This window comes from Pleurodeles waltl, chromosome 1_2 (assembly GCF_031143425.1).
Source record: "Pleurodeles waltl isolate 20211129_DDA chromosome 1_2, aPleWal1.hap1.20221129, whole genome shotgun sequence".
NCBI lineage: Eukaryota > Metazoa > Chordata > Amphibia > Caudata > Salamandridae > Pleurodeles > Pleurodeles waltl.
Window position 1 is genome coordinate 211687571 of NC_090437.1, and position 144179 is coordinate 211831749.

A 144179-nucleotide genomic window follows, 5' to 3' on the forward strand; every position below is an offset into this window, starting at 1 on the left:
TTACAAAATTTAGGTAGTCATCTTTCTCTGACCTTTCTGACTTCTCCGCTGTTACTGCAGTCTTCTGTGAAGCATAAGTCTTTTCTAACCACTCACTCAACTGTTGTACAGTAAAACCTTGCAACAAAATGTTTCCCGACTGCATCAACGGCGACTGTGATGTCTCTGCACTCATTGTCTGTGGGGCTAACACACTTAACCCTGCTTGTCTCATTGCCTCTAGAGGAGCTCCAATCGGACTGAGGTCTAACAAAGATCTGAGTCCTTCTGCTGCTTCTTCTCTCGGTAAAATGGGCTGGGGGTTCCTGTGAACCCTCCTCTTGGTATTTTTGGGGTCCTCACTCCCGGATCGCATGTGCCAGGCTTATCTTGCGCATACAATGGCACCGGTCAACCAACAGTAAATGGTAATGGTATGGCGGCTGGTGTCTGACCTGGTCCCAAACCCCACGGAGCAGGAGCTCCCAAAGCTTGACTCACTGTAGCTGGTGCAGGTATTAATGAGGATCCTGCTACTGGACTATAACTCGGAACCAACTGTTGCTGCGGCTGAGTCAGCAATTGTGGAGTTGGCTCCATCTGCACTAACCTTGATTTTGTATATATCGGCTCAGGCGGCACCATTAGATTCATAGTAGTCTCTAGTACTGGGACGTCTGGATAGATTCTCTGTATCTGTGGTGGAGGTTGCAACTGTATCTGCATGTCTGGCGCAGTGGGTACACTGGCACCACTTTGTGTCAAAACCGTATCACTAGTCTGCACTGTATCTGTAATTCCCTTATCCTGCGTCTGGTTCCCAGGACCCGCACTAGCTCTCGGGCTTTGTTGTCTACTACATAAGGTGGCGGGCGATCATGCAACAACTGGTTAACAAACTCTTCGTCGTCTGAATCATCTTCCTCTATCCAAGACCTTTTAGTCTCTTTTGGCTTACTAGAGTCTTTATCGGTCTTGCAGGTGGCTTTCTTACCCTGTGTCTCGTCTTCTTGTGTTACTACTGGAAACAATTTGAGTCCGTCGACTATCCCTCGTCTCCACATTTTGCTCTCATTGTCCCATCTAGCCTCAGCTAAGGTCTTTTCTGCCCTTCTCATTCTCCTCTCAAATTTCTGCTGTCTTTGTCTAATAGCCATCAAATCCCAGACTGCTAATGCCTCATACTGGGCTGGCCTCGGAGGTGGCTTTTGTACACTTAACATCCACCTCAAATTCTCCAAAATTCTCGTATTGAACATTCCGTGCTCTGGAAACGCCAAACATCCCTCCTTCTCTGTCAATTTGCACCACTGTTTCATCCATAAGCAAGGCGCAACACCCTTTTCCTCCATGACTATATAAGCTGGAGTACCCTCAGGCGGTGTAGGCTCCCCTTCACTCGCCATAATGTATGCGTCTCTTTCAGAGGGCTTCTAAAAGCCTTGATAAAATTCATTTTTTCGTCTTTTCTTCTGTTTTGTATTTAATCAGGAAGTGACTTTAATTCCCAGGACACTCTTCACCCACCTTTCTCAACCTATTGCCTCTCACGGACAGCAGCCAATCCGTGCGCAACCCCTCTCGGCAACTGACCTATCTCAGCGCGGCACCACTGATGTCACACTCACACACTGCAGCTTGTCCACCCCTCACTGGATTCACACCAAACTAATGCAACATTACTGCAAGCACCTTTAACAACAACAACAACTCAAATTTGCTGGTTTACTACAGGTAGGGTAAACAATCGCTTCAGAACTTTACAGAGATTTCACTTGAAGCCTCGGCCGCTACTCTCTCCTTCTCAGTTCCTGCATGTGCAAGCAGAATTCGACCGCAAATCCCACTCTCAACTTGTCAATGGTTTTGCACAAAGCGCCACACTCATATGAAGTACGCCGCCTTCCCTACTCTCATACTGTGGAGTACGCCCACTCCTACTAAACCAACATTACCTGGCCTAAGCACACATAAACTTCACAATCACCTGCAAAATGCACACATGCTATGACGCCGAGAACATTCCCAACTCACTTAGGCAGGCTCTGAGATCCCGGGAAAGTCATGGTGAATTTAGAAACACATCATATCTCCAATTTGCATTATCTCAGAAAAATAATCTAAACATTAATTCTCCGTCCTATGGCCCCAAATGGCCAAACCGTCGCTCTGCTACCAGAACTGCTAATGCGTCCCTCTATAATAATTTATTACACATCAGGACTCGTTTTAGGCCAATGAATCTTTTGACCCAGTTGAGAGACACCTTAGGACGAGATAACTAATCAACATGTCAATCAATACGTCAATAATGTCATCAATATTTATTACAACCATGCATTTTACTTTGGTCAAAGACATTAATCACTTGAGACACCACCATGACCTTTCAGTCATGAATAACCACACCAGTTTAGTAGAATTTTTATGGGTTTTATTCCCTATTAGTTACAATTCTAAAAGCAGATGTGTTAATCTCAAAACCAAGAAACAAAACAGCATAGTCACGATATGGCAATTTTGATAAGATTTCATTAAGGCAAGAGTCGCGAACAACAGAACATAAAACGACGTGAACATAGGTCAACTTTAGCAGAGTATCATTAATGCATCAGTTCAACAAAGCATAGATTCAGTTGTTTGTCTATTTGCGTCAGTTTAGTGAACACCTGTCCTAACCACCGATTAGCATTGGCATGTTGGGCTTCATGCAAAACAATTAAGAACACCAATTTGGAAAACATCTAGCTATGGTCTCTGTCAAAAGTAAGAAGTTGGTACCTAGTAAGGAAAAGCAAACAGACAATTACAGTTCCATTGTCATAGTTACCCTCCAAGGTTTGGGTCAGCACTCAGGTTCAGTCTTCATCTTCAGGACATCAGTCAGTTCGCCATCAGTCAGGAATTCAGTTTTGGGCAAAAAGGGCACTTCCTTCATAAGGAGGTAAAGTGTAAAATGGGCAATCTAAAAAGAGGATGGTTTAAGTAAACCAATAAGTCACCAAACAGAGTGACAAAGTTTCTAGATAAAATCAATCGCATTCCCTAACTAAGTCTAAAGGCTCCCCGTGTCATGGGTTTTTATCCCTTTATCGTAGTACATTCCCCTAAAATCCAATTGGCTAAGGGGTTGCACCCCACTATCTCTACCCAATAGAAAATGGATTATGTCATTAGATTTTTCACCCCACATCAGTTCTCAGACTTTTTATTGGTCCATATGATTGACGTCTTCAGAGGTAGAATGTCCGGTATGATTTCATCCTTCTGTAATTCTTTGCACATCTTTTGGTCAGTGGCTCCATTGTCTGTACCGGTTTAAATGACCTTGTACATGATACTAATCTACACTGTTGCATTTTGGCTAATATTTTCTACAAGCAATGTGGATTTTCATGAGAACGGATCTACTATAGTTACATTCAACTTCTAGTTTGGAGGAAACAAGAGGTCATGTCCTTTTGCAAGTCAGCACACTGCACGTAAGAAAATCACATTTAAAATGAGAGTCAGGCAGCTAAAGTTCGGCTCATGCTAACTTAAGGCCTACTAAATTTATTAGCACAATTTCAATAACGTAATCATTAATAATTAGCATAAAACTTATTCTAATTTAATATTTCATTAACATTAGACATTTTCGTTAGTCCCGGTATACATTGGTGGCCACTGCCCATGGTCATCATTTCAAGTGCACGTTTAAGCGAAAAATCATTTCTACAGCGGCATTATCACACATTATTTCATAAACATTTTGGGTTAATATAGATTATATAAGCTACGCTCCCTCAGACCCAACCTCTTGGCATACAGTGTTTCCCTATATTAAACTCTGTTCATTTTCGATTCCCAATCTGCGACTGATGGAATTTTACTTAACCAACAGTTAGCTACATTCAAAGATCTGGCTACTACATCCTCAATAAATACTAGCTGCTTTTGCCCAATAGTCAGCCCCAAAGCTGCCCTTACCCAGCTTGTTGGACTTGGCACTTTTTGCAGGGTTATCCTCATTCTTTTTGCTTCCTTCCACCTATTTTTTCTGACCTGTTTTTGTTGGCTGGAGGACTCGGGCATTTTACCACTGCTAACCAGTGTAAATTGTATTGTTGATTGGTTTATTCCTGATTGGTGTGAGAAAACAAGGCTGATTGCAGAGGCCCCCTGACTTTTTGCCCCCATTTTTCACCTTTATCACCTGGTGTTTTCCTGACTCTGATGGTGCCCTGGGTACTGCTAACTAATCTGAGGGCCTGTGCTCTGTTTAAAAAATCAGTATGCAAATTAGGCTAATTATAATTGGCTAAGTCAACCTACCTATACGTCCTTAGTATATGGTAGGGCATGTAGGTTTAGGAACCCTAGCATAGGTAGTGCATCCATAGGTGCACTGCGGAGGTGCCTAGTGTCATTTTAAAGGCAGGCCTGCCCTGCTGGCTGCTTTTGAATTAAAGTTAAATGCAAATTTTACTTTGGAATTAAAAGTAGTTCCAAAGTCTTTAACTACCTTATTTTTACATATGTCACCCCTAAGGTGTGTCCCATGTGCACCTAGGGCTGGGCGCCAAGTAACTATAAACAGGGACCTTATAAAATAGTTTTAGAAGCCTTGGAGAGGTAAAACAGCCAAATTAGTTTTTCCCTCATTGTAGTGAATGGCCTCCATAGGCTAGAATGGTGAGATTTTATTTTAATTGATAAAGTCCCCTTAAGTATCAGATACATTACGTTTGGTATCAAATTAATTGTTATAATAAATCCCACCACTTACAATTGTTGGATTTAACATAACTTGTGCAGTTAAAGAGTTTTAAACTTTACCTAAAAAGTTGCCAACTTCAGCCCTGTAGTGCTTTGCTCCGATTGGCCAGCCTCTGGCAGCCTGTCCAGGTTGGCTTGATGAGGTGTGAAGTAGCCTGGCTCAGCACAATGGAATGTGCCTGGGGGAGGAGAACTTCCCTCAGCAGATGGAGAGGCAGGAAGGGGGTGGGCTGCCAAATTGGTCTTCAAAGACAGGGAAAGACATTAGGAGCAAGCCAGCACCTCCCTCACATCCTTCAAACCCAGACAATTAGGTGACCCCCTGATTAGATTAGGAGAGGGCAGGAGAAGGATGTGTTCAAGATTTTTAGCCACCTCAGTGGGTGGGCTCAGCCAGATGTAACCTCCAAAAATCACTTTCAGCCATGATGGATTTTTGAGGAATGTTGCTCCCTGGGATTGATTTATGCCACTGTTCCCAAGAAGTGGTCATCACAGGGGGAAGGGCCCTGCACCTGATTGGAGAACCAGGAGCCCCCTGTTTTCACCCAGGAGCAAGGGTAAAACTGGCAGACCTGCACCCACACCTCAGATCCCTAGAAGGAAGAACTTTAGAATAAGAAGGACTTCCCTGCCGGACCCATGACCTGCACCTGGACACTGCTCTCTGGAAGACTGCACCAGCTGCACACTTGGGCTCCACCACAAGAAGGACTTTGCCTGGCTTCAACTGGTTCAAGGAGGGGCTCCCTGTTTGCCACAGGTACAAAAGAGCTGCCCAGAGTTTCCTGCATCAAGTCCTGTAAGTAGAGCCTAGCTGACCAGCGTCCAGTGGCCATTGGAGGATTCTGACCAGGTGCTGAAAGTAACTGTGACAGTATTACCTCGTGGGTGACCTGAACCCTGGACTGTTGTCCTTTCCAGTGTGACCTTTTTAATCATTTGAGCGCTAGTTGCTTCTATGCACTAGAAAACATTAATTATTTTGAAATTCATATCTCCAGTTACTCTTATAAAATTTTAATTGTTTTGGTGCCATTTTAAAGATAAAAATATGATCTATTTCTATAAATTGGTGTTAGATTTTATTGTGTTTTGTGTTTAACTTATTTACTGTTTTGTGATTTTTAAATGCTTTACCCACTAGTCTCCTGAGTTAATCATTGTCGCCTGTCGCCTGGTGCCAAGCTACCAAGGGTTGAGCTGAGTTTAATTTATTGAGACCTAACTGGACCTAAGTGGAGGTTGGTGGCCTATTGCTAAGTGTAGGTACTTACCTGCCCTTAACAATGACCTATTTTCCAACTATTGGCATATTTGGTTTACTAGTAAGTCCCTAGCGAAGTGCACTAGAGGTGCCCAGGGCCTGTAAATCAAATGCTACTAGTGGGCCTGCATCACTGGTTGTGCACCAACATTAGTAGCCCAGTAAACATGTCTCAGACCTGCCACTTCAGTGTGTGTGCAGTTTTAAACTGCCAATTCGACTTGGGAAGTGTATCCTCTTGCCAGGCCTAAACCTTCCCTTTTTATACATGTGAGGCACCCCTAAGGTAGGCCCTAGATAGCCCAATGAGCAGGGTGCAGTGTATGTTAAAGGTGGGACATGGACTTATGTGTTTTACATGTCCTGACAGTGAAATACTGCCAAATTTGTTTTTCACTGTTGCACGGCCTATGTCTCTCATAGGTTAACATGGGGCTGCCTTTAAATATTATTAAAACTCAGATTCCATTTGGGAGCAGATAAACATGTGCAGTTTGTGGTCTCTGAACTCACAATTTAAAAATATATCTTTTAGTGATGTTGGTTTTTACATTGTGTGTTTGAAAAGGCCACTTCTACAAAGTCGGCATTTTCTTGCTTAAACAATTCTTTGACTCCCCTTGTTTGTGGATTCCCTGACTGGGCCAGTATGACAGTTGGGCTGTTTGCACCTCTCCTCTAGATAGTGACACAGATGGAGCTGGGGTGTAGCCTGCACATCCTGTTGGGCCATCTGGGCTGAGGGGAGGGAAAGAGTGGTCACTTACACCTGAAAGGGCTGTGCCTCCCCTCACACAATGCTGTCTCCACCCCCCTGGTGTGTCTCGGTCCCGGCCTGGGCAAGGCAGGATCTTGAAAACAACAGACTTCTCTTTGAAGTAGGCCTACTTCAAAGGCAGAAAGGGGTATAAGAAGAGCCCCCAAAACCCCTGAAAATCAGATTACTTCTGGAACCAAGAGAAACTTCTGCCAAGGAGAAGAGCTGGAGAAGCTGGGGGAGGAGTACTGCCCCGTGCCTGTGACTGTGCTTTGCTGGGTTGGCCTGCAGTAGCTGCTTCTGCCTGAGAGAGGACAAAGACTGACTTTTATGTGCCTTCCCACTGGTGAAGAATCTCCAAGGGCTTGAACTGAGCTTGCCTCCTGTTGTTGAAGTCTCATGGACATCAAAGACTTCTCTCTGCCAGCACTTGGGCTTTCTGCTGAGAGTCCTGCCTGCCAAGTGGTGCCCTAACCTGTCTATGGTTCAGCTGGTGGAAAAGGACAGAAAGACCGCCATGCGTGGAAACATTCGACTCACCACCCACCTTGCAGCTGATAAACAACATGCCACCGGCCTCGCAGCTAAAATCAATATTCTACCTGCATCACGGCTGGAAGATTGATGCAACTCGGCTGGAGAAATTACGCGCAACACCCGCAGCAGCTGCTGTTAACGACGCAAGCCCCCACGCAGTGCGATTTCTTGACACCGTGCAACCGGATTTCAATGCAACATTGCTGGGCTCTGAAAATCAACACAAAGCCTGCCTGTAGGTGACCATCCGGATTGACACATCGTTCTCTTGCGGGAGCGAAGAAATGACCCACGCTGACCCGACCGAAGGAGGAACGATCCTGTTCTCACTTGCGGGTGAGAAATCAATACACTGCTGGCCTTTTTTCAATGCAACTTTATTTTGACCCATGCAGCTTTATTTTGATGCTACCCAGGTACTTTTGTGCTCTAACAGCGTTCTCACAGTTTTCAAAGGTTTAAGAACCTTATTCTTTTAAAAATTCATATCTTGACTTGTGTTTGCTGGATTGTTTTCATTTTGGTCTTATTTTGTTTAGATAAATGTTACCTATTTTCCTAAACCTGTGTTGTGTCATTTTGTAGTGTTTTCACTGAGTTAATGTGTGTGGTGGTACAAATACTTTACACATTGCTTGAAGTTAGGCCTGTCTGGTTGTGCCAAGCTACCAAGGGGGTGAGCAGGGGTTAACTGAGGGTGATTCTCTTTTACCCTGACTAGAGTGAGGGTCCTTGCTTGGACAGGGGGTAGCCTGACTGCCAACCAAAGACGCAATTTCTAACACAGCTGAATAACTGGATTTGAGGATTAAGAGAAAGAGTCAGCAGTAATGTCCGCTACAGTTCCTGAAAAACATCTAGCCAATTTTTTTTCAAAAGTAGACATGTGAAGAATATGTGTAACCAGTCTCCAGTACCCTGACTACACCTAAAAAAATGGCAAAACCACAGGTTACATACTATGAGGTTTTGCTTGGGTGTGGTATAACATCCACTTACTGAATAACACAATTTTCCTCAATTTAGCAGCTCTGACTGCCTTACAGCTAATCCGATTATAAAATTGCCATTGCTTCACATTAATATGACAACCTGTGATACTTGCAATCAACCGGAGATGTCTCAGAAATAGAGTGGGCGGAGTGATGAATGATGGAGCCATTTGCAGGGGAAAAGCCAAAGGCGGGTACAAGCCTTTCTCATGGTATTGATGGAGATCAGAGCATGCAGGGCGTGAGAGCTTTGGTGAACAGCAGCAGCCGCACAAGTCTAAGTATCTAAGTGGGGGACGGCAGTATGGCTCTGCAGTGGATTTGGTTGGCCTGTGTGGGAGTTGCAATGCCGCAGCCCTGAAGTTGATTGATGATACAGCACGCCGCATCCTATGACACCTTCTAGTGATGGTAAGTGGGCCATGAGGGGGCCATATCTGTGGCAATGAAGCTAAGCGGTGAGACTGTCTCAGAGGTCATATTTCAAATCAAATCAAATCATTAACATTTATAAAGCGCGCTACTCACCCGTGCGGGTCTCAAGGCGCTAGGGGAAAGAGGGGGTTACTTCTGCTTGAAAAGCCAGGTCTTTAGGAGTCTCCGGAAAGCGGAGTGGTCCTGGGTGGTCCTGAGGCTGGTGGGGAGGGAGTTCCAGGTCCTGGCCGCCAGGAAGGAGAAAGATCTCCCACCCACCGTGGAGCGGCGGATGCGAGGGACGGAAGCGAGTGCGAGGCCAGAGGAACGGAGGAGGCGGTTGGGGACGTAGAAGCTGGGGCGTCGGTTGAGGTATTCCGGTCCCTTGTCGTGGAGGGCTTTGTGTGCGTGGGTGAGAAGTCGAAAGGTGATCCTTTTGCTGACTGGGAGCCAATGCAGGTGTCTCAGGTGTGCGGAGATGTGGCTGTTGCGGGGTACGTCGAGGATGAGGCGGGCCGAGGCGTTTTGAATGCGTTGCAGGCGATTTTGGAGTTTGGCTGTGGTTCCAGCGTAGAGGGTGTTGCCGTAGTCCAGGCGGCTCGTGACGAGGGCATGGGTCACGGTTTTTCTAGTGTCGGCGGGGATCCAGCAGAAGATCTTGCGGAGCATGCGGAGGGTGAGGAAGCAGGCGGAGGACACGGCGTTGACTTGCTTGGTCATGGTGAGAAGAGGGTCCAAGATGAAGCCGAGGTTGCGGGCGTGGTCTGCGGGGGCCGGTGCGGTGCCGAGGGCCATGGGCCACCAGGAGTCGTCCCAGGCGGACGGGGTGTTGCCGAGGATGAGGACTTCCGTTTTTTCAGAGTTCAGCTTTAGGCGGCTGAGCCTCGTCCAATCTGCGACGTCCTTCATACCCTCTTGTAGGTTGGTCTTGGCGCTGGCGGGGTCCTTAGTGAGGGAGAGTATAAGTTGGGTGTCGTCGGCGTAGGAGGTGATGATGATGTCGTGCTTGCGTACGATGTTGGCGAGGGGGCTCATGTAGACATTGAAGAGTGTCGGGCTGAGTGATGAGCCTTGGGGTACGCCGCAGATGATCTCGATGGGTACTGAGCGAAACGGAGGGAAGTAAACTCTTGGGGAACGGTTTGAGAGGAAGGAGGCGATCCAGTCCAGGGCCTGGCCTTGGATCCCGGTGGAGTGGAGGCGGGTGATTAGGGTGCGGTGACAGACTGTGTCGAAGGCAGCCGAAAGGTCGAGGAGAATGAGGGCAACTGTTTCACCGTTGTCCATCAGGGTTCTGATGTCGTCTGTGACTGAGATGAGGGTGGTTTCCGTGCTGTGGTTGGTTCGGAATCCGGTTTGTGAAGGGTCGAGCAAGTTGTTGTTTTCCAGGAAGGTGGTCAGCTGTTTGTTGACGGTCTTCTCTATTACCTTGGCTGGGAAAGGCAGGAGAGAGATGGGGCGGAAGTTTTTCAGGTCGCTCGGGTCAGCCGTAGGTTTCTTTAGTAGGGCGTAGACTTCGGCGTGTTTCCAGCATTCGGGGAAGGTAGCAGAAGAAAAAGAAGAGTTGATGACGGCCTGGAGGTGCGGGGCGATGATGTCGTCAGCTTTGTTAAAGATGAAGTGAGGGCAGGGGTCCGAAGGGGCGCCGGAGTGGATAGAGTTCATGGTGGATTTGGTTTCTTCAGTGTTGATGTGGGTCCAGTTGTTGAGGGTGATGGTCGGGGGTGCGGGTTCGGTGGTGTTTGGTTGGGTCTGGTGTCCGAAGCTGTCGTGGAGGTCGCTGATCTTGCGGTGGAAGAAGCTGGCGAGGGATTCGCACAAATCCTGTGAGGGCGTGACGGCGTTGGTGTTGGCGTTGGGGTTGGAGAACTCCTTGACGATGCTGAAGAGTTCTCTGCTGTTCTGGCTGTTTTTGTCCAGTCTGTCGGTGAAAAAGTTCCTTTTAGCAGCGCGTATCAGGTGGTGGTGTTCGCGGGTAGCGTTCTTGAGGGCGGTCATGTTGTCAGCGGTGTGGTCCTTGCGCCAGGCCTTCTCGAGAGCGCGACAAGTTTTCTTTGATTCTTTGAGGGTGTCAGAGAACCAGAGAGGTTTTTTGGTGTTGGTCTGTCGATGCGTGCGTTTGAGGGGAGCAAGGTTGTCTGCGCAGTTGGAGATCCAGTTTGTGAGGCTGAGGGCTGCGTCGTTGGGGTCGGTGGTGAGGGTGGGTTGGTTGGCGGCGAGTGAGGAGAAGAGTTGCTCTTCGGGGATCTTGTTCCACTGTCGACGAAGGATGGGTTGAGTGCGGAGGTGGCGGGTCTCGCGTCGGAATGTGAAGTGGACACAGCTGTGGTCGGTCCAGTGTAGAGCGGAGGTGTGGCTGAAGAAGATGTGTTTGCTGGCGGAGAAGATAGGGTCGAGCGTGTGTCCGGCGATGTGGGTGGCGGTGTTCACCAGTTGTTTGAGGCCGAGGTTGGCGAGGTTGTCGAGCAGGGTGGTGGTGTTGGGGTCGTTGTTTTGTTCCAGATGAAAGTTGAGGTCGCCTAGGAGGATGTAGTCCGGTGAGGTGAGGGCGTGCGGGGAGATGAAGTCGGCGATGGCGTCGCTGAATGGGGCGCGCGGTCCGGGAGGATGGTAGACGAGGGATCCTCTGAGGGTGGTCCTCGGGTCGGTGCGAATCTGAAAATGCAGGTGTTCAGCGGCGAGAGGGGTGTCTTCGATGGAGGTGGTGACGCTGATGGAGTCTTGGAAGACAATGGCGATACCTCCTCCTATTTGGTTGGTGCGGTCTTTTCTGGAGATCTTGTAGCCTTCGGGGATGGCGTTGGCGATGTCTGGAGAAGAGGAGGCGTTCATCCAGGTCTCCGTGATGAAGGCGACGTCTGGGGCTGTGGAGTCCAGGAGGTCCCAGAGTTCAACGGCGTGCTTGTGGACGGAACGAGCGTTGACCAGGATGCACTTGAGGTGGTTGATGGCGTGTGGGCTTGTGGTCGTGGTAGTTGCGTGGTGGAAGATGAATTTGCAGGAGTTGCAGGCGAAGGGTCCATGGGTGCGTTTGGGGTGAGCTTGGAAGCAGGTGTTGGAGCGTCCTGCGTTGAGGGCGTGGAGGGTGGTGGGGTCGTAGCGGATCAGCGGGGCTTGGGAGAGCTGGGGACCAGGGGTCCTGGCGCTGGGCGCGGCGCGGACGGGCGCAGACGGGCTTGCCTCTGGCCCGCCGCTGGCGCGCCAGCGGCGCGGTCGCGCAGCGGCCGCCATATGAGGTAGGAGGGGGGGAGGGGTCAGCTGGGGGCGAATGGGAGCTGGGGGGCGGGGCGTGCAGGAGGTCGCGGCGGGAAAGCGCGAGGGAGGGGGGACAGGTAGAGTGAGAAGAGAAGGGGGAGGTGGGTTTAAGGGTGGAGGGGGGTAGGGGGTGAGTGTTAGGAGGTTTAGGAGATTAGGGAGAAAGATAGGAGTAGGGTTGTGAAGATAGGGGAGGGGGGTTGTAGAGGTGGGTGAGGGTGAGAGGTAGAGTGAGAGGATAGGAAGATAGGTAATAGAGGGGGTGGCGGGAAGGGGGGGAGAGATAGAGAAATAGATAGAGAAAATCGATAGAGAAATCGATAGATAGAGAAATAGATAGATAGAGAGATAGGTAGATAGGAGGAGGTGGAGAGTGAGGGAGTTAGATAGTGGGATAGAGAGATAGGTAGATAGGAGGAGTGAGGGAGGTAGATAGCGAACGGGTTAGATAGGGGTGATAGAGAGGGGGGAGGCGAGTGAGGGAGGGGGATGAGGCAGGAGCAGGAGGGCAGGCACGGGGAGAAGAAGACGGAGGAGGCAGAAGAGCCAAAGGCAGAAGATAGAAGACAGAAGACAGAAGAGTAGAAGACCACAGAAGAACACAGAAGAACACAGAAGAACACAGAAGAACACAGAAGAAGATGCAGAAAACGAAGAACAGAAGGCAGAAGACTACAGAAGAAGATGAGGAAGAAGAGAAGAAGAGAGAAGACGGGGAAAAGAAGAGTACAGAAGAAGATTACAGACGAGGAACGAGGAGGAAGAACAGAGAAGAAGAAAAGAAGAAAAGAAGCAGGAGCAGGAGAGAGGGTGAGTAGCGTGGGGCAGAGCGAGGGGCTGGGAGGTGGGGGGTACTTACTGTGAGGTGGGTCTCAGGAACTCAGGAACCTGGAGGAGCTGGAGGAGCTGCAGCGGCAGGGGGAGCGACCTACCCTTGGGTCAAGGGTCGCTACCACTGTCGCGCAGCGGCCGCCATATGAGGTAGGAGGGGGGGAGGGGTCAGCTGGGGGCGAATGGGAGCTGGGGGGCGGGGGCGTGCAGGAGGTCGCGGCAGGAAAGCGCAAGGGAGGGGTGACAGGTAGAGTGAGAAGAGCTGGGGGAGGGGGGTTTAAGGGTGGAGGGGGGTGAGTGTTAGGAGGTTTAGGAGATTAGGGAGGAAGATAGGAGTAGGGTTGTGAAGATAGGGGAGGGGGGTTGTAGAGGTGGGTGAGGGTGAGAGGTAGAGTGAGAGGATAGGAAGATAGGTAATAGAGGGGGTGGCGGGAAGGGGGGGAGAGATAGAGAAATAGATAGAGAAAATCGATAGATAGAGAAATAGATAGATAGAGAGATAGGTAGATAGGAGGAGGTGGAGAGTGAGGGAGTTAGATAGTGGGATAGAGAGATAGAGAGATAGGTAGATAGGAGGAGTGAGGGAGGTAGATAGCGAACGGGTTAGATAGGGGTGATAGAGGGGGAGGCGAGTGAGGGAGGGGGATGAGGCAGGAGCAGGAGGGCAGGCGCGGGGAGAAGAAGACGGAGGAGGCAGAAGAGCCGAAGGCAGAAGATAGAAGACAGAAGAGCAGAAGACGGGAAGAACAGAAGAACAGAAGACCGGAAGAACAGAAGAAAGGAAGACCGGAAGAACAGGAGACCAGAAGAACACAGAAGAACACAGAAGAACACAGAAGAAGATACAGAAAACAAAGAACAGAAGGCAGAAGACCACAGAAGAAGATGAGGAAGAAGAGAAGAAGAGAGAAGACGGGGAAAAGAAGAGTACAGAAGAAGATTACAGACGAGGAGCGAGGAGGAAGAACAGAGAAGAAGAAAAGAAGCAGGAGAGAGGGTGAGTAGCGTGGGGCAGAGTGAGGGGCTGGGAGGTGGGGGGTACTTACTGTGAGGTGGGTCTCAGGAACTCAGGAACCTGGAGGAGCTGGAGGAGCTGCAGGGGGAGCGACCTACCCTTGGGTCAAATTTCAGACTTTTGTGCTGGTGGCAACCCCTGGAGGTGCAGTAGGTTCCCCAAAGGTGGTCTGGGCATGCCAGTAGGACCGTAGAGGTGGCTGGTGTAGGAGCGAGTGCAGCTTGTGGTCTCCCGAGCCATTATGAACTAGCTCTGTACACTGCACTCACCATCCCCATTCTTCTTAGGATTGCAGTACCTCGCCCCCTGCCTTAGACTGTGGATCCAGTGTGACAAGCTATAAGAAACTGACAGGAAATTTACATATTTTCTCTACTATATGCTTGCTGTATGATTTACAAGCGCTAATAGGAGCTTTGGATGCAAGTAAAATCATTGCTCAAACCGGACTAGCGCCATTTTTTGGCACACAGCCCCCATTGAAATGACTTCTGTCTTAGCAAAGACAGGAGTCATGCCCCCTTGCCCAATGGCCATGCCCAGGGGACTTCTGTCACCTGGGCATGGCTATTGGGCACTGTGGCATGAGGGGGGCCCAAATTAGGACCCCCATGCCACTTTCAAAAATAAAAAATATACTTGCTTCAACTTACCTGTACTTACCTGGGATGGGTCCCCCCATCCATGGGTGTCCTCCTGGGGTCGGCAAGGGTGGCAGGGGGTGTCCCTGGGGGCAGGGAAGGGCACCTCTGGACTGCTTCCATGGTCTGAGACCATGGAAGTAAGCCCACAGGTCTCTTAACACCTACCCTCAACCAGGAGTTAATAAACAGTGCACATCAGGCTGTGAGCCATTTTTTAAGGCCCGCCCCTTCCTGTGCGTCAAAATGACGCAGGAGTATAAATAAGGCGCACAGTCCTTAAAGTCATTTTTTGGGCGAGAACACCTACCTTGCATGTCATTAACGCAAGGCGGTTTCCCGCATCCAAAAAATGACGCACACAGAGGTTTTTTGACATCCGCGGGACGGGTGTCATAGTTTCAATTGGGGGCAAGGTTTGCGCTGAATGTGCGTCAACATTTTTGATTCACATTTGGCGCAAACAGAGTATAAATATGCCCCTTGGTTCTTTCCCGGGGGCTCAGGGTGTAACATCGGCCATGCAATCAGTGGTATCCACAGTATACTACTCTCCCCCACAGGACCACAGTCCACAACATTTACTTACCTCAGTTCAGGCGGAGAAGTTCTTTGAAGGGGGCAAAAAACAACTTCTTTATTCTTTGTTTGGTCCCAAGGTAGTGAGTTCTGTACCAATTGAAGGGGTGGTATCATCCCCACTGCCTGCAGTTGAAGGTGGTACGGGAGAATCACCTCAATCTGTGCCCTATAGCATTTTTATAAAGAGCTTACAGGGGGCCAAACTGATATCGGGTATTGCAGAGAGTATGCAAACTGATCTGACATCTCCTCTGTTGATGTGCCTAAGAAGCAAAAGCAATTTGAATGCAATTCCAAGCAAGTTAGGAATTTATACCCAGCTGGAAATTGTGGTGTTTCAAATTTTGGGTGAGTTAAGAATGCTGAGGGAGGTGCACGAAAAGGTCCATTTAGAAGTGCAGGCAGAGTTGGGTCATATCAACCAGAACTTAGAGCAAAATAATTCTAGACTGACCCAAGCAGAGTGGCGCTCATTGGATCTGGAAGATTCTCAGGGCTGTATGAAGCCTCAAATAGCGCAATTTAAGCATAAAATCCTTGAGACTCAAATAAAAATAGATGATTTGGAAAATCACACCAGTAGCTCCAGTTTATGCTTCATTGGAAGTCCAGAGGGCCTCAAAAATTTTAAAGACCCAGTAAAACAATGACAGATTTGGTTCTCTGCCATGTTTTTCCAGAGGTTTCTTCTCCACCAAAAGATCTCACCATTGCGCGGACCCACTGTGTCCCTTCAACTCAATTCATAAACGCTAAGGGACATATTTATACTCTGTGCTGGATTTGCGTCATTTTTTTTACCCAAATCCGGCGCAAACTTAACTCCATATTTATATTTTGACGCTAGACATGTCTAGCACCAAAATATTTGAGTCATTTTTTGCCTGTGGAAAACTATCTTGCATCAATGAGATGCAAGGTAGGCGTTCCCGGGCAAAAAATGACTCAAAGGCCCTAGCGCCTTATTTATCCTTCCGTGCAAAAATCACGCATGGGAGGAGGAGGGCCTTAAATAATGGCGCTAAGCCTGCTTAGCGCCATTATTTAACGCCTGGGTCATGGTAGGCATTAGGGGACCTGTGGGCCTTTTTCCATGGTCAGAGACCATGGAAACAGCCCACAGGTACCCTTCCCTGCTCTCAGGGACACCCCCACCCACTCTCATCCACACCTGAAGGACACCTAAGGATGGAGGGGACCCATCCCAGGTAAGTCCAGGTAAGTATTTTTATTTTTTTGCAAAGTGCCATAGGGGGGCCTAACTTGGGCCCCTCTACATGGCACTGTGCCCAATGGCCATGCCCTGGGGACTGAAGTCCCCTGAGCATGGCCATTGGGCTGGGGGGCATGACTCCTTTCTTTACTTAGACAGGAGTCATGTGCATGGGGGTTGTGCGTGGAAATAATGACGCTAATCAGGTTAGAGTTTTTTTTTTTACTCTAACCTGACTAGTGGCATTCTTTCACGCACAACCTCCAGTTTCCCCTATGCCTCCCCCACCCGGTTAGCGTCAATAATTTTGACGCTAACTGGGCCTTACTGCCAGCTAGCTTCATAGCTAAAATATGACGCCCGGCTGGCATCCAGGAATGGTGCTATCCGACGGTATACTTTTTTACGCAAACCTGCGCTAACGCAGAGTTGCATTAAAAAGTATAAATCAGTTCCTAAGTACCTCCAGCCTGTTTTAATTAACTTTGGAGATTTCAGGGTTAAATAAGCCATTCGAACTGCTGCAATTGAATCCAAAGGCTCTCCTCTGCCTGACAGAGGACGCTTCAATGTTTTTCCAGACTTGTCGGTATTGGTAGCTCAACGTCGGGGAGAGTTTAAAAGCATGATTGAACCTTGGAAAAAATAAGGCATCCAGGCAGCTATAGTCCAGCAATCTAAACTGAAGGTGCTGGTGGAAAGCCAATTATGTGTCCTACGAACAATTGACCAAGTGAAAGATTTGCTACATTCTTGAAAATTAGCCACCTATTTAAGGGGGATAGTTTAATGCTAGGATGATGGGCATGGAAGAAACTCAGTCCTTATGAAGGAAGTTTTGGGGTCTCTCTTGACTGTTGGCGTTGTTATATTGATGTTCATGTTCAACACATGCACCAGAGTATGTTTTTCATAAGAGCTGATTGGCAGTGCCATAATAGAGGTTGTGTGGTTGACCCCTGGAAGAGTGCTCTTGGGTGCTATGTCAAGGCACTCAGCCAAAGGGCAGGAGGAGGGAGGGTTAAGAGATGGGGTGTTCCCTTCTGAGAATCCCAGGAGGGGTGGGGTCTCTGGGCCTCTCTGCCTCAAGGGAGGGAGGAGGGGGTAGGGTACTGGGGGTTAGGAGACAAGGTGGTAGCGGTGGAAGGTATTTGGGGTCTCCTGGTGGAGGGGGGCATGGACGTAGTGCTGGGTTGGGTGGTCTGGTTCAGATTATAACAAAATTATGTAGCAGTGTATCTCAAAGGTTTAAAAGCTTAAAAGCGGACCAGCCTTTATGTGCAGCGTGGTTGATAAGGGAATACCTATGTGATGAGTCCTAGCCCACTTACTATTGAATCTTGTAATGTGAATGAGTTCAATAGCTGGAAGAAGTGGAGAGCGATGTTGCTGTGGTTTAAATCCAGGAAGGCTAGTATAATTCTTGTCCAGAAAACACATTTAAAATTGACAGCAGCCTCAATCAAATGTCCGGGTTTACTCAACACTCAGCTAATGCTGCAGTTTGTGCTGTTGTATTATTGATCTGAAAAGATATTACTGTTGAGATAATCAAGGTTCACAAAGATCCAAATGCCAGGTGGGTGTGGGTCTAAATGAAACTTTGTAATCAAGTCATTAATGAGGTCAGTGTTTATGGTGCCATTGACGAATCCCCTGAATTGCTGGCTTCTGTTTACAACTACGCTAAGGGTATGGTGGGTCCACTCATGATAGGCAGCGACTTTAATATGCTTTGTGATCCAGCAGTAGATTGTTCGCAGGCATATAACGCCCAGACAAAACCTAAATCTGTCAAAAATCTTCGTCTGTTATACACAGTTTTGCCTTGATTGATGTTTTTTAGTGGGGGAGTTATAGCCTTTAGCGCACAGTTAAAACAGTCAGTGAAGGCTGCCCATCAGCAGTTACAATTTACGACTTACCAAGCAACGGATGCTTTTCTAGATGCTCCCATGCAAGAGGATAAGGCTAGGCTGACTCACACTCAAAAGGACCTCAAGGATTATTTCATCAGTAAAGAGCTAATAAATCACAACACAATGTTGCAGCAAAGTTATGAAGACAATGAGCATACTGGCAGGTTTTTGGCTTGGTCGGTTAAGAGTAAGGCCCATATGAATACAGTATACCACATGTCTATGATTTGAGTACTATGACATCTACAACAGTTCCACAAGAGATAGCTAAGGTATTTTTTTATTGCATTATATCATTCTGTATTTAGAGGTATTAAACCTGCACTCTGAAGTGATCACTAAATGGTTAGCAAATATCAATATTTCATCAATCACAACTTAGCAAGAGGCTACATTAATTAGTTACATTATTCCCACGAAGTATGAGCAGGTGGTTGATTCTACACCTCATGAAAAAGCATGTGGGTCGGATGGGATTCCGGGAGTTCGATCCTCAATTAAATCAATTTTTAGACACTATATGAAACAGCTTTTTGCAGGGGAATAAGGTCCCAGATACCTTCCCTCAAGAGATGGTGGTTAGTTTTTTGAAGAAGGGAAAGTCCACTCAGGATGTTCAGTCATGTCACCCTATAAGTCTATTAAATATAGATTATAACATATTTATGAAGATTCTGTCTAATCGACTTTCTCCCGTGGCAGCATCAGTCATTCAATGAGACCAGAACACTTCCCTTGCAGATACGTATATGTGAACAAATAATCATTACTTGCTTCAATCGTTGGAATATTTTGCTACGAAACAAATCGGTGCTGTTAGATGCTGAAAAAGCGGTTGATGAAGTGCAAAGGAATGTTCTTTTCATGGTACTGGCAAAGTTCACTTTTTCAGCAAAGTTAATTCAAGTAATACAAAATTTGCACTTTCACACAAAAGCATCAATAGTCGTTAATGGTAATTTGGCTGGTCAGATCTAAATAAGCTGGGGAACACATCAAGGGTGTTCCCTGTTGCCAACTTTATTTGCATTTGTTCTTGAGCCGTTTGCCTTAGTTCTCCATCAAGATGTCTCAATTGGGCCCCGGTCGATGGGTCGGCAAAGTGAAAACTGTTCGCAAATGACTTGGAACTTTATTTGGCTGCCTATATGGCTACTATTAGACAGGCTGTAGGAAGCTGGCTCTGTATGTACTATATCAAAATGAGATATAGTGTGCAGAGAGTCCAAAGGTTCCCCAGAGGCTTGACAGAGGCAATAATAGATAATACTAATGCTCTATTTGTGGTAGTGTGGTTGAGCAGTTAGGCTTATCAGTGGGTAGTGTTAAGTATTTGTTGTATACACACAGACAATAAGAGAAAAACACACTCAATGACTTAACTCCACACCGATAGGATTTTTAGATAAAAAAATATTCTTTCTTAATTTATTTCTGGAATCACGAGATTCAATTAGCAGGTACGTACATTAAATGAAAGGTACTTTGCATAGTTATAATCAGGACTTTGTACGGAATCAACAATGTACACAGTTTTTCTTAGAATGGCAAAAAGTTGATTTAAAAGTGGACACTGCAATTTTCAATAGTTACTGGGAGAAAAAAGTACAGTACAGTTTTGGAGGTAAGTAATCGACTTACATGTTCAGTCTCCGGGGCACAGGTAGCCCACCATTGGGGGTTCAAGATAACCCAAACACCCAGCTCCAGCAACACAGTCCTGGTCAGGGGCAGAGGTCAAACAGGAGCCAAAGTAACCTGGGCCCCTACGGAGACAGGAGGAACTCCAGCTCCGGTCTGCTTGCAGGTAAGTATCCGCATTGTCGGAGGGCCGACCAGGGGGGTTTAGAGGACAACTGGGGGGAGGCCTGTCAGGCTGGGCCTGAGTCAGTTCCTTTTCTTTTCTGCGGGGTTTTCAGCTCAGCAGTCCTTCTTCTTTTCTTGAGATCATCAGGAATCTGGTGAGCTGGGTTCAGGGTGGCCCCTAAATTCTAAATTTAGGGGTGTGTTAGGGTCAGGGGGCAGTAGCTAATATCTACTGTCCCTGAGGGTGGCTACACACTCCCTGTGCCCACCCCCTTTGGAGAGGGGGGAACGTTCCTATCCCTATTGGTCCTAATCGTCCATAGCAAGATGGAGGATTTCTCAAGTAGGGGGTCACTTCAGCTCTGGACATCTTAGGGGTGGTTCTGGCTGAGGGGGTGACTCCTCCTTTTTTTTCATAATCTTCCTTCTGGACTTGCCACCAAAAATAGGGCTGTGTCCGGGGGCGGGCATTTGCACTAGCTGGAGTGCCCTGGAGACACTGTAATCCTATGCTTGAGCCTTTGAGGCTCACCGCCAGGTGTTATAGTTCCTGCAGAGGGAGGTGTGAAGCACCTCCACCCAGGACAGGCTTTGTTTCTGACCACAGAGTGCACAAAGGCACTCACCCCATGTGCTTAGAAACTCTTCTAAAAGTGGCAGGCTGACACAGACCGGTCAGTCTTACACTAGCAGTTGGGATAACATACAGGGGGCATCTCTAATATGCCCTCTGTGTGTATTTTTTAATAAATCCTGCACTGGAATCAGTGTGTGTTTATTGTGCTGAGAAGTTTGATACCAAACTTCCCAGTATTCAGTGAAGCCATTATGATGCTGTGGAATTCGTAATGACAAACTCCCAGACCACATACTTAATATGGCTACACTGCACTTACAATGTCTAAGAATGGAAGTAGACACAGTAGGGACATATTGCTAATGCAGCTATGCCCTCACTTGTGGTATAGTGTACCCTGCCTTAGGGCTGTAAGGCCTGCTAGTGAGGTGATTTGCCTATGCCACAGGTAGTGGTTTGTGGGCATGGCAGCCTGAGAGGAATGCCATGTCGACTTAGCCTTTTTCTCCCCACTAGCACACACAAGCTGCAAGACTATGTGCATGTGCTGAGTGAGGGGTCCCCAGGGTGGCATAAAACATGCTGCAGCCCTTAGAGACCTTCCCTGGCCACAGGGCCCTTGGTGCCATGGGTACCTTTTACAAGGGACTTAACTGTGGGGAAACACCCGGAACAACGATTCCTAAACCACGAAGTCGTGGAAAACGAAAGCGAAACAATGGTTTCATTTTCCACCACTTCCTGGTTTTCGTGCCTTAACCACACATGTGTGAACCAGGTACATGCGTAGTTAGGGCACAGAAGAAGGGAGTCGACACGATGAAGGAGGAGGTACGTTTTGCTGGGACTGGGCTGTTTTTTGGGAGGTGGGGTGGGGTGGGGGGCTCGGGTGATTAGAGTTTGGGGGGGGTGTGGTCAGGCTTTAGGTTTAGGGGTGGGTTGGGGTAGGAGTGCTTTAGGTTTTAGGGGCGTGGTGGGTACTCGGGGTATTTTTAGTTTTTGGGGGTGGGGGGCTTGGGGTGATTGGGGTTTAGGGGGATGGGGGTCAGGGTTTAGGGTTAAGGGGGGGTTTGGGGGTTGGGGTGCTTTAAGTTTTAGGGGAGGGGGTTGGGGTTGTGGTAATTTTGGGGGTGGGGGTTGGGGTGGTTGTGGGGGTGGGGGAGTCGCAGTCATTTTTAGGGGTGGGGGCTGGGGGGAAGCATGCTGGAACCGTGCATGCTGATCACTAATGCCTTTACCAGGAATGCCTTTACAATGAAAAATGTTTGAAAAGACATTCATGGTAAAGGCATTAGTGATACCAACGAGTTTGTTGTTTCAAACTCGTTGTTGAGCCATGGGTGCTTGAAGCACTTGTGGTTTCAACATATAACCTTAACTGTGTGCCAGGGTTGTGCCAATTGTGGGAACAAAGGTACAGTTTTAGGGAAAGAACAATGGTACTGGGGCCTGGTTAGTAGGGTCCCAACACACTTTCAATCAAAGTTGGTGTCAACACAATGCAAAAAGTGGGGGGTAACCATGCCAACAGTGGCACTTTCCTACACAGGCTTTCACTAGAATTAAGCAGTTTACGGCAATCAGGGGTTGCACAATAAATCATTAGAAATCTGAGGCTATACTGCTTAATAGTACCATTGAGATATTACCTAGTGCCATGCAAATTCACTATTCACCATCGGAACCCATAAGTTGTTTGGGGGTTTGGGTTTCTTCCAAACTCGAGGAGCTCTTTGCCTTTCCTTTCAAGACTACTTTGAAGAAGATGCTTACACTATTTAGTCAATGGCAAAATCTTCCCCTGTCCATTATGGGGCCGGCTGCACTAATTAAAATGTCTATCCCCCTTTTCTTTTTTTATTTGCTAATATTATGATTATGGTTCTGCAGGCTTTTTTCAAGACAGTTAATGGGGAAATTAGACAATTCTTGTGGGAAGGCAAGAAACCAAGACTCAAAGTACAAGCTTTGCAGTTGAATCCCAATGGAGGTGGGATTGTGTTCCCTGATCTTAAAACTAACTATCAGGCGTTGCTTCTAGACTGGTTGATTGGATCTTCCAGCTCATCTTCTCATGATGTAAACTTTTATTTAAATCTAATATTACAAGAATAAGAGATTGACTTGTTTCCCTTTTTAAAACTGCCCAAGTTGCCTAGAAAATTCCAGTATAACACACCTTGTTTAAGTGTTGACCAATTCCAGAAAATTTAGGAGAGTTATGAGATTCCTGGTTTCCATCTCCAGCTAAAGGTAACGGAGTTTATTGTGCTGGGATACCAATTAGGCTTAACTGTGTGAAGGTGCTGGGCAGGTTTAGGTTTTCATCAGCATCAGTATCAGTATATAAATGGGGTTTCTGGTTGGCTAGGGTATGCAGCAAAACCAGGGAGAACCCACCACTCTAGTCAGGGCAGGGGTGTTACACACCCAAGATAACCTCTGCTCACCCCCTTGGTAGCTTAGCACAAGCAGTCAGGCCTATCCCAGAGGCAATGTGTAATCTGTTTGCACAACACATGTGACGCACTATCCCCACCACAAAGGAAACACAACACCAAGTTATATAAAAATATACTGTATTGTACAAGCATCATTAGACCAAATACAACTTGTCAGTAGTACCCTTCTACCTGTAGGAAAGTACTATCTTCCTTGGCATGTTACCCCCATTTTTACCTGTATGTCAGTATGTTTTGCCTGTCTCACTGGGATCCTGCTGGTCAGGATCTGAGTGCTCATAGTTTATGGCCTAATGTGTGTGTCAGTATAGTGCTTAACTGTGTCACTGAGGCTCTGCTAACCAGAACCTCAGTGTGTATGCTCTCTTTGCTTTTAAATTTGTCACTGCAGGCTAGTGACTTCATTTACTAATTTCAATTGGCACACTGGATCTCCTTATAAGTCCCTAGTATATGGTACCTAGGTACCCAGGGCATTGGGGTTCCAGGAGATCCATATGGGCTGCAGCATTTCTTTTGCCACCCTTAGGGAGCTCAGACAAACCCTTGCACACGTTATTTCACAGCCATTTCCACTGCACTTAAGTAACTTATAACTCACATATATGTTTAACCTTCACTTGCTGAAGGTTAGGTGCAAAGTTACTAAGTATGAGGGCACCCCTGCACTAGCAAAGGTGCCCCCACATAGTTCAGGGCCATTTCCCCAGACTTTGTGAGTGCGGGGACACCATTACACACGTGCACTACATATAGGTCAATACCGATATGTAGCTTCACAATTGTAACTCCGAATATGACCATGTAACATGTCTAAGGCCATGGAATTGTCTGGTATTGGGGATCCAATTCCATGCATCCTGGGGGCTCCACCATGGACCCCCAGTACTGTCAAACCAGCTCTCTGATGCTTGCACTGCAGCTACAGCTGCTGCCACCTCACAGACAGGGTTCTACCCTTCTGGAGTCTGGGCAGCCCAGTCCCAGGAAGGCAGAACAAAGCATTTCCTCTGAGAGCAGGGTGTTACACCCTCTCCCTTTGGAAATAGGTGTTACAGGATGGGGAGGGGTAGCCTCCCCCAGCTTCTGGAAATGCTTTGAAGGTCACAGATGATGCCCTCCTTGCACAAACCAGTTCAGGGACCCCCTCTCCCCTGCTGGTGTGAAACTGGACAACGGAAAGGGGAGTGACCACTCCCCTGTCCATCACCACCCCAGGGGTGGTGGCCAGAGCTCCTCCACTCTGGAGGCCTCTGAGTGGGCAATGCCAGTAGGTGACATCAGAGACCCCTCCTGAAAGGTCAATACCTGATAAGGTAGCCAAACCCCCTCTCAGGGCTATTTAGAGTCTCTCCTGAGGGTTCTCTTCAGATTCTGCTTGCAAGTTTCCTTCAGGACTCCTCTGCAACAACTTCAGCATCCGCTGACCTCAGATCAACCGTAGCCTGCTCCAAGAAACGCTGTAACTGCAACAAAGTATCCACAAGAGATACTTTTCTTCTGCAACCTCAGCTCCAAGTCAGCAACTGTAACAGTTTCCATGGTGTGCATGCTCTGGGGCTCCCTGTCTTCATACTGCACCAGAAGGGCCAAAGAAATCTCCAGTGGAGTGACAGAGTCACTTCCCTGCTCCAAGCAGGCACTTTCCAAGACGACGACCAGTTCCCTTGGACTCCTCTCACAGCGACAAGCGTGCTCCTAAGGACACAGAGGGTGGACATCATCAACATAAACAGTTCTGAGGTCCTGCTGATGCAATTTGGAGGAGGTAAGACCTTGCCTTCCCTCCTGGGTCCATCCAGCACCATTTTTACGCAAAACGCACTTTTGTCGTAGCCATGGCTTGTTGGTGGCTTCCAACATGAAATCACGTCTGCAATGATCTTCACATTGTGGGACATCCTTTGCATCATGCAGGAACCCGCTAGCATCTTTCTAGGGTGCATTCCTGCAGTCTTCGACTAACCGGGAACTCTTTTGCATCCTCTTCTGGGTTGGCAGGGGCTCCTGTCATTCCTGGAATTTCTTTCGACTTCTCAACTTGGTCCCCTCTTTTGCAGGTCTTCAGATCCAATAAGGGATAACTGGACCTGGTATAAGGTATAAGTACCCAAGGTACCCACTACAAAACAGGCCAGCCTCCTACACTTCCCAACCAGTTGTCAGATGATTACACAGTACTGTTATCCTGCAGAAATCAGCAGTATAACGCACAGGTTACTCATTATTCTGCAACATAAGCAGGAATCAAGAAGACATTACTACAATAATGCACATGTCACAAGATCCTCATAAATGTCCATACCCTGAGCATTAGGAAACACATGACAAGTCATGCAAACAGATTAGCATAAATTCCCATGACAGGAACATTAGCAAACATATGGCACGTTATACAATACAAAAGGCTAGCACAATATTTGTGACTTTCCATAAACGAAACATCAGAAAAACATGTGGTCATTAAAGGTACTTGTTTGTGTTATGACAAAGGCACCTCGAATGCCACAAAGAAAACGGCGCCCCCCTGTGCTCCTCTGCGCCAAAATGAGTTTTTTTTCACAATGGGGAGGGTGGGGGCACACACCCCCTCCGATTCTAATATCAGGGCCCCTCCTGAGGCCCAAGCCCAAACTGGATGCCCACAGTCCCTGTGCCCCCCCCCGAGACATGACCGGACCTCCTGGAGGGAGCAGAGCCTCAAGAAAGGGGCCAAGTGGCACGGGGGCCTCTGATGAGGTTTTCTCCCTGCCCGCGACATCATGCGGGAAGGTAAGGGCACAGTGGGGTGGGGAGCCTCTGGTGAGGCCTCCTCCCCACCAGTCCTCAGGGAACAGAAAAGGACCCGGTGGGGTGGGGAGCCTCTGATACGGCTTCCTTCCCTGCCCGTCCTCGGAAGGCTGACTCACCCACACCTGACCTAGTGCATGAGTCAGCTACAGCCTGCCCGGGCCGCAGAGGTGATTAGACCAGAGTTGGGGCCTACTGGTGCCCCGAGGCCACTCCTTGGAGCATGCTTCATCCCAGGGGTACTGCTAGCAGCACGCTCGCTCCATTCTTCTTCCAGCACTGCCCCGGGGGCACTAAGAAAAGCTCAGTGTGATGTCCTCCGCTCGGCAATACGTAAGGTGGTATTGGCAGGAAAATAAAATGCTCTCAAGGCGCTAGACAATAACAAAAATGAAACGCTATTTAAGAACTGAAGCGCTCCTCCTGCGCTTCAAACAGGCAATGGCAGGGGTCATGGGCTTTAGCACCAGCCCCTGAGGGACACAAATATGGAGCACAAGGCAGCAGGGCCATGCAGCATGCCAGCACAAAGGGCATGCAGACAGTGACTGTTCCTCCCCATGACCCAGCAGGTCACAGGTCAGCACAGCATCAGCAGTCCAAGGCGGTTCCTGGTGAGTCCCTCCAGCAGCATTCTGTGTCCAGTTCCAAGTATGTTTCAGTGTCAAGTGTATCTCCTTTTTCATGGGGAAAACCCCCTGTACTTATACTAAGCTTTGCAAAGGATTAACAAAGAGGGGGCGAGGAGGTTCCAACCAGTTACAACTGGTTCCAGAATTGTCCCACTAGTAGCATTTAATTTACAGGCCCTGGGTATAGCGATACCACTGTACAAGGGACTTGCAGGTAAATTAAATGTGCCAATTAGGTATGTCAATCATGCCAACTTTTAGAAGGGAGATCACCTGCACTTTAGCACTGATCAGCGGTGGTAAAGTGCTCAGAGTGCCAGAGCCAACAACAAGAGGTTAGATAAAATAGGAGGAAGAAGGCAGAAGTCTGCGGATGTACCTGCAAAAAGGGCCAGGTCCACCAATCGGCTTCAAGATTTCTTCTATATGGGTCACTTTTTTATGGCATCAACTGGTGAGTTACCGCACCAATATAAATGCTCCTCTTTTTCTTTTTAGATATGCTCAAATTAAGAAGTTCTGCTCAGGGTATAGGGATGATGATAAACTGATAATGGATCGACTCAGTCGATCTTACTTCATCTCCTCTGTGCAGGGTATTGGTAATTGGTACAGGGAACTGATCACTGCAAAGAGCTCAGTTGTTCATTGTCTTGCAAACACCACATGCTTTAAGTGTCCTTTCCTTCAGAGGGAGACAAAGGAGAGGCTTAAAAGCACAGGTGACATGATCATGGCATTTTAGACTATAGAAAAGTCAAGTAGCAAAGTTTTGTACTTTTCTATTGAGGGAAGTAATGGCAAATCCAACGTAGTGTCTTTACAGCAATCTAGGTGGGACACGGCCACTGTGAGGATCAAGGCACATTTCTGGAAGCAATGCCAAGACCCATTTCAGTTGTAAAGATGAAATAATACATAATTGAATACCACATTTATCTACAGGGAGAATGAGGTCACTAATGGAGATCACCCCCACGCTGCATTCTTCATTTGCCAGGGTTGTGAGAAGCCCCAAACATTAGGCCAAGCTATGGAGATCTAAGGACTAACTGAACCAAAAAGCAGATTTTTGTTTTAGCCCACTAAGACATACACAGTTGTTCGGCATCCACTGATGAATATGAGCGTGACTAATGTAGTTCTCAAACTTTAGATGGAGCTTGGTGCCATCAGCAAACATGTAGTGCCAAATCTTATAGGAGTGGAGAATAGCTGCTAACAGGCAATAAAGACACTAAGGGCCTGGTTAAAGAAATGTGGCGCCTGCACCCAGTATAGCGCCACTTTTCTTGCATCGCCTAGTGCCCCCCTAATGCCACCCTGTGTGCACAGTATCTACGATACAGCGGACTATGGCGGTATTTAGGGGAACTAGCGTCAAACATTTTGATGCTAGTTTGGAGCTTTGCTGGATTAGCATAAAAAAATGTTGACGCTAATCCTGCAAAGCCATTGAGGACCATTATATTTAATGTTATGCCTCCTTTTAATGCCTGTCCTGAGCAGGTGTTAAAATTGCAGAAACAATGATGCAAAGAAATCTTTTAGATTTCTTGGTGCCATTCACCTCCTTCCCCAATGGGGGAACACCCTCTTTGAATGCATTATGCATGGTGCAGGTACAATGTAGGGGAAAGGGTTACAAAGTGGCGTGATGCATGCTTTGCTCTACTTTGTAAATTTGGCACAGTGATGTTGGCCTCGTTGGGCCACATTAGTGTAGAAAAATGATGCTAATGTAGCACATGGATGCTCTAGGGGTTTTAAACCTGCCCCCAAATGAGGTGCAAGACAATGTAAACTTTTAGGAATGCCACAGTGGATGTTTTATGATCCTGATAGTAAAGGGCCCAATTTTCCTCATGGGTACAGTTATGTAGAAAGGAGGAAAACCACACCCTTTAACAGCTGAGGTTGACATTCTGTCAATAAGCACCTTGTGGTTAATAGTGCCAAAGATAGCAGATAGAACAAGTGGTATCAGAGGACTGGTGAGGCATTGGTTGCGAGATGAGAGCGGCATGCTCATATTTTATAGTGGGGTTCCATGCTTCTTTTAGACATGTATCCTAATTGCAACTCCTTGAGGAGGCCATTAGACTCCAGGATGAAGAAGAATTAACGTGAGAAGACTGTTTTTTACCTTAAAGATACAGGAGAGATCACAATTGGGTCTATAATTGTCAAGGATAGTAGAAACCGCTGTGGATTTTTTAAGAAAGGGGTTGAAGGACTGGGTGATAACCGCACTTGCTAATTATCAGTTTCTAAGGTTGGTAAAGATAGATGATAGGTCTGGGAGGCCGAGATTGATGAACTTGCTACTGGCTATTTTCCAGGAAAAAGTATATGCTCGGTGGTCCAAGAAAACATTTCTTTAATTGTTAAACTATGGATGGACATCGGTGCTACAATTATCAATGATAACAGTATAATAAAATCTAATGTCAGGCTATAGTGTGTTAGTGGTGTGTCCTCACTTCCTATTTATTTAATATATTTCAAGTGTTCTTGACATGTCCAAGGTGCACGCTTCCTTGAAATCTCCTGTCTTGGGTGGATAGTGCGTAAACCTACTCTATATCCTTTAAAATGTGCTTGTTTTTGATCAATCCACTGTGGGTTTACGGTGTGCCCATTATGTGCAGACCTCTACAAAATAGTTAAAGAACTAAAGGTAAATCTTGAAAAAACACAAATTTTCATTTGCAAAGCCTTGACTAAAGGGCTTTTTGCATTTGGATAATAAGCACAATGCAATTGTGTTGGCTCATAGATATGAAGCACACTTATTGATGATAAATTCCCATGCAGTCCCTTGCACAAGAAATGTGCCTCTCAGACTGTCGAACCTGCAGAGAGAACACAACCAGGGCTAAGGACTGAGCATTACATCTGCGAAGTTTCCTGCAGAAGAAGACTGCCTAAGACTTACCTCACATCACAGGTAAGTCTGCCTCCCAGTGCCATCCATTGCCTCCCGCAGGCAGTCCGCCTCAGTCCCGAGTTTGCCCTACTCCATAATAATTCTGACTAAACAAACCATGCCAGGGTAAGCACTGTCATACTGTTTCATTTTGTTAATTTTACACCGCAATCTTCCCACAGTTCCTGTCACTAAATCACTAATGTGGGTAGAATATGTCCTCATCCATTCCCGGCCTTTCTGCTGAGCCACGAGTAAGAAAGATCGAATGAGACTGTTACAGTGGGTGGGAGTAAAAATGAGTGTGAGTGACTAAGAATAAGTGTACGGCAATGCGGGGATCTTAGGGGTAAAGGAGTGTGAGTGCAAGTGCATGAGGGTGAGTTTGATTAGCGAGTCAGTGAATGTAGGGGGGGTATGAGGGAGAGTGTGGATGAGAGTGTGCTACCCTTCTGGGTCTGGCATATGAGAACTCCTCCTTCTTCCCCTGCACATTTCTGGAAGAAAATGGGCTTGCTGGCAGGAACTACGCTCTAGTATTATTCCCCACAAATGTCAAAGATCATCAGCCGCCATTGAGTCAGAGTAAAAGCCATTTCAAAATGTATCTCTAAAACATGTTCTGAGTGGCAATGATCTTGAAAGTTACCAAACAGTTGTGCACTCAATAGCAGTCAACCACCGTGACTGATTTCAAGGGCAGAAACAAATGCACTTTCATTCACCGACAAATAAAACTCAAGGGAACATGAAAAGTGTATTAAATATTCGGCCCACGCGTTCTTGTGCACAAAAATAGATGTCAGTCAGAATTAATCAGAATACCACACCGTAAAACCACACACCGCAGTTGAAATAGTATATTTGAAAGTGCGTAATTCAATATGTGTTGAACCATGAAGCGAAGGTAGCAAGGGGAGGTAGAATCTGGGGGTTTGAAGGTGTGCACGAAAGTCTAAATGGACAATACTGGCACTATATTCCCCCTTAAGTCATGTTCCTTTCTTTGATATTGTAACTCTCATTGTAAATGTAATGATGATGGTATTTCGAAATTCGAGAACATTCTTTCTCAATTACATCAAAATGGTTAAAGAAGGACGATTCTGCAGGACTGCTACCGAATATTGTTAGGTGCTCCAGATGTGGCAGAGATCTCTCTTGAGTTCTGCTCCTCACTAATCATGCTGATGATTGAAACAGTGCGGCAGCTCGGTATGTCTGGGCCCGGCAAAGACTGATATTTGCCACACATTCTCTTCAGGGTGAACATCTGCAGGCTGGCGTTGTGTTAAAGAATGGTGCAAACTGTACTTTTCTCAGCTTCTTTAATTCTCAATTTATCGAACGAAACATTGGCAGGAGCTAAGCCACATCTATACCTTCCAGAACCTTTCTGAAGTGTTAAAATAAAACTGAATATGTCGGTCCGATGCGCCACTCCTCTTGCGTCGCCCTTGCCCCGCCTAACGCAACCATGGTTGCACAGTATTTACAATACGGCTCACAATGATTGTCGTTACCACAACAGCGTCAGAATGTTTTACGCTGTTGTGGTGCTTTGCTGCACTAACATCAAAAATGTTGACACCAGTGCAGCAGAGCACAAGGAGGCCCATTGATTTTAAGGGGTGCATCATTTAAATGGCTACCTTAACCCCTTCGCTGCCAGGCCTTTTCCCCCTCCTGTGCCAGGCCTTTTTTTGCCTATTTGGGGCAGTTCGCGCTTAGGCCCTCATAACTTTTTGTCCACATAAGCTAACCAAGCCAAATTTGCGTCCTTTTTTTCCAACATCCTAGGGATTCTAAAGGTACCCAGACTTTGTGGGTTCCCCTGAAGGAGGCCAAGAAATTGGCCAAAATACAGTGAACATTTCGTTTTTTTCAAACAAATTGGAAAAAGGGGCTGCAGAAGAAGGCTTGTGGTTTTTCCCCTGAAAATGGCATCAACAAAGGGTTTGCGGTGCTAAACTCAGCAGCTTCCCAGCTTTCAGGAACAGGCAGACTTGAATCCGAAAACCCAATTTTTCAACACAATTTTGGCATTTTACTGGGGCATACCCCATTTGTGCAATTTTTTGTGCTTTCAGCCTCCTTCCAGTCAGTGACCGGAATGGTCATGAAACCAATGCTGGATCCCAGAAACCTAAACATTTCTGAAAAGTAGACAAAATTCTGAATTCAGCAAGGGGTCATTTGTGTAGATCCTACAAGGGTTTCCTACAGAAAATAACAGCTGAAAAAGAAAAATATTGAAATTGAGGTGAAAAAAACATCAATTTTTCTCTACTTTTTACTCTGTAACTTTTCCCTGCAATGTCAGATTATCGAAAGCAATATACCGTTACGTCTGCTGGACACCTCTGGTTGCGGGGATATATAGGGTTTGTAGGTTCATCAAGAACCCGAGGAACCCAGAGCCAATAAATGAGCTGCACCCTGCAGTGCGTTTTCATTCTATACCGGGTATACAGTAATTCATTTGCTGAAATATAAGGAGTAAAAAATAGCTATCAAGAAAACCTTTGCATTTCCAAAAAGGGCACAAGATAAGGTGTTGAGGAGCAGTGGTTATTTGCACATCTCTGAATTCCGGGGTGACCATAGTAGCACGTGAATTACATGGAATTTCTCAAATAGATGTCTTTTTTACACACACCCCTATATTTGGAAGGAATAAATGTAGAGAAAGACAAGGGGCAATAACACTTGTTTTGCTATTCTATGTTCCCCCAAGTCTCCCGATAAAAATGATACCTCACTTGTTTGGGTAGGCCTAGCGCCCGCGACAGGATATGCCCCAAAACACAACGTGGACACATCACAGAAAACAGAGCTGTTTTTAGCAAAGTGACTACCTGTAGATTTTGGCCTCTAGCTCAGCCGCCACCTAGGGAAACCTACCAAACCTGTGCATTTCTGAAAACTAGAGACCTAGGGGAATCCAAGGAGGGGTGACTTGTGTGGCTCGGACCAGGTTCTGTTACCCAGAATCCTTTGCAAACCTCAAAATTTGGCTAAAAAAACACATGTCCCTCACATTTCTGTGGCAGAAAGTTCTGGAATCTGAGAGGAGCTAAAAATTTCCTTCCACCCAGCGTTCCCCCAAGTCTCCCGATAAAAATGATACCTCACTTGTGTGGGTAGGCCTAGCGCCCGCGACAGGATATGCCCCAAAACACAACGTGGACATATCACAGAAAACAGAGCTGTTTTTAGCAAAGTGACTACCTGTAGATTTTGGCCTCTAGCTCAGCCGCCACCTAGGGAAACCTACCAAACCTATGCATTTCTGAAAACTAGAGACCTAGGGAATCCAAGGAGGGGTGACTTGTGTGGCTCGGACCAGGTTCTGTTACCCAGAATCCTTTGCAAACCTCAAAATTTGGCTAAAAAAACACATGTTCCTCACATTTCTGTGGCAGAAAGTTCTGGAATCTGAGAGGAGCCACAAATTTCCTTCCACCCAGCGTTCCCCCACGTCTCCCGATAAAAATGATACCTCACTTGTGTGGGTAGGCCTAGCGCCCGCGACAGGATATGCCCCAAAACACAACGTGGACATATCACAGAAAACAGAGCTGTTTTTTGCGAAGTGCCTACCTGTAGATTTTGGCCTCTAGCTCAGCCGGCACCTAGGGAAACCTACCAGACCTAGGGGAATCCAAGGAGGGGTGACTTGCGGGGCTCGGACCAGGTTCTGTTACCCAGAATCCTTTGCAAACCTCAAAATTTGGCTAAAAAACACATGTCCCTCACATTTCTGTGGCAGAAAGTTCTGGAATCTGAGAGGAGCTACAAATTTCCTTCCACCCAGCGTTCCCCCAAGTCTCCCGATAAAAATGATACCTCACTTGCGTGGGTAGGCCTAGCGCCGGCGACAGGAAACACCCCAAAGCGCAACGTGGACACATCCTAAATTTTGGAAAAAAACAGAGGTGTTTTTTGCGAAGTGCCTACCTGTAGATTTTGGCCTCTAGCTCAGCCGGCACCTAGGGAAACCTACCAAACCTGTGCATTTCTGAAAACTAGAGACCTAGGGGAATCCAAGGAGGGGTGACTTGCGGGGCTCGGACCAGGTTCTGTTACCCAGAATCCTTTGCAAACCTCTAAATTTGGCTAAAAAAACACATGTCCCTCACATTTCTGTGGCAGAAAGTTCTGGAATCTGAGAGGAGTCACAAAAAAAACACACAAAAAAAATTGCCCTGGCGCCTAGAGTGTTCTGCCCCCCCCCCTGGGGGCAGTTCGGCCTAATAATAGGCCGATCTGTCCCCCGGGGGGGCAGAAATGGCCTAAAATAAATTTGCCCCCCCAACCCCCACCCCCCCCCCCGGGAGCGACCCTTGCCTACGTGGTCGCTCCCCCTGCATGACATTGGCGCCAAAAAACAAATCCCCGGTGCCTAGTGGTTTCTGCCCCCTTGGGGGCAGATTGACCTAAAATTGGCCAATCTGCCCCCAGGGGGGCAGAAATGGTCTAAATACAATTTGCCCCCCCAGGGGAGCGACCCTTGCCTGATGGGTCGCTCCCCATCTCTAAAAAAAGAAACAACAAAAAATAAAAACACAAATAAAAAATTGCCCTGGCGCCTAGAGTGTTCTGCCCCCCCCGGGGGCAGTTCGGCCTAATAATAGGCCGATCTGTCCCCCAGGGGGGCAGAAATGGCCTAAAATAAATTTGCACCCCCAACCCCCACCCCCCCGCCCCGGGAGCGACCCTTGCCTACGGGGTCGCTCCCCCTGCGTGACATTGGCGCCAATAAACAAATCCCCGGTGCCTAGTGGTTTCTGCCCCCAGGGGGGCAGAAATGGTCTAAATACAATTTGCCCCCCAGGGGAGCGACCCTTGCCTGATGGGTCGCTCCCCATCTCTAAAAAAAAGAAAGAACAAAAAAAAAAACACAAAAAAAAAATTTGCCCTGGCGCCTAGAGGTTTCTTCCCCCCCTGGGGGCAGATCGGCCTAATAATAGGCCGATCTGCCCCCAGGGGGGGCAGAAATGGCCTAAAATAAATTGCCCTCCCCCCCAGGGAGCGACCCTTGCCTAAGGGGTCGCTCCCTTTGCGTGAAATTCACGCAAAGAAAAAACTCCCTGGTGTCTAGTGGTTTCTACCCCCCTTGGGGGCAGATTGGCCTCATCAAAATAGGCCAATCTGCCCCCAAGGGGGTCAGAAATTGGCAAAATATAATTTTCCCCCAAGGGGAGCGACCCCTGCCTAAGGGGTCACTCCCCACCAAAAAAAAAAAAAATGAAAAAAAAAAAAAAAAAAGGTCCCTGGTGCCTAAAGGTTTCTGCCCCCCCTGGGGGCAGATCGGCCTAATAGTAGGCCGATCTGCCCCCAGGGGGGGCAGAAAAGGCCTTCCTGAAAATATGCCCCCCGTGGGAGCGACCCTTGCCCAAGGGGTCGCTCCCTTTTGTCAATAACAATAAAAAATATAAAAAATCCCTGGTGTCTAGTGGTTTCTACCCCCCTTGGGGGCAGATTGGCCTCATCAAAATAGGCCAATCTGCCCCCAAGGGGGGCAGAAATGGCCAAAATATAATTTTCCCACAAGGGGAGCGACCCTTGCCTAAGGGGTCGCTCCCCACCTCAATACAAAAAAATGAAGAAAAAAAAAAAAAAAAAAGGTCCCTGGTGCCTAGAGGTTTCTGCCCCCCCTGGGGCCAGAAAAGGCCTTTTAAAAAAAATGCCCCCCCCTGGGAGCGACCCTTGCCCAAGGGGTCGCTCCCTTTTGTCAATTTCAAAGAAAAAAACAAAAATCCCTGGTGTCTAGTGGGGTTTCAAAAGCCGGATTGCAAGCAATCCGGCTTTTGAAACCCTTGGAGGGACTTCAAAGGGAAGGAAATACTTTTCCTTCCCTTTGAAGCCCCTCCGGGCCTCCCAAGTGATTGAAAAATAAATGCTTTTGCATTGAGGCCCCTATGACACATCAGCGCGCGCTGACGTCACAGGGGGGGGTGGGGGGGGTCGGGGGTGGAAGGGGAAGGTCTTCCCCTTCCATCCCCGACTTGGTGGGGGAAGGGGGGTGCACGGGGGGCGCGCTAGCGCGCCCCCAAGCTCCCCTGTACCATGGACGAGATGATCTCGTCCAAGGCACAGGGGAACTGTAGCCTTGGACGATATCATCTCGTCCAAGGCACCCAAGAGGTTAAGCAGGGGTTAAAAATGACAGAAAAAATGGCACAGTGAAATCTAGTAAATTTCACTGCACCATTTTTTCAGACTCCCTGCGTTGGAACACTCCCCTTGCATACATTATTCCTGGCACAGGCATAATGTGGCACAAGGGGTTGCAAATTGGTGAAATGCATGCACTGCGCCAATTGGTAAATCTGTCTCGGGCGAAAGGCCACCCTTGCGCCTCCTTAGCATCAAAAACATGATGCTATGGCAGTGTTGAGGTGGCACACAGAGCTTGTAAATATGACCATAAATCTCTAAAATGCATTTAATGTAAAAATACCAAAAAGCCACAGCAAATAATATGCTAGTTGGAGCACGTAATGTTAAAATGCATGCACTTTCGAACAGTTCTCATAGACTTTTCTCCCAATACTAAACATGTGACAGAAACTGTTATTACAACAAAACTAAGGTGCAGGACCTTCTTACAGAGAGTGTGAGAAGTCCTTGAGATGAAGTTAAAGAAAATATATAAATATACTGCTGAATTTTCTGTTTTCCTAAGATCAAGCTTCTGTTTGTTAACATTAAAGCGAGGCTACGCTTTACTGCAAAATACAGGGAATGTTATGTACTACCTCAAATGAAATGGCTTCTATGTCATTGGGAATCATGTACTGCTGAACAGTTCAGGTTAATCAGAAAAACAATATCCAGATTTGATTATGTGATATATGAACACTCGCGAAGAAATGTATACACAAGGAAGGATTATTATTTAAGGCAACAATGCATGGTTTTCTCTGCCACTCCTGTTTTTTTGGGAGGTAAATTTCATCACAAATAGGGGCATATTTATACTCCGTTTGCGCCGAATGTGCGTCAAAAATTTTGACGCACATTCAGCGCAAACGTTGCCCCATATTTAAACCCTGACGCCCGAGCCGGCGCACAAGGAAAATGGCGCTATGTGCGTCAGTTTCTGGAAGCGGCACCCCGCCCTGCGTTAATGACATGCAGGGTAGGCGTTCCCGTCCAAAAACCGACGCACACAGCGGTGCGTCGTATTTATGCTTCCATGCAAAAATGACTCCCGCGCGGCAGGCGGCGCAAAAAAATGACGCAAAGCACGAATATCGTGAAATTTTAACGCCTGGGTCAGGGCAGGCGTTAAAATGGGGCAAACACACCTGTACTTAATCAGAACACACAGAACAAACAACAGAGCAGCAGAGCAGCAGAGCAGCAACAGGGAGACATGGAGGTGCTTTTTCTTCAGCGTGCACGTAGACGCAGAGCCCTGCAGCAACAACAGCAGCTACAACAACAACAGCAGGGACCCCAAAGACAGCGCAGAAGGCAGGAGAGGATATTCCGCCCAAGAACAACCCTGCATGGCCTCAGGGAACGAGACATCATCCAGAGGTACCGGTTGAACTGGCAGGCCATTCAGCAGCTGCTGACAAATATTGAACAGCAGTTGGCCCCCACTTTAGTGACTCCCCGCACTATCCCAACAGAAACAAAGCTGCTTGCCGTACTTCACCTGCTGGCAAGTGGCTCGTTTCAGACAACTGGTGCCCTGGTTGGTGGAATATCACAACCATCTTTCTCCGCATTCCTGCCTAAAGTACTGGATGCCATCATTCGCCTGACACCCCGCCACATCTGCTTCCCTAACACACTGCAGATGCAGCAGGAAACTAAACAGGGGTTCTACGCCATCAGTGGCTTCCCGCACGTCCTTGGTGCAATTGACTGCACACACGTACACCTTGTGCCACCTGCTGCGAGTGAACACCTCTACCGCAACAGGAAGCACACACATTCAATCAACGTGCAGGCCATAGTCGATCACCAAGGACTGATCAGCAACATTGTGGCTAAATATCCTGGGAGTGTACATGACGCATTCATCTTCCGTCACTGCACCATCAACCAACACTTCCAGGATGGACGGTATGGCAATGGACTACTTGTTGGTAAGGACAAAAAACAAAGTCATTGTTGGAAAATGGGTTATTGGTAGGGCAGGTAGGTACCTACACCTAGCAACAAGCCACAAACCTCCACATAAGTACAGTTAGGTCTCAGTAAATTAATCCCAGCTCTACCCTTGGTAGCTTGGCATCGAGCGTCAAGGCTTAACTTAGGAGACAAAGGCCCTCATTCTGACCTTGGCGGGCGGCGGAGGCCGCCAGCCAAAGTCCCGCCGTCAGGTTACCGTTCCGCGGTCGAAAGACCGCGGCGGTAATTCTGACTTTCCCGCTGGGCTGGCGGGCGGTCTCGTTCAGACCGCCAGCCAGCCCAGCGGGAAAGAGGCTTCCACGATGAAGCCGGCTCGGAATCGAGCCGGCGGAGTGGAAGCTGTGCGACGGGTGCAGTTGCACCCGTCGCGTATTTCACTGTCTGCGCAGCAGACAGTGAAATACATGTAGGGGCCCTCTTACGGGGGCCCCTGCAATGCCCATGCCAGTGGCATGGGCACTGCAGGGGCCCCCAGGGGCCCCGCGACCCCCCCTACCGCCATCCGGATCTCGGCGGTCCGACCGCCGGGATCTGGATGGCGGTAGGGGTGGTCAGAATCCCCGCGGCGGTGCAGCAAGCTGCGCCGCCGCGGAGGATTCAATGGGGCCGCGGTACACTGGCGGGACCCCGCCAGTGGTGCCGGTCCGACCGCGGCTTTACCGCCGCGGTCGGAATCCCCATTGAAGCACCGCCGGCTTGTCGGCGGTGCTCCCGCGGTCCTCCGCCCTGGCGGTCAAAGACCGCCAGGGTCAGAATGAGGGCCAAAGTGTAAAGCATTCAAATATCACAAAACAGTAATTAAATAAAACACAGGAAACAGTTTAAAAATCCAAAACCAATTTATAAAAATAGCTTATATTTTTATCTTTAAAATGACACAAAAACGATTAAAATCGGTTCAGGGGAACCAGAGATATGAATTTTTAAAGTATTATTATTTTCTAGCGCTTAGAAACAAAAAGCGCCAATCGGGTCATCTGGTTGCACCAGGACCGGGGCAAAGTCAAACTTTCAGGCCGACCGCGATGGAGCCCTGCTCGGCTACAAGTCGCGGGAGGCCTCGGTTAAAAAGTTACCTTCTGACTTAGTCTCTTTTTTGATGTTTTTCTTCCCCGGGACGAACCTGCCAGTTGGATCCGACCTCCTGGAGCCCTTGTCCGGATACGCGAAGTCGGTTTCCTCTGTGGTGATTTCTACCTTCGGACTTAGTCGTTTTTTCGAGATGAAAATCCTTCGACCGGGGTAAACCTGGATCTTGATCCGACGTCCGTGGAGCCCTTCTCGGATACGATGGCTGGAAGGTCCCGGTCAACTTTTTACGTTCGGACTTCGTCTCTTTTTTGGATGTTTTTCTTTACCGGGACGAACCACGAAGTCAGGCCGGGTCGCGGTTGAGGCAAGCCGGCTAGAATTTCCGCGTCGGGTCGGTCACTTTTTGGAGCTTTTTTTCAAAAATTCTCTAATCTTTTCCAAACTTCTGGGGCTTCACCCAGATGTTCTTTAAAGGTTCTTTTGGGGTCCACAGCTCACCCCAAGGGTCCAGAAGTTCTGTGATGGTCCTTGGGAAGTGCGGACTTCAACTCCCAGAATGCACCTGGCGCAAACTCCTTTTTGGCCACTGGACAGTGGTCAGCTGGTCACTTTTTCAGGAGTTGGTGCAGGGGACTCTGGATAGCAATTTTTCACCTGTAGCAAACAGGGAGTCCCTCCTTGAACCAGTGGAAGCCAGGCAAAGTCCTTCTTGTGGTGAAGCCCAAGTGTGCAGCTGGTGCAGTCTTTCTGAGTGCAGGGTCCAGGTGCAGGCCAGGGGTCCAGCAGGGCAGTCCTTCTTCTTCTTTAGTTCCTTTCTTGTTGAATTCTGGAGGGGATCTGAGGCGTGGGTGCAGGTCTGCCAGTTTTATCCTTGCTCCTGGGTGAAAAGCAGGGGGGCCCTGGTTCTCCGATCAGGGACAGGGTCATCCCCCTGTGATGACCACTTCCTGGGAAGTGTGGCAAAAATCCATCCCAGAAGGCAACAGTCTCTAAAAATCCAAAATGGATGAATCTGATTTTTGGAGGAGAGATCTGGCTGAGCCCACCCACTGGTGTGGCTAAAAATCATAAACACACCCCTCTCCTGCCCTCTCCTAATCTAATCAAGGGGGCACCTAGCTGTCTGGGGTTACAGGATGTGGGGGTGTTGCTGGGTGCTCCAGATGTCCTTCTCTGCCTTTGAAGACCAGTTTGGCAGCCCTCCCCCTTCCTGCCTCACCATCTGCTGAGGGGAGATTCTCTCCCCCAAGCACATTCCTTTGTGTGAAGCCAGGCCACTTCACACCTCATTAAAGTAGCCTGGCAGAAGCTGCTGCAGGCTGGCCAATCAGAGCACAGCAGCAAAAACAATGCAGAGCTGAAATTGGCAACTTTTTAGGTAAAGTCTAAACTTTTTACCTGAACTGGTTATATTAAATCCAACAACTGGAAGTTGTGGGATTTATTATAACAATCAATTTGATACCAAATTCTTGGTATGTAACATTTAAGGAGACTTTAAAATTTAAAATAAAGTCTGCCCATTCTAGCCTATGAATGCCATTTACTTCAATGAGGGAAAAACAAATTTGGCTGTTTTTACCTCACCAGGGCTTATAAATCTATTTTTATAAAGTCCCTGCTTATAGTTACATGGCACCCAGCCCTAGGGGCACATAGGGCACACCTTAGGGGTGACTTATATGTAAAAATAAGGTAGTTTAAGACTTTGGAAGTACCTTTAATTCCAAAGTCGAATTTGCATATAACTTTATTTTAAAAGCAGCCAGCAAGGCAGGCTTGCTTTTAAAATGACACTGGGCACCTCAGCAGTGCACCTAGGTGTGCACCACCTATGCTGTGGTCCCTAAACCTACATGCCCTACCATATACTAGGGACTTATAGGTAGGTTAACTTAGCCAATTATAATTAGCCTAATTTGCATATCCATTGTACACAGAGCACTGGCCCTGGGACTGGTAAGCAGTACCCAGGGCACAGCCAAGAGTCAGTAACCACCAGTACCTATCCAGAAAGAGTGGGGGTGATCAGGCAAAAAAAAAGGACTTTCCTACAGTCATATACACACTGCTCAGAAACCCTCTAGGATAAACAACACATACACCACAATAGCAACACCTAGCCAGGAACACACTGAGGTACTCACATCACTAGCCATGTTTCACAAGTCACCATTGAACCTCTCACACATTGGAATTTACTCTACAGCTTAGTGTGAAGACATTAATGACTGTGGTTGCCTAAATGTCACCTTGCAAATTGGAAGTCTCACAATAACCTGTACACTAATACAATGCATAAGTTTAAAGGTATGGGATGGCCTGGGTATGTTCATATGAACGTTTCTAATACACTTTCATGTTTCAACTCTACATGGAACTATCATCACACCCCCAGTGAGGACCCACGGACACCTGTATCACAAGTCACAATGCAAGGGAGGGCACACTGTACTGGAGAAACCAATACATCCTGCTGACAAACAGTTAGCCAACAAACACTTGCTCAGCCAAGGAAAAAAAATCTATGCAAAAGTTTTCACCAACAACCATAGGTTGTCACATTAGTACACAAAATAGTCACAGACAACACAACACAACTACTGCCATCAAAGATACGTACAACAGTGCCTCCTACATCTAATTGATACCATTCTGTGTTTCTCTTTCAGCTGATCAGGGGTATGGGATCCAGCCTTGGATAATGACACCATATGGGAACCCAAATACTGCTGCTGAGCGGGCATACAATGACGCCCACAAGAGGACACGCAGCATTGTGGAGCGGACCTTTGGGATCCTAAAGTCAAGGTTCCGCTGCCTTGACATAACTGGCGGTAGCCTACTCTATTCCCCAGAGATGGTCTGTAAGATCATACTCACTTGTGCCATATTACACAATATTTGTGTTAAAAGGAATATTCCCCTTCTTGACCTGGACCCAGACATGCCTGAGGATGACGAAGAGGAGGATGCTGGCCTGCAACAGGAGGTGGAACAACCTAACACAGCAGCAGGAGTGCGTAGGCGCCAACAGCTTGTCAATAATTTTTTTTCTTAATTTAATATAATAACTTGTATTCCACACTTGTAAATAAACACAGATAACCAACACCACATCATGCTTTGGCCTATGCATTTCTGACCACCTTTAGTTTGAAATTGCTGAAGAAGAATGTCGTCTCATTGAGCAAGAATGCTATAACAGTCATCACACCAAAAATTAACATCACAAATGTATGCACAGAGGGTAGGATGTGACATGATACATTACCATACACAGAGCCCAACAGGAGTACAAATGTGGCAATTACACATGCCGGATCCAAACACCTGAAACAGTCTCTCATCCAGCCCAAAATTTGAGATCATTTGAAAGTCACATCACACGTGTTCAGAGACAGGGTGGGACCATCCATTTGTACGTGACCATGTCATCAATGGCTTCTCTCAAGTGTGTGATATGAGCAATACACAATTGGAACAACATCAGCTGCCACTAACTCAGGAGGAGACCTTGAAGTCACAGTGACAACATACACCCAGACAGGTGATAGTGGATCCACATTCCAACACACATGTACACATATGTCATACAATCAACCTAATATTTGAAAGTAGACCATCACAGTTGTGTCCCAGTTTGAACCTAGCTGGAAGAATGTAACATGCCACTAAACCAGTTTATGCAGAAAGGGACACAGACAACAACAAAATTATTCTCATTATCACATCGGGAACGCTGAGAGTCTTGCAAACATAGTCATTGGAAAATGGTATGCAAGTTTGCTCCAATTCATCATTACAGCAAACGTCAAATGGGCTAATGAGATGAATGAATGGTCAACAGTCATTCATACCATATGGCCTTACATTAGCCTGCTGCTGCAGGTTTGCCATGATATAATAAATATACTCCATGGATACAGTAGCTGTTCTGGATGGTCAAATCCTAGGGTGCTGGGGGCGTAAGTCCACCTCTACCGCCCCCAAAACATACAAGAATCTTGTACTTGTGAACTAAACACATGCATAAGGCACATGTGTGGGCTACATGTCAAAAGTCCAACACAAATCTGAAACACAAAATCATAATGGGACATGGTTAGCCCCATAAAAACTGTAAGTGACTATTGCACTCCCTGTTAGGACTACAGATAAAAGCATCACCATCATAATTGTGGACACATTTTGGAGAAGGAATACATCATGGTATCCCATCCATCATTTCAAAATAGCCATCAGCAATTACCCCAAATATGTTGACAAATATGGTCAATACATTAGTTAACGTATCCAAAACATGACAGTGTGAATGCCTTCTATACATACAACGGACATGTGTCATATCCAAACACAAATGTGTATCACATAGCACCGTTTGACCATGACAAATCACCTTTCCAAAGTTAAAAACATGAAGACATAAGGAAAAATTTGCTCCAAATTCTACGCATACAGCATGGGCGTCATAATTTGTTCACGTACATGAGTGCACAGAATGCAGAGTCAAATAGAAATGTATCCAAAAGTGTCACATATTTAGCCATCAAAGTATAATTTACATCATAATTTTTTTTGACTCAGCATCATGTGCACTACTATACATGGAAAAAAATGACGCCCATGATGGATGCGTGGTAAAATTGACGCTACATGGACAATATGTTGCTCATCTCATGTACATTAAAATTTATTAATATTCATATCATATTTTTTGACTCAGCATCATGTGCACTACTGTACGTGTAAAAAAATGACGCCCATGATGTATGCGTGGTAAAATTGACGCTACATGGACAATATGTTGGTCATCTCATGTACATTAAAAATTATTAATATTCATATCATATTTTTTGACTCGGCATCATGTGCAATGTAATGCGTCAAAAAAAAATGACGCACAATTGTGTATGCGTGAAAATATGACGCATAACGGGAAAATAAAAACGGCGGCCATTTTATGCAGGAAGTGATGTAATAGGATATCCTGTTTACAAAATCTGTACTGGGAGTTAACTTTCACTTTCACTTTGCAGTCTCAGATTTATCTAGACTGTGTGGTTGTGTGAAAGGTGTTGTCCTGTGTTTTACTGCTTTAGTGTCCTGTGTCCCTTGTATTTTGTCTTTTTGTCAATCTATTCTTGTTGTATAACATTGTCTCAGTCTGTTTAGTCTTGTTTTGTCTATTCCTGTGATTGTTTGTATTGTCTGTGGGAGTCTGTTGTGGGTAGCATAGTTTGGGGGGTTAGTTGGGCTATTTTTCTCCTTTTTCATTTTCTTTCACACCTCTACCTTTCCCCATTTCCCACTTTTACTTTCTTATTTCATTTGTCCATTTTTCTAGCTGTCAATATGTCAGGTAGGCCTCGCCTGTCCAGGATGGGTGAAGATGAATTGGGGGGGTTCGTATGGCTAGTTAGCCATTTCCTCCCACTGATGCTGGAGGCTGGGGGCCGTGTGATACAGGGGTATCACACGGAGGCTAGGAAAATCCGGTGGGAGAAGGTGCGCCATCACCTGGTCCGGGTCTACGGGAGCATGCGAAATGTCCATCAATTGAAGCACTGCTGGGCAGATCTGATCACCAGGGAACAGGACCTGCTGGACCACCTGGGACTCAGGATTGGTGGCCATGTTGGTGAGTACAAATCAATTACATGGGAATAATAGAAATCTGTGTGGGAAAATGTGATGATTGTTAGCCAATCTGCTAAATAAGTAGCTGACTGTGTGTAATGCTAGGGAAACCTAGGCCCATGTTTATACACATATATCCCCATTTTTGCAACACATTTTCACGCAATAACAGCAGCAAATTGCAACATCTATCTGTATTTTGCTAATTAGCCCCCTCTCTGCGTCACAAAATGATGCAAATGATGCGCTACAAAGGTATCCACATGTGCCCTAATGTGTATTTGTTGCAGAATGTGTAGGAAGACCAATGCTACCAGTCCGATGGCTCATTTTTGCAACACATACCAGATGGCTATAGCTGTATGTAATGTAGTGTTGCATTTGTGTCAGACAAGCAACACGTGAACGGCTCTATTTGTACTCTAGTGGTCATAATGGCCAGTGAGTAAGTCATGTAGAAACAACATACCTACATATGTAGACGCCATAGCTAGACAGAAAATTAGAAACACATGATGATGCTATACATGTGTGTTGCCTTCACGTCACATGAAGTTAGTTATGTTGTCCACACATATGTCACATGTGAGTGTGGTTGCTGTGTGTTGAACATGTCCACCTAGCCTGTTTGATTGTGAGTGGTCATGCAGTCCTCATGGAACCAGTTTTGGAATGTCTCTCTGGGATGCACATGCTGAGATGTATGGATAACATTATTGTTGGGGCATACTAATGGAGGGTTAACTTGGACGACACATGACTGTCCTGGCCACTGCATGTGTGTAGTAGGGTGTGTCACTGTAGCAGGAGACTCATCCAATGATAATGTTGAATACAAAGTCATCCATGCAGTATGAGCATGTGGGAAAGTCTATCATTACCATGTCATATTCACACAGTGTCATTGTAACTGAAATTATTTGTCAGTTCACCCAGTCTGAGTATATTCTTCCTTTCATGCTTTACAGGTGGACCAGCCCCGTACACCGTGGGAGAGGTGGCACATTTTGACGACCCCGATACCTACAGTGAGTGTCGCCTGAGTGCTACTTTCATTGTTTGGTAATGAAGCATGATGGATTACTGTGTGTTCAAGAGAATTCATGATTTGATGCGCTCGCCGTTCATTGGCATTGTTGTTTTAGTGTGATATCAAATAGGACTTATGTTTCTGTAAAGCAATACCTAGCCATCTCTCAGATTGAGGGGCTGTAGGTCATTCCAGTTGTGCGGCAATGGGGAATGGGATGACTCATTTGGAATACACTGGTCAATGTTAGACTTGGTCAGGGACTTGCCATGAACTGAGTCTGCATATCAGACTGACAGTCTCCCAGATAGCTTAGGCACATGGCTCTGATGACAAGTGCTTCTTCCTAGTTGAGGATGGACTGTGTACACTGTAGGTCGGATCTTCCGGGGGCATGTACTTCCACAAGGTGAACTAGAAGTGTGTGTGACTTGAGTGCAATGGCCTAGGTGTTCTGTCGAATCATGAGAATGGGTGTTCTACCTCCTCTGTGTGTGTTGTAAAACATGCCTCACTGATAATATGTCATGTTGGCCTATGTCATATCATTTTGACATGTGTGGACCTGGGATGTGACAATGTTTGGCTGACTACAACATGTTGCTAGCCCTTCATAGGTGTTGTGTGTGAAGGCACATACTTGTTGAACTTTCTATACACTCCTGGGTGTGCATTGAACATGGGATTGTTGGTTGTTCTTCCCACACCACCCACGAAGACTGGGATGTTACTGTGAAACAGGGTACCTAGGACTGTAGCAACCAGTATGTTACACGTACTTGACACCTTTTGTGACTTGAGTTAGTACCTAGGGCCAGATGTAGCAAACTGTGTACACATTACAAATGGCATAAATTTCTGTTTGTGAGTTGCAAACGTCTGTTTCCTATTCCGAAATGTATTTGGTGGTCATGAACATATTAGCTAAATGCTTTTCAAAATGCAAAATATAAAGGGGTTTTCCAGACCTACTTGCAACTCACAGTGGTAGGCAATCCCATTTGCAACCGAGTACGTGGTTGCAAAGTGAGTCGCAGTTATCATCCACTTGAAGTGGATGGTAACCCACTTGCTAACTGGAAGGGGTCCCCATTGTAACCCTTCACCTTTGTGAGTGGACCGAAATAATCCTGTACAAAACAGCCAGTGGTCTAAGGGACCACTAATTACCGTGAAATATTCCAAGATTGAAGTTGTTGCGATTTTTTACTCATTGCAGCTCATTTTCCTTTCAGGTAAACGGCCTACACTTGGGGATAAATAACCTGCTTTATTTAAAAGCAGTCACGTCCATGGAGGTCTGCTGTTCCCAGCAGGCCTCCATCCCCGTGAGTGCCCATAGTCGCCAAGGTGGCGCAACTTGGAACCCACATCATTGATGTTCATGAGGTGGGTCTTAGCGACCCCATAGCGACTCGCAGACGGTGTCATAGACACCGTTCTGCATTGCAAATTGCTAGTTGCATTTTCCAAATTCCTACATCTGGCCCCTAGTGTTGACATTTGATTCTGGCCCATGGGTTCAATCTTAGCACACAACTAATTCCAAATGCCATTGAGTGAGGAGTGTGATTGTTATCACATAGAATGACATATGTAGTGAAGTCAGTATGCAGAAGAGGTGCTGCCATGATGTCAAATGCCTTAGGTATGATTTGGATGAGTAGTTTAGGGTGATGCCATCCATCATGTAGAGACATGGATATGCTAGGTGTGATATGCCCTTATGTATGCATGTTTCACATGTACTTCCTTTGAGCCTTTCCGTGAACTATGTTGTGACAATTGCTGCAACCAATACATTTCTAGTAATGGACAAATGACCCATTGTGGTATTCCACCCAATGCAAATCCAAAGCTAAATATTTGCCTTTTCTCTTCACAGCTGCAAACCTGAGTGCCGCAGATCGCAACCATTTTGAGCGCCGTGCGATGAGATACAGGCACATCCTGCAGGTGCAGTGTGGGCATCGGAGGATGGCCCGCAAGTACCATTCAGATCGGGCCTCCGGGGCGTGGTGGGCCACACCACAGGCTCCCCCTACAGTGCCACCAACAACCACCGACACCACATCCACCAGGTCTGCCCAAGTGGACCCAGCAACGGACCAAGCATCTTCCTCCAGACCTGGACCCAGCCGTGTGGTGGTAGCAGGACTGTCCCGTGGCCACACAACTCCTGCCACAACATCCACCTCCGCCGGCATGCAAACCAGCACAGACCCTCCTGTCGACCCAGCTGCCTTCCTGGCATTGTCTCGAAAATTGGACAAGTTGGTTAAAAAGGTGGACAACCTGAGGGAGGACATGAGTTATGTGAAAAAGAAGGTCCACTCCATCAGGCGCACACTACGGAGGGCAAATCTGTAGTACTTTTGCCCTCCTGAACTTTTACCCCTCCCCTCTCACCTCTTTCCTATTTTATACTGTTAGTTGGGTTTTGGGGGTTAGTTATAGGATAAGTATAGGTAATTAGCTTAGTTAGTGTTAGGGAAGAGGGTGGGGGGTCCTTATTCTTTCTATCTTATATTTTTGTGCAGGTGGGTGGGTGGGGGCAATGTTGGGATTTCTGTTAAAAAATAAAATAAAAAATTATTGCAAAAATATTACCAAAAAAATATATGTTTGTTTAGGATAGTATAGTATGTGTGTAGGTTAGTAAGTGTTGTCCTGCATGTGTCTTGTCTCATAATGGTGGGTGGGGGGTTGATGTTTAGATCGTCGTTACATGTGTAGAGTAAGTTTAGCTTAGGTTAGTTAGGGACAGTTGTGGGTTAGTAGTAGTCAGGTTAGATTAGTGTAGGTTTACCTTTCCCTTAGTTGCCTCTTTTATTACTTCATTGAAATAAAAATTTAGTCAACCCTTTACATGATGCGTTAGGTGCTACATTATCATGGCCTTGACATCAGTGTAGCAGAATGTTTTAGTATGACATTTGTGTCCTATGCTCGCTATCCCCAGGATATTGAGGTTTAACATGCCAGCTACCCGTGTGCTAACTTGGTAAGTATCCACCATGTGGGAGACCCACCATTGGTAGTGTGCATTGATCATCAAGGTTTTGGGTTGGCATGAATCCTACTTCACAAAGAGTGCTTCCAGACTTGTTATTGTGGGTAAATAGATAGGTCGGACAGCAGTGTGAAGTTCAGGGAGATCTTTGTAGATGAGGAATTGTTCACACTCTTGTCTTGTTGCTGTCATTGCTGACCTACATCATGTGTGTACTGATTCAGCATGACTTTCCTTCATGGAAGTATACTCCGTAAGGGTGATTGATGCAGTGTAATTTGTTAATGATTCCTTACATTTTACAGCATTATTTCTTATTTAAGTATTGCATGGTGCCTACATTTCTCAGCCACCATTAGTTGTCTAGAATAGCTATAGATGGTGCATCATTCTGTCCAACACAGCATGATTGTGTGTGCTTAGTCCCTTCATCAGTTATTTTCCTCAGTATAGTAAGGCTATGATGCATTCCTGGCCACTGCACAGATGTTTCAGTATACATGAAATCAGGACAGTAGTATAGAGAATCGACATGGTTGCCACACAGCCACTTTGGAGTTATGTACTGCACCGTTGGAGTGTGAAATAACACAGAGACACAATAGGTGTGCAAGTGATATTTATTTATAGGTGCTGTAGTGCAAAATGTCCATTCACAATGTTAGCTGAGTCCGTTCTGGTGCATTCTTACATGGTGATCCTACAGACGGGGTGTGGATGATGCTCCTGACATGCTGGGGTGATGTCACAGACAGTGCAGAGGAACAGGAATTGCCAGATAGTAGGAGAGAGACATTCACTGGCAATGGGGACAAGTCATACAGTGGATTGCCAAACAGTCATTGAGTGTAGTTGTAGTGAGACTGGCATTTGTCAAAACGTAGGACCTTGGTCAGAGTAGGCCATGGTGCAGGGACTAGGGCTTCCGGGTACTCTTGCATGTGAATGTTATCTGTTCCATGTCTTCTTCTTCTGATGTGTGTGTTGCCTGGTGTGTCCTTGTTGTTGTTGGTTGTGAAGGGGCAACACACACCTCAGTGTTAGAAGACATGGAGGCAGACATCCCGGGGGCTGCTCCCTGTCGAGTTATGAATGGCAGTACTGCAGCAAGGAGGGCCTGCTGGTTTTTCAGAATGGCAGCCACATCACGATGGTTGGCAGCCAGGTCGGCCCTGAGGGGTTCTATGTTGCATTCGTGCACACGTTGACTGGCTTGCAGTTGGAGTTGTTGTGTCAACTGGATGACAGCTGTGCAGATTTCCTTCTGTGTTTTTAAAAGTTCCTCCAAGAGCGATGTTCGGGCTTGCATTGCAGCTGCCTGATCAGCAGTTGACAACATGCATGAACGCACCCCCTCAAGGCTGGCTGCCATAGTTTGCATCCCCACCCGCACCTCCTTGGCCAGCTCCCGCTGGACCCCAACGACAGTTCTTTCAAAGCTGGTGCCAGTGTCGTCAGAGTCCTCAGCTGTGTTGGAGCTGGCAGGTCTTACAATTGGGGTGGCGGGTGGTTCTCCTGTGGTGTCTGCTTCTTCTGTGCTCCTCCTTGTGACTGAAGGTGGGGTTTGGAGGCTTTCAAGGACCATTTGAATGGTCTCTTGTGGGAGGTTTATGGGCTCGTCATCCATGTCATCAGGGAACTCATGGACAGGCATATCGGCAGGAGATCCGTGTTCCTCTACAATGAAACAGGGTACAATTAGTGTGTCTGTGTTGTGACAATTTTGCACTAAGATACAAGCCTTGGTATGCCTTAACTTTGTGCTCTGTGTTTGTCTTGGTATCTGCTGTCCGTCATAGGGCATTGTTGTAGGCCTATGGCCCACCTGTGTGTCACATGTATGATATGGAGCTATCAGACATGTCTGCCAGATCGCCTCTAGGTGTTGCTTTGTAATTATTTAGGAATAGGCGTCTTTTGGTCCTACTCCTCCCTCGGTGTTTAACTATTGTTATGGAGGGACATTTTGTTGGGTGGGCTCTCATTATCCTACATGTGATTACTGGCTTTCTAGGCAGCAGGATAGCTAATGGTGTGGGGGACTAAGTCTGACCCACTTGTAAATAACTCTGTCACCCTGATATTTCATTTTGCTCAGACTAACTAGCAGTGCCTCTGGTCTCCCACATCAAAGGAATGTTTAGACATCCGAGCGCATGACATCTTTGGAACTTCTCAGGCAAGTCGTGGTCACTCAGATCCTACACTATTATGGGCCTCATTATGACCCTGGCGGGCGGCGGAGGCCGCCCGCCAGGATTCCGCCCTCCATTATACCGCTCCGCGGTCAGAAGACCGCGGAGGGTATTATGAGTTTTTCCCTGGGCTGGCGGGCGGTCTCCAAAAGACCGCCCGCCAGCCCAGGGAAAAACTCCCTTCCCATGAGGATGCCGGCTCTTAATCGAGCCGGCGGAGTGGGAAGGTGCGACGGGTGCTACTGCACCCGTCGCGTATTTCACTGTCTGCTACGCAGACAGTGAAATACTAGCGGGGCCCTCTTACGGGGGCCCCTTCAGTGCCCATGCCATTGGCATGGGCACTGCAGGGGCCCCCAGGGGCCCCACGACAATCCCTACCGCCATCCTGTTCCTGGCGGGCGAGCCGCCAGGAACAGGATGGCGGTAGGGATTGTCAGAATCCCCTCGGCGGCGCAGCGAGCTGCGCCGCCTTGGAGGATTCTTACGGGCAGTGGAAAACCGGCGGGAGACCGCCGGTTTTCCCGTTCTGACCGCGGCCAAAGCGCCGCGGTCAGAATGCCCAAGGGGGCACCGCCGGCCTGTCGGCGGTGCTCCCGCCCCCGTTGGCCCTGGCGGTAGAGAACCGCCAGGGTCAGAATGAGGGCCTATGTCTTTTCCGGTATGTTACCATACACAAATGACAAAGACAGTATTTGTTTAATATGAGGTTTCATTGTACAACTGACTTGTAGAAATTTAGGTGTGAGCCACAATAACCCAAACAATACACACTGTTAGAATTGAAATAGTCCGCAGGAGAGTAATACATTAGTACACAGCTATCATGGTGCCTAACAGTTTCTACTCTCCCTCTGCTTGTTCTATGTATAGCACAGCATGTTAAGTTTGGAGCTTGCCTGTCTGAATCACAGGGGAGACATCATCCCTCATATCAGAGGAATGGGCTGTGATCTGGTTGTGCATCAGCAGCAAGGCAGGCAGCATCTAGTTGTGTTTCTCTGTTTGGAAACTCCCTCTTGCATATCTTGGGACAAGGAAGTGATATTATAAGTCATATGTCATCGTGATGACAAAGTTTCCCTACGCAGGAATGCCAAACCTTAACCCCTACCACATCTATCAGCAACATACCAGACTGTATCCTTGACTGGGGCACAGAGTGAATATGTTCTGGCAAACTCCAGTGCAGAAGTAGGCAAAACAGTGTGATTTGACTAATTGACAACACCTTAGGACTGGCTATTTGCTAAATTAACTGATAGGAAGGGCAATGAGAATCATTTAGTGCAAAGTGCTCTGAGGCTCTTAGATGTGAGCAAATGAGTATAAGTACATTCAGGGTAAGATGCACAAAGGCCTCCAGCCTGAGGCTAATGCGCAAAGTATACGTTACACTTGCCACAATACACTTTGACTGACTGTGGGTGTTGTGACTGCCCTGCCAGCACACTTGCCTCTCAGGCCCTGCTCCATACACTTTTTATTCACATTGCATGAACTGTACATGTTACGTGGCATTTCTTATGCATGTCAATGTTAGGATGTGGTATGGATGTAAACATTGTTGATGTTTGAAGATGATGTTGGGTCATGTGTGTCTTACTGGATTGGCCTGTTTATAGTATGAATGTCCTATTTGTTTGTCAGACTTTGCAGGTGTGTTTCAGTGACCAGTTGCCTGTGTCCCCTCCTCAATGTTGTTGTCTGAGCAGTATGACATTAGTGATGTAGCCTTGTTAGCCAGGCACGCGAGGCACCATGACGTATGCAGCATGTGTGTGTCGTTAGTGCTGTGTGGCTCCTATTGCTGTTTACTTAGGCTTATGTATGTGTCAGGTATGGACATTCGGCATTTGAGTGTACTGGTGCCTTTGTCTTATTTCTATGAATAGTTGCGGATGTCATACTCACCCCCTAATTTAGGTATGTATGTTCCATGGGGAGGTTCCTGCCATTTGGTACTATAGCTGCACAGAGATGAGAGGTGTTATTGTCAACTGTTGTGGCAGTTACATTGCAGTTGTTGTTTTGCCTACTGCATTACTGATAGGGACCTAGTTGATGTAGGATAGATTTTGCAATACAAGTGCCTGGATGTGGATTTGAGGTAGTGGCCTTCCCACCTGTCGCTGCTTTCCCTTGGCTCTATTGTTGTCATTACAGGATGTCCCCATGGGACTGTTGTTGTTGCTGTATTTTGTCGTGCCCCAGCTTCGGTCTGTGCTGGGCATGCCCCCCTGCCGTGCCCCTTTACCCATGCCACTTCATATATGTGCTGACTTACATGCATTGTGTAGTAGGTATCCCCCCCCCTGCTTACAGTCCCCATTATTGCATTTGAATTCCCCATGCGACTTACCCTGCATGTGCGTTGTGTCGTGGTAGTCTGCGCTGTCCAGTCCTTGAATCCCTGTGACGATCTCCTCCGGGATGACGGCTGCGACCATCTCCTCCATGTGGTCCAGGGCCTCCTGTTGTGCTGGACTCCCCCCTCCAGTCTGCATTGCTGCCTTCCTGTTCCTGGCCATTTTCTCTTTTGTCCTACGTTTGCAGTCATGCCAGCGTTTCTTACACTCAGTGACTGTGCGGCGTTCTTCAGCCACACTGTTGATCTTGTCCACTATTTGTTTCCATATGGCCTTTCTCCTACTGAGTGGCAATTTAGAGGAGATGAAAAGTTGGTGCTTGTGTTCCGTCACCTCTTTCACCAGGATTTCCTGCTCCTCTTCACTGAAGCGACACTTTCTTTTTTTTTTTTAAATGTCCTGGTTCCTGTATGGATCCTCCTGGCTGGTTCCTGGTCTGCTCTCATCCTCCTGGGGTCTGTTGTGGCATCTGGGATCCATTTTGGGTCTCCTCTGCTGACAGGGAAGTTTTCGCGCAAACATTTAACGCAATAGCGTGAAGAAAACCAGCGCCTTCCGAATTGCGCTGTCGTAAATCGACCCACAGTGATGTGCGTCGCCTTTACGTTGGTTTCCTGTGTGCGTCACGAAATAATGACTCCCACCTGTTGGTTGCGCCGCCGTACGTCAAAGTATAAATTTGACGCCCACACGGCGCTTCAAAATGGCGTTAGACGGCGCTAATTTTTTTGACGCAAAACTGCGTTGCCGCAGTTTTGCGTCAAAAAGTATAAATATGGCCCATAGTCTCAGAATGTCTGCTTTTACATCTTCATTATCACTGTCCTCATCATGCTCAAAAATAGCAAACCGAGGTGTTGCAGTGCTTAATTTGTGCATGTGCATTGGGTGACGTATGTTATTATTATTTAATTATCACGAATTAAACAATCAATGGTAATATGATAGGAATGATTATTTCAAATATCATTCCCTAATGACAAAAATCCACCCAATCATGTTCAGTTGCCATTAAAAGTAAAATATAGTTCATTCTGAAGTTCGTGAGGCTTCTTAATGCTATCTCTAATGTAGTCTAGTGTATGCTGAGAGAGGTGTTGGGAAAATGGGTGCAGCATTCAAAAGCACCCCTTTTGCTGCTAAAATGTAATCTAATGCAGTAGTTATTAACCTGTGGTCCACAGGTACAGATGTCAATGCTTCTATGCTTGCTTAATTATTACAAAGGCATTTTTGGCTTTTTTAGAGCACTTCAAGGGTTGAGGGGTATCTTTTCTGACATAACCTTTCAAAGACATTCTCAATTTGGCATAGCCCATGAACTACTGTCTGAAATACACAGCCATGTGAAGAAAAGTATGTAACTGGAAGCCAGTTATAGGGTGGGGTAACTTACAAATGGCTTCACGTCGGTCAGAGGATATGTGGCACTTGTCAGCAGAAATCTCATGACCAAAATAACACACTTTGAGAAAGTGGATTGCACTTTTTCCATTGAAGCCTTACGCCCTTTATAAGCCAATTTGGTGAGGGCGTTAATGGAATCCACCTTGCCGTTATCTAAGATAATAGATGCCGAGAGTAAGTCATCAACTGAAGTGGAACCCCGGGGGATCACCAACATGTCCAGATTGAAGAGGATTCTGTATATCCTTCAGGAAAATGGGTCTGTGAAAGTTGAGATCCTCAGTATGAGAAGAAGAGATACTGACTTACTTAATATAATGGGATGAAAATGAAATCATAACAGAGATCAACCACAGTGAACCATTGGGCATTTGAGGGATGCAAGAAAGGATGGTGGCAAGATCGGGGACCACAGGGACGCTTTGGATAACCAAATTAATATTCACCCTAAGCTCATGGGCAAATCTGTACTGGTTGGTCTTTACTGCCATGCGTATCATCAGAAAAGGGATATTATATCTACTGACAAAAGGCACTAAAACCCTCTTTTTAGTCAGATCTGCTATTAAAGGGTGGAATCATTTCTCTCCCTTGGGTTTCACAAGGTACTGAGGTATACTGGATGGCTTTCTCTGGAGATCGACCTTTATCTTTATAGATTCCACTACAATGTAAGCTGTACCTGTGAAACAATTCAGTTAAACTAAGAGACATGGCAGTTTTGTTCCCATTATGATGTCAGTTTATGTTCTCATATACTAGTGGAACGCAGTTTTGCATGAAAAGGTTTAGCGCAATTCCGAAACGGCAGCCAGGCGTCTTATTTATGGACTGGAACAATCTGCGCAAAGGGTGGGCTAACGTCAAGGAAAGTTATGTTAGCCGGGTGGGGGTGAAGGTATGGGAGAAGAGGATTTAGCACCAAAAAATGCCCTTAGCCAGGTTAGAGTAAAAAAAAAAAACGACTTTAACCAGCACAGCGTCATTTCTTGACGCAAAAACTACCATATCACATGACTCCTGTCTTTTAAAAGACAGGAGTCATGCCCACCACCCCAATTGCCAGCACAGGGGACAAGGGTCCCCTGGGCATGGCCATTGCACCCAGTGCCATGTAGGGGGGCCCATTTCAGGGCCCCCAATGGCATTTAAAAAAATAATGCAAAATACTTACCTCTACTTACCTATACTTTTCCTGCATGGGGTCCCCCATCCTCTGCTGTCCCTCTGGTGGTGGTGGCGGTGTCTCTGGGGCCTGGGTAGGGTACCTGTGAACTTATTCCATGGTGTTCCACCATGGAAATGGGCCCACAGGTCCCCTAACGCCTGCCCTGAACCAGCAAGCTTAGCGCCATTATTTAGGCCCACCTCCCTCCCGTGCACCATTTTTGCACAGGAGGATAAATAATTCGCCTGGGCCTTAGAGCCATTTTTTGCCCTGGAATGCCTACTTTGCATCTCATTGATGCAAGGTAGTTTCCCGCTAGCAAAAAATTACTTTAACTCCATAACTTTAGCGCTAGACGGGTCTAGCACCAAAGTATAAATATGGAGTAAGTTATGCGTTGAATTAGCATAAAAAATGATGCTACTTCAGTACAAAGCAAGTATAAATCTGGGCCTTTGTTTTCCTTCTGTTGGGTTATATGTAGGAACACACCATTCAGCGTGCAAAATACAGTGTAGTTTAGCTTGCAAAGATTACCTCTGCCTTGCAGTTAGCTGGGGATACTTCTGAATTTACTATTTTCCTAACATCACGCTTCTGTTTGCCAGCATAGAAAATTATGCTGTGCTTTACTAGTAGATACAGGAAAAATGCAGACCTACTACCTCAAACAAAATGGCTTCTGGGCCAACAGGAATCATGAAACTTAGCATGCATGTTAAGACTGATAAAGACGCTAGGATAAAAGAAAAACAATTTCTAGATTTCATTATGTAATACATTAGTGGCCGTTGAGATATATATACGCACAAGAAAGATTTAATAACACATTGTTATATTCGCTCAGAAGTTATACAATAAGTACTGGGAATGTCAAGTGCACAGGCTCCCCTTGTGCCTAAATATACAGTAAGATGAGTAATGGGGTCAATTCCCATCTGGAATGCCCATGATGATGATACATATTTATAGAGCACACTGTTTACCTGCAAAGGTTGACAATATATCCTATGTTCACATACGTGGTAGGCTCACCAACCTACTCTCTCCTGGTCTTGTGGCTTCTCCAATCCAAAACGTTTCATTACTGGCAGTGGGAGAAATAAAGACAATTGTGAGAGAATTCACAGGGATTTCTAAGTCACGATTCTATTTAGTTTCGTCTATAGGCAAAGAGAATTTCAATGTTTGTTATATAGAATGTAATGTCGTTTTACGCAGACTCCGAGAACACAAGCTCTGCCTTTGGATGCAGAACGTCTGTTGCAGAGTAGGCATTCACCATTTGAAGGGGACATTGAGTTCTTCATTACGTTTCATATTTTCGATTGGTGTATTTTCAGTCTTTAAATGATGAATCGTCTATCTATTTTGTGTTATCTGTTTTATCTGTGACTTTGAGGTGAGTGAAGTAGGTGTGTTCGGTTTTCTTGATGAACTGACTGGATCTGAAAAGCAGCGTTTCTCATTAGGTTTTGTAGCTAGAAATGTTGTTTTTTTTTTTTTTTGTATTGTAATTTTTTATTACGTATATCAGCAGGTAACATACAATATAAAATACATTATAACACAGCCTCACAGGGCAAGTAAGTAAGCCATATGCATAAGGCTAGTAAACATCAATCCGTGCACAATATGGTTAAAAAAAGAAACACAAGAATATTGCCTGAGGTACGGCTGTAAGATCATGGCATGTATGACAGCATCTATAGAACCAAACAGTGTTGGGGAGAGAGAAATGAAAGGAGATAAAAGGGAAATAATGGTGATGGGGCGACCAACGGCAGGAAACTAATCGGTCAATACTAACAAAAGCGAAGGGGTAGGAAGCAAGAGGAGGAGGGAGGAGGGTGGGGGATGCAAACCTTTCATAAATCTGCTGACAAAAGGGGTGGGGGAGGGAGAAGCGGGGGGAGATCTGCCATCAGACTTGGACAGTGTTCCAAAGTGTATCCATCGCACATGGTTCCTACATCTCTGTGTATCATCCCCTCCCTCAGTTACGATTGACGTGAGCAAATAAGCATGTATTTGTCGCAAGCAGGGTCCGTCTCTCAGCAAAGGCTATCGGACAGGGTATATGTGGGGACAGGGGAAGCCGCTTCATGATAGTTGGGCAGTTCGAGAGCAAGGATTGCGGAGGCAGGGGTGGTAGAAAAGTGGGACGTCCAGGTCTTGCAGGGTTAATCAGGAGATGGATAGAGAGGAGATAAGAGAGAGCAGGGGAAAAAGGAAGGAAAGGGATTTGGTGTCGAAGAAAGGAAAAGAAAAGGGAAAAAGGGGGGAATGTCAAATTTGAAATAGATAGGCGAGAGGGAAGTGGTGGGGAGGATTGGGGAGGGGTGAGAGAAACCAAACGGCCAAGTACAGTGAGCACAGAACTAGGAAAACAAAGAGGGGAGGATATGGGAAGGGAAAGGGTAGAGGGGAAAGAGAGGAAAGGGAGAAAAGGAAAATAGGAGGTGCATGAGGTGAGTTGGGGAACAATAGTAGTGACAATGGCACAGATTAGACGTCAGTAAGGAAAGGAGCCCTTATCTGAGCAAAAATGGCAGCCTGATCCTGAAGGTTGTAAATGACTCTCTCATGTGTGGCTATGCTAATCATAGCCACAATCCATTCCTCAGGTGTAGGGGGAGTCGCAGATCTCCAGTGTCGTAGAATGCATATTTTCACAGTTGCCAAGGCTGTATGTAAGAGTCTTTTTTGTGGTCGTAATAAAGTCGGGAGGGAGGCTGTGTCGTGCAGCATGAGCAATGAAGAAGGTAAGGGGGTTGGAAGCAACATGGAGTCCACCAGGACATGCTCTACCACCTTCCATAGAGGTTGTACCGACGGACAGCTACTGAGTACGTGTAGTAAATCACAGCACGGGTCTGTGCAGCGCCAACATGACGCATGCGGGGGAAGGCCAGCCTTATGTAGCTTCACTGGGGTCCAGTACCAGTCACGTGGGATCTTGAAGAGGCAGAACTTTAAGCGAGCCTCGCGTGTTCCTCTAACGCTTCCACCGTGTCTGCACAATCCCCCTCTTCAAAAGTCTGCTGGAGGCGGGTTTGCCACTGGAGACGCAACTTATCCAGGACCGGTCGGAGAATATATGACTAATAAGGACTTCGTACAGGCAAGCCATAACACCCTTATGCTTCCCCCATGTCGTCAGGTAGGCTATTATAGGTGAGGGTTGTAGTCCCTGACATACAATATTAGGGTTTTGACGCATACAATGCTGGAGTTGTTGGTACTTCCACTTCTGTGTAGAATGGAGACGGAATTCCTCCCTCAGACTAGAGAAAGGTTTGAGCCTGTCGGTCTCCAGCACCTGATCTAGGTGAGTTATACCAGCGTCCCTCCATTGCGTCCAGTTGAGGGCTATTCCCCCTATGCGTATACTGTTGTTGTGCCACAAGGGAGCCTGGGTGTGGAGAAAGGGGTGAACCCCCTGGAGGTGGTGGGCCCTCTGCCAAGCCACGCCCATCGCCTTCAGAATCGGATTCGGGTCGCCATGGGGGACAGAGGTCATGCGTTAAGGTCTCCTCTGTGGGAGAGCAACTCTCTCGACAGATCCCAACTGTGGCGACTCTGCAGGGCTAGATAATGTGGCAGCCAACGGTGATAGATGGAGGGGTAGAGCGTAATGTTTCACCGAGGGGAGTCCCATTCCGCTGTGTGACCTGTGTGACCTGCGTGCTATTAGCTTGGCTGATGCTAGACGGGAGCACGTAGATCCCCACACAAAGGCCATGATTGCAGCGTCCATCGACCTCAACGTAGAGAGGGGCATCTGGAGGGGGAGAAGTCCTAGTACATATGTGAAGCGAGGTACCATGACCATTCGCACCGCCTGCTACCTGCTGCACACGGAGAGTCCTAGTTGGGACCATTTTCAAAGTCGAGCCTCATGCGTGCAATGAGAGGATCCAGGTTGTCCGCCGTCATTTGTTCAAAGCCGCGATTAATAAGGACCCCCAAGTATTTAAGGCGCTTCAGGGTCCAACGGAATGGGAAGCCCAGGATCACGATTTCGTCGTCCCTCTTGACAGAGGGTGAGCTTCGCTCTTGTCCCAGTTTACCCGATATCCAGAGAGAGGGGCAAAGCCATCTATAATCACCATAAGGGCAGGCAATGAGCGGTCCAGGTCAGTTAGGGAGAGTAGGACGTTGTCAGCATACAAGTAAAGTTTAGAGATGATGCCACCCGGCAGGGGAATGCCTGCTATCCGAGGGGATGCGCGAATCGCGGCTGACAGCGGCTCCAATGCGAGCAGAAACAAAAGAGGGGAAAGAGGGCAGCCCTGCCTTGTTCCCCTGAGATAGAAAAAGGATCCGAAAGGAAGCCCCCATAATTGACCCGCGCCATAGGATGGTCGTATAGCAGACGGACTTTGGAAATAAATTGTTCTCCCGGGCTGTATTTTGTTAGCATTGCGAAGGGGTATGGACATTCTATGCGGTCAAACGCTTTTTTGGCGTCAATGGACAATGCTAAGGTGGCCTCAGGGATGGCCCAAACCCCCCAAAGGCATAGGGTACGAAGATGATTCTGTGAGCTGCGACCCGGCATGAAACCGACCTGCGACTGGTGTATGAGGGACGGTTTGACCTTGCGGAGACGGTTCGCCAAAACACTGGACAATATCTTAATATCGCCGTTCAAGAGAGATATGGGCCGGTAACTGCCGCAAAGCAGAGGGTCTCCGCCAGGCTTTGGTATGACAGTGATTACAGCGGCATTGGATATCGCACCCAGTGAGCTAGTCTGACAAGCTTCGTCCAACGCCCCATGCAGAACATCAAGCGTTTCCTCCCACGCCCACTTGTAGAATTCCACTGGGAATCCATCTTCCCCAGGCGACTTGTGATACGGGAGACGACCTGCAGAATTTCCTGACGGGTGATGTCCTCCCCCAGCAGTTCCCGGCCCTCGTCGGAAAGTGAGGGCAAGGTGACAGTACTGAGGAAAGCCTCTATCTGGGCAGGAGAGGACTGTAACTCCGAGGTATAAAGGCAGCAGTAAAATGTCACAAATTCACCCACTATATCCTGCGGATGTGTGAGAATCTCCCCCGATTGAGCCTTAATGGCCGGTATAGCTAGAGTCGCCGCTCTCTGGCGAAGTTGTGTAGCCAGTAAGCAGGAGGCCTTCTCCCCTTGTTCGTAATGCTGTCCCTGCAGGCGTTGCAGCGCATTTTCAGCCTGAGAAGTAAAGAGTTCATTCAAAGCAATGAGGGCTCTCTCCAACTCCCTGCGGGTGGAGAGGGAGGGGTGGACTGTGTAGTGCCGCGTCAGGCATGCAATGTCAGTTTCTACGGTCGCTTGCCACGCCGCCCTGTCCTTGTTTGCCAGTGTGGCATCACGCATCATATGGCCCCGTATCGTTGCTTTAGCCGCAGCCCAGGTGATCCTCCTGGGCGCCACTGACCCAAGATTGTCCCGGACGTATGTGGATGTGTGTGCCTGTAGTTGTGCCTTCCCCTGAGGAGTTCGGTAGCGGTGGACAGCGAATCGCCATGGCTTACGGCCAGGGGACACCATGCCCAGCTTAATGACTAAAAGAATCGGGGAATGGTCCGACAAGCCCCCACTCAGTATGTGAGAGTCCTGCATGTGTGCCACAAGCTTGTGTGAGATGAGAAAGTAGTCCAGTTGGGATTGGGTACCATGGACTGGGGATAAGAAGGCATATTCCCTATCACCCAGGTATGTCAGTCTCCAGAAGTCCACTAGGCCATTGTCGTGCATTACGTCAGACTGTAGAGCTCTGTCTCCATTATTGATGGTGTCCAGAGGCCCTGTCCTGTATAATATGGCATCACAAGCCAGATCTCCGACGATAATGTACCGGGAAGCTCCAATCTCCGTCAAGAGGCAGTTAATGCGGAGAAAAAATTGTCTTTTGGGACCTATTGGGGCATAGACGGATCCCACAGAAAGCAATGCGCCTCCCAACTTCAGTTTGGCAAATATATATCGCCCCTCCGGATCAGCCCATGATTTGGTAACTGTAAAGGGTAGACTCTTTCACAGCAATATCGTAATCCCGCATTTCCAGAAGGCGCCACTCTGGTCGTCCGACGGGGGGAGGTTGCTACAGCTGGACAGCGCAGTCCCCACCCAGTCCCTTCGTAACTTATCAGATTCGAGCCTGGTCAAGTGGGTTTCCTGAAGAAGAGATACATCCACTCGCTTGGTATTGAGGTATAAAAGTATTTTCTTCCGTTTAATGAAATGGGTGAGGCCATTGACGTTCCAAGAAACAACCCGTAACGGGGCAGGCGGGGCATAACGATGCCCAGTCATGGGGAAAAGCGAAGGAAGGAGCGGCGAGGGCGAAAGATGCGAAGAGGTGAGATAAAGAGATAGGGAAGGGGGAGAGGGGTACAGGGCACTGTATAATATAAGTCAGAGAGAATTGAGAGTGGGGGAAAGGGGTGTGAAGGGAGATAGAAGGAGGAGAGGGCAAAACAGAAAAAGACACCAGGGGGAGGGGAGAGGAGAGCAAAAGGCAGAGGACAAGAATATAAAATATAAAGTGTGGGAGGAAGGGCAGAAGGGGAGGAAGGAGGGAGGGAGCGAAAAAAAGAGGGTATGACGAAGGGGTGGGGGGAGAGCGGGGCAAGGACAGGCAAAGGGACGGATACTACAGAGCAGAAGCAGTCCCGATCAGGGTAGGGAGGGTAGCAAAGAGCAAAAAGAGATGAAAAAAAGGAGGACCAAAGAAGAGGAGAGTCGAGAAAGGGAAAGGAAAGGGGGGAGGCAGGGGAGAGAAGGAAAAAGGGGAAAAAAAAGAATAATGGAGCAAACTAAAGCCCCAGAGAACCTAAACTTTAATCTGCGGGTCTATACCTGGACCTTACCAGTCCCAGCACAAGGCCGACGGGGCCACGGCCAGGAACGGGGGCGCAGCGCAGGGCCACAATTGTCTATTGGTACTAACTTCCCAGAGTCTCTGAACCAGGTTCCCCCAGGAGGGCATGATGAGATGTAATTTGATCTGGTATCCCTTAGCAGGGGGTAAGACAGTGCAGCATCACACAGCTGGAGAACAAGCCCGTCGAGGGGGAAGGCCGAGGGATGCCACGGCGGGGTCAGCAAGCCCCCTGGGGAAGGATGAGAGGGGGGAGGTGAAGGGGGTGGGGGGTATGGAGGGGCAGCGAAGGCTGTGATTGTGTCAGTGGGGCTGCATGCACATCAGGGGGGGAGACGGAGCTAAATGCAAATAGAGAGGAGGAAGAGAGGAAGCGAAGAGCAACACGAGAGCCCCAAAAAGGGAATACAACTGTGAAGAACAATCAATCAATCGTCATCATATTAACAGCTATAACATTAGGGCAATTGTGGGGCTACTAGGTCTAAGGAGCATGTATTGTCCCACATACCATGAGTCCCAACGGGGTCTTGACAGTCATCATGGATCTACTCGGCCCCGCACTTTGTCTATAAGAAAACTTTGCTTGACGAGGATAACAAAGGAATAACAAAACCCCCAACATTGTGCAGTAATAAAAAACTGTACTCAGCCAGCCGGTGGGTCAATGAACGGTCTGCTGTCCCCAGAGCGGGGGGAGGCCGTGATCGCCAGACGCTCGATTTCTGCAGTCCAATAGAGTATAGCAGGTTCAAGTGGGCTCTGCTGGGGGCTTCAAAGGGGAGCAGGATTTGTCTCTGTCCACCACCTGCCAATAGAGCGCCGCCGCATAAAGCACCTGCCCTCTGTCATTGTGGCTGTTGAGGAGTCTCTCCAAGTCCCGTCCCCTGGGGTAGGAGAGGGAATGATGTTGGACAGACCCTGACCCTCTTGGGGCAAGGTCGGTAGAGGGAGTACTCTGATCCGCAATCGTTGCATCTCGGTGTGGCGTCAGAGTGGAAGAGTCCATGAGTGAGAGGCCATCCAAGAAGGAGCGGAGGTCTTCCGGGTCATAGAAGTCTTTGGATGCGCCATTTTTTGTTATCCACATTCGCGCTGGGTCGAACAGGCTGTATTTCACCTCCATCTGGCGTAGCCAAGGGCGGAGGGCAAGGAATGCCCTTCGACGTTCACTGGTTTCCTTGGAGAAGTCTGTCGATATTCGAATCATGTGTCCATCCAGCTGGCAGGGACCCTTTGTGCGTGCTCTCAGTATAAGTTGCCAGGCTTGTACGTAGTGAAGAAGGCAGGCTATGATCGGTCGGGGCGGGCGTCCGTGCCGGGTCTCTTGGGGCCCGGTCTGTGAGCTCATTGGAACTCCAAAGGTGGATCAAAGGTAGTACCAATCATCCTAGGCAGCGTGTCTCGCAGGAATCCATGAAGATCCTCTCCCTCAATATTTTCAGGAAATCCTAGGAAGCAGACGTTGTCCCTCCGGCTCCTGTCCTCCAGGTCTGCCAGCTGACTGCAAAGAAAGAGGAGTTCCTGGTCTCTATCCAGGATAGAAGAGGCGTGGGCCTCCACTGTTGACACCCGTTGTTCCAACCCCAGGACACGGGTCTGAAAGCTTACAATTTCCATACAGATGGATTTTGTTACCCGCAGACAATGAGACCATTGCACTGTCCATCCCCCTCCAGTCTATGGCCAACTGCTGAAATTTCATGGAGGATACAATGCATAGGGGATTCCAGGGCTGAGTCCGTCACATCGTGGTGTGTGGCAGGTGGCTGTGTTGCCGGCGTGGAAGGAGGGCCCTTCGTCTGGAGTAAGGCCTCAGAAAAGAGCAACTGTCTCGCCGGCTTGCCCGATTTCTTCTGGGACGACCGGTCACCTGGCATCTCTAGTCCCGTCACAGAGCCTAGTAGCAGTGGTGTGGGGGACCGGGGGTCCTAGAGGTCCTCTCTCGAAGCTGTAGTTGGTCCCACTCTGCGTGGCCGGGCTGATGGGTGGGAGGTGGTAGATAGGTTGAAGGGCCCCAGATCCCACAGTAGCGTGGCCAGTGAGTGGCTCAGTCCCAGCGGGGTCTGCGGTGCCATTTGTGCTCTAATAAAAGAAGAGGGTCGCAGCCCGGAGAGAGAAGGAGTCTGCCCATCGCGATATCAATGTGACATCAGAGTGAGGGCCTCAGTCTCAACTTGCAGGGGCAAGGGCACTTAGCTAGGCAGGGAGTACCAGCTCCTCACGCTTTGTGTCGTGAGTCTTGTCCCTGCGGCAGTCTGTGCGTCCCTCCACACCTGGCCTTCACCATGATGAAAGAAGGGAAGGGGAGGTGGAGCAAAGAGCATGGATTTTATTTGTCATCTCAGTCACTCTGTGGTAGACCACTAAGGGTCCTGGCAAACTCCCAAGGGGACGGGCGCGAGACCTAGATCCTGCGCAACCCCTCCGCCGTCATGGTGAACCTACCAGGCCCCGTCCAAGATAACTGGGCAAAGGCAAAGTCCAGAAGGCAGCCCAGTGAGGGTGTCATTCAAGCCACGATAGTAAACTTCATCTTGCGTCCCCCAGCACTGCACCTGGCATCATTGAGGGCTTTTCTAGAGCTCCCAATTGTTGCAAGCAATGAGGGGGGGTGCAGGTGTACCAGGTCCAGCAGGCGTGGCAGGGCACCCGGCAATAAGAGGTAACCGACTTGTCCATCCGTCCTCCGTTGTGGCCCCCAGTGGTCCACAGCCCCCTACCTTGGCAGCAGGATGGGGGAGCAGGCAGGCGTGGGTAAAGAGTAGATGAACTCCCAATGGTGGGCAGGGTCCTGCAGGGCCCCCAACACAGCACAAGTCCATCTGCAGTGCCCCGCATCCCTCCTCTGCAGCTGGAAGGGCCGTGGCAGGCCCTGCGCAAAAAGCAGGCCACAAGTGGTCAAGGTTCCGAGCCCCCACCGCAGACTGTGCACCAGCGGTAAGGTGGGAAACTGGTCAAACCGGTCAAAGCGGCGGTGGGAGGAGTCAACAAAGCTTAGACGCCCAGGAGCGCCCGCTCTACTCCAGGGCACCCAGGTCATCAGCAAAGGCGCTGAATACCGAGAGTACTGTAGGCCACTGCTCCGGGCTCTCTCCTAGGCCGCTCCGATGCAGCACTGATCGCTCCGGGTCTGCAAGCCCGCGGCGTTCTTAGAAAGCGTCCTTGCCACCGCGGCGCACTACATTCTCCTCTGTGCCCCCGGGAAGAGGCTCCATACCCCCACAGCGCCCCCGGCCCAGGCCCAGTTGCCTCACGGAGCACACAGTTTAGGCGGGCATTGCTCTCCGTGGCCCGACCACGCCCGAGATGTATTGTTTTACGAAATTTAAAATGATCTTTCTTCAAATCAGTTTACCAGAGTTCAATCTCTTGGATCTAAGCAGAGGTGTTGTACTGGATAGCCCTCATTTTCAGTTTCTATATGGATGGAATTGGGAACTTAGGCCCATATTTATGAAACATTTGCGCTGCCTTTGCGTCATTTCTTTTATGCAAAATCAGCGCTAACTTAACTTCATATTTATATTTTGACATTAGACCTGTCTAACGTGAAAATATAAGAGTTACTGTTATTTTTTGGGGAACAACAATCCCCTTGTATTTTACTGCAACAATGATATGCAACGCAGACGTTCCCTTTTACAAAATTACGCTTGCCCTTCCAGCACCATATTTACCTCCTAACACAAAATCGATGCACACTAAGGAAGCGGACTAAAAAATGACACTAAGGCAGATTAATGTCAAAATGTAACGTCTGGTCAGATCAGGCGTTAAAGTGATGCTAGCACAGCTCCGTAGGGAAACACAGTGCAAACACCTTGGCGTCCACCATGGTGTCACTATTTTGCGCACATAGAGGCCCGCCCCAAACCCCAGCATCACCACCACCCACACCAGTGGGACACTACAAGTGCTGGGAGCCCATCCTCCGTAAGTATACGTACTTGTCTGTTGTGTGCCACTGGGGGCCTCTTACATGGTACTGGTTTTGTAGGGGTTTTCCTAGGCACACTGGTCCCCTGTGTTGTACATTGTTGGTGTGGTATTGTCTCCTGTCTCTTCTTAGACAGGCATCATTATTTGGCTGCTTGTGTGACAGAAAAATAACGCTATGCTACTAGCAGTAGAATTTTTGCAGCTAATCAGTCTACCGTCATTTTTGGCCCACTAGCACCTTTTTTTGTAACGCCATCCATCAGAGGGCAGCATTATTTTCAATGACCCTAACTATTCCTTAGCCCCATTGTGCATCATTTTTTTAAAAATGACACACAGATAGCCTCCAGGGAATGACGGTAGCTAACGTTAAAAATGTTGATGTACAATAGTGCTAGCCTAGTTGTGCGTCATTTTTCATAAATATGTCCCTTAATATTGTGCCTATTTTCATGTTCGTTGGAGGGCTGTCTAATTAATTAGTTTCCATAGCAAAGTTAATGACTTTTTTTTTCTTCTCTGTGAGATGTAATCAATGTCCTAGTCCTCCCCATCCAAATTACTTTTCTTTTATTATCATGCCACTTGAAACCATAAAAATAGGATACATACAGACATGAGCTAGCAGTTTACACGTCTAGAACAAGGTTGGTACAACGCAGTGAACATTGGCCTCATTTATGATGCCAGCCTCACGGGGTGGCACATCAAGTGCCTTGCTGCGCCGCCCTGCGCCACTGGAAAAAGGCAGAAATGTGCTGTATTTACAAGATGCGGCACATTTCTGTCCTCTTCTCTTGCGCTGGCACACAAATTGTTGCCTAGCACCAATACAGGCACCCTTGCATCTTGCCAGATGGCAGCACACATAGAAAGAGGAAAAACAGGGAGAAATAAAGATATTTCTCCCCATTGCATCAATCACAAGCCACCCCTAAGGTAACATAGGAATCAGACACATTCCCAAATCTGAGAATGCATCAGATTCCTTCAGGTTCCATGGGTGTTGCATTGAAAAACACCAAGCAGCACCCATGGAATGTCCCTTTCAGGCAGTGTTCTGCGTGGCTTTATATCGCCTTGTAAATATGGTCTGGCACACTGTACCACCGGAGCGTCAAGAAAGTGATGCTCGAGTGGCGCAGCGTGCCACTAGGGCCTCATTAATGAAGCCCTTAGTATTGGAGGGACTCTACTGAGTTAGTTTAAGAGGTTTTTGATGAGAGATTGTTTTTTAATTGTCAAAGAGACGTCTTTTGAGATGTTTGCTAAAAGTGGTGAGCAATCACTAGTCTTAATTCAGGAGTTTACCTAGGATGAACTGAAGAGAATAAAAATATTCCCTGAATTTACACTAATAACGATGATACAAATCAACACAGAATTCCATAAGATCATAAAGTCTCTCAGCAGTGGCCTTGCACTTACATTTGGTTCTGGAACTCGTTGGTGACTCGTACTAGCCTATTAATGTACAGTAGGCAGAATTTATCACATATGTTATTCCCTGGCCTAAGAGGAAAATCATCGAAAACTTCAGTGGATTGTTCAAACTATTGGTGCGTGAAGATGTTAAGCGTTTCTCTTGCAACATTCTAGTAATACTTGTGATAATGTGGCCACAAACATTCATGAAGAAATACTGGCACTTGAAAGGAAGCATATGCAGATTATGAGGTAATACAATGTTTCCCTTCCTAAAAGAGAGATGCAGTAGTGTAAAAGGGCTATTGTAAATTGAAAGGCCATCATTGCATGGCTACCCAGTGATTTTACTAGCCGCCTGTAATAAACTGTAATAAAATACTACATAACTTTCTTATTACAAGAGCATTTACAAGCCAGAATGTGCTTGTAAAGAGAGAGTTAATGCCAAATTGACTTGTTGATTGACAGTACAGTCCAACTTCAAGCACAGCCTTTTCTTGTAAAGACAGGCAAGAGTATGCAGATATCTGTGAGGACTAAACTATAATGAAGCAAACGCTAACAATCCTCCAAACCATTAAAATTGATCCTCGCGTGGGTAGAGAAAAGTAACTCAGATGGTACACTTATAGAAAAGATAAAATTAGAGCATGATCAGCAGAGATAGCTTAATTTAACAGCACAATCGCAGCTTTATGTAAAGTGGTCAAATATTAACTAAAGAGTACCGTCTTGACCTTGAAATCTGTGAGAAAAGCTCCAATAAAAGGGCGCTTAACTGTGAAACCTGGTGAGCGAAGCCAAAAGCTGATCCCTGAGGCAATACAATCTTGATCTTCCTGCATTGAAATGTGTTAGACTTGGCACCATTGGCATGGTCCCCCCTAACTTCTTGCCTCTACTTACCAGGTTGTTTTCTGCGTAATGGGCTCTGTTTTTGTTGTTTTGTTTGCTCTGGACACTTTACCACTGCTGACCAGTGCTAGAATGTAAGTGTACTCTTTATAAATTATATGTGTACATTGGCTTATCCATGATTGACATATTTGATTTACTAGAAAGTCTGTAGTAAGGTGCACTAGATGTGCCCAGGGCCTGGAAATCAAATGCTACTAGTGGGCCTGTAGCACTGGTTGAGCCACCCACCTTAATAGCCCTGTACACATCAGACATCAGAACCCTGATGGACAACGGTGAAACAGTCGCCCTCATTCTTCTCGACCTCTCGGCTGCCTTTGACACCGTCTGTCACCGCACCCTAATCACCCGCCTCCGCTCCACCGGGATCCAAGACCAGGCCCTGGACTGGATCGCCTCCTTCCTCGTAAACCGCTCCCAAAGAGTCCACCTCCCTCCGTTTCGCTCAGAACCCACTGAGATCATCTGCGGCGTACCTCAAGGCTCATCACTCAGCCCGACACTCTTAAATGTCTACATGAGCCCCCTCGCTAACATCGTACGCAAGCACGACATCATCATCACCTCCTACGCCGACGACACCCAACTTATACTCTCCCTCACCAAGGACCCCGCCAGCGCCAAGACCAACCTACAAGAGGGTATGAAGGACGTCGCAGATTGGATGAGGCTCAGCCGCCTAAAGCTGAACTCTGAAAAAACTGAAGTCCTCATCCTCGGCAACACCCCGTCCGCCTGGGACGACTCCTGGTGGCCCACGGCCCTCGGCACCGCACCGACCCCCACAGACCACGCCCGCAACCTCGGCTTCATCTTGGACCCCCTTCTCACCATGACCAAGCAAGTCAACGCCGTGTCCTCCGCCTGCTTCCTCACCCTCCGCATGCTCCGCAAGATCTTCCGCTGGATCCCCGCCAACACCAGAAAAACCGTGACCCACGCCCTCGTCACGAGCCGCCTGGACTACGGCAACACCCTCTACGCTGGGACCACCGCCAAACTCCAAAATCGCCTGCAACGCATTCAAAACGCCTCAGCCCGCCTCATCCTCGACGTACCCCGCAACAGCCACATCTCCGCACACCTGAGACACCTGCATTGGCTCCCAGTCAGCAAAAGGATCACCTTCCGACTTCTCACCCACGCACACAAAGCCCTCCACGACAAGGGACCGGAATACCTCAACAGACGGCTCAACTTCTACGTCCCCACCCGCCCCCTCCGCTCCTCTGGCCTCGCACTTGCCGCCGTCCCTCGCATCCGACGCTCCACGGCGGGTGGGAGATCTTTCTCCTTCCTGGCGGCCAAGACCTGGAACTCCCTCCCCACCAGCCTCAGGACCACCCAGGACCACTCCGCTTTCCGGAGACTCCTAAAGACCTGGCTGTTCGAGCAGCGATAACCACCCCCTTTGTCCCTAGCGCCTTGAGACCCGCACGGGTGAGTAGCGCGCTTTATAAATGCTAATGATTTGATTTGATTTGATTTGATTTACACATGGCTCAGACCTGCCACTGCAGTGTCTGTGAGGGCAGTTTTAAACTGTCAATTTGACTTGGCAAGTGCACCCACTTGCCAGGCCTAAACCTTCCCTTTTCTTACATGTAAGACACCCCTAAGGTAGGCCCTAGTTAGCCCCATGGGCAGGGTGCAGTGTATGTTTAAGGTAGGACATATACTAATGTGTTTTATATGTCCTGACTGTGAAATACTGCCAAATCCTGTTTTCACTGTTGCATGGCCTATCTCTCTCATAGGTTAACATGGGGGCTACATTTAAATATGATTAAAGTGTAGATTCCCTTCGGGAGCAGATGGACATGTGGAGTTTGGGATCTCTGAACTCACAGTTAAAAAATACATATTTTAGTGAAGTTGTTTTTTAGATTGTGATTAAAAATGCCACTTTTAGAAAGTAGGCATTTTCTTGCTTAAACCATTCTGTGACACTGCTTTTTTTTGATTTCCCTGTCTGGGTCAGTTTGACAGTTGAAATGTTTGCACCTCTCCTCTAGACAGTGGCACAAAGGGAGCTGGGGTGTAGCCTGCATATCCTGAAGAGCCATCTGGGCTGAGGGTAGAAGTGGTCACTTACACCTGAAAGGGCTTTGCCTGCCCTCACGCAATGCAGTCTCCAACTTCCTGGTGTGTATCTGGGGCCTGGCCTGGGCAAGGCAGGATCTTGAAAACAACAGAGACTTCTCTTTGAAGTAGGCCTACTTCAAAGGCAGAAATGGGTATAAGAAGAGCACCCAAACCAGTGGAAATTAGATTACTTCTGAAACCAAGAAGAACCTCTGCCAAGGAGAAGAGCTCGAGAAGCTGGAGGAGTCCTGCCCCTTTGCCTGTGACTGTGCTTTGCTGGGTTTGCCTGCAGTAGTTGCTTCTGCCTGAGAGAGGACAAAGACTGACTTTTGTGTGACTTCCCACTGGTGAAGAATCTCCAAGGGCTTGAAACTGAGCTTGACTCCTGTTGTTGAAGTCTCAGGGACAGCAAAGACTTCTCTTTGCCAACACTTGGGCTTTCCTCTGAGAATCCTGCCTGCCAAGTGGTGCCCTAACCTGTCTTTGGGCCCTTGAAAGGTGCAACTGGTGAAAAAGGACAGAAATCCACGCAAAGACCGTAGTGCGGGGAAACGTTTGATGCACCACCCGCTTTGCAGCTGAAAAATGACATGCTGCCTGCCTCGAGCTAAAATTGATGCTCTGCCTGCATCGCGGCTGGGAGATTGACGCAACGTGGCTGGGGAAATGACGTGCAACAACTGCAGCAGCTGTGGTTAATGCCGTAAGCCCCACGCAGCTCGGTTTCTTGACACAGTGCGACCGGATTTCAAAGCAACATCGCTGGTTGCGGAAAATCAATGCAAAGCCTGACCTGACCCGAGGTGCCTGTCTGGATCGACGCATCGCTCTTTTGTGGTGAGGAAAAACTATGCACGCCGACCCGACGAGGAACAACGCACGCACGCTCTCGCTTGCGAGTGAGAAATCAGCGCATCGCTGGCCTTTTCCAGCACACACTCGCCCGTGCGGTGTTATTTTGACCCAACCCTGGTACTTTGTCATAACAGTGTTCTTATTGTTTTCTAAAGGACTTAGGAAGCTTATTCTTTAAAAATTCATAACTTGACTTGTGTATGTTGAATTGTTCTTGTTTTGGTCTTGATTTGTTTAGATAAATATTACCTATTTTGCTAAACCTGTGTTATGTCATTTTGTAGAGTTTCACTGAGTTACTGTGTGTGTTGGTACAAATACTTTACACATTACTTTTGAAGTTGCTGCTCGTGCCAAGCTACCAATGGGGTGAGCTGGGGTTAACTGAGGGTGATTCTTCTTACCCTGACTAGAGTGAGGGTCCTTGCTTGACTGACAACCAAAGACCCCATTTCTAACAAAAGCGGTAACATTTTTCGTAGCCAGCTCCAAGATAAAATGTAACTGTGGCTAATATGTTTATTTAGCCTACCCAAGGGTCCCCATCTTCAGGTTTGAGAGGTCTCAGAATAACACCTATGCCCAAAGTGAATATTATAAAAATATGTAAAAAAGGTAAAACAAAGTCCAACAATGTGGCAAAAAATAGAAGTCATATCATACATTGACCAGTCAACTCTATATTTTATATGTATTTGAAGATTCTTAGGGCCTCATTTCGAGTCGTGTCTAGTACTTATGTAATCAGAACAAATATCTTGGACCTGGCTTTTCACTTAGCTCACACTGCTCTTAGGTCCAGATGTACAAAGCTACTTTGTGGTCGCAAAATAAAAAAATCACCTTTTGCAACAGCAAAATGGCCCTGTAGGTTGTACCATCCCTATTTTGCGAGTCGGTATCCAGTTACCATCTTGCAAAATACAGATTGTGACTCACAATAAGGAAGGGGCATTCCAAGGGCATCCCTTCCTAATTGCGACTCGCAGGCACATGTATGATTGCTTTGTGACTGTGAAACCGGTCGCAAAACAATCACAGTTACCACCAACTTCAAATTGTGGTAAGCCATACGCAGACAGGAAGGGGTCCCTAAGGGACCCTTTCCCCTTTGTTAATGGTGATGCCAACATTTTTTCACATTAGTCAGTGGTGCCACGGACCACTGTCTACTCTGAAAAATGAAATTGAAATGTTTCATTTTTATTTTTGAAATGCATCCTCTTAGAAATGGGGTCTTTTGGTGGCAGTTAGGTTACCCCCTGTCCAAGCAAGGACCCTCAGTCTAGTCAGGCCAAAGGAGAAACACACAGGGTGAACCCCCTCTCTCCCCCTTGGTAGCTTGGCATGAGCAGGCAGGCTTATCCCAGAAGCAGAGTTTAAAGTATTTGTACCAACACACACAGTAATACAGTGAAAACACTACAAAATGGACACCACACCAGTTTAGAAAAATAGGCAATATTTATTTAAATCAAACAAGACCAAAACAACAAAAATCCAACATACTAAAGTCAAAATATGAATTTTCAAAAGAATAAGAGTCTTACTCAATAGAAAACAATGGAAACAATGACTTTGCACAAAGTACCTGGTTTGGGTCAAAAATAAAGCCGCACGGATGAGTGTGCATCAGAAAAGTCAGCAATGTGTTGATTCTTTACTTGCAAGTGAGGCCGTGCATCGTTTCTTCTCAGGTCAGGTCGGCAATGGGTAATTTTTCTTCCTCGCAAGAGAGCAATGCATACTTTTCCAGAGGGGGCACCTCGGATCCACACAGGGTCGAGATGACTTTCATGCCCAAGGATGATGCATGAGAAATCCGGTCACACGGTGTTAGAAAACCGTGCTGCATAGGGTTTGCGTTGTTATCAGCAGCCGTAAGCAGGTATTGCGCATAGTTTCTTCAGTCACGATGCATCTATCTCCCAGCCGTGATGCAGGTGGAGTGTCGATTCGAGCCTTGAAGCCAGCGGTGGGTTGTTTATCAGCCGCGTCATAGATGGTGTATCGAAAATTTCCCTGCACAGCATTCTGTGCGTGCATTTCAGCTTTTGTTTTGCCAACTTCACCTTTCAAGGGCCCAGGGACTAGATAGGGCACCACTTGGCAGGGCAGGAGTCTCAGCAGAGAGTCCAGGTGCTGGCATGGGAAGTCTTTGATGGCCCTGAGACTTCAAAACAGGAGGCAAACTCAGGTCAAGGCCTTGGAGATTCTTCTCAAGCAGGAATGCACAACAAAGTCCAGTCTTTGTCCCCTTTCACAGGCAAAAGCAGCAACAGCAGGATAGCCCAACAAAGCACAGTCACAGGCAGGGGAAGCACTTCTCCTCATCTCTTCAGCTCTTCTCGTTGACCGCGATTCCTCTTGAATCCAGACGTGATCTAAAAGTCTGGGATTTTGGTCCAATACTCATACCCCTTTCTGCCTTTGAAGTAGTCAAACTTCAAAGGAAGTCTCTGTTGTTTACCAGATCCTGCCTTGCCCTGGCCAGGCCCCATACACACACCAGGGGTTCGGAGACTGCATTGTGAGAGGGCAGGCGCAGCCCATTCAAGTGTAAGTGACCACTCCTCCCTCCACTCCAGAACAGATGGCTCATCAGGATATGCAGGTTACACCCCAGCACCCTCCGTCTCACTGTCTAGTGGGGATTCACAAACAGCCCAACTATCAAACTGACCCAGACAAGGAATCCACCAACAGGCAGAGTCACAGAATGGTTAAAGCAAGAAAATGCCTACTCTCTAAAATTGGCATTTTCTGTCACAGTGTCCTTTCCTCAGGATCTGCACGTCGCTGAACAAAAAAAGGCCCACCTTCCGGCGTCACCAACTCAGAAAGCTATTATAGCACAGTGTTATGATGAAGCCAGTCGGGGGGAAGGGAATTAGGGTAGGGAACAGCAGGGAGAGAGATCTGAAAAGTGAAGGTTAGAACAAATATGCATTTACTCATTCATAGAAATGTAACTCATCAATAGACTCTTGACTAAATGCGTCTCCGAGATATCAGATGGAGACCCCTTTTGAAATGAGGGCAAAGTCCCTTCTTTGAAACATGGAACAAGAGTAAACTACGACCTCAGAATCAAGAGATGGCAAGAGCTTTGGACTATGATTATACTCAGAATATCAATCCTGTAACATCTATGCATTCACACCATAAATCTTTGATCATGACTTAGAAAATCTCAAATAATTAAATATGGTTTTCACATCTTAGGCTTTTCAAAGAACAATGAAAACTATGTTTTGCTTATCTCCAGAAATACTTTCACATTCACAACAATAAAGGCCAAAAAGTTTTTACTCATTGAACTTGAAGAGCTTTACTCAATAATACCAGGAATCGCTTTTACGTGTCTTGCCTTAAAGCGCTACTCTCATTATGCTAAGGGGGTGCTTTTATTCAAGTGGCCTAAATCACTTTGATTGTTGTGCCAAGAACCTTTTACTCCTGTGAATTGAAGCGCTTTGATTGTCGTGCCAAGAGCGCTTTAAACCTGTTGATTGAAGCGCTTGAATTGCCGTGCCAAGAGCGCTCTACATCTGTGAACTGAAGCGCTTGAATTATGGTGCCAAGAGCGCTTTACATCTGTGAGCTGGAGCCCTTGAATTGTCGTGCCAAGAGCGCTTTACATCTGTGAACTGAAGCGCTTGAATTGCCGTGCCAAGGGTGCTGTACATCTGTGAACTGAAACGATTGAATTGTCGTGCCAAGAGCGCTTTACCTCTGTGAACTGAAGCGCTTGAATTGCCGTGCCAAGGGCGCTTTGCATCTGTGAACTGAAGCGCTTGAATTGCTGTGCCAAGAGCGCTTTACCTCCGTGAACTAAAGCGTTTGAATTGCCGTGCCAAGAGCGCTTTACATGTGTGAACTGAAAAGCTTGAATTGCTATGCAAAGAGCGCTTTACACCTGTGCTCTGAAGTGCCTTTGATCGTTGCGCTTAAGCCTCTGTACTCTGGAAACTGAAAACGCTTTGCTCGTTGTGCTAAGGGACGTTTGGAAATAACGACTTCCTCCAAAATTAGATTCATCAAGTCCTTACCGCTACGAGAACGACCTACTCGTTTTTAAAAGCACCATGGAAACAAGGATACTTCGATTGGATGCCATTCTGCCTTTCAGGAACTCTGCTCTTCTTCAGAGAAACCCCCACGAGGTCTGACTACATCAAAGTCTTCAAAACAGTGAGCAACATGATTGGGTGTGGCTGGGCTTTATAGGCCTGCCACACCCCAAGATGGCTGCTGCCTCTAAAAACATGGGAATTGTAGTCCCTTCATGGAATAGCATTGATAAGTGCATCTTGTCCACCAATTTCCTGAACCGGCAGCTCTATGAGCTTTGCCATAGGGCAGACAACGCTGATGGCCACTTTTGGAGCAAGAGGGGATGACAAGTGGTACACAGAAAGCACTGCAAAGCTGCTTAGTGGAGTTTCAGGCGAGACCTGGACCGCACATGGCCTTATTCCTGACATTTTCAAACTAACAATCTAAAAACTAACTTTACTAACAGATGTATTTTTAGATTGCGAGTTCAGAGACCCGGAACTCCACATTTCTATATGCTCTCAAAGGGAATCTACACTTCAAAGATATTTAAACGCAGCACCCATGATAGCCTATGAGAGAGATAAAGAGTCCAGAACACAGTCAAAATATGGGAAGCAGAGGCAAAAAATACACGGGAGACCACGTCAAGGATGTCAAGTCTAATATGCAGGATAGCCCAACAAAGCACAGTCAGAGGCAGGGGCAGCACTTCAGCTCTTCTCCTTGGCAGAGGTTCCTGGAATCCAGAAGTGATCTAAAAGTCTGCTGTTTTGGGTCCTATACTTATACTCTTTTCTGCCTTTGAAGTAGTCAAACTTCAAAGGGAAGTCTCTGTTGTTTACCAGAACCTGCTTTGCCCTGGCCAGGTCCCAGACACACACCAGGGGGTTGGAGACTGTATTGTGTGTATTGTGAGAGGGCAGGCAGAGCCCATTTAGGTGTAAGTGACCACTCCTCCCTCCACTCTAGCACAGATGGCTCATCAGGATATGCTGGCTACAACCTAGCACCCTTTGTCTCACTATCTAGAGGGGATTCACAAACAACCCAACTGTCAAACTTGCACAGACAGGGAATCCACAAACAGGCAGAGTCACAGAATGGTTAAAGTAAGAAAATGCCTACTTTCTAAAAGTGGCATTTTCAAACTAACAATCGAAAAAACAACTTCACTAACAAATGTATTCTTAAATTGTGAGTTCAGAGACCCCAAACTCCAAATTTCTATCGGCTCTCAAAAGGAATCTGAACATTAAAGATATTTAAAGACAGCCCCCATGTTAACCTATGAGAGAGATAGGCATTGCAACAGTGAAACCAAATTTAGCAGTATTTCACTGTTAGGACATGTGAAACCACACAAGTACATGTCCCAACATACACTGCACCCTGCCCATGGGGCTTCCTAGGTCCTACCTTAGGGGTGCCTTACATGTATAAAAAGGGAATGTTTAGGCCTGGCAAGTGGGTACACTTGCCAAGTCGAATGTACAGTTAAAACTGCACACATAGACACTGCAGTGTCAGATCTGAGACATGTTTACAGGGCTACTAATGTGGGTGGGACAACCAGTGCTGCAGGCCCACTAGTAGCATTTGAATTAAAGGCCCAGGGCACCTCTGGTGCACTTTACTAGGGACTTACTTAGTAAATCAAATATGCCAATCATGAAAATGCCAATCGGCAATTGTTAGAAATTGGGTCTTTGGTTGTCAGTCAGGTTACCCCCTGTCCAAGCACGGACCGTCACTCTAGTCAGGGTAAAAGAGAATCACCCTCAGATAACCCCTGCTTATCCCCTTGATAGCTTGGCACGAGGGGTAGGCTTAACTTCAGAGTGCTAGGTAGAAAGTATTTGTACCAACACACAGGGTAACTTAATGAAAACACTACAAAATGACACGACACTGGTTTAGAAAAATAGGAAATATTTATCTAAACAAAACAAGACCAAAACGACAAAAAATCCACAATACACAAATCAAGTGATCAATTAAAAAGCAAAATGAGTCTTCATGTAGTTTTAAACACACACTAACACTGTTAGCATGAAAATGTACCTTGGGTGCCTCGAAAATAACCCGCACTGGCGAGTGTGCATCAAAAAGGGCTTGTGATGTGTCGATTTCACTCACAAGCGAGACCTTGCGTTGTTTCTCCTTTCCTCGGGTCGTGGCTTGTCCTTTCTTCTCTCCGCAGGAGACGGATGCATCGATCCGGTCAGCACCCTCGGTCCGGGTAGGCCTTGCATTGTTTTTACACGCCCTGCGGTGTTCACATCGGAAATCCAGCTGTACGATGATCCGAAAACCACACAGCGCGGGTTGCGATCTCACCAGCCTCCATCAACGTTGCTGCACGTTGCTTCTCCAGCTCCGGGTGTCTGTTCTTCAGTCGCGTTACAGGCGAGCGTCGATTTTCAGCTGAGAAGCCGGCGGCGCATCAATTTCCCAGCCACAGATCGGAGTTGCATCAATCTTTTCCCCGCACAGCGTTCTGTGCATGGATTTCTTCCTCTTAGGCTGCCAGCTTCTCCTTTCAGGGTCCCAGGAACTGGGTGGGCACCACAGGGCAGAGTAAGTCTCTCCAAAGACTCCAGGTGCTGGCAGAGAGAAGTCTTTGCTGTCCCTAAGGCTTCAAACAACAGGAGGCAAGCTCTATATGAAGCCCTTGGAGAACTTTACAAGAAGGAAGGCACACAAAGTCCAGTCTTACTCTGGCAGAAGCAGCAACTGCAGGATAGCTCCACAAAGCACAGTCAAAGGCAGGGCAGCTCTTCTTCCTCAGCTCTTCCGTTCTTCTCCAGGCAGAAGTTCCTCTTGGTTTCCAGAAGTGTTCTAAACTCTGTGGTTTTGGGTGCCCTTCTTATATCCATTTTCTCCTTTGAAGTAGGCCTCCTTCAAAGGAAAGTCTCTCTTGAGTGTGAAATCCTGCCTTACCCAGGCCAGGCCCCAGACACACACTAGGGGGATGGAGACTGCATTGTGTGAGGACAGGCACAGCCTTTCAGGTGTGAGTGACCACTCCTCCCCTTCTTCCAAGCACATATGGATCATGAGAAAATGCAGACTACACCCCTGCTCCCTTTGTGTCACTGTCTAATGTAAGGTGCAACCAGCCCAACTGTCAAACTGACCCAGACAGGGAATCCACAAACAGGCAGAGTCACAGGAATGGTATAAGCAAGAAAATGCTCACTTTCTAAAAGTGGCATTTTCAAACACACAATCTTAAAATCAACTTTACTAAAAGATGTATTTTTAAATTGTGAGCTCAGAGACCCCAAACTCTCTATGTCCATCTGCTTCCAAAAGGAATCTACACTTTAATCATATTTAAAGGTAGCCCCCATGTTAACCTACGAGAGGGACAAGCCTTGGAACAGTAAAACACATTACTATATGTACTACCTTAACCATACACAGCACTCTGCCTTTGGGGCTATCTAGGGCCTAGGCAGGGGTGCCTTAAATGTAAGAAAATGGAAGGTTTAGGCCTGGTAAGTAGGTACGCTTGCCAAGTCGAATGTACAGTTAAAACTGCACACACAGACACTGCAGTGTCAGATCTGAGACATGATTACAGAGCTACTTATGTGGGTGGCACAACCAGTGCTGAAGGCCCACTAGTAGCATTTGAGTTGCAGGCCCTGGGCACTTCTGGTGCACTTTACTAGGGACTTAGTAGTAAATCAAAAATGCCAATCATAGATAAGCTAATTACATACACATTTTGTAAAAGAGCACTTGCACTTTAGCACTGGTTAGCAGTGGTAATGTGCCCAGAGTAACAAATACAGCAAAAACAGAGTCCAGCACACATCAACAACCTGTGAAATAGAGGTAAAAAGTTTGGGGAAACCACGCCAAGTATGAAAAATCTGACAGTACTTTGATGCAAAATCAGATTTACGACCACTTGTAAGGCTGGATTTGCCCCCAAAATGGTGTACCTACCCGACAGAGGCATAAAAGGCAAAATATGTTTATTTTTTCTCACTATTCCCTCTATCAATGTCTGCTGCATTCTGCAGCTCACATAGAAAGAGGACTATGCCTCTAAAGACTGTTTTTGTGGAAACAATTCTGCTGGTAATGTAGGCACCCTTGTTCTGCAATGCAAGCATGCCGCCCTTGGCACTAGGCAGCACACAGTGCACTAACACAAGGAGAGAGAAGAAACACTCCATATCTTTGTAAATATGGTGCATTTCTTCTTTCTCCCTTATAGTGCAGCGTTGCGTGAAAAAATAGTAACTGTGCCCCTATATTCTGCCAAAATATGAAAAGATAATTATGTTCGCCAATTTAACAGCTAAATACCTTCAGCAATTATGTTGGTAGTAGATTAGCCAGTGTGTCATGGGGCGCAGTTCAAGGAAGCAAATGCAACAATAATCAGGATTTGGTGAACCCTTCATGCCTCTGGGCCATGGTATCACTTTACCTTCTGCAGAAACGGAAGCTACGACCCTGGTGGTTAATTTTGTTGCTCAGTAGTTACACATGAAATACGCGTGGCAAATGCTAACTATTTTTTATGAAGAGAAATACATTAAAGTACATAGTGTGCTTGTTTAGCATACTTGTGTTTGTTGAGACAATCTAGGCATCGCTTGGCACTTGTAGACATCTACTCATTTATTTTTAATAGCTGACACTCCAAATACTCAATCTCATAGCTCAGAGTTGTGATGCTTTCCTCTAAAAGTAAAATACTTATTTTCCTCTGAGAGCTAATGCATGCTATCTGAGATATACTTTTATGTTACAGCTTATTTATAACTCTGAAGGTCTATGCCCTTTCATCTTGCTACATTTCAGAGAAATAACATTTCATAAAAATAAATTGACTGATCTCATTTCAGTCAAACATGTCAGACTTTGATATGCCTTGCATTGAAATAGGCATTTCAATGACAAATATTTTGTGGTAAGAGCTTTCCCTGAAAAACAGTGCTGGTTTATAGGATATCCTCATTGCTTTTAAAAATAAAATGTCTTCATATTTACTTCATTTTTTTAGAAATGCCTGCAAAGCCATTCCTAATCCCAGCACTTTCCATAGCTTTTGATCTAGTCCATAGGGCTACTCTAACCAAATCCTTATCACGCACAAATCTTGTTTGTGAAACTGTGACTGAGGGCATCTCTAACTAACCCTAATTTGACTTGCTTCTAACCCTTAGTCCACCTGAGCTTTCATCCACTTTGTATGGCTTCTGTCCACTGTCATTCAGCTAAAGATGCTTAGAAGTTGGCCCCTCACTCGGTCAGCATCCCAGAGATACATTAATCTGAGCACAACATTTATTCCTGTATTATGTAATGGTCGCACTGTTCCCGTTTGTGCTATGGCGTACCTCTAAGGAGGTGCAAACCTATTATAATTAATGCAACCACAAACTCGTGCTGCCCTGAGAGTAGCACATTAGGGAAAAACAGAGCAGCTGGCTTCACACCACTCTTTGTTACAAAGTTTAGGCTGCAATTACCTGCTGTCTAAACAGAAATCTACCTGAATGAGGGAACAGTAAATTACTGCCCCTCCAAGCCGGAAGATGTCTAAAAGGGGTCCGTGGAAACCCCTTTCTTCTCTAGAGGACTGCCCCCATGGGGCACACTTAGGGGCATATTTATGCTCTGTTTGCGTAATTTGTTACGCAAATCCAGCACAATCTTAACTCCATATTTATATTTTGGCGTTAGGACCCATCCCAGGTAAGTCCAGGTAAATATTGTTAATTTTTTTTCAAAGTGCCATAGGGGGCCCGAACATAAGTCCGCTGGTCATGGCCATTGAGCTGGGGGGCATGACTCCTGTCTTAACTGAGACAAGAGTCATGTCCATGGGGTTTTAACGTCAAAAAATGACGCTAATATGGGCAGAGGCATTTTTAGCTTTATCCTCTGACGCTAAACTCCCTGTTCCCCCTACGCCTCCTGCACCCTGCTAGCATCCTTTTTTATGAAGCTAGCCGGACCTTACCGCCGGCTAGCGTCATACCATAAATATGAAGCCCGGCCAGCGTCTTGGTATGGCGCTAGCTGGCAGTAAACTTTTTGAGGTTGAACTGCGTTAGCGCAGTTCAGCGTCAAAAAGTATAAATCAGGGCCTAACAGTGCACCACCTTTTTGTGACGCACTGTCAGTACACCTTCTAAAGGCATATTTGCTTCTGAGTCTGCATTCAAATTAGGGTGCAGGTGCAGGTGCAAAGGCAAAGTGATGCCTCATTCCCTGACACATCCCCAGGCAAATAAGGGAACACCTTCTTATGATAGCGCTGGCGCTTGGCAGTACATGTGCAGCAGCGCTATCATTATTACAGAAGGGGCATACAAGCATCAGAGGTTCCCTTCTATAATCCCATAGTGCCCCAGGGTGGCACAAGGCAGGAGACCACGCATGTTGCGCCCTTTCAGCTCTATGTGTAATTCGGCCCCCATGCAAATACTGGAATTGAATCCTATGACCTTTATTTGTGGAGTTTCACAAGTGTTTAATGAATGACAGTCATTTTAAATGTACATGCCTCCACTTTCTTTCACTGTACGGGTAATCTGAAACATTTTCATCAGAGTTAATGATACCCATATTTCTCGGTTTTGAGCACTCCGCAGAAAAAAGTCATGCACAACCACAAATTAGTGCCACTCAGCAGTTCTAATAATCTGCTGTTCGCCCAATAGCACTCTAGGGCTACAGAATTCTGTTTCTGTTGGTCAAAAGTTAACTGTTAAAGTGTTAAAATATGTACAAGTATTGTAGAAGTTCATCATGTTTTTAAAGTCACTCTACACATTTATCATCAACAGAAGCCAACATGCTTTATAAATGAGAAACTATGAGAATAATCCTCACTTCTCTTGTGGATTCCAGCAATAGGAAATCACCTTTAGCTCTTTCAAGTCTTCTGGCAGTTTATTAGATGGCTTTTTTGCCATATGTGTTTTTACCACCAAACTTGTAATGAAAGACTAAGGGCATACTTATTCTTTTTGATGCAAAACTGCGCCAGCTTCCGTTCCTTAAATATGGCTCCCGACTGGCACTGTAGAATGGCACAAGCCATCACTAAGTTTGGGCTAGCGTCCAACAAAAGACGCTAGCTGGGTGGGGGTATGGGAAAAGGAGGTTGTGTGGCAGAAAATTACGGTAGGCTGGTTAACGGCATAAGTAATAACGGTAACCAGCCTAGCATAATTTCCTGATGCTCAGCCACCCAAAAATGACTACTGTCTTAGTGAAGACAGGAGTTATGCCGACCACCCCAATGGCCAGCCATTTTCTTTGAAGCCTGATTCAAGAAGCCACCTTAGATGACATCTTGATGCCCTTTTCTCTATTCCAGAGAAAAAGACTTTGAGAATTTTCACCCTAGAGACTTTAACTTTAACTTTGCCCCGTCCTGCCCATGCAGTAACTTTTGCCCCATTTTCCTTGCTGCTGCAAGGAAACTTGCCCTGAACTTTGCCTCCCCTCTTGAAATCTGCCCCATGCTGGTCGTACCGGTACCTGAAGGACGAAGACTTTTCTTGAATGCTGATTGTATTTGGTAAATATGAAAGGATAATTGTATTATGCATTGAGTTTTCCTTCCTAGATACTAACTGCTTATTTTGATAGGGCCCAAGTTAGGAGTTTTCTAAATTTGTGTTAACTAAATTCGTTTTGGATGAAGCCCCACATGCCGATGCTAATTAGAGGTTAGTTGAGATATTCACTTGCACCATGCTAAATTGAAATCTTGTTATGCTGACCGATGTATGAAATTAGTCAAATTCAATTGCTTATATGAGTGATTTGCATTGCCATAACTGAGTGTATTATAATCCAGATTTTGCATAGATTGTGTTTCTTCCGCTGCTATGGACAGCTAGTAATGTTCGTTTACATATATCATTTGATTTTGAGACTCACTTATATCATGCTAGCTTTGTTAATATAGGGAAATAAACTCATTAACTTTTAATAAACTGGTGTGGTTATTCATGACTGAAAGGTAATGGTGTGTCAAAATACTGATTGTTATTGATTTCTAATGTGTCGCTTGATCTATTGATTAAATATTGGGTATTGATCACAATGGTTATTGATTATTGATTTGAGTGATCTGACTATTCTTGGATGAGGAGAGCCCAACTCGGCTAAAAGGTTCACTGACCTCCAGCGTGTCCAAGTACAAGGAAATTCTAAAGACTGAACGCGCTATCAACCTCCACCATGGGGCTCACACTCAAAGTGAAATATGAATACACCGGGTGGGACTGCACCGTGGACATTAGCACCAGAAGTCTTCATATCTTCTTCTGCATTGGATTATTCGTCAAACTATTCCTTCACTGAGGCCAGATCTAAAAACACAAGAACGCAGTCTACATCATAAGCAGGACTCAGGGCCTGCAGGGGAAAGCTGGGAGTGTTGAGAGTATTTTGTGTGTAGGCATGTCTCGATACACTGTCTACAGTCTATGAATGATCCTGAGTAATTTTTCCATTAATATATGTGTCCCTCAGACTTGTGTACATACATTGTCCGAAAAAATAGCTTTTGCAGGTTTTGTGAAAGGTGGAGGGAGAGGTGAGTGTGTAATAGAGAATCACTGTCTGTATTGGTCAAGAGATTATGCATGAACACACGCATTGGTATAGTTATACAATAAGGATTACAATGTTGGTCACCTGGTTATATAGTTTACAATTTATCAAAAAGCCTACATCCTGCTGCAATGCTGCACCATTAAAACATTGTTGTTCTATAAGATGGCTGTATAGTGCCTTTAAGCCTCTTTGCAATTTTATCACAAATTGTGTTAGAAATAGCACTACTTAGCTCAAAGATCACTACCCACTGATGCACACCAATAAAATGCTGATGTTATTAACCCCTTCGCTGCCAGGCCTTTTCACCCTTAGGTGCCGGGATTTTTTTGGCTACTTAGGGCAGTTTGTGCTTAGGCCCTCATAACTTTTTGTCCACATAAGCTACCCACGCCAAATTTGTGTCCTTTTTTTCCAACATCCTAGAGATTCTAGAGGTACCCAAAGTTTGTGGGTTCCCCTGGAGGAGACCAAGAAATTAACCAAAATACAGCGAAACATTTGTTTTAAAAAAGAAAATGGGAAAAAAGGGCTGCAGTTGAAAACTTGTTGTTTTTTTATTGAAAATGGCATCAGCAAAGGGTTTGCGGTGCTAAAATCACCACCTCCCAGCTTTCAAGAACAGGCAGACAAAACCCATTGTTCAACACAATTTGGGCATTTTACTGGGTCATATCCCATTTTTACTCTTTTCTTGTGCTTTCAGCCTCCTTCCAGTTATTGACAGAAATGGGTGTGATCCCGGACAGCTAAATATTTCTGAAAAGTAGACAAAATTCTGAATTCAGCAAGTGGTCATTGTGTAAATCCTAGAAGATTTTCCTACAATAAACAGCAGAAATAAAAACATATTGCAATTGAGGTAAAAAAACAGCCATTTCTCTCTACATTTTACTCTGTACCTTTTTCCTGCAACGTCAGATTTTTAAAAGCAATATACTATTACATCTGCTGGACTCTTCTGGTTGTGGTGTTATATAGGGCTTGTAGGTTCATCAAGAATCCTAGGTACCCCAAGCAAATAAATGAGCTACACCTTGCAATGGGTTTTCATTGTATACTGGGTATACAATAATTTATTTGGTAAAACATAAAGAGTCAAAAATAGGTATCAAGGAAACCTTTGAATTTCCAAAATGGGCTCAAGATAAGGTGTTGAGAAGCAGTGGTTATTTACACATCTCTGAATTCCAGAGTCCCCATATTAGCACATGAATTACAGGGCATTTCTCAAATGGAAGTCTTTTTTACAATCTGTCTTACATTTGGAAGAAAAAAATATAGAGAAAGAAAAGGGACAACAACACTTGTTCTACTATTCTGTATTCCCCAAAGTCTCCAGATAAAAGTGGTACCTCACTTGCGTAGGTAGGCCTAATGCCCGCAACAGGAAATACAACATAGACACATCACATTTTTACATTGAAATCTGACGTGTGTTTTGGAAAGTGCCTAGTTGTGGATTTTGGCCTCTAGCTCAGCCGGCACTTAGGGAAAACTACCAAACCTGTGCATTTTTCAAAATTAGACACCTAGGGGAATCCACGATGGGGTGACTTGTGGGGCTCTCACCAGGTTTTGTTACCTAGAATCCTTTGCAAACCTCAAAATTTGGCAAAAAAAACTTTTTCCTCACGTTTGGGTGCTGCAAAGTTCTGGAGTCTGTGGGGGGGCACAAACTTCCTTCTACCCAGCATCCCCCCACATCTCCTGATAAAAATGGTACCTCACTTGTATGGGCAGTCCTACTGCCCCCGACAGGAAATGCTCCAAAACACTATGTAGACACATCAAAATGATCAAATACAAAACTACCTGTTTTTGTGGGGGCTCGTTTTTGGTCCTGGGCTCAGCAGCCATATAGGCAAACCTACCAAACCCAGACACTTCACAAAACTAGACACCTGAGGGAGTCCAGGGAGGTGTGACTTGTGTGGATCCCTAAGTGATTTTTTTTAACCCAGAATCCTTAGCAAACCTCAAATTTTGCTAAAAAAAACACATTTTCCCCACATTTCTATCTGAGACACTGCACCGGCACAAAGCTCCTACCACCCAACGTTCCCTTCAGTCTCCCAATAAAAATGATACTTCACTTGTGTTGGTGGGCCAAGTGCCTGTGACAGGGAAGAGCCAAAAACAGTTGAAAATTGAGGGGGAACCAAAGCAGGTCCAAAAGTTCAGTTTGAAAAGAAACATTTGAAGGCTGACAAATGGGGCAGCATTTTTATTGGTACAGATGCGACAATGCTGGGTGGTAGGAATGTTGTGGATTCCTACAGATTCCAGAGGATTCCATCACAAATATGTAGGGAAATTGTGTGATTTCAAGCAAGGTTGGAGGTTTGCAGGGAATTGTGGGTAGGAAAATGGTGCGAGGTGCATGTGAAACACACCACTCTGGACTCACCCAGATGATTAGTTTTCCAATATGTCTAGGTCTCGTAGATTTTTCCACATGGCAGTGTCCCAAAGTCCGAAAAGTGCAGCTCTCATCATTCCAAGTGGGACGATTTTGAGTTAGACAAGCTCTCATGGCCCAAATGTAAAACCAAGACCCAAAATAATTAAATGTCCTCTTGCTTGCTGTTGGGATAAGATCTTTTGGTGTGTGGAGGGAGAGCTGAAAGACTGTTACCCCCTTCAATTTTTTTTTTAATTCCCTGGCATCTAATAGGCTTTCTGCCCCCCCCCAGCCCCCCAGGGAGTGGATCGGGGGTAATTGCCCCATCCGCCCACCGGTGGACAGAACAACTTTGTCCCCATTTATTTGGGGTGGGGGTATGGCCATACTCCACCCTCTTTTTTTTAATAAAAATCTTCCCTGGTCTCTGCTGGGCCCCTTGGGGGCAGATGAGCCTTCTGTAAAATAGGCCAATATCTCCCCAAGGGTGGGCAGAAATGGCCAACGATAATGTGCCCCAATGGGGACCGACCCTTGCCCAAGGGGCTGTCAGACCCAAACGAAACATATACACACACCAATCCCTGGTGCCTAAGTGGTGATTGGCCTAATAGAAATAGGCTGATCTGCCCCCAAGAGTGGCAGAAATGGCGTAAAATAAATCTGCCCCCCAGGGGAGCGACCCTTGCCCAAGGGATCGCTCACCATCTGTAAAAAAGAAAAAGAAATGAAAAATCCCTGGTGCCTAGTGGTTTCTGACCCCCTTGGGGGCAGATCCGGCTAATTAAAATAGGCCAATCTGCCTCCAAGGAGAGCATAAGTGGCCTAAAATAAATTTGCCCCTGGCCGCGACCTTTGCCTAAGGGGTCACTCACCTTGAGTGAAACTGACTTTAAAAGAAAAATCCCTGGTGTCTAGTGGTTTCTGCCCCTGCCCCGGGGGCAGATTGGCCTAATTTAAATAGGCCGAACTTGCCCAAAGGGGGCAGAAAAGGCCTAATAATAAACTGTCCCCCTGGGGAGCGGTCCTTGCCAAAGGGTGTGCTCCCCTTATACATAAAAACGAAATACGTAAAATAAAAACACCCTGGTTTCTAGTGGCCATTTCTGCAGCCCAATCGCTTCACGATTGGGCTGCAGAAATGCTCAAAGAGACATCCAAGGAAAGGCCTTTCCTCTCCTTTGATGCCTCAGCCTGCCCCCAGCCCCTGATCAGAAGAGAAATGCAAATCATTTATCATCTGATTTGCACTGGAAGCTGAGCTTCCAGCGCAAAGGGGGCGGCCTCTGATGAGTTCAGCGCGCGATCGCACGCTGACGTCATCAGTCATCATTGGAAGAGAAGGGGGCAGTGGTAGAAGGGGAAGTGATTCCCTTCCATCCCTGCTCATGGGATGGGGGTGCGAGGCCCTCAGGGGGAGCGCTAGTGCTTCCCCCAAGATGGTCTCATCCTTGGCACATGGCAACCGTGGCCAAGGGTGAGATCACCTCATTCTGGACATCTGAGGGGTTAAATGTCTCCCAGCTGGGCCCTAGGCCTCACCCTCACTGCCCCTTTAGGCCCTTCCGTCTCAATTTGGTGAGTACCTTCACTTCTTTTTTCCCATTTAAACCACCGTTGGAAGGCATAGACAATTAAACAAGGCCAGTAAAACGTGTGTGTTTCATCTCTTGTTTGTGACCAGTATTAATTTGGGATATTGTTGACCAAATCTGAGCTATTAACTGAGTCCATCTACACTAAGACTCCCATGAGTTGGATGCTTTGAAAGCAAGAAGGCTTGGTAGAATATCATGACTCAATGGGGCATTGCACTGTGTTTTTCAATTCTCATATTTCTATATTCTCTTCTTCAATGAATCACAAATATGACTGTAGTCCAGACTGATACCTAGTGCTCTTTAGCAAGTGAATAGTCTGGAAACAATTAATTAAACAATGCACACCTCCCAGCCCTGCAAGCAAATTGTGTTATGCTAGCATTCAGTGTGAAGTGCGAGCATTCAGTGTGAACGGAAGGTGGGGAATCAAGAAATAATCCCAATGCCACCTAAAAAGACTCCAACCTGTTATATGTATATGAATCCTGCTAAAGGGCCCCTTAAGTATTTGGATAAATTGCAGGATGGCCCTCCAAGCAATTCCCTTTGGAAGGGACCTTTGTCTTGGAGAAAAGAGTGCCCTGGGAGGGGGGGAGGGATAGTTTGTAAAGGCTCACATATGAGGAGTCGCAGAGGGTCAACGGAATGCTTGTCTTGATTGATATAATGAAGTTAGAGGATATTATGGATTTTTTCACCCAGACATGTAAAGCAATCACTACCGCTGTGCACTCACATCCTATATCAGGAGTCTCCAATAGGTCAATCATAAGCTACAGCTTGCAGACTGTCATGGATAGTGGTGAGCAGCTCCACTCGCAGACTTTACAGTTTTTCAACTCCGCGGTCCGCTTAGAGCACGGAGTTCTAAAAAACTCCACTGAGTTATTTTCCTCATTAGCACTCGGCAACATTAGGTTGGTGAGCGCGAGTGAGGAAAATCTCACTCAGACTACCTCCCAGTGAGATTTCTCAACACAAGTGGTCACGAATGGTCACTACCACTTGCATTGAGAAATCTTCCATTCTGGTTGAGGAAGCTGCTGCTGGAGTAGAAAATCATCTTGAGCAGCAGAAAGGAAGCAGCGCCCTCTTTCGCTGAGCGTGGTGCCATTCATGCTGACTTTTTAGTGTGGGACAAACACCCGGCACAAAAAAATCAGTGTGAACAGCGCAACCTAAATCATTCCGTGCTTGCGGAACTCCGCGTAGTGCAGTGTTAATGCTGAATTTACTAATTAGTATTTTGCATGTTGGATTTACGTAGCAAATGTATTAACTTAGAGAAAATGAATGCGCACATTTGAAGTCATACCCACCAGAGTGGCCGCCAATATTCACGAAGTGTACTTACTAATAGCTTATTGATGTGAAATGTTGAGCTTATGTTCGATTAATGTAGTAATATGTCATATTAAATTATGTATTAGCTTTATTATACGTAGGTCTTAACTTAGCGAAGCCTTGGGCCTCGTCACAGGGCCTCATGTCAAGCTGCATTTTCTTAGGTGACTTATAAAATGGATGCTTAAAGAATTAGATTGTGATTTTCCACTGTGCTGACCAAGTGCTCGTAGCTGAAGTTCTTTCTCACAAGAAACTGCTTGCTAGAAGATGTTGTACTTGCTAGAGAAACATTCCATAATGTATGTGTAAGACTGACCATCCCAGGAGAAGACAATGGATGCACTGACTGGAGTATAAGCTGCAACAATATTGATACCTGACAAGACGAATGATGGGAGCAGAAGAGGAGCCAATCATCGACATGTGAACCATGTAGTAGTACAATTGTAGATTTGGGGTTTTATTCTCAATGGACTAAGTGTAAACATGTGATTCATTGACAATAAGGATGTGAGAAGTAGTTTGGGTAAATCTGACACAGCCGGACTGCACCAAGAGGAAAGAAGCCATTCTGGGCCATTCTCCCCTCTATTCTTGAGTGTTTAGTTATCCTTTCCGAACTGCATGAAGAGACTTTGCTTTTTCTGAACTTTAATGCTGAATTCTGATGCCTTGCTTACCGAACTGATATCCTATTGACGAAGACTGTCACAGCTTGCTGAACCATACTGAGATAAGCTATAAAACGATGTTACTGATTGCTATATCTATTTGCTTTTGTCCCCAGGTACCAAATGCTAATGGAAGCATAGTCAGATGTTTTTCCAAATTTCTGTGACTAAATTGTTTTGCATGAAGTCCAAACATGCTATTCCAATCTGATGTTAGCTAGGGTTCTCACTGATGAAGTTCGCCACATGTTATAACAGTTGATGTCTTTTCTCTGCTGAATCTAAATGTATGTAATTTCATTTGAGCAGTTATTCTTGTCATTAATTTGCAATGTAACCTTAAAATGTGTAGTGGCTGAAGCCTTGATTAGATTGTGATTCTTTTGCTGCTTTGATCAGCCAGTATTGTTTTTGTATGTTTTTCATTTGATATTGAGACTAAGGGGGTCATTACAACATTGGCGGTAAAAGCCGCTTACCGCCGTGCAGAAGACCGCCAACATAACGCCGCGGCCGCGGGATTCCGCCACAGCTATTATGACCCACATCTCGGAAACCAATGAAATTCAGACACCCACACAAGTCCGCCACACCAAAGGTCAGTGATAAACAGGCAAAAACAAATCCTCCACTGTCACACCAACAGAAACACGCCCATGCTATTACAACCCAGGAATCCACGCGGCAGTCTTTCAACCACGGTATTCCATTGGCGGTACACACCGCCGCGCTCAAAATACACACACATCTCCAAAACACCGCCACATTGGACAATTCGAATTACACACACCTGATACACATACAAACACCACTCCCACACTCCCAACACAATATAAAACACACACCCACATCACCCACAAACCCCTACGACCAAAAATTGTAGACGAAGGCCAGAGAGTGAGCACAGCATTAGACAACCCCACCACACAGAGGCACACAACACCATCACCCACACAACATCCACGCACAAAACACCACACACCACTACACATCACCACACTCATCACCACATACACCACCCCACACACATCACCTACACCACCCAATGGCACGCCAAAGACACCCCTGGTTTTCGGAGGAGGAGCTCAGGGTCATGGTGGAGGAATTCGTACGGGTAGAGCCACAGCTATTTGGATCACAGGTGCAGCACACCTCTATAGCTAGGAAGATGGAGCTATGGTGAAGAATAGTCGACAGGGTCAACGCAGTGGGACAACACTCAAGAAATCGGGAGGACATCAGGAAGAGGTGGAACAACCTACGGGGGAAGGTGTGTTCCGTGGTCTCCAGGCACAACATCACGGTTCAGCAGACTGGCGGCCGACCCCCACCTCCTCCCCCACAACTAACAACATGGGAGGAGCAGGTCTTGACCATCATGCATCCTGAGGGCCTCAAGGAGTCGGTGGAGGAATGGACTCTGGTAAGTCTAATCTTAACTATCATATCCCCCACCCTACCTGCATGCTATCACACCCCCCACCCTTGCACCATCCCCTATCACTCCAACTCCTCACTAATGTACTAATAACACAAACCACCCATCCCAACACCAAGCCCTGCATGACACAACAAAGCATGGACACCCATCACTAAAGCATGCCCACTGCACATACCCGTAACAACCCCAAACCATCATCACACAAGCCCCCACACAGGAATGCTAGCACTGGGGTACACGCTCACCCACCCATTGCACACCATGACACACACAGATGCAATAATCATGCTTTTATACCCCTGCAGGACCACTACCTAACGTCACCAGACAGGAGGGTCCAGACATCTCTACCCCACCCTTAGAAGAGGCCCACAGTGATGACAGCAGCTCTGGCCAACTGGATCCAGATGACCAGCCCGGACCATCGTGGGCCTCGGGACAGTCGGTTCCCCTTGCACAGGCACAGCCCAACACTGACCTTCCACCCTGTGGAAACACCAGTACAGCACCCACCCAGCGGGCCCATACCTCCGTACCTAGGACACGTCAATCAGCTGTGTGTCCACCACTACAGGGAACCCAGGCTAACCCACCATCCCAACAACAACAGGGACCTGGGGGCAGTGGAAGTGGGCACATGGTCCAGGGGACGGAGGCACAGGAACACATGGGAACTGGGAGGGCTGCTGTGCGACAGGGGGCGGACAGGCCAAGGGAACCCACTCCCCACGAGGCCCTCTCCTCCATCATGGGAGCATAGCACCACTCCCAGGAGAAGATGGCTACGGTCCTGGCAAAGTTTCAGGAGACCCAGCGCCTGCAGGAGGAACAGTATTTGGGCTTCAGGGAGGAACTGAGAACCATCAGCTCCGCCCTGGGCACCATCGTAGGGGTGCTGAAGGACATACAGAACACCATGAGGGACACCGTGGCACTCTAAGGGGCCCCTGACACTAGCATGGACGATGAACTGCCCACCACCTCCGCCGGCGCTAGTGGACAGGATGCCCCGCCACAGGACCACCACACCAGCACCCCACGCCCTGCTGACGGACAACCACCCCGCAAGCGGTCCCTGAGATCCAGGAACAGGACAGAGCACAATGGCAAGACCCCCGCCAAGAAATAAGACCACCCTGATTGTCATCCCACTGTCCCACTTTGTAACCCTGTCCATATTGGAACTGGCCCAGCTCCACTTCCTATGCCCATATGGGCAGTGCACCTGTGAGACTAATAGACTGGACTCTGCCATGGACATTCCTCCACCATCACCCATCACCATTTTACCACCCCCCTCCAATATTTAGCACTGCAATAAACACCCTTGAACCACAAAACAATCTGGAGTCAGTCTGTTATATTGAAAATGTGTATTAGCTATAACAATGACAAAATCAGTTCTCAATAGTAATGTCAACATACCTATGTCACACATCACAAGTCCATGAAGGATGCAAGCAGATGACACACGTTGGTAACCACACCTGTGAAACCGTAATGGAAATGTACAACTCAGTTACCAAATACTGCTTGAAATTTTCAGACAGGATAGAGGTAGAAGTGTGAAAGCAAAAGTATTAGTAAAGAAAGTGTTCTCACCTGTGTGTCACCGGAAATATTGCTGTATGACTGAGTCCCTGTTGTCAATGTCTTCTTCCTCTGCTTCCTCCTCATCACTGTCCACAGGCTCCACAGCTGCCACAACACCGTCATCTGGACCATCCTCCTGCAGAAAAGGCACCTGGCGTCGCAAAGCAAGATTGTGAAGCATGGAGCAGGCGATGATGATCTGGCACACCTTCCTTGGTGAGTAGAATAGGGAACCACCTGTCATATGGAGGCACTTGAACCTGGCCTTCAGGAGGCCGAAGGTGCGTTCGATCACCCTCCTAGTCCGCCCATGGGCCTCATTGTAGCGTCATTCTGCCCTGGTCCTGGGATTCCTCACTGGGGTCAGTAGCCATGACAGGTTGGGGTAACCAGAGTCCCCTAATAGCCACACCCGTGCCTCTGGAGTTGACCCATCACATAAGGGATGCTGCTATTCCGCCGGATGTAGGCGTCATGCACTGAGCCAGGGAACATAGCATTTACCTGGGAGATGTACTGGTCTGCCAAACATACCATCTGTACATTCATGGAATGATAACTCTTCCGGTTCCTGTACACTGGTTCACTCCTGTTGGGTGGGACCAGAGCTACATGGATCCCATCAATGGCACCTATGATGTTAGGGATATGTCCCAGGGCATAGAAGTCACCTTTAACAGTAGCTAAATCCTCCACCTGAGGGAAAACGATGTAGCTCCTCATGTGTTTCAGCAGGGCAGACAACACTCTGGACAACACGTTCGAAAACATAGGCTGGGACATCTCTGATGCCATGGCCACAGTAGTTTGAAATGACCCACTTGCTAGGAAATGGAGCACTGATAGCACCTGCACTTGAGGGGGGATTCCTGTGGGATGGCGGATTGGTGACATCAGGTCTGGCTCCAACTGGGTACACAGTTCCTGGATTCTGGCACGGTCAAACCTGTAGGTGATGATTAAATGTCGCTCCTCAATTGTCAACAGGTCCACCAGCGGTCGGTACACCGGAGGATTCTACCATCTCCTCACATGTCCCAGCTGACGGTGCCTAGGAAGGACAACAGCGACCACAGAGTCAAGCAATTTAGAGGTATGTACCCACAGCTACACAGAACACCAAAACAAATTCCAAAAGAGTTGTCTGTATGTGTGTGTAGTCCAGGCCTCGGTATGTGTGACGCAGTAGAAAATGAAGCCATGTGGGCCCCTGAAATGGCGGATGCCTGACCTCTAAACTGGCAAAATGGGATGTGAGGTAACTGCGCTGGCGTTATACACCGTCACGATAGGCGGTCGTAGACCGCGGCGCAATGCTGCATTGGTCAACATTGGACCCTATGGGTCCCAGGAGCCAATGACGAAGTGTGCCGGTGGTGATGATACGCACCGCCGTGGACGTCACCGCCACGGACGTCACCGTCATTTTCTATCTGTTCAATCACTCTATACCTGATCTTCGACAGGAGAAGACCTATACTGCAAGTGCTGCTGTGACCTCGGTCTGGAAGAGACAATGGCACGTGCGTCTGGGAAAAGGGCCCCTGCCTTCACTGCACAGGAGTTGGAGAAGCTCGTGGACGGGGTCCTCCCCCAGTACACGCTACTCTACGGTCCTCCAGACCAACAGGTGAGTACATAGGGTGCAAGTTGTATAGGCAATGCCTGGGTGGAGAGGGCTGGATGTAAGAAGGAAGGGGGCACAGTTCAGCGAGCATGAATGAGTGTGAATGCATGTGCCACATGGCAAGGGCAGGGTTGTGGGCCACTCACTTCGACGGTGCAGTTGTTAATGACTTCTCTTCTTCCCCTGTACATGTCATGTAGGTCAGCGCCCACCAGAAGAAGGATATTTGGCGTGCCATCGCCAAGGACGTCCGAACCCTGGGGGTCCACCAGAGACGGAGCACCCACTGCCGTAAAAGATGGGAGGACATTCGCCGCTGGAGCAAGAAGATGGCGGAGGCTCAGCTGGGGATGGCCTCCCAACGTGGGAGGGGTGCCCGTCGCACCATGACCCCCCTGATGTTCCGGATCCTGGTGGTGGTCTACCCTGAGTTGGATGGGCGTATGAGGGCATCACAGCAGACTCAAGGGGGTGAGTACACTCTCATTCCGCTGACTTTGCGTGCAGTGGAGGTGTCTGGGTGGGGGAGGAGGGCTGTGGGTTTCCCTGGGCCAGGGCGAGTTCCGTAGGCTAAGCCCCTCCGTAATGCAGGCCATGTGGCACCGAAACCCCACCTCTGTAGAGTGCCAAGTACAGGTATTCATGCCCCTGTGTCATCTATGTGTGCAGATGTCGGCCATAGCCATGTAGGCCATATCCCAGGAATTGCATCTGTAGAGGCCAAGAGCCCGTCGTAGTGCAGGGGGCTGCTGTGTTTGAATTGTCCGCCAACGGTAGCGGTAAGCCATGTACTCAACCTGTCTTTCTTCTGTCGTTCCCCCCCCTTTTTGTGCTCTCCCTGTTCTTCTGTATATCAGCATCATCAGGCAGAGGTACAGTGGCACCGGAGCACGAGGGGGCTGCATCCCACATGGCCATGGAGAGCCATACCACGGACTCTGAGTGCATCAGTGGGACGGAGGGCGAGGGGAGCTTCACGGCGGTCACCGGATCAGCAAACAGTGATACGGACTCGTCCTCCGATGGGAGCTCCCTTGTGGTGGCGGCACCATCTGTGCCCCCCACTTCAACAGGTACAGCCGCCACCCCCCCTACCAGCACCGCCCTCCCAGCAGCCCCTCAGCCTTCGCCCCGTGCCCGCTCACCCACGAGGGTGGGCATCACCTTCGCCCCAGGCACCTCAGCCCCTGCCCCTGTCACCCCTGCTGCCCTCAGTGAGGAGGCCATTGACCTCCTCAGGTCACTCACTGTTGGGCAGTCTACCATTGTGAATGCCACCCAGGGTGTAGAAAGGGAGTTGCAACACACTAATGCATTCCTGGAGGGCATCAATTCTGGTCAGGCTGCCCATCATCAAACCCTGCAATCTCTGGCCTCAGCACTGATGGCAGCCATTGTCCCTGTGTCTAGCCTCCCCCCTCCAACTTCCTCCACCCAGACCCAATCCCCTGTACCTCTGCCTATCCCAAGCACACCATCAGACCAGCCTGCACACACCTCAACACACAAGGGCAGCTCAGGCAAACATAGGCACCACACATCCCACAGGCACTCACACAAGCATCACCCACATACAGACACAGCAACATCCACTGGCTCCACTGTGTCCCCCTCCTCATCGTCTCCCTCCTCCCTCCCAGTGTCGTCTACACTCTCACCTGCATGCACTAACACTACAGCCACTAGGACTCGCACCAGAACACCCATCACCACACCCCGCTCACCTGCACTCACCACCCCCACTACCATTTACACGTCCCCTGTGTCCTCTCCCAGTGTGTCTGTGACGCCCCCTCCCAAAGTACACAAACCCGGGCACACACACACCCAACATCCATCCACCTCACGACAGCCTCCAGAACCTGCACCTGCACCCAAATCACCTAAAGTTACACCTCCTACAACCACCTCCTCTTCCTCAACTCCCAGACCTCCTCCAGCTACCCGTCCCAGTGTTCGTCAGAAACTTTTCCTGAGCAACGTTGACCTCTTTCCCACCACCCCCCCTCCAATTCATAGGTCCCGTAGTAGCACCTCAGCCCAAAAAAGTCTGGTACCAGTGGTGCCTATTAGAGGTATGTGGAGTGCACCAGGCAGCAGGGCAGCCAGTGTGACACGGAGCCAAAGCACAGCCAGTCCCCCCCCTGTGAAGCACCAGAAGTTGGACAGTGCCCGACGGGAGAGGGTGAAGACTCCTGCCGGCAAAGCCGCTCACAAGGGTCCCGGGGGGAGTGTTGAGTCAGCTGTGACTCTTCCCAAGGTGGGGAAGGGGCAGAAGAAAGCGCCAAAGTCTGGGAGGAGCAGCACAGTGGAGAAGGCCGCCATCATCCCCGCTGCCCAGGACGCCACCGCCAGCACTATTGTCACTGGTCAGGAGACCACCGCCAGAGTCAGTGCCCTGGAGGGCAACACAATCGTCACTGGTCAGGAGACCACCACCAGAGTCAGTGCCCTGGAGGGCAGCACTATCGTCACTGGTCAAGAGACCACCACCAGAGTCAGTGCCCTGGAGGGCAGCACAATCGTCACTGGTCAGGAGACCACCGCCAGAGTCAGTGCCATGGAGGGCCCCGGCAGCCACAGCCCCGCTGGGCAATGAGGGACCGCCATGGCACACACCGCTGCACAGGTCAGAGACAGCAAAGTGAAGCACAGCTGAACAGGGCAGAAACCGCCATGGCAAGCACCGCTGAACAGGGCAAAGACCGCCATGGCAAGCACTGCTGAACAGGGCAAGCACTGCTGAACAGGGCAGAAACCGCCATGGCAAGCACCGCTGAACAGGGCAAGCACCGCTGAACAGGGCAAAGACCGCCAACTCAAGCCCCGCTAGCCCATGGGCGGCAGGGGCAGTGACGCAACTGGAACCGTCACGGGGTGAGTGATGCACTCTGGGCACCAGTCCCCCTCCAGAACCAGTGGAGACATGCATCCACTACCTCTGTCCTTCACAGGATGAGGCACTCTGGGCACCAGTCCCCCTCCAGAACCAGTGGAGACTGTTATCAACTTGAGAGTCTGTGGCTTTGCACTCCCCAGAATGGTCCAGTGGGCAAACCACCCACTGTAGAGACTTGAGAGACTGTGGCTTTGCACTCCCCAGAATGGTCCAGTGGGCAACCCACCCACTGTTGAAACTTGAGAGACTGTGGCTTTGCACTCCCCAGGATATGGCAGTGGGCAACCCACCCACTGTAGAGACTTGAGAGACTGTGGCTTTGCACTCCCCAGGATGGTCCAGTGGGCAACCCACCCACTTCAGAGACTTGTGAGACTGTGGCTTTGCATTCCCCAGGATACATCAATGGGCATGGAGCCCCGTCGTGGATCTGGCGTGGTGCTGTCATCTGGCTGAGGTACCCCACTTCCCCCTGAGGTGCCTGTTGTATTTCTATCTGATGCCCCTGCAGTGTTCTCTCCGTTTCTGGACAGGTATCTAGTGTGGGCCTCGCCCATGCATTTTGGGCCCAGTGGTCCACGGACATTAGATGGTGCATACCTGCACTACTGATCGTGATGTATATATTTTGGCATTTGTAAATATTTCTGTATATATTAGCTTACTGTATTTTGATACATTACAATGGTTGTAGTCATTTCCTTTTGTCTTTGCATTCTTCCGGGGGGGTTGGGGGTTGTTACTGTGATGTTTGGAAATGCATTGGTGTGTGTGTTGTAGTGTGCGAGGGTCGGGGTGGGGGTGGGGGTGTTGCGTGTGTGTGTCCCTGACTTTTGCCTCCCCCCTCCCCTATGTCGAAGGTGCAGTACTCACCGTTGTCTTCTGCGTCGCCGTTGCTGATGTTCGTAGAGGAGCAGGAACACTATTGCAGGGAGTATTTGGAGTTCCGGCTCCATGGTGTCCTCCTTTCTCGTGGAGTGTGTAGAGGTGAGTGTTTTCCCATTGAAATGTCTGTTTCCGATGTGTTTTTATCCACAGTGAATCTGCCCCGGAAAAGGTGGCGGATTGGCCTGTTGTAATACTGTAGGTGGTACTTTGTCTTCCGCCTGTCTGTTGACGGTGACCGCCGCGCTGTTTGTCTGTACCGCCGTGGCGGTCGGAGTGTTAAAGTGGCTGTCTATGTTGGCGGTTTCCGCCACGGTCATAATTCCCTTTTTTTTCCGCCAGCCTGTTTGCGGTCTTACTGCCGCTTTAACACCTTCCGCCAGGGTTGTAATGACCCCCTAAGTTACTTGACATTAGCATTGTTAATATAGGGAAATAAACATTCTAACTTTTACATAAAGGAGTGGTTCTTCATGGCCTAGAGGTCATGGTGTGTGAAAATTACTGACTACCATTGATTATTGAAGTCATTGATTGTTGTTGTCATTGATTTGTATTGGTAGGGGGTTCATGGTGGGAAATACTCGAATCGCAGTCAAAAGGTCCATCGGCCTACACGTGTCTGCCTTTTAAGTTTACTTACTAAGGTCTGACACGCTAACAGCAACAGGTGTTTTTTGGTTACTTGCGGAACTCCACGGACTCTGCCCAGGCCTAGTCATGGAGAAGCTGGCTGCCTGTCAGGCTGGTTTGGAATTTGCAGCTCTGGGGCCCAGATAGGTGGCATCCAGTACTGCTGCTTGAAGCCTTAAATAAACAAAAATATGTAAAAACACATAAATAAAGGCCTCATATCAGAGCACAGTGTATGGAAACCTAAAGAAATAGTGTAGTCATGACCAGTTTATTTCCGTACAGTTAATAACTAATATATTTGGAGGAGAATTTAGTTGTTTTATGGTAGGACTTTAGATTGATAATTTGATTGGGGTGGAAGAAAAGGAATACGAGACAAACCAAATATTGTGACACTGGTGTAACATCCTTCTTTTCTTTGTTTTCCTAAAGCCTAATACACGTGGTGTTGTTCCCTCTCGCCAATTATTGTATACATTATTTTGACTCTAGTGTATTTTTTTTACTTAGGTAAGTCACGTACGACCTTAAGTGAGACGTGTGAACTGTATAGGCTGCATTGCAAACGCATCAGACACCTTTTGAGAACCTCTGGAACCACCTGTCTTGTGGGATGTCTGCATTCACACCTTCACCACGATGCTGATTAGTCCGCAGATCTGAGGATATGCAACGTGGTCTGTATAAGTAGAAAAGACACAAACGGAGATCTCCTTGTGAAGCTATTTAGAGGTCATCTTCAAATGTGTACATTACCCTATGATAGATACGAATACGATCTAGTGACTGCCTATTCCCACCTGCTACTAGCATCTCCAATTCTTCCCTGAAAAAGTTTCACAACAAATTGCGACATTAAATAATGCATTGAAGTGAGAATTAGTATGGCCCATGATGTGTGATATAATAGTTGCATTTCAGTAGTGATTCGTATCCCCGACGTGGCATTGAAGTGCATTTGCAGACGGGTAGATTGCTCTTCCGTGGGAGTGCTATGGATGCAACAGTGGGTGTTCGTCATGTGGCCTTAATCGGAAGTGTTTCAGTTTGGTTTGCATGGACTTGAGTTGTGCCCTTGTCATGTTTTGTTACAATCATATGTTGTAAAGAAAATATCACAAGCATTAACAGAGCTAATAGATCTTACATTTTAGAGCTATTGGCTTTGACAATGCTTTCTGCCAATGCAGTGGAGCATCGGCAATGAGCAATTTTGTAGCTGCTGTACAGCATCACCCCCCGAAAAATGAAAAAGGTAAAAACCTAAATGACCCATTCACTGTTAGAGGCCATCATTTTGTAAGCATATGCATGCCTGATGACGTAAGTACATGCATTTGTCCCCACACATGACTGCACTTACGAAATGACCAGAATGCCATTGTTTTATTCAGTGATCCAAGATGGGGGACACGATTTGTCTGTTTAGAAAAAATAGTAAATTTGTGTTGGGTGAAAGTGCTTATTGTAAGGAGGAGTGATCCGACAGCAGGTGACCGCTGTTGGGACGTCAACACCAACTGAAATAAAAACAAAATTAAAGTACTGCGAGAGTGAGGGGAGAAACCGAGAACTCAGTGAGTGAATGAAGAGGAAGCAACAGAGAGTGGTTTACGGGGCGAGGAGCAATAGACGAGCTTGAAGCTGGGCCCAGGAGAAAAATCAAATAAGTATTAAAAAGAAAAACCAAGGAAGAAGTGGGAAAGCATATTGTGTATTTAATTACTTATTTTCTCGGTTTTATATCGCACAGAGCACTGAAAGGTATGAGAATCCTTTACATCAAACTACTAGTGGGTGGAATTTTTTTTTGACCCATGGAATTGGCTGAATTTTGGTTGACTCTGCATTCCTCTTGTAATATGGGGTTCAGCCAATTGCTGTTAGGGGGATATTTTTACTCATGAGGCTCCAGAATTGCGAGCTCAAGTTAGATTTGGCACCCACTAGAGCAACTTTCTAATGCAGATAGCCATGAGCGGTCCTGGTCAGAGGGTTGCTTCTCAAATTGATTTGCTGCTGCTCAAGTAGATTTATCAATCGAGCACTGGCTAAATAAAGTCATATGGATGCATGCTCTTACACACTGCATGGTGCAGTTCACACTGATATTTCAGCTCTGCTCGTGCTACTGCTGCTATATTGCAGCTTAACCAGTGCCCCATGCATATTTTAAACCCATTGGCAGACCTCTGCAGAATCTTGCTGAGTTTTTATTTAACCCCTGCATGGAACCACCAAGGCATACAATCTACAAAGAGCTTCATTTGAGGACAGTAATTAGACGGTACCCAGTAGGTATCATTGAGAGAAAAGAAACCGTCTAAAACAGACAATTATCCAGTGATAATAATGAACAAGCATTTGTAATGCAATGGGTCTTGCATTTGTGAGAGTTAGAGCTATTGGCGCTGTAAATGACAATGTATTTTAGCCAGGCCTGTCGCTGCAAGGGAGAGGACACAAGAGGGCCGCCATCTTGGAAGTGTTTTTGCCTCACTGCTACAGACTGGCTGTGATACCCTAGAGATGCAACCCTTTCTAGTGTGTTGACCTAAGCTTCTATAGCACTAAACAAGTCACAAAGAGGTACGTTTGTAGCATTTATCCCAGAGAATGAGTGGGAATTATTCCTCTACATTGGAAATACAAGCCTAACTTTTAAAAACATTGACTGTATATAAAAAGAATAACAGAAACGCAGCTTAACTGCAAATTAATTATGGTGATTTTATATAGAATGGCACCTTGTTTGCAGTGCTATGAAATGGCAGAACCTGTATTTGTAAAGCACTATATAAAAAAATAAGTTATTCCCAGACTGCTCTAATACCCACCAGACAAAGAACCCTAGGGGAGAGGATGTGGTGTAAGGTCCAGAGCTGTCAGCTTTGACCTCTATTTTTTGATGAGGCCCAATTTACCTCTAAAGGCTAGATGATTTTTGCTATCAAGCTTGTGGCTGTGAAGTGCTTGGGTCGGGTCTGGAGTCACGACTCCTTTTCCACCAGTGTGGAGACAACACCTTTCTCCATCTTCTTGCCTAAAACGTTCCTATGTGCTTGGATAGTCGCTCTCCAGAGGTTATCAAGAGCACGTGCTATCGCCTAGTGTTAAGCTCTACTCAAGTCAGATGGTTAATACACCTTCTGCAGAGGTATTGACAAAATGAGAATGTCACAGATTACAATACTGACACAGCCTTTTCACCTCTTCATTTCTGCAAGATCGATGCAAATGAATTATAGAGATTTTGTTAAGAATGGCACCTGCTTTGCAGCGCTATGAAACTGCAGAACCTGTATTACCAAGCACTATATAAAATAAACCAAGGTATTCCATTACTTTTTCAACAAGCACCAGACAAGAACCCTAGGGTAGAAGATGGGGTGTAAGGGCCAGAGCTGCTGACTTTGGGGCTGGGGAACACAGTTTCAAGTCTTAGGCTGGGTCAGCATCCTATGATTCTGGACAAATCACTTAATCTCCCCTTGCCACCAAAAATGAATGTGTTCTTGTGTAATGTAACTGCTGCTCATGTACAGCAGTGTAATACCTTTGTATCAGGTTTGCGCTATACAAAACTGCAAAAAGAAAAATACATAAAGCGCTCCAACACCTTTGTGTGAAGTTTGCAAAACATAAAACTGCCAAAAAATAAAAAAAGACCACGCAGACATTGGAAAGAAACAGCAAGGTGCCTGAAACCAAGGAAGGAGAAGAAACAACATACCACCATGAGCACGAAGCAGCGAGGCCAAAGAAAAAAATAGTGCTGCTGACACAAAGTTATCTGGCCGATTGTGCAATAATCCATGTAACAGGGTCAGGCTCCAAGGCTGTATCAAAATAGCCTTGAGTCAGGACAAAAAAATCATTTGGAATGAAAGTGATGGGCATGGTTAAAACCCACAGAATAGATAACAACATGGTGGGAAGAGCAGAGCTTATGCGCTGCTATGCTTGACTTAAAAACACAACAAGTAGGTATCCATTTAGGAAGCTGAGACAGCTGAAATTGTTGGAAGAGGACAAACGCCATGTTCCATAATTTGACAAGCATTGGTCAAATTCATGAGATTTACAGATATTTACGAAAGCAGATCAGAGTGTGTATCATTCTCAAGTATGCTTGCAGTGAGTGCCATAGGAATGAGGCAGCAGCTATCAGGCTTGCTGCTGACTGTGGTTTTAAAAGCAGGTAACATAAGTAACAAGTTGTTTTTAATTCTTGATTCTATCATACCCACAACTGTATAATCATAGAAACACAGCAGGCAGGGGAGTAGAATTGAACAGCTTTGTAAGCCAGACACCTCAGCCTAAATTTTGGCTTCAATGGGGAGAAATATTTTTGTGGATGTTTTTATTTTTGTGGATGTTTTTGTGGAGAAATATTTTTGTGGAGTTTCAGCATTATGAAGGCATTTTTATGAGATGCCTGTTAAGCCGGTGTTGCCAAACTCGGGCCTAGGGAGAATGAGAGCCTGAACTGCAAATTTAGAAGGGGAGAGGATAATAGAGAATTCCATTTTTTTAGAGCATGCAGATAATAATTAGCTGATTTCGCCAGCTTTTTGAATCGTGTAGAGTTTTGAGTCAAATAATTAGCTGATTTGGCCAGCTTGTTAAATTATGGAGAGTTTCGAGTAAAATGTAATCCCAAGAGCCAATGAAAGAGAGTGGAAGTACGCAAGTCAGGTATCTTAAAGAGTGTTAAGTAATTCTATCCAGAAGGACCTCTTGAACCTTACATTTACATACACTTGTTTTTTTGTGGATTTAGGCCCATATTTATAGTATTTTAGCACTGCATTTGCGTCATTTTTTAACGGGAAAGCGGCGCAAACTTGCAAATTACATATTTTGTAAGTTTTTGGCATTTTTGCATTAAAAACAGCACAAATGTGGTACAAAAAAGCCTCAGAGTTTAATTTTGAACATTATAGAAAACCAAGTAAAATGTCAAGAACAAAAGATTTAAGGTAAATTTGCTTGCCTTTCCCATGCTGGCAGAAAACCATCCCAGTGTCTTGGGATATTTCAGACTGTTGTTCCACATATAAATTGAAAACAGTGGGTGGTAGGAGGGAACCTTAAGAGCTAAGGCCGAAAATGGGAGTAGGTTTAGATATTTTGTTGTCATACTTAATGTATGAAATGTGTTTTTTTGATTGATGAGGTTGAAGACCCTTCCCAAGCAACAACCACAATCTTTGACAGGGTAAACCACAAAAGTCAGTAAATTAACCTGTGCTTAACCCTCTGGTAGCTTGGCACAAAAGCTGTTGGGGTTAACTTAGAGATAATGTGTAAAGCATTTATGCAGCACTCAAACAGTGGTAAAGTGAAAACGCAATACAAGAATAAGTCCAAATCAATTTAGAAAAATAGAATAAATAATTATGAATAAAATAACACCAGAACAACAAAAATCAGTAAAACTGAAGATATGCAATTTAAAACATTCAGGTTAAAATGGTCTTTAGAATTGCAAAACAAACTGCGTTTATCTGGTCATGCTAGACAATGACAAAGGCACATGTTCAGATTGTTTGTGATGCAGCACAGACCAGATACAGGGATCAGGTTAGTCCTGAAAGAAGGAGTTACCTTCTCAAATTGCAGAACTTCTGTTTTTCTTGAAGAGGAGTGCACTCTGATGTCAGCCAAGGGACCTGGGGAGGCTGAACAGGGCCTAAACCTTTAACTCATGGAAGGGAAATATGTTATGGCCAAAGGGGGTTCTTTATCTCTAGCCTTTATTGACCTATCAAGCGAGTTCAATTTAGTGAAATACTATTCAACTACTCAAAGTTATGGGACCTAGTGGGTAAGGTGAGGGTTGAAAAGGAACTTCTTGTACTTATAAGGGCATGATCTAATGGTCAACGTCTGTTTCGGTCCTTTAGAGGAATGCTCCCATCTTATTAGCTCCACCGGGGTGTTAAGGTGTATTTTAAATGCCTTCCTCTTCCTACTTTATATAAATTGGATTATTAAACACCTAGTGGATAAAGAGAAAGATATGCCACGTGTGGGAACACAATCAATACCCATTTTACTATACACAGATGACACAGTGCTTCTTGCCCATGCAGGAAATGGTCTACAGGTCGTATTAGACAAGTTTTGTACTGATATGGAGTTGGACTCGCAGGGTTATTATTCAAAGTCTTATATAATGTCCTGTGGCTATTCAAGCACAAAGTCCAAGTGTTTTGTGATGGGGACAACAAAACTAGAAAAGATTACGGGCCTGATTTAGAGTTTGTGTGATGGGGTTACACCATCACAAATGTGACGGATATCCAGTCTGCTGTATTATAGTTCCATTATATCCTATGGAAATTGTAATACGGTGGAAGGGCTATCTGTCATGTTTGTGATGCAGTAAGCTGTCCACCAAACTCTAAATCAGGCCACAAATCTTTTAATTATTTGGGAATTCTTTTTATTTTATTTTTTTGCTGGACTCCAATATTAACTTAAGATCCCAACATTTGTATAGGAACATTGAGACTATTTTTAAAGTCACACATAGACTAAGTGATAGAAAGTGGTTCTCTAGTTGGGATAGGTATGCATGCTTTTAAAGTAGGGACCACAATCCTAGTCAGGGTAAGTCACAGCACAATGCAAGTTATCTGTGCTCACCCTGTGGTAGCTTGACACAGAGCAGGCAGGCTTAACTTAGAAGGCAATATGTAAAGTATTTGTGCAATAACTCATACCGTAACACAGCGAAAACACCACAAAAAGTAGTCCAAACCAGTTTAGGAAAATAGAAAATATTTATCTGTATAAAATAAGACCAAATCCTCAAAAATTCAAACAGCACAAGTCGAAATATGACTTTTTAAAGGTTTCAAAGAATCTCAATCCTTAAGAATCAGTGATGGTATCTATGACACACAGTACTTGGGATGTGTCAAAAATGAAGCACGGGGCCACAGAGGAGGAGATACGTTGAAAAATAAGGTGCTGCATTGGATTTTCTGGCACAGCCCAGACAATCCATTGTTCCTTTTCACGTTGCAAGGTGATGTACCAATTTCCAGGAGCAGACTTGGTTCCTCACTGCAAAGCAGGGATATTTTGGTGGCCAGCAACGATGCGTTGAAAATCCTTGACACGCTGGTAAGAAGGAGCAGGCACGGCATCAATCCGATAGGTGATGCAACAATTTTTCGGCTGTGTGGTAGGTGCTGTGTCGATTTCTGCAGGGTTGCATTGATTTTCCGAAGCATGGGAATTTTCTTCCTTTTCGTGAAGTCTTTGTGGCCCTGAGACTTCAGAACAGGAGGCAAGCGCAGTCCTTCTGACAGAGTCCAGTAATAGGTCCAGAAGTATCTGATTTTAGAGGGTCACAGACCCAGTATATATACACAAAAATGTCTTTGAAGTGAAACTACAAAAAGTGGTTTTGAAGTGTACAAGGTCCCCCTTCAACGCAGCCCTGTCTGCCAGGATCCTTGTGGGGTGTTATCAGTCCTTTGTGTGTGGTCAGGACACTGTCCTTTGAAGTGTAAATGAGAGCCCATCTACCCTTCTTGCCCAGAGAGACCCATTCAGTTTGCAGATGAATGCAGATGTGGCTGGATGTCCTGTGTTCATGGCTGTCTGGGTGGAATGCACAAAGGGAGCTGTCAACCAGCACCGCCCAGACATTTATTGGAGGCAGGCTGTATGCCACAGAAGGCAGTACGTGCATAGAAATGCCCACTTTCTAAAAGTGGCATTTCTAAAAGAGTGACAATAAATCCAACTGCATCCAAAGCAGGATTTTCTTTTACCATTCTGGCCATACTGAACATGATAGGGCTTCTGCCTTTCAGATCAGAATCTGCCACCTAAAAAAGTATAGAATGGCAGTTCAAATGCTGGCCTACAAGAGGGTAGCAGGTCTCACAGAAGTGAAAAATACATTTCTGAGTTTTTCTCGACCAGGACATGTAAAACACATAGATACGTGCCCTGCCTTTTACTTACATAGCACCCTGCCCTATGGGGTACCTATGGCGTACCCCAGGAGAGAGGTATATGTAGAAAAAGGAGAGTTTCATGGCTTGGCAAGTAGTTTTAAATGCCAAAACAAAGTGGCAGTGAAACTGAATTTACAGGCCTAGCAATGGTAGACCTGAGACATGGTTATGGGGCTACTTATGTGGGTGGCACAATCAGTGCTGCAGGCAATTTACAGGCAATGGGTGCATGTAGTGCAATTGCACTTTAGCACTGGTTAGCAGTGGAAACTGCCCAGAGTACTAAGGACAACACAAACAAGGTCAGAAAAAGAGGGTGAGAAAGAGAAAACGTTTGGGGTGACCCCTCAGAGAGGACCATTTTCCAACACTAAGGCATAAATAGATTAAAGGGATGTTGTACCTTTACAAACGTAAATGCATTTTTGCAGCAGTATATGGTGCAGGTCTATACAGCTATTGTAATGCAAGGACTCTCCAGCACGTGGAAAACCATTTCACTTGTAGATTACCATCAATTGCAGGTGATACTTTCACCTTTATGTGCCAGAAGGAACTAGGGAACCTGTACCTGGAGAATCAAATTGTGCTCACCCCCTTATTACTCTGGATTAAGAGATGGGAATCCCCAGAGACGGGCCTTGTAAGGAACTGCATCTCTGCCAGCCTATCTTTAAATAGGGTTGACCACATTCCCTGGCTTTCCTAACTGAGAAAAACATTCCAGACTTTAGGCCTCCCAGACGTATGTAGAGACCTACATAAAACATGCTTAAACATAAAGAAGTAGTAAAACAGTGGTATTTAGGCTTCTGTAGGTATGTGTATCTGGAGAGGACACAGTACAAGGAGCAATTGTAAGATACTCACCAGTATCAACAGCTAGGTGTTTGGAACAATATTTAGATTGGATCACAAATCCTACTCACCATTTTTATATGACTCTTTTCAGGTAGGAAATGTTGCACTTTAAGTTGGCTTTTGCCATGCAAGATCCTTGGCAACATGATCTACTGCCCTGTCATTGTGACAATCTCTTAAAGCAAAGCTCAAGTCACTTTATTTTGTTTTGCACTTTGTACTCAGTCCCGTAGTCTTACTTCCTGGTCCCTATTTTATATTGCATAAACACGAGACAGCATAAGGAGGGGCTTGTGTTTTTGCAGCATCTCGGTTAAATAAAGACTTGTTATGCAAATTTAAATGTTATAACAGTAGCTTTTATTATCAGGAAATGTTACAAACTTTTATGTCTGTGATGCCACCATGTTTTGAGTACTAATTATGCAATCTTTTGATCTGTTGACATTTTGTATATGACATCTTATTCTGTGTATTTTATATTTATGTCGCTTTTATGGCCTTGGACCAAAAAAGTTTACATTGCTGGATTGGATGATTGATTGATCGATTAACCTGAGGAGGCATCTCTTGGGGGTCAGGGACTCACTCTAGCAGAGGCCATTAGGGATCAGGCAGATCTAATTGCAGGTCTAGCCAGGTCCAGTTACAGTAGGTCAGCTTGGCAGTAGCAGAGAGGCCTCTAGAGCTTGCCGTATCCCTGTGGCCTAGAACAGGAACTCATCCAAATGACCCTTGCAGTCACTGCCTGGATAAAGGGAGCAGATCCAGTCTTTCTTTGCAGAGCAGAGCAGACCTCAAGTAGAAGGGTAGCCCTCTGGGGAACAAGGATAGCCTCAAGCAGCAGGGTAGTTCACAGGGGAACAAGACAAGCCTCAAGAAGCAGTACAGTCCTCTGGTAATAGCAGGCTAGTCATCTGAGGGACAAGGTAGACCCCAAGCAGCAGGGCAGTGTTCTGTGGAACAAGGATGGCCTCAAGCAGTAAGTAGTCCTTCTGGGAGATCAGGTAGTCCTTCTTCTACAATGTGTGCATTTCCAGGAGTGTACAGAAGAGGTGGTCGTAGGGCCTAAAATCTATAACTGGAGACAGCCTTTGAAGTGGGGGAAACATCTAGGCCATCTAGTTCTGAAAAGTTCCTATCTTCCCTTGTCAAGGATTGAAGTAGTCTAGAGTGACAAATGACTGGTGTCAAGTTCCTTTGTGAGTATGCTGGAGGCAGTCCTTTGAAATATAAGTTGGACAGGGAACCGCTCCATTCCATTCACCCTGGCAAGATTGCCCAGGCTGCCGACACCTCATCCTCTGTTCATTGTCTGGGCCAAGTATGAATTCTTAATGGAGGAGCCATTAACATGCTCAGACCGCTGAAAATTCCCAGACAGACTTGGAACTTTTTATAGGAAAACGCCAACTGTATAAAAGTGGCATTTTCTAAATTGAAACCAAAAATTCTATTTTACCATTAAAGAAGATTTTAAATTACAATTCATTTGACTCCAAACATGACATCTCTAATGGTTTCCAATCAAACACTAGCCTGTTAAATGTAATATTGTAACTCAATCTTATCTAAAAGGAGAGATAATCCTTACAGTGCTGAAAAACTAATATAGGAGTTTTTCAATTCCAGGTCATGTAAAACCTAAAAACATATGTCCTACTTTTTAAATATAATGTACCATGCCCTGTGGGCTATTTAGGGCCTACCTTTGGGCAGACAAATATGCATTAAATAAGGAAGGTTTTGGCCTAGCAAAAGGTTTGTTTTGCCAGGGGAAAACAGCAGTTTACAAGTTCACTACAATGCTCCCAAGTGTCCAAGATTAGGAGAGTGATTAAGGTTGGTGATAGTGAACAAATCAGGAGATATATCAAAGTCAGGGCTGCCTGAAAAAGTATGAGAAAGTATTGAATCAATGGAGCACTTACAGGGAAACATGATTGTCCAGTGTGGGGTGTTAGGGGGCATTTATTGACTACGAGTGTGTCTTCTGTTGATTATATTTGTTCTGGATCAGAAATGCAAATATATACTTCATATTGTTACTTGATACTAACCATGATTGGCAAGATATTGTGCCTTTTCTTCCTGATGTTTCAAATTAATTGTCTAAAATTGTACCAGTTTTTGTACATTGAATAACTGTTTAATAAAAAGATTAAAACAAAACTTCTCTACAGGCTGCAATGACAGTCCTGAGATACATTTTAAGGGGCTATGTTTGTGGGTGTCACAATGAGTGCTGCAAGCCTACTAGTACCATTTAATTTACAGATCCTGGGTTCATGTAGTATCATATCCTAGGGACTTATAAGTAAATGAAATGTGCCAATCAGGTAAACACCCATTTGATCAAGTTTTAGGAAGAGAGAACAACCACATTAGCACTGGTTAGCAGCAGTAAAGTGCACAGAGCCCCAATGCCAACAAAAGCTAATTTCAGGGAACAGGAGAGGTAACGGCAAAAAGTTTAGAGGTGACCCTGCAAAGAGTGCCATGTCCCACACTAGACATGAAAGTAGTTTGAAAGGTTGGATTTGAATCATTTGACTACAAAGTATGGATACCTAAATCATTGATTGAGTAGGCAAAACAAACGTGTGATCAATAGTTTCAAATGAGGCTGTGTCACTGCCATCAAGAATACAATGATTGTCATTAAGGATGTGATTAATGCCATCAAGGACCTTTTCTAAAGTTGTTTTAATGCCATAGCCAACTCTCAATCCAGACTGATATGTTGTGAACAAGTTAGCTCAGTTATTGTGATCTTGATATTGAACAGAGACACCTTTCCCAGTACTTTTCCTAAACAAGAAAGGTTGAAAATATGTTGGTAGCTGGAATAAAGGATAGGGTGGAGGTCAGGCTTCTTAAGTGTAGGGAATATTTTCCTCAGTTTTTATTAGTCTGTAAAATGTTCTTGTTTAGTGAGACATTGACAATATTGGTCCATGATATTTGGCGGTATGAGGTCACTGAAGCATAAAGTCAATTTGTGGGTTTTGACCAATTTTGTTAGATCCTCAGACAGGACTTGCTTGAACTGATCCCAAATCAAGGGTGTTCTGCAATTACTTACATGGGTGGAGCTAACAGGCACAAGAAGAACTGGACTTGGAGGATTTTATTGTTGAAATACTTCAAGAATATATATTGATTGATTTATTGTTTCTGATTCTGGAATGGATTCCAAGCTAGGACATGTGTTTGAGTGAATAACTTGGAATCGGGTACTGAGGGGGTTTAGTGATTGTGACTGCTAAGAATGTAACTGATCAGATGTGGCAAGTAGAAAACTTAATTTATAACTGTAATCTTTGCTCAGAACCTAGAGTGTGTTATGCAGGATGAGTTATTTTGACACTCTTCACAGATTTGCAATCTTGGGCACAATGCTTGTTTTTGTGTTATGTTCATGAATGAACCATGGTTGTGAAGAACCTTGGTGCTGCCATTTAGGTTATAGAGGGACCATATTTTTGATAGATTGATCAATGAGATTATTGTAGGTGAGCATCATGTTGATGATATCATCTTGATCTGAAAGAAGTATTTTATATAAGAAATTGCCAAGCTTGTGTGATGACTAGACTCAGGGGGTGTGAAAAATCAAAATGGAGCACACATGGGATGCAGGTGTTTTGGGGCAGAAGCAGCATACAGGATTGACAAGGCTAGAAAAGATGTGCATTCTCATGGAGTGCTGAAAGAAAATAAAAAGTAGTCCTCAGAATGTGGGCAGTGGAAGAATAAAAGTCACCAAAACAAAAGTATTGTAGGAGGCTAGGCTCCACTGGAGAGACATACACAAAAAGACACATGCAATCCAGCAAACAAGAAGCAAGTGAATGAGAATTACAAAAAAGACTACCAGTGTTCAGCAATGGGTGGGCTCTTGAAAGAAAACTATTGCTAGGCCTTCTCTCAGTGACAAAGTCTGTATTATCATCCTCGACAGATGCCTTAAATAAAATTATATGGGTGTAGAAATTGACTGGGATGGCTGCTCTGCGATTGGGCTAGTAACTCCCGTAATTTATTGCCTTTACTGCGTTCAAAGGTAGGAATAGGTTGGCAATCACTATAGTGGATGACATAGTCACTGTATAAAGTAATTTGCAAACATTGAGGTGGAGTTTGGACTTGTCCCTTTCCAATTCTTTAATTACCTGCAACTGTGTCCACTTTATTGCCTCGCCTCACCATGAGAGTATCTTTTCCTGAATTCACCTGGTGTTCAAGCTTGTCCTAGCACAACCATGTAGCACAGTTATATCCAGGGTGTATAGTCCCTTGGTAATACACACCCAAGACACATTATTTTCTTTGAGCGTGACATGGGAGGTAGACAATGCCTTCTTGATAATATACATTGGCAGACACAATCAGTGTCCAGCTAGATAGTAGCCATTTCTGCATGATACAGACTCATACAATTCCACTACCTGCACTACATCTATCTAGCCAGAGAACAGCCATTACATTTTCGGTGTGGGGATGTAGAGTCACCCAGTGATTCTGGAGAAAGATGAAAGCTATCTTCTCCTAAGTAGTGGGACCTATGCTAACTTTTATGCCATTAGCTTTAATGATTGGCAAATATGCATTGTACAACTGTGGAGAGCAGCTGAAGCTCAAAGACAAAGAAAATGGGAGATGTGCCTAGAAAACAGCATCCTAGAAATGCCAAATTACAAGGCCCGTGGATCCCCACAAACACACCGGAAAATTGGAGATGCATGGGTGGATTGTAGAGAATGATTCAGTAGCATGATCATGAATCGTATACACTAGTGGGAGGACATTCATTGGGTATCCTGGCAGCCCTAGCATATACACCTGAAAAGGAAATGCATATACATGTAGATCGATCTGGTACACTGTGTTGGTCTGATATCACAGACATAACCCTATTTTTTTTGTTTGCACTCTGTCTCAGAGTGAAATCTATAAGTTATTCCATTTCACCAAGTCAGACTTTATTCTGTCCAACAGAGCTGAGATATTGCCTGCAAATATAATGATTATACTCTGACTGAACCCAAATCCACGATGTTTTAATTTAGCATCCATTTTAAAGGAAGGTCAGAAATTAACGATCGAGACATGGAGATATTCATGGGTAGAGCATCACATTTGTCCAATTAAATTCTATAGCCAGAGAAAACCTGGAGATGATTTCTAATACAATGTGCATAGAAATGGTGTGTCTGGAGAGGACCAGTAGAATATTGTCTATAATCAGGAACAATTGCATTTCTGCCACTGAATGTATGCCCTCCACCTGTGACAGTTTCTGGATTGCTATTTCCAAGGGTTCCAATGCCAAAAGGCAGACCAGTATGAGTTGGTGGCATCCCTGTTGAGTGCCCTTGTGTGTTTGTAAACTAATGGAGATGAGTCTGCATTTTTTACTGTTTACTGCTGCAGTTGGCAGTGCTTAGTTTGGCCTATGTTTCTGGTGCTTGGCACCAGCACTTAATTCTCACTGCTGACACTTATAACAGTCCCACCATAGTGAAACTACTTGTCTAAATTTGAGACAATTCTATACACACACAAAATAAAAATTGTCATAATTCAGTTTACATGAACATAGTATAATACCTGCTAACAAGGCCATCCTTATAGATTTGGACCTCTCTTTGGGTATATTTTTTCTTGTCAAATGACTTGCATAAGTGTTCCCATATGACATGTTGAAGATCCACCTGGAACAAAAATTACTTGGTACTTGTCAATCAGTGAGGGTATTTACTTTTGTACTTCGATGGCAGTACTTTTGTCAGTATGTACATGTCTGTGTTTATCAAATAGGTAGTTATGTTACTGGAACATGTGTAAGTTCATTCATCTTTTTGGAAATAATGATTGCTTGATTGAATTCAGAACGCAGACCATTTTCACTTGATGCTTTTGTGAAGACGTATCAAAGACCTATCCCAGTTGGCATGGATTGGATTGCATGGATTTAATTGCCTCAAATATTTCTTCATTTGTAATACCATCCTCATGTACAGAGTGAGGTAAATATGAATGTAAATTCTTCTGAAATATCAACTAGGCTAAGCAGCAATTGATTGCTCTTGTTCCTGATTCCCGTGATAGTCTGAGAGGATGCATCTTGCCTCAGTTTTATAGCAAATAGTCATTCTGCTTTGGTGCCTCATTAATTTTGTTTGGGCCTGATCCTGGGGTAGAGCCTGTTCTGTCTTCAAGCTAGAATGAAGATAAACTCACCTTTTGCCACTATTATAATTATTGTTTTCAAGATATCTGTGGAGTGCTGTGTATTGTATTATTAAATCTCTCAAAGTTTGTCTGTTTTTGCAAACAGGGTCTTTCATTAGCTTACTAGAGGCCCTGGTTGTTTAATAGAAAGGAACAGATTGCTAATCTAAAGTCATATAGCCATTTTGTGATTCTTGCACTGAAATTGATGATTTTCTTGGCACTATGGAGGATGTGCCATGCTTGATGGTCCTGCAGTAGGCATGAAATCAATGGTCTCATTTCACTGGACTGGTGAGAGCATTGTCGAGGGGCTCACTGAAAATTTAGTAGCTGGTTGAAGGTTACATTCAGTAATTTAGGTAGCAAAAATGAGAACAGAAATGAGCACATTGTCACACTCTTTTTCTGATAGTCCAGAGACCCCTATGTTACCTCACCTCCATAATATTATCATCTGTTCCTCATTTCTCTTTGTAAGTTCTGGAGTACAGTACTTCAGTCTGGGATCTGGGATTCCAGCACTTTTTTCTCCAGGTTACTGAGGTACTTTTCTGTCTTTTCCAGGCATATTTCAACATGTAGCACCTGCACAGTTTCTGTTTTATAGAAGATGGACACTAAAGGTGCCAAGGACTGTAAATATCAGCTGGAACTTCTAGATTTACCTCAGTCACAGACCTCTATGAAGCATGCTGTAGTGCTTCCTGAATGTATAGCAGGCTGCTGGCTATTTCTTAAAGCATCTTTCATACAAAAAAAGATTGCTGGTATCACAGGTGATCCAACACTCTCATTTTCATCCAGCAAGTGAAACCGATCACCACTGGTATGCCTTTACCTAGAGGCGATGTGGTATGATGTACTGTTGTGTAACAGTTGAATCTTCCACCCATGATGAAATTGGCAACAATTTATTTCTGTATTTCTAACAGAACATAGGTCCCTTGCATGGAAAGTTAAAACAAGACAATACACATTGGAATAGAATCAAACCTATAATTTTTATCCAATGGGCATGCACATATATTTATTGTGCATTAAGATGCAATAATAGTGTGGAAACAACACACGTCAAGTTCTAAATCAAAGTACTCAGCCTTAAAAGTGTGACACGATAGACCAAATGGTTATAGTCACGGCACCTGTGCTCACTTGTACAACAATACCAATATTTTATAATTGAGTCACGGTACTCAAGTCAAACGAGTTTTGATCCTTAGGTAAGTAAGAGGATCATCATCAAGACAGAGAAATTTCCTGAAAGAAAATTGCATGTATATAAGCCTGCATGAGCTTAAAAAAAAGAGCAAAACAGGACAGAACAGAAAATAAAAAAATACAAATAAATTAATTATATGCATGAAATATCCAGAAATCAGCTCATACATCTAGACCAAGGGGCTAGCAACAAGTAAATCTGTGCAAAGAACTATGGCGCAAAACAAGTGAATATTAGGGTTCACAAAGAATAACGAACCCAGTATAATGAACCCAGATAATTACTATGACCATTTGGCCTATACTGTCACACATTAGGCCTGAGTACTTTGATTTAGAACTGACTTGTGTTATTTCCATAATATCATTGTAAATTCATGCACAAAATTAATCTGTATGTCAATTGGACAAAAATTATAGGTTTGATTTTATTTCTATATACATTCTCTTGTTTTAACTTCTTATACTAGGGACCTAGGTTCTGTTAAAAAAATACTTGTACCCCAGGTCCCTCAAGGCCCATGGGTTTACCATTTTTAATCAAACATGTTGGCTATTTGTTACATTATGGTCTGAGCATGTAACTTGTTTTTACCTATGTGCCATTGACAAATACAATAAAAAGCTTTTCCTGCTCTTCTGGAAACATTTTTCAATTTGGGAGAGTGAGGTAAAAATTATCTGTTATTTTCTCTGGGGGACTTATCACATGATGCAGAAGGAGGTTAGCCTAGTAGTCTAGTCTCTACAGCTCACTCTACATTCAGCTACCAGAGGCATATTCTGGCCAGATGGGATCTCCTGTTTGAATAGGAAAGTGCCGATGATGACAAACTGAGCAAGTTGGTACCGCTTTCTAACAGGCTCATGGTGGATGCTTCCACAAGCACTTCTGTTTTCTTACTATGTTTTGTCTTGTTCCCTCTTAATAGACACCACACTTACTGGTACACTACACATGCATACCCCCAGTGGTATTGCCTCTAACTGTAGCAGGATAAGCTGTTACACTCTGAAAGTTCTTTTAAGAACTTTATTGCAAGATGATTGTCACTATGGGCAGGGGTCTGAGAAAGCGGGTAGTACAGGCTTAGCTTTATCGTGAGTGGAGGGTGCCCTATTTTTCTCTTTTTCCCTCTTCAGGTCTCCCTTTTTGTTGGTGGTTGTTTCAAGAGACACCTATTCTGGGTATATCTATTTGATGTGCTGTTTAATTTTGGAGTTGACTGTTCAACCATGTTCAAGTTGATAAACTTCAACTTGCTCATTAAAGATTCATGTGAAACTGACTTCATGTTTGTTTTAAACTGTAGATGTTCTGTTAGATTTGTGGTCAGTGATTGCTTCAGAAAATAGGAGTTTTTCTAATGGCTTGGGGCCCAACTTGTAGAAGGATATTATACCTTGTGTCATACAGAAAATGCAGTTAAAATTATGGCTTACATTGGTTGTTATCCTCAGTGTTAATGTCCAGTCTTACATGGTCTGGGTGAATCATACTGAGCAAGTTACTAAAGTGTTCCTTTGACAAATTGTGATAGTATTCTGTGCCTTTATCTCGATTTACGGTAATATTGATGTGAGAAGTACAACATTTTCACTCCAAAAGGAGATGGGGGAGGCACTGTGTTCAGTAAAACTGTACTGGATGTTCTTCCTAGATCGAAGTAGCAATGCTTATTTTAAAAAGTGTGGTGGCTCCTCTGTTGTAGAGTGATGTCATTATCCCCTACCCTTTCCAGTTCAAAATGGCTGCCTCTGTATTGGTGGTGGGACCACCTCAGTAGGACAGTTCTTTGGATCACAGGGCCAGATTCACAAACATTCTGTGCTGGATTTGCATCACTTTTTATGCAAACCTACACATTTTTTTAAAATGTACTTTCCAGTGCAAGCCCTGTTTGGCATTACTCTGCATCAAGGAGGCGTTCCACTGTTGGTACATCGGCGTTCCCATGCAACCACCCATGGCTTTTGAGGCAAAATAATAGATAGGGCTTTGTGTCAACAAAATAATGCCACTTGAAAGCAGGCATTAAAAAGTAGATATGCTTTGATTTCTCTGAACTTATCCCACTTTCCATGTGTGTTGCACTGTACAACACACATCCAAAGTGAGAAAAGTTAGCATTTTTTCAAGTCATAGTAATTCATACTAAAAACGTATTTCTACTTGCAGTAACATGAGTGTCAGGAAGGGTAAAGGTGGATTTATCATCTTTGGGTTGTAAGAGTTGTCTGGAGATGTTAAGGATCTGAAGCTGGACTTAAACCTGTTGTAGGCATTGAGGTTATCCGTCCCCGGTTCTACACCATTAGTATTGGTTCACTTTTACAATGCGAAAGCAGGGCCGACTGGGGCATCAAACCTCTCAATTTATTTTCAGCTCTTGAATTTTTGGCTGGGGATGGTTGTTGTCGGGAAAAGCTTATACCAGTGAGGGACTTTAACTGCCATTTCTGTGTATGGCCCTTAAAAAAGGATAAATGCATGTTGGTAGATGGGCTCCACATGGTTGACACAAAAGAGGGAATGGAGCTAACTGCTATCCTAAGCACTGACAACCTTGTTTTTGATTTGGAGAAATCAGCAAATGCGGCCAAGTCACAAATTTTCCCTACATTTAAAGGGGGGAGCTGTGTGTCTATTATAGACTGTATTTGTGTATCAGTCCCTCTGCTTCTGCTTATTTATGTAAAGGGTGTTGTGAGGCATGGGCTGAGATTCAGGGTGGGCTCTTTCTTTCTGGTAGGAGGCTCAGATGGTCTCAGGTAGAACCACTGGAATTTAAAGTGACTCTCTTTACTGAGTGTTGGCAGGAAAGATCCACATGTTTGGATCTGAGTTCCTGGGGTATGGGGGGGGGGTATTTTGTTTGCGTTTTCGGGCACAACCCAGCAGGTATCAGCATTGTTAAAGGTCCCTGTGTCAAATGTTATCTTGCAGGATCCAACATGATTTGATTGTGATTGTTCAAAATCTCTTTATGATTTGAAGGTTGTCTTGAAGCAGGTCCCCAGAGACAGGGAATGTTTTGCCTATTGTCAGAAGGCCTTAGCTTCCCGTAAATCTATCTTGCACAATAGTGCATGGAAGGACTTAGCTCAGGTCTGTGAATCTAGAGATAGCTTTTTGTTCTGTAGGGTGAGGAATACGCTGTTTTTCTTATGTAACAGTCCAGCTTTCTCTCACGATATTTCAGAGCAACAATGAGTGGAACATTTTAAAGGGGTTAGCAACTTTGGGATTAGGAAAGCTGAGGAGGATCAGGGAGGCTTAGTTGAAGGAAGAACAAATGTTGTTTTTACCCAGGATGAAGTTTCCCCGGGTATCCATTCGCTACAGTGAAATAAGGCCCCTGGACCTGATGTTATACCCCCAACTTGTTTATGGATAACATTCAGGTCTGGGGCATAGCTTTGACACTGGTACTTAACTCTGCACCCTCATGCTTGAGTGCTGTAATAGTTCCAGTTTTCAAGAAGGGGGACAAGTGCAGCCCAGTGTTATCTACCAATTTCACCGATTAATAAAGAGGTGAAGGTCCTTAGGAGGGTATTTCTAAAAAGGCTGATGTGGGTAGACACAAATGATGCCTTTTCTGAGGTTCTAACTGGCTTTAGGCCAGGCAAATCAACCACTGATCTCTGCCTGAATTTATATTTAATCATAAATAAATATACTGTTACCTGGTCGGTTTCACTGCCATTGGCTTTTCTGGACCTCATATCTGCCTTTGACAAGGTTAATTTCAGCAGCGGCTCTTCCATTATGCCAAAGAAGAGTCGCCCCACTGCTGATAGGTTGCAGAGGAAAATATGAAAAAAAACAATTATGATAAAACAACTTTATTGGTATTTTATTTTTCACTCTTTCAGCCGACTTTTAGGGTTGACTGGGCCAGGTTGAAGGGGCCATTCTCAGTTTCAGGGAGGAGGAGTGATGGTCACTGTAAGTGTGCATTTCGCTTTGGCTGGCATTCTGAGGATGCCAAACCGACATGCGCACTTCAAATTTCTCCAACCCGAGCTGTGTTGAACTGCTGGGGGGAGAACAGACACAGGCTCCCAGGCGCTGTCCGCGTATCAAACTAAACCACTCAGACCAATCCCAGAGCTTCTCTCATGCTGGATAATAATATTCCCAGCACGAGAGCAGTTTCTGCATTGGCATCAGGGAGCCTGCACAGTGTGCACCAGCCCCTGGACTTCTGTGAGTCAGGGATTTGGACAGGAGCAGAGGAGCCAGGCAGTGGCCGAAAAGTAGTATTTTACGTTATTTAATTATTTAATTAGTGGGGTTTTTTTTATTTCCCACTGCCCTCCTCTGCTCCACCACTTGGCATTGGGAGCAGCCAACAATGGTCAATCACAAGAAGATGTGGGGCCTGCTTCTCACTGGGGGCAGAGGGGTGACCTAGATACTGTACTCCTTTTATCAAACTTACTTCCCACCACCGTGGCCTCGGTGCAATATTCCCAGGGGGCGGGTTGTACTCTCACGCCTTTCTTGTTCACCCTTATTAATAATGGGCTGGAACAATTGCTTCTCTCAGTGCAGGCCAAGGGTGGGAACTAGACTGCTCCGAGTCTTACTGTACGTGGATGTTGTGATTCTTATGCGTGTACTGCGGTGGGACTGCAGTTACTAGTGGATAAGTTTGTTGCTTTTATGGATAGCTTGGACCTTGTGGTAAACTTCACAAAAGCATATGTCATGGTGGTTGCCTCCCGGTCCACCAGCTCTAAAACTTGCCAGGGGGTAAAATATGTATTGGCTAAAGTTCCCGCTTTTTTCTTTCCTTGGGGTATTGTTTGATGTGAATAAAAGCTGGATGCCCTTGATTGAGGGGAGGAGGTGCAAGCTTGTTAAGGCCACAAGGACAGTAGCCAGCTTTGCTCAGAGGCTGGACCCCTGGTCTCCAAGCATCCTAGTCAAGGTTCGCCAAGCTAAGTGTATCTCTAAGACTTTACATGGTTGTGAAGTTCAAGGAAACACAAGGATTGATAAAATCCAGGCTGCAGAGAACTTGTTCCTCAGACACATCCTGTAAGTGCTGAAAAGGACTCCAACCTTCTCAGTTTATGATGAGCTTGATGTAGGTTATACAAAAGACCTTGTTGCTCCTAGGCTACTGTTTTGCTGGATTAAGATCTAGACTGGGGGGAGTCCAGCTGAACAGACAGATCTTCTCTTAGTGTTCATTCCTCGATCACAAGCTCAAAATCCCTTGGATCGCCTATGTAAAGGCAGCTTTTACCAGTATTGTCAGGTGAGGATACATTTTTGACTCCCCATTCCCTGCACCCCTTGGAGCTCAATCGGATGAGAAATGTGTTTCTAGAATAGGTATGATTGCAACATGAACACACTTAACTGCTGAAAAGTATTGTATATCGGGATACACCTTGCTAAAATCTGTCTTGGTTATGAAGCCATATTTATCACTTGTACATAATGAGAGGGACAGGTTTTTCTTTTCAAGGGTCAGGTTTAATCTGTTACACCACCTTCTGGCATCCCCACATGGATGGAGCCATCCTGGAAATTTGGGGCCCTGTGACTGCGACAATATGTCTCAAAAGGATACCCCACATTTTGGGTTGTTCTCTAATGTTTTAGCATGGTAAGGAATTACTTCATTGTTCCGCTACTGAAATTCTAGATCTACCTTCACGCCCATCCTGCACTTGTGTTCTTGCAGCTACTATTGAATGAACAGTTTTATTTACAGTCTCCCGCTTTTTACATCCTCCTTTGAGATAAAGGTTCTCCAGACCTGATTAATTATGCTGTTGCTAATGGGGAATTTTTAAACATTATTTACTACTGATGCTGTCTTTTTATTATCTTTTATTGTCTCTATAATGTTGTACATACATCTCCTCAGTTTTATGAAATGTATGTATTGCAATTTTATGCTCTTTTATGGTTGTATTTACAAATGAATTAAGATTATGATTGACTGAATGCAAGAAGTGTATCCTTTCAGTAGAAAACGTATGCTAGACTCACACAGACACCTTTGCACCTTTAAATATAGTTTAAAGTAGTAAACCATAAACATTTTAATATAACAATGAATATATTGTTAAGTAAATAACTCTCACTATTTAATTATATGTACAAATATATTTAATTATATAACACACACATGTGTATGTGTGCGTGAGTGCATGTATATATCTATATATCTATGTATATCTATATATATTCACTGATAAAAACAAAGGTTGCAGGGACGTTATAGTTAGTGAATAGAATTTAATAAAACATAGAAATTCACTCAAAAAAACAAAGGTTACAGGGATGTTATAGTCACGATCAGACTTTACTCGCAAAAAAATATAGAAATTCAGCATTTATAGTAACCGTTATCCCACCCCCCTAGACTGGGCGCAGGCCACCAGGCCTAAAAAGCATAAAAAATGTGGCACAAATCATGACAATTGATGAATTTTGCCATGACGTAAAAGAAAAACAAGCGCAGTCTCCTGCACCTGATTTATTTTTGCTCCTGGATGGACCAGGTCCTAGGGGCATTGCCAAAATATAGGGTGTCACCCATTCTAGGGCTTATAATATCCCCAGGGACCGCCACCTCCCCGGGGCACTGCAAGGTCACTATGGGGAAGGGGCTGCACTGCCTCCCCACAGCCCCAGGTACTACCACCTTCCTTGGGCTCAAAATAAATAATGTTGGGGTCTGTCGAGGACCCCTGGCCCCAGGGACCCCTACCTCCCTGGGGTAATAGACTACTAGCTATGCAGAGGGCCCACAGTCCTAGAGACCCCCACCTCCCCAGGGCAATAATATATATGGGTGGGCCACGTGGCCCCCGCGCCACAGGGGCCATCTGCTTCCTGGGGCAAAATACTTTAACAACAATAGGGGTGGGGGTATAATTGGGTGGTCATGAGGCACTGCATGCCTCAGGGACCGCCACCTCCCAGGGAATTAAAGATAATAATATGGGCGGTGTGCATCCCCCCAAACCCTGGGGACCGCCACCTCCCTGGGGTTAAATACTTGGGGATGTCCTGCAGACCCCGCCGAGGCCCCGGCAACCGGCACCTCCCCAGGGTGGCTTAATGAAATAAGAGGTGGTCCATCATGGACCAACGGCCCTGAGGACAACCACCTCCCATGGGCAAATTCTAAATGATGGAGGGGGTACACATGGCCACCCCCTCATGGACCCATAGATGTCCCTGGGGATTGCCAAACCCCATAGTCAGCTTCCGCTACCTCTTGAGGTGCCCACCGTTGGGAGGTAGCTGTTGGCTATTCCTTGGTGGGAACGGACAGCCGAGATACCTCTAACTATAAATATTGAATTTCTATGGTCTTGTACAATGTGAGCCTATTTATATTGTCCCTGTAACCTTTGTTTTTTCAAGTGAATTTCTATGATTTCTTTTAATTCTATTTCCTAACTATAAAATCTCTGTAACATTTGTTTTTTTCAGTGAATTTCTATGGTTTTTTAACGTATAGTAAATTCCTTTACTATACCTTAATCCAACCTTCGGCTGTGCGTGGCGGCTGTTGGCAACGGGGCCTGGCCTGCTCAAGGGTCTGAGTGGGTGTGTGAATGTCGGAGTGGTCTCTGGTGGCTGCATAAGGGTCTCAGTAGATGTATGAGTGGGAGAAAGAGCTTGAAAGAGAGAGATAGAGAGAAAGAAAAAGAAAAAAGAGAGAGAGGGAGAGAGATAGATCATTTTTAGGCTTTGATGGATGATATATTTAGAATGAGATATTTCTGCACAAATTTAAAAGACAAAATGTATTTGTCAATTAAAAGATCACCTTTCAGTATGAGCCTTAAACATTATATGCAGTTGAAAAAATAAATAAAGGAGGAAAATCAATATGGATGCTCCTACAGTCGAACCCCGAACTTTCAGTGTGAAGGTCTGTAACCTTCACTATTATGGCTATCCTACTTTTTAATTTTCAGTTTTTTTTTAGCCCTTTAGTGGTTATCTGGGACCGTGGAGTGAGCCTCAAGACCTCTCCACATGGCCCCAGTTGACCCCCCCCCTCCTGGATGAGCAGGCATTGCTCCAGCAACACAGTAGCTGGTTTTCATAGCAGCTCCCTGCTTGCTGGTGCAATGTTTTCATGTTTTCCTGCACACATATGAAAACTCTGCTTTCTGACAGCAGGACCTCTTTGACAGGTCCTACTATCAGAAAGAGGACTTTATTAGCCAAACCACAGTAAACAGCTATGTCCTGGGAGTGGGCACCCTGGGACATTGCAGGAGCCGGCCCTGGGTGGTGGCGGTCCCCAGGGCCATCAGTGGCTCCTCAAGGGGGGGCCCGTGGCCTCGCTCTGACAAACAATGCCCCTGGGAGATGGTTGTCCCTGGGGTTTGGGGGTCCGAAACATCCCTCCTTCACTTTTTTATTATAGCCTCTACCTCTGAGATTGCCACCTCGCTAGGGCAAAAATAATTATGTGTGTGGCGGCCACCCGGCCACCCTGCTGCCCTGGGGACCATTATCTTCCCAGAGCTTTATACTAATTTCATGCAGGGGGCCGTGTCCCCCCCCCACCCCCACAGCCTCTGGGACCACTACATTCCTGGGGCACTAATCACAAACAGTGTGGGTGGGCTGCGCAGCCCCCTACTGCTCTGGGGACCACCACCTCCCTGGGGTACCAAACACACACTGTGCAGGGGCTCGTGGCCCTCCGCTGCCCCGGGGACTGCCACCACCCCTGGTTAAACATTTGAAAACACATAGGGTGTCCTTTTAGACCCCCAAGCCCCAAGGCTACATGTAGAGGTGGAGGGGGCTGCACAGCCCTCCTCTGGGAGCCACAGGTGGCCCAGAGGATTGCTACCCCTCAGGGCTGGCTCCTACTATGTCCCAGGATGTATACCCCAGATATAGCTGTTTGCTTTTGCTTGGTGGGAGCCTTGGCAGCTCCTACCAAACAAAAGCAACTAAAGCTTGCTTTCTGCAAGAGAGAGCTGTCGAACAGCTCTCCCTTGCAGAAAGCCAACGTTTTACCTGTTTAGCTGCATGTAAATACGCATCAAGGGAAAACAGAGGAAAACATTGCTTCCACATTTAGGGAGCTGCTACCTAAAGCAGCTCTCTGCTCATGGGAGCAATGCTGGCTCCCACAGGACTTAGGGAGCTGTCAGTACCACACCGCCCCTCCCCAATCTTGTCACTCTCCCGCTCTCTGTTATCGCAGCCACTCCCTCTGAAAGTTAATAGTTCTAGTCCAGGTGTGTGTGTGGTCATTTCCCTTCTTTAATTTATTTTAAAATGTAAACGTTTAAGGTTCATATTGAAAGGTAATCTCACTTTCTTCAATTGATAAACACATTTTTCTTTTCAATTTGTCCAGCAATATCCCATTTTAAGTAAATCATCAATCAAAGCATAAAAAAACTCTCTATCTCTCTCCCTCCCACTCTTTTTCTCTCTCTCAATTTATTTTTCTCAATCTCTTTCACCCACACACACATTCACTCAGACTCTTAAGCACCCACTCAGAGACCCACTCACACTCATGCACCCACACACTGACCCAAGCAGACCCTTGTGCACCCTCACACAGCCCCGCTGAGACCCTTGTGCACCTACTCACAAACCCACTCAGACACTCACCCACTCACAGACCCACTCAGACCCTACTGAAACCCTCACACACACATTCACAGACCCACACAAAAACTGATGCACCCACTCTCACACCCAGAGACTCTCACCCTCAGACACACCCTCTCAAACCTATTCTCACAATTAGAGAGACAGACAGTGACCAACTCCTGCTGCGCATGGCCTAAGGGTCGTACTCAGCCTGGGGTTGAGTGGTTAGGGGGGTTGGCCACAGAGTCTATAACTATAACTTGCGCCCCTGCCCTGCACAGTTTTTTTTCCAATAATTTGACTGCTAATGTTTCATTTATATTTTTAATGATGTTGTATTAGCTGTCATGATTGCTGCAATATCTGGGGTAATTAGCAGTGTGTGGCAAGGGTATGAGTTATAGCTACCTTAGGAAGCAAGTTATAGTTACTTCAAATAACTAACTATAACTGCTGAGTTTTTATGGATTTATACAAGTAATTTCAGAACCTAAACCTTTGTTTTTTTCAGTGAATTTCTATGATTTTTTTTTATTGAAAAGTAGTTTTAATTACTATGGCCCTCATTATGACATTAGCGGTAAGCCACGCTTACCGCCATGCCGACTGCCGCCAACGTACCACGACCGCGGCGGTATAGCGCTACCCATATTATGACCCACACATAGCAATCTATCACTATACAGACACACACACAAGTCCGCCAGCACAAAGGTCAGTAATAAACTGGCGGTAACAAAACCCTCACAGTTACGCCAACAGAACTATGCCCACAACATTATGATCCACGAATCACTGCAGCGGACATTCAACCGTGGTAAACCATTGGTGGTGCAGACCGATGCGCTCAAAATACACACACACCAACAAAACAATACTACATTGGACAATTCAAACTACACACACCTGACGCACATACACACACCACACCCACACCACTATAAGACATACACCCACACTACCCACATCCCTTTACGACTAACAAAATTTGCAACTAGAGAGAGATACAGCAAGAGCACCCACACAACCAGAGCCACAGAACACTATCACCCATGCACCATCCACGCACCTCATTGCACACACCCCAACCTATCACCCCACACACCCTCACACACACCACTCACACTACACCCATGGCACCACAAAGATACCCCAGGTTCTCAGAGGAGGGGCTAAGGGTTATGGTGGAGGAAATCATCCGGGTAGAGCCACAGCTATTTGCATCACAGGTGCAGCAGACATCGGCCCATATTTATACTTTTTTAGCGCCACATTTGTGTCACTTTTTAATGCAAAAGCGGCACAAACTTTCAAAATACAATTGTATTTTGGAAGTTTGCGCTGCTTCTGCGTCAGAAAATTACGCAAATGTGGCGCTAAAAAAGTATAAATATGGGCCATCCATTGCAAGGATGATGGAGCTATGGTGGAGAATTGTGGACAGGGTCAACGCCGTGGGCCAGCACCCCAGTACAAGGGATGACATCAGGAAGAGGTGGAATGATCTAGGGGGGAAGGTGCATTCCATGGTTGCAAGACACCAGATAAATGTACAGAGGACTGGCGGTGGACCCCCACCTCCTCCCCCACAACTAACAACATGGATGGAGCAAGTCTTGGCAACACTGCATCGTGAGGGCCTGGCAGGAGTAGCAGGAGGACTGGACACTGCTATGTCAAATCACTATTACTATCACCCCCCTACCTGCATGCCATCACATACCCCCACCCTCACCCTCACTCTCATCACTCCACCACACCCCACCATCGCAACCCAGCCATCTCAATACCCAGCACTGCACACAACGATAATTCATGGACACCACTCACAGTCCTGCATGGACACCCATCACCACAGCATGCACACTAGAGAGAATCATCTAGCCCACAAAATAACTACTCACACAAGGCAAAGCTGACAGGGCACTCACAACCATAGAGGCCAACACACCCATGCACAAGATGTCACACGCAGAAACAATAACACTGCATTTACATCAGCACAGGTCCCACACCCAATGTCACCGGAGAGAAGGTGCCAGCAACAACCAGTCCCCCCACAGAAGAGACCCACAGTGATGACAGCAGCTCTGCACGCCTGGATCACGATGACCAACCTGGCCCATCACGGATCTCCGGACAGTGGGTTACCCAGGCACAGTCCCATACCACCATAGAGCCTCCCCCCTCAGGAAATGCCACCACAGCACCCACCAAGCGGGCCCAAAAATCTGTCCCCAGGACACGTCAATCTGCAGTCTGTCCACCACTACAGGGACATTAGGACACCCCACAAGCAAAGTCGATCAGGGACCTGGGGTCAGTGGGAACACGGTTCAGGGGACAGAGGAACAGGACAACATGGAAACTGGGAGGACAGCTGTGTGACAGAGGGAGGACAGGCCCAGGGAACCGACTCTCCAGGAGGCACTCACCAACATCCTGGGAGCATACCACCATTCCCAGGAGGCAATGGGCCAGATACTGGCCAAGTTGCAGGCGAACCAGCGGCTGCAGGAGGGACAGTACCTGGGTATCAGAGAGGACCTGAGGGACAGCCATACCACCCTGGTCACCATTGCTGGGGGTGCTGGCAGACATGGCCAACACCATGAGGGAGGCAGTGGCACACCACCAGGCCCCTGACACTAGCCACACCGATAAACAGCCCTCCACTTCTGCTGCCGCTAGTGGACAAGAAGCCCCGCCACAGGAACAACAGGCCACCAGCACCCCTCCCTCTGCAGAAGGAGAACCACCACGCAAACTATCCCTGCAATACAGGCAGAGGCCAGAGAACATTGCCAAGACCCCTGACAGGAAATAGGATTCTCCTGAATATCACCCTTGTGTCCCACTCAGTCACCCTGTCCACCTTGAACTGCCATTGCACCACTTCCTATGCTCCATTGGACAATGCACCTGTGATACAAATATAATGGGCTCTATCCTGGACTTTCCTCCACCATCACCTAAGCCCATTGCACATTCCCATTTACTTTTCAGCACTTAAGTAAACACCCTTAGAAAAAATACAAGTATCTAGTATGTCAAATGATTTAAGTATGAGAGGTTGGGGTAACCAGAGTCACCTGCAAATATCAAGGGATACCTGTTAGCCATATACTAACCCTTAGGGCCAACCTCACACTTATACCAGCATACACTGCGTGGGGACCATGGGCTCACCTATTAGCCACACCCGGTGCCTCATGCCCGGCCCAGGATACTTTGCATTCACATAGGAGATGTACTGGTCCACCAGGCACACTATCTGCACATTCATAGAGTGAAAGCTCTTTCGATTTCTGAACACCTGTTCATTTCTCCGGGGGGGGGGGACAAAGGCAATATGTGTACCATCTATTTCCCCAATAATGTTGGGGATATGTCCCATTGCATAGAAATCAGCTTTCACTGTGGCCAAATCTTTCACCTGGGGGAAAAAGATGTAGCTGCACATGTGTTTCATCAGAGCACACAACACTCTGGTCAGCACGTTTGAGAACATTGGCTGTGACATTCCTGCTGCCAAGGCCACTGTCACTTGGAAGGAGCCAGTTGCCAAGAAATGGAGCACAGATAGGACTTGCACAAGAGGGGGCATCCCAGTGGGCTGACGGATAGCTGAGATCAGGTCTGGCTCCAATTGGGCACACGGCTCTTGGATTGTGGCCCTATCAAGTCTGTAGGTGAGGATAATGTGCCTGTCCTCCATTGATACCAAGTCCACCAGGGGCCTGCACACGGGGAATGTCTCCATCTCCTAATCATCCTCAGTGGTTGTAATCTAGGGGGCAAAAGAATGAACATCTGGTCAGTTTCCGACAATTCCTCAATGTACAATGCATTGCATGTTGTGACAGAAACAGTATGTTGATGTTTAGCCCCAAAATGTGCCTATGTCTGCTGTGACGCAGTTAGGTGCCATGGCCTGACCCCCCTCCCCGAAATGGCGGACGCCTGTTCTGTGTGGATGGACAGGTAGAAATGAGGTAATGCCGTGGATGTTGTGCGCCATTGCGGGAGGTGGTCGAGTACTGCAGTGCTTTGGTTAACATTGGGCCCTAAGGGTTACAGTAGCCAATGGTGATGTACGCTGGCACCGTGGACGTGACCACCATTTTCTATCTGTTCACTCACTTGCTACCTGACCTTCAACAGGAGAGGACCTACACTGCAAGTGCTGCTGTGACCTGTATCTGGAACCGACCATGGTTTGAGTCACTGGGGAAAGGGCCCTTGCCTTCACAGCTGTGGAGTTGGAGAGATTAGTGGATGGGGTCCTACTACCCCAGTACCGAAAGCTGTATGGGCCTCCAGACCAACAGGCGAGGACACTGTGAGCACGATGCATGGGGCTTGAATGCATGGAGTGCTGTGTGTGAAGGCCTTGTGGAAGGGGGGTGGTGCAGGGGTCGTGAGCAGCATGCTGCATGTATGGTGGGCAATGTATGTGCGTAAGGGGATGAGAGGGATATGGTGGGCCATGAGTGTAACAGGCTGAATAGTATGACTGATACCAGTTTCTATTTTTATTTTTCTGCAGGTAAGCGCCCACCAGAAAAAGGGTATATGGCGTGCCATCGCCAAAGACATGTGGACCCTGGGGATCTACGGCAGGCAGAGCACCCACTGTCGCAAACGGTGGGATGACCTGTGACGCTGGGCAAGGAAGACGGCGAATGCCCAGCTGGGAATAGCCTCCCAACGAGGAAGGGATGCCCATCGAACCCTGACACCCCTGATGTTCCACATACTGGCGGTCGCCTATCCGGAGCTGGATGGGCGCTTGAGGGCATCATAGCAGCCACAAGGGGGTGAGTACAGTTCTCAATATAGTACTTGCTCGTGGTGGGGTGGTCTCTGGGTGGGGGATGTGCGCATGTTGGTGCCCCTAAGCCAGGCCCGACATTGGAGGGTAGGTTCCATGTTAGGCAGAGGCTGATGAACTCCACCTGCAAACAAGCTAGTAGGCATCTACTACTGGGCAGGGCTCTGTGGGTCTCAGGTATGCTGCAACTGGCGTTAGGTATTACTGTACATGGCCTGGTGCCTAGCATTGTGACTGGTAGTGCATCGCTTAACACGTAGGGCTGTCCCCAATGTGTTGTGTACGCCAACAGTGGTGTTGTTGCTGGCATTGACCAAGGGTATCACCTGTCTCTTCCCACCCCTTTTTGTTTTGTCACCCTGTCATTCTATGCATTAGCATCATCTGGCGGAGAAGCAGAGGTACAAGCAACAGAGAGAGCTGCAAACCACAGGGCCCAGGAGGCCGAATCCATCGATGGTGAGAGCACCAGTGGGACGGAGGGCGAGGGGAGCACCACTGCGGAGGCAGGATTTACATCAAATATACAAAAGCATAATTTCCCAACCAAAACCTACCTTTCTGCCAAATGTAGTGCAATTCCGTTCAGCAGTTCAGGCTATAGTAGTGTTCAAAGCTCCCATGGGAATTAACTTGGGAACACACATCTTTTTTGAACCCCCCTTTTTCTTATCCCGCACTTGAAGAATCACCCCGAAATTAGAACAAGAACCGTAGCACACTTCTTTGAAAAATTTAATGACGATTCATCAAACAGTGCCACCAAAGATATAGGCAAGTCAAAAAACTCTTTTTCTATGGAAAAATGGTCCTAAAATAACTATGTGCTTGCAACCACCAGTAGGTAATATGTACATGTACACACACACACATATATATATATTCACTGAAAAAACAAAGGTTACAGGGATGTTATAATTAGGAAATAGAATTAAAAAACATAGAAATTCACTTAAAAACCCAAAGGTCACAAGGACGTTATAGTTAGGCTCACATTTTAAATGTACAAAACCATAGAAATTTACTGGTTAAAGTCTCTGTATCCATTGGCCTTTTCAGTGAATTTCTATGTTTTTTTAATATATAGTAATTTTTATTACTATATGATAATCCACCCACCCACTGCCATGCGGGGCAGCAGTTGGCCACAGGGGCCTACCCGCAGGCCAAACCCCTGTAAGCACCCAACCTTATACCATGCCTGGTCTTCACCCATGCACAGAAAAGGTTGCCCGCAAGTCCTGGCCTGCAGCCGGACCCTGTGGCCAATACCTCTAACCACCCAACCCCATGCAGTGCACAGCCCTTTGGGCATGTGCGGCAGGAGTTGGCTGCAGCCTCTCTGAGGGTGTATATGGGGTGACAGTGACTGTGAGAGTGTCTGTCTAGATATAAGAGTGCAAACATCTGTGTTTTAGTGTGTGCATCAGTGTGTGTGCGGGTCTGTGAGTGGGTCCATGAGGGTGTCAGTGGGACTGTGAGTGGCTGTGTGAGAGTCTGAGTGAGTAGGTGCATACCTTTCTGAATGGTATGTGAGTGGGTGCACAAGGGCCTTAGTGGATCTGTGAGTGGGTGTGTGAGTGCCTGAGTGGGTCTGTGAGTGGGTGCATAAGTGTCTTATTGAAAGAGAGAGAGAGAAAAAGAGGGAGAGGGAAAGAGATAGAGAGTTTTTAGGCTCTGATGTATGATATGTTTAGAATTAGATATTTCTGGTCCGATTGAAAAGAAAAATGTATCGTCATTTAAAAAGAGTAAGATCACCTTTCAGTATGAGCCTTAAACATTTGTAGTTTAAAAAAAAGAAGGAAATGAATCTGGCTGGATTTGAACCTTCAATGCAAAGGTCTGTGACGTACACACTGAGCTATTCATTTTTTTGTCTTCTTTCTTTCTTTTTTTTAGCCCTTTAAGAGTTATCTTGGACTGTGGGGGAGCCCTTAAGAACACTCCTGCAGTCATTGCATGTTTTTATTTTTATATTTTTTTAATGTAAAACAAGTTCTTTACAGGCTATCTGGGACCAGGGGGGAAGCTTCCAGGCCTCATTGCTTCAGCTGCTTTAAGAAGCAGATCCGTGGTTGCTGAAGCAAACCTTTCATCTCTTTTCCCTGTACGCATACCTGCTTGACAGATCCCGCTGTCAGAAACGGAAGTGTTTGATATGAGTTGGCTGCAGCTTCAAATCTGCAGCGAAGCCACAGCAAACAAATATGTCCCGAGGTGAGCACCATGGGACATAGCAGGAGTCAGCCTTGGGGAGTGGCGGTCCCCAGGGCCATCAGTGGCTCCTTGAGGGAGGCTACACGGCCCCCCTCCAATAAAGGCATAGCCCTTGGGAGGTGGTGGTCCCGGGGGCTAATAGGGGTCTGTTACTGACCCCCTTTACATTATTTAGTATGTGCCCCAGGGAGGTGATAATCCCTGGGGCTGCGGTGGAGGCCATCAGGCCTCTCCTATGTTTCAAAAGCATTTTTGCCCCTGGTGGTGGCGGTCCCCAGGAGGGACAGGGGGTTTGTGCACCCCCCTCTCATAGTACATTATTCACCCTGGGGAGGTTGTGGTCTCCGAGGCTGTGGGGGGGGAAGAGCCCCCCCTATTAAAAAGAAAAGAGTGCCCCAAGGACCTGGCCCAACCAGGGTCTTATTTGTAAACAAGCGCAGGAGCATGTCCCTGTCTTTTTTTTATTTTTTAGAATGGATTTGCGACCCCATCGTGAATTCATTGTAAAAATAAAAGAAAAATGCTTTTTATTCCTGGGGGGGTCCCCATGGGACCCCAGCACTAGAGCTAAGGGGTCAGGGTGTTCATACCTTGTCCCTTTTTGTCCTTTATATTCTTTTTTTTCTGGGACTTGGTTAAAGCTGAATCCCAAGATGGCTGCCAAAACTTCCTTGTTGAAATGTTGGCAGCTAATCAACTCTCAGCACGAGATCTGGAGGGTTTGCAAATCCTTCGCGCCCTATATACCCAAATTTGGATATCCTTAAATTTCTCAGAAACTACTGAACAGATTTACACCAAATTACATAAAGGACTCTTTCTGGACCAAGGGTTACCTTTCAACCAAATTTGGTGTATCCATGTCCATTGGTTTTTACGCTATCGTTGTTAAATTTTTCCTATGGGAATTAACATTGAAAACACTCTAAATATTAACCCCTCCTTTATCTCGGCCCCCACTTGATGGATCACCCCAAAATCTTACAGACAGCAGCTCACATGACTGTCTAATTTTTCTGAAACATTTAGTGAAGATTCGTCAAGTGGCACTAAAGATATAGGAAGCAGAAAACAGCTTTTTCTATTGAAACTAGGTCCTATCTATAACTACCTAGTGGCGACTGCCACTAGGTGAAAAATATACATATATATATATATATATATATATATATATATATATATATAGATAGATATATATATAGATAGATAGATATATATTGCAGAGGGTTCAGATTTACTAAGGAATGGTAGGGAAAGCATTAGATTTTGGAGAAGTTATATTTACTCTTCCCTCTCCAGTCAGTGCAACAGTAGGGAAAGTAGTAGAATTATGTGGGGTTAAATGTACTATACTCACTCCAAACAACACAACAGTAGGGAAAGTGCTCGACTATACAGTGGTTGGATTTACTAATCTCACTCTAAGCAACAGATGATTAGGAAAAGTGTTGAACTTCGTAGGGGTAAGACTTAATATTCCCACTCCTGTCTGTGCAACAGTAGAGAAAGTGTTGTATTTTGGAGGGGTAAGGCTTACGAATCCCACTCCATTCTGTGCCACAGTATGGAAAACATTGGACTTTGGAGGAATACGATGTATTATTCCCATTCCAGTCTGTGCAACAGTAGAAAAAGCGTCATACTTAAGACAGGTAAGATTTCTTACTCTATGTCCAGTCTTTGCAACAGTAGGGTAAGCACTGGGCTTTGGAGTGGTAAGATTTACTATTCCCACTCAAGGCTGTGCAACAGTAGGGAAAGCTTTGGACTTCAGAAGGGTAAGATTTACAAATCCCATTACAGTCTGTGCAACAGTAGGGAAATCATTAGATTTTGTAGGGTTAAATCAACTATTCCTACTCCAGTCTGTGCAGCAGTAGAGAGAGAGCTGGACTTCAGAGGGGTGAGATTTACTATTCACCAACTATTTACTCATGAAAAATATAAAACTCAATATAAACATTATATATATATATATATATATATATATATATATATATATATGTGTGTGTATATATATATATATATATATATATATATATATATATATAATAATGTAAAATTAAGTTTCAATTAAAAATAATTGTTTTTAATCATTACTCAATTAACTTACCACACTTTCCCCCTAAAAACCTAGACACCCACATCAAAAATATAACTAAAATAAATAAGTATAACACAAATTATACATTTGATAATCGATCACATAATTAACATGCAATATTTTATTGTTAATTAATTAGTACTTAATTAACTTCCCACCCTATGACCATCAAGTCCATCAGCCCACACCTAAGACATAACTAAAATGTATCATTATGTGACTTACAGAATTATTAGTCAATTGTACAATAATTATTAAGTTCTAGTTATTACTTAATTAACTTCCAACCCTATACCCCTACAAACCTAGCAACCCTTGACTGAAATCTAGCTAAAATATAATATGCATAATCACTTAAATCATTTACCTAAATTAGTATTTAATAGTTACCTAATTATTACTGAATTTTCTCCCCCAAACTAAGCAGCCCGCACCTAAAATATAACTAAATATGTGATTACATAATTTAAAAAATTAATAATCAGTTGTTAATTAATTATTAGGTCATTGTCTTCCCACCTTGTACCTCTACAAATGTAGCAACCCACAGCTAAAATATCAGTAAAATAAATCAGTATTGCATAATGCACATTATTAAGATCACTCACATACTTACAAATGAATAATTAATAAATAATTAATCATTACTTAATTAACTTCCCACCCTAACTCCCTCCAAACCCAACAGCCTGCTAAGACACTTAAACTTACTATTAAGGATTACTATAAAAATTCTGAATCACTTACTATTACAAAATATGTTAAAAAAATAGTAACAATTATACAATCAATAGTAACATAAAACATTAATATATGAACTAAAACACATTCAAATAAATAAAAAAATTATATCATTAAACATTATATTAACAACCATGTTCTTAAATATAATACCTGAAATAACAATATTCTTGATAGCAATATTTCTGCATCACGATTTTTGGGTATCACAATAATTTGTTCTGATATTTCTGTCTCCCAATTTTTACAACTTCATATTTTGTCGATAAACCACAGCTATGACTTCTAAGTTCTCAATAAGCCCAGCATCATGAAGTGTAGTTAATCTCTGATGAGAACCATGCATGGCAGGTGCAATTTGAGTATTTCTGGTGTGGACCTCTACATTAAATTAACTTTAAAGAGCAAGGTATGGTGGAGCATCACTTACATGTCAGCCACCTCAAGCATATTCATATACTTTATAACCTTTCTGCACATAAACAATCATTAGTGTTTTTTTGCGCTTTCTATGTGAGCTGAAAGCACACATAGTAAGTGCAAACAATCTGTCCCATTCCAATCTGTCCCACTCAAATCCATACGCCCCACTTGAATACAATCCTCCTTACCCCAATCCAATCTGCCCCTCCATCCCAATTCATACCACTTGAATCCACCCTCTCCCATCAATCCACCCCACTCCAATCCAATCTGCCCTACACCAACCCAGTCCACCCCACTCCAATCCACACTAGTACAATCTGCCCCACTCCGATCTGCCCCAATCCAATCCAAAATAATCTTCCCCACTCTAGCCTTCCTCATTTTAATCCAAAACAATCTTTCCAACTCCAATTTGCCCCACTCCAATCTAAAACAATATGCCCCACTCCAATCCAAATCAATCTGCCCTATTCCAATCCATTTCAATCTGCCCCACTCCAGTCTGCCCTACGCTAACCAGCCCACTCCACCCTCCCCACTCCAATCCCAAACAACTCACTCCAATCCAAAACAATTTGCCCCACTCCAATTTGCCCAATTCCAATCCAATCCACCACACCCCAGTCCTATCCTACCCACTCCATCCTTATCCACCCCACTACAATCCACTCCAATCCACCCCACTACAATCCAGCCTACAACACACAAATCCAATGTACCACACACCAATCCAATCCACTCCACCCCAGTCCAATTTACCCCACTCCAATCCAATGCACCTCACCCAAATCCAATCCGCCCCACCCCAACTCAATCTACTCCAGTCCAATCCACCCGCTTCAGTCCACTCAAATCCAGTCCACTCCAATCTGATCCACCCCACTCCTGTCTGATCCAATCCACTCCAATCCAACCCACTCCAATCCATTGCCTCTTACTCAGTCCATCCTACCCCACTCCAATCCAACCTATCCTATTCCAATCCAACACACCTCACTCCAATCCAACTCAAGCCAAGCCAATCCATCCACTCCAATTAAGTCTACTGCTACCCAATCCAACGCACTCGAATTCATCCACCACACCAGCCCAGTCCATCTTACTCCAATACAATCCACTTCAATTCACCCCAGTCCAGTCCACAGTAATCTACCCTACTCCATTCCCATCCACCCCAAACTACATAATCTACCCAGCTTCAATACAGTCCACCCTGACACCAATCCAATCCACCCCACTCCAATTTTGTGGGCAGTTTTATATGGGGCAAACTCATCCCAGAGGGACTGGAGCACTTTACATAAAAACCAGTTGCATTACACAAGGCTACATTCATGTTTTGGTAGGTACGGGGACATTAAGGGCCTCATTATGAGTGTGACCGTCCTCGGACCACCACACCTTAGTTGACGGTCAGACTGCCGCACTTCGAGAGCTCTGACTGCCCAAATATGACTCTAGCGGGTGGACCTGCCAGGGGACTGCCATCCACACCTGGAACATAGCTCCCAGTGGGCTGATGGCAGTCTTTATTGTAGTCAGCCACCTGGATGATTGCAACCTTGTTCTCTGACAGCCTTTTCATGGCAGTTTTCCCACCATAAAAAAAGGCTGGTGTAGAACAAGTGCAGGCGGCTACAATTGCAGACAGTATGCTTTTTGAGAGTACTGGATAGCCCCCTCTGCTGAGTATTGTACCGTAACATGGTTCCTGGCGGTCAGCGTATTGCAATGTTCCCACCGGTCAGCTTGGCGGGAATGTTGCAATACGCTTGGGGGGGATGCCACCACCATGGCATTGGTGTCATCCTTATTAGTTTGGCGGTCCCGTGGTGGGACTGCCAAAATCATAATGAAGGGCTAAGTGATTTCTCCAGAATCACAGGATGTTGAGCTGACTCTGAAATATGAACCTGGTTCACCATCTCCAAAGTGTGCAGCTCTGGCTGTTACACCACATCCGCTCCTCAATCCACCTCACTCAAATCCAATGCACCCCAGTCCAATCAAATTCAAACCAACCCACTCCAATCCAATCCACCTCACTCCAGTCCAGTCTATCAAAATCCACTCCAATCCACTCCACCCCACTCCAACACACCCCACCCCACCCCAACACAATCCACCCACCCCTATCCAATCCACCCCTATCTAATACAGTATACTCAACCCAATCTTCCTCATCCCACTCTAATCCACCCCATCCTACCCTAATCAACCCCACCACAATAAACCCCACTCAACCCAATCCACTCCACTCAACCCAATCCACTTCACTCCAATCCTATCAACTCCAATCTGATCCACTCTGCTCTGATCCACCTGACTCCCATCCAGTACACCCCTTCCAGTCCACCCCACACCAATCCCATTCACCCCACGCAATCCAATCCATCTCACCTCAATGCAACCCACCATACTCCAATCCACCCAACCTCACTCCAATCCACACCCTCCAGTCAACCACACCTCACCCCACCCAAAAACACTCTACCCCATTTTAATCAACTCCACCCCAGTCCAATCCACCCTACTTCAGTTCACCCCATTTTACTCCAATCCACCCCATCTCACCCTAATCCAATCCACCCCGATCCCAGTTCAGTCCAGCCCAGTTCAATTCAATCCATTCATCCCACTTCAATTCACACCACCTCAATGCAGTCCTCCCATTCCAATCCACCCCACTCCCATCCACCTCGCTTCAATCCACCTAATCCAATCAACCCCAACCCAATCCAACACACCCCACTCAAATCCAGTCAACCCCACCCCACTCCAATGTAACCCTTCCCACTACAGCCCACCATGCCCCAATCCAATCCACCCCACCCAATTTCGATCCACCCCACTTGAGTCCAGTCCACCCCTCTCCACCCCACACCACTCTAACCCACCTCAATCCAATCCACCCCATTCACTCCAATCCACCCCACTCACTCTAATCTACAACACTCTATCCTAATCCAATCCACCTCACCCTACTCCAGTTCAGTCCACACCACTCCAATCCATTCCAACTGATCCAGCCCACCCTGCTCCAATCCACCTCACCTCACCCCAACCCAATCCAACACACCCTACTCCAATCCACCACACCCCACTCAATCCAGTCCATCCCACTGAAGTCCACCAAACCCCAATCCAATTTACTCCACCCCATCCCATTTCAATCCACCCACTCAAATCTACCCCACTTCACTTCACCCCACTCCAATCCACCCCACTCACTCCAATCCACCACACTCTCCCAATCCAATACATCCCAACCCAATCCATTTCAGTCTACCCCATTCCAATCCAATCCATCCTGCCCACCCCAATCCAATCCACTCTTTCCAATTCAAGACACTTCACACCATTCCAATCCACCGCATTTCAATCCAGTGAATCCAGGCCACCCAACTCCAATCCAATTCACCACACTCCAGTCCAATCTAATCCATCCCAGTCTACTCCTCCTACTCCTCCTACTCCACTCTATGACACTCCAACAAATCCACTTGATTACACTCCACGAATATTTGGGAAGTGTTGGTTGTATGTTTAGTTTTCTGTCTTAATGCATTTTGTTGTAAGGTGGTGTATGACACATTTTGTTGGGCTGTGCTGGTCTGATCACTGTGATACGAAACTATAAAACATGCTGGCTATGTGCTGTTTGCTTCTGCAGAGTTTTGCTTAAAGTGACGTTTTGGGAGCTTACTAACTCCTGTTCCAAGTGTACTGTTGGAATAATCTGTGGAGTATTACACTACATATAACTTCTAATCTCAATCGGAGATGACCAGTGTATCCCCTGTAACTACATTCAGAAACAATTTTGAATTTGCCTTCTCATTCATAACAGTAAAATCCTTCTCCCTTACCTGAACAGCAGTTATTGTCAGACTTGCCAATCATCTGCCTCATGGCTGTTGCCGCAGATTAGCTCATTTTTTGGGCCCAGGAACAATGTTTTTGAGAATGTTCATATAAGAGATTGGTAACAGCAAATATGAAGGTGTGTAAATGAGAGAGTGAACCATGTGGAGTGCCTGCTGGTCGTTGTTATTGAAGGTGTGTAGAACAAAGGCTCTGGTAAGATACCTCTAGTTGTGACTATCTGTCAAATGCCATTGGTATACAGTGTAATAAATCCTGTGTTAGCAAAATTGACTGTTGGGATTCAATGTCTCTTAACATGCTATGGCATAAGCCATTATGACTACCAATATGGCTACTTTTGTTTTTTCCCTTAACACGTCAGATAGGATTGTGAGAAAAGGGGGGATGGTAAAAATGGGTTTCTAAATTAGGCAAACTATGTGATCTTGTGCAGATCATCTCATATTATAAGTAGTTATCTACTGCAATTAACGTGGATTGCTAAATCATGAATTCAAGTGCTGAGGAGTACAGTCAGCTTGGAGATAATAGGACTCTTTACCATGCGGATAATAATTGGTTCTTAAATTGGGTCGTTTCAAAACTCTTGGCACTGCTGAGGCTATGTAGAGTCATTTCTTACACATTTTCAGTGTGATTCTCTTTAGCGTGTTGATCCCCGAAGGAATAAAAATATACACACGACCGTTAACATACACAAACGCCTTTGCAGGCTAGCTGACAAGGGAAATATGGAATGTCCTCCTGAAAAATAGAGGACTTGATTCACAAAGATAAACTTACACTTTCGTGTATGCTATTCACAAAGGTATTTTACTTACCATCTTCACGACTGCTAAGTCTCCCCACATAAAAGGATAGGACAGTTGCATCTTTTAATGTGCGTAGACGTCGAAGTTCTAATGATACTGGGTCCGATTCACAAAGGTAAACTTCAACCAAAAGTCTAAGTTTAGACCAAAGGGGCAGATTTATGAAAAGTGGTGCTGCACTTAGTGCAGCACGACTTTTCTAGCGCCCCCTTAACACCACCATGTGTGCACAGTATTTAGAATATGGCGCACCATGGCGGTAGTCAGGGGCACTAGCGTCATCATGTTTTATGCTAATCAGGCACTTTGCAGGATTAGCTTAAAAAATGTTAACGCTAATCCTGCAAACCTCCCAGAGGCCCATTGAAAACAATGAGAGCCCCCCTTTAATGCTTTTTCTTAGCATGCGTTAAAAATGCTTATAGAAATCAGACAAAGAAATCTCTTAGATTTCTTTGTGCCATGTTTTCAGCCCGCCTAGCCTCAAAACGCCCCCTTGCATACATTATGCCAGGCGCAGGCATAATGTGGCGCGAGTGGATACAAAGGGGCGCAATGAAAGCATGGCGCCACTTTGTAAATATGGTGCAGCATTTTTGGCCTTCCCACGCCACATTAGCGTAAAAAAATTATGTTAATATGGCGTTGGAATGGCGCTAAACTTAGACTTTTGGTTTAAGTTACCTTTGTGAATCGGACCCACTACTCATAAAGTAAATTTGTGAATAGCAAACAATCGTAAACTTACACAAAAGTGTGAGTTTACCTTTGTAAATTAGAAGCACAAAGTGCAGTTTTTGTTGAGCATGCTTAGCAGTTCAAAGGGTTGATGTGCCTGAGTTCAAGAATTTGACCAACTAAAGAAATATTCCTTTTAAATTTAGTCATGTGCACCAGTGACACTGCCGCATAGATATGTATATGGGATGTGCAATGCTCCATCTTTTTTAAACAGACAATTTCACCCTCTTTTCTCTTCACACACACTTATTGAACGCTGAAACCACGCCACTCAAAATGTTTCCCTGAAACACCCACACTCTTCCTTTGTCCTCAGCACCTTGCAGAATGTTCTGGCATCACTGCTCTCAAAATCTTTGACAATATAAGGTGACAAGAGGAATGAATGTAAAGCATCTCACTCTCACGTAACTAGGTGCAAGGCTCGTATTCAGCGCAGAAAGCGATGGGCATGCAAAAAAAGAACTCCTGCCTCAACTGAGAGTGGCTCTGCTCATGAGGGCATACAGTGGCATGAGTGGTTAAAAATTGGGGAAAGTCTAGCTGGACATGATGCCTTAAGTGAGAAGGATATGCTCAGACATGGATCCAGTGCTCCAAGGACTCAAACTCTACCTCAATGATAAAGCCTATACAGGTCAAAACCAACCTGTAATTGGAGAAGGATGAACTCATATTGGCATATAACTGGTCTCTGTCTATAGTGGCATAGATGGCAAAAAATGATGCATTGGAATGTGGAATGTGGTCCAAGCAATTGCTAGTGGTTAAGACGGTTTGCAAATATTCTGCAATTCACCTGTGTGTTTTCATTAATGTGATGCCTTACGTGTGAGGGATATGTCCGGGAGAGGGTCCCATGCTCAGTCCACCACAGGACTTAAGTTATACCTCAATGACAAGGTCAAAGTGGACCAATGCCGGTATGGGGATCTTGTGGTCTGATTCGGAGGGGAGACTGCGCTGTCCTGTGTTGCTGATTGTAGTACAGCTAGTCTCTTTCTAGATTGTGATAGTTGGAGCACAACTGGAATGTAGCTCAAAGGATTCTCAGTGGTTGAGATTAGTTGCTAGAATTCCACCCATTAAATTTGTGTTTTCCTTAGGCAGACTAAGAACCATGAACCTTGATTCCAAGTGATGCAACCTTTTTTTCTTGGCTAGCAACTCACGTACAATGAGAAGATCACCTTGGGGAGTGGTGGCACCTTTGGGTGCAATTACTTCTAGGCACCTAGTTCTCTCATACTCACATCACTAAAACACCCAATAACTTCAGAATCATGCTCTGTTTTATGCTGCAGTCTCACACTCAACAAAGGGAGGGGATACCAGCTTCAACTTCCCCCATGATCCCCATTGAAAGGTGCTCTATGTTCTCTGCATGGATTGGCAATGCAGACGCTGGTAATCAATGATGAGAGAATCACAGGGATGACATAAATGTTACTATTAGGAAATTAAGGAAGACAACTGTGAATTCTTTTAATCTCAGCAATCAAAACAATTCTGAATATTCAAAAGCTGGCACAGTCAATGCTGAAAACATTAGCACTTTCAAAAGTATGTTTATGCAGTTTGATGATGTGCTGTGTTTGAAGCAACATGATGTTTAAATAGTAATAAAGACCCATAGTCGATAATGTATCTGTTTGCTAATTACTTTGAACCAAAATAATAGTTACAATCAATCATGCAGAAGAGTCCCTCCTGCTTACAAACACTTAATTATTAACAACATTGACAATTTGAGCTTTTTACAGTAGAGCAGTAATTATATTTTAGCTTCTGCTGACAGGCGATTGGAATTATTTGAGCAGCAGTGACAGACAGAAAGGAACATTTGTTGTAAATTTTGTTGAACAATGTTGTTGTTTATGCCTTTTTACTCTATACTGAAAACATTTATTGGCATAGCATTAAGACCATTGTTCTACAAAAGAACTGTCTGAAATCAGTGCACTCTTATTTTAGGGTGCAAGCTACGTCTGCATTTTAACCCCTTCTCAATGGCGAAAGAGCATCGCCTCCCTGGCTAAGCCAGGATCTGAAAGGTAAAACGATATTTTTTTATCATTTTATCTTTCAGCTGTTGGCTCAGCCAGCAACATGTTTAGAGAGGGGCGGGCTGGGCCACGGGATGTGGGATGAAGATAGAGTGCACCAAAGTGCGCATGGGTGTTTGGCCGGACATCTTAGGCTGGCCAAACACACATGTGCACTTAGGTTTCTCCAGCATGGCTGTGCTTATCACGCAGGCTTGATAAACTGCACCAACTACAGGGTTGTGTCTGAGACACAATTCAAGCCACTCAGACCAATCCTGATGCTGCTTTCATGCTCTGTTCAGCACCAGGCTTGCTGGAGAGCCTGTGCTGGTGTCCCAGTGAATGCTGAGACACCAGAAGAGGATCGAGGCAGCAGGAGATGGTGGCAACAATGGCAGTAGGTAGTGTTTTTTTTATTATTATTTTTTATTCCACCCGACTCAGGTAACATCACCCCCGATATCATATATGTCCAATGCAGTAGGGAAATAATATTAATTCCGAATTGTGCCCCACATTCAACAAACGTATCCCCCCTAGCCATTTACTTCAACAATTTGAAGTCCCCTACAGAACTGGTAAAATAAAAATAATAGTCAGAAACACTTTTAGCACTTTTCTGTCCAAATGAACTAACCTTGTACCCCAGACACAATGGGAGCAATGTACTTTACTGTCTCTCACTGGCTCCACTAATGACCACTTACACAGGAATATGATGGCCAATGAGAAGACAGCCAGAATAGATCAAATAGTCTCTCAATAGGCAATACAGAACTCATCAAAACATCTTCTCAATCCCTCTTCTATAAAATAATACCTGAAAGCATCAGGGGCATTGTAGAGCCTAACAGGAATGTCCTGATATATGAACAGCCAATACTTAATAAGGAATGCCATTTTCCATTCTTCCCTCTCTCAGACTCTTACTAGATGGTGAGCTTCCTCATAATAAACCTTTTTTGCATATCTTTATGCTGGACACCCTCAACCAGTCACATCATTCCCTGCAGTAAAGTATAAAAAGTTTGAGCAAACGTAATATTTGCATTATTTACCTGGGGCTCCAGAATGTTAAGGCCACAAAATCATCATCTGCTGGCCCTCTAAGAATTATGATATAGGCCACAGCTGACTGCATGGTAATTACAACTCATATGGGACTTGATTGAGGGCCTCATTATGATATTGGCCGTCCAACTATCGGACCGA